At 42.8% G+C, this 144,179-nt stretch overlaps 4 protein-coding genes across 4 annotated transcripts; all 4 read right to left on the reverse strand.

Moving 5' to 3' along the window:
• Positions 1-1,047: 1,047 nt before the first annotated feature.
• GPNMB (glycoprotein nmb) lies at positions 1,048-24,035 on the reverse strand. The gene is made up of 11 exons (XM_079785336.1): positions 23,854-24,035; positions 17,651-17,803; positions 16,796-16,939; positions 14,447-14,617; positions 12,134-12,292; positions 11,502-11,813; positions 8,826-8,924; positions 7,851-7,953; positions 5,865-6,079; positions 2,861-2,954; positions 1,048-2,382 (listed from the first exon to the last, which is right to left on the reverse strand). Exons 1-11 carry the CDS (start codon positions 23,921-23,923, stop codon positions 2,235-2,237), a joined length of 1,668 nt encoding a protein of 555 aa, XP_079641462.1. The 5' UTR covers positions 23,924-24,035; the 3' UTR covers positions 1,048-2,234.
• A 21,609-nt stretch (positions 24,036-45,644) lies between these two features.
• NUP42 (nucleoporin 42) lies at positions 45,645-57,286 on the reverse strand. The gene is made up of 7 exons (XM_079786365.1): positions 57,100-57,286; positions 54,801-55,032; positions 53,060-53,154; positions 49,558-49,634; positions 48,705-48,791; positions 47,063-47,147; positions 45,645-46,486 (listed from the first exon to the last, which is right to left on the reverse strand). Exons 1-7 carry the CDS (start codon positions 57,209-57,211, stop codon positions 45,909-45,911), a joined length of 1,266 nt encoding a protein of 421 aa, XP_079642491.1. The 5' UTR covers positions 57,212-57,286; the 3' UTR covers positions 45,645-45,908.
• A 7,526-nt stretch (positions 57,287-64,812) lies between these two features.
• KLHL7 (kelch like family member 7) lies at positions 64,813-114,977 on the reverse strand. The gene is made up of 11 exons (XM_079786040.1): positions 114,597-114,977; positions 100,735-100,837; positions 98,169-98,262; positions 97,724-97,848; positions 94,987-95,162; positions 93,334-93,508; positions 89,405-89,547; positions 72,912-73,152; positions 70,205-70,406; positions 67,696-67,793; positions 64,813-66,242 (listed from the first exon to the last, which is right to left on the reverse strand). Exons 1-11 carry the CDS (start codon positions 114,714-114,716, stop codon positions 65,959-65,961), a joined length of 1,761 nt encoding a protein of 586 aa, XP_079642166.1. The 5' UTR covers positions 114,717-114,977; the 3' UTR covers positions 64,813-65,958.
• On the reverse strand, positions 85,189-87,395 carry LOC307108237 (uncharacterized protein C14orf119 homolog). The gene has a single exon (XM_079786043.1). It carries the CDS (start codon positions 86,360-86,362, stop codon positions 85,793-85,795), a length of 570 nt encoding a protein of 189 aa, XP_079642169.1. The 5' UTR covers positions 86,363-87,395; the 3' UTR covers positions 85,189-85,792.
• Positions 114,978-144,179: the final 29,202 nt, after the last annotated feature.

A 144,179-nucleotide genomic window follows, 5' to 3' on the forward strand; every position in this document is an offset into this window, starting at 1 on the left:
TAAATGGGGAGAAATATCACAATTCATGTTCTGCACTTTCTTTATACTTCGGAGATGGTTTCAGAACGAATAGCTTAATTTTTGGCATCTAGGCCATCTATGAAGTGAATGCACAAGATTAGTGTTGATCTCCACCAGCTCCTTGAGAATTCTTCACCATTCCTTAAGAAAGTTAACAATAATTCCATTAGATCATCTGGCACCCAGTATGTATTCCCTTAGTTGTCCCAAGAATATGTTTCATAGCCTTTTGATTCTCCACGCAGGCTCCGATTCAGACTCCTAAGCTGCTTTCAGTTGCTGTGTCTCTCTAGTCTCTTCTGGTCTAGAACAGGGGTCAACAAACGGTGGCCGAGGGCGTATCTGACTTCACACCTGCTTTTTTTAAAAATTAAATATATTTTTATTCATTTCAGAGAGAAAGGAAGAGGGAGAGAGAGATGGAAACATCAATGATGAGAGAGAATCATTGATTGGCTGCCTCCTGCAAGCCCCCCACTGGGGATCGAGCCCACAACGCAGGCATGTGCCCTTGACCGGAATCGAACCTGGGACCTTTCAGTTCGCAGGCCGACACTCTATCCACTGAGCAAAACCGGCTAGGGCCCAGCTGCTTTTGTAAGAAGGCGTTTGCTGGAACTTGTTTGTTATTTATGTATGTGGTAGCAGAGTTGAGTAGTTGCGACAGAAGCTGTATGACGCACAAAACCTACAATATTTACTATCTGGCCCTTTACAGAAGAAGTTTGCTGATCTAGGATTTAGAACTAGCCTCTCGCCTTCATTTTTAATATACTACCGACTGCTTCAGGAGTCCAGAACAATTGTTTTTGGAAAACCTCTTCTTTTAGATTGGCCTGATTATATACACTTACATATTAAATTTATTGACATTTCAAACACTGTGAAATTTAAAATATATATTTAAAAGTATAAAATGCTTATGAAATTCTCTTGCTCCACATTAAACAACTTTCTATGTGTCAAAATTATAAATGAAACCAAAAGGCAAACAACAAATTAAAAAATAATTACAATTCCAGGATCTTGTCTCTTTTCATACTTTATTTTGCAGGGAAGAGAGGGAAAAAAATGTCATGTCTGACATATGGTACATAGTTTTAGTTACAAATGGAAGTTAAACCCTTACTGATCAAATTTCTGTAACTTTTTTTTTTAACCCTCACCCGAGGATATGTTTCCATTGATTTTTAGAGAGAGAGGAAGGTAGAGAGAGAAACACATTGATATGAGAGAGAAACATTGATCGGTTTCCTCCTGTACTTGCCCCGACTGGGGATCGAACCCGAAATCTGGGTATATGCTCTGACCGGGAATCATACCTGTCACCTTTTGGTATATGGAACGATACTCCCACCTACTGAGCCACCTGGCCAGGATAAGTCTCTATACCATTTAAGTAGAGAAAGTAGTAGGACAACCAGGGGTCTCCTTTGGAAAATCACAATATGTAATTTCAAATAAATGCGCTGGAGTGCATAGAAACTCAGACACACACACACACAAGACCGTCAACACCGAGTGCCGGCCCATCTGTGCAGCAACATGCCTGACACACAGAACGCGCTACATGTCCGTGGGATAAGCGAATGGATGCCATTTCTTTACCCAGCTGGGCGGGGCAGGTTGTCACAAAAATATTCACACCCACCGATTAGATTTATTGTTATTTTAGTATAACAAGCATCTGCATCATAGCAGAGGCTTGTCCTGTTGTCCTGTTGGGAAGCTCATGCATGCTCCTTGCAATAGGCTTCAGTTTCCTGGGAGCATGGTCTTAGGGACAGGAGTACAGTGCATTGATTGTACGCATGTGTGTATATGGGAAGCTAGAAAGAGTCCATCCTCACCTTCCAGGCAACCTGGTCACTCTGATGAATAGTACCTCCTCCCCCTACTCTTTGGACACGGTATGTCTATCCTACTAATCCTGTGAAGACATTATAAGCGAAACATAAATCATAATGAAAGAAAGCACGGCTGACCGACTCCATCAGTTCTATAACATGGCCGAGGCTGCGTGACATATTATAATTCCTCTCTACTTCTCTAAAATGTCATTTAACCTATAAAAAAAATTGCACCTCCCTAAACCACAGTATATATATTTTACAGCAATGTTTAGGAAAAAAAGTTGACCGTCTTCTACGCTAGCACAGCTCACACATACGGCACTGAAGAGCGAGCTGTTGGTCAGAAATCAGGCTGGAGATTTAAAGAATTCCCGGTTGGTTCTTGAGCAGTGGGTCCTTCTCCTGGCTGCCGGGGAAGAACTTGACCTTTGCGTGCTCCAGGAAAACATTCAGGCCTTTGCCTTTGATCCCAGCACTGTTTTCTATCTGTTTGTATTCCTTGCGTTTTCTGAAAAGCAATGTGTTAGGAAGATTTTTAAAAACATCCCCAGCTGGGAGATATTCCTTTCCCCAAGCTTTTACCCGCCCAAGTACAAAAACGTTCATCCCATTTCACCTCATCTATGGCTTTTAAGACACGGATGTCTTTCGGAAACATATTTATTTTCTCTTCTTCGTGCAAGACATGTGCCTGTTTACTATCATTTGAGCTTACATGTTAAATATTGAGCTGACACAATTTTGTTAAGTTCCTGACATCTGGTAGCGTTGTTTGAATTAAAAAAAAAAAAAAACACAACACAAAAAAACCACAGCAAAATCAACAGGCTAGTTTGGTATTCATCATTCAATGGGAAGATTTTCCTCCCACACATAAAATGGTTAAAAGCCGAAAAGGGAAAATGGCCCATTTGTGCAGCACATTGCTACTTGTTTTCAACAACGTACCACAGTGATTTAAAGTGTTAGAACCACCAGCAACTTACTTGTACACCACGAGGGCGATGACAGTGACAAATACGGCCAAGCAGCCCACCGAGGCCAGGGCACCGCTTGCCATTCTCACTGGGGAGCCCGCGCCTTAAAAGAGAAGGAAGACCAGGTGAGTGACAGCTTCCGCCTCGAGGACATGCAGCTTGGAGTGCAATCAAATAAATGACAAAGGAGCTCTCAGAAGATACACCGCTCCGCTCCGTCTGGCTTGTCGGTGATCTTTTCCATTACATCACACACGGCCTTCGGGCCAGCTTATCTTCCATTGAGAGAAGGAGTTAGCATGTCTGGACCACTGTGTTAAGGGCTCAGGGGAGAGGTGTCATGTCCTGAAGACACCTGCTCAGGTCTCAGGTGACCCAGCCGTGCCCACGTGACGGAGGGCTCCGTGACCCTCCCGCCCACTGCTCTGGCTTCATCGCCCCCTACCTACACCCCTACCTACGTACCTACCAGCTGTGCTGAAAACCCGGGAGTTGGCCTCCTCCCCACACTCTCAAATCTCTACAGTCTACACCCTCTGCTGGGAATGTCCTTCCCCAGCTTATCTCAAGTGCCCACCCCTTTGGGGCGCCTTCCAGACATACATGAGGGGGCGGTCACCCCTTCCTTGGTCCCTGCTCGCCTCTCTTCCTCTGCCTCAGTCACGTTGTGTTGCAATTACTTCCTTACACATATTTCTCTCCTATTAAGTTGTGAGAACCACGAAGCAAGGATTATGTCTTCTCTTTACTCCAGGAACCCAGCAAATCTTGTCTCTACCGCCGAAGTATAACTGGGGTTGATCTATTTTTCCTCCTTCTCCTTCGCCACAACCATTGCAGTCCCAGCCACCAGCCCTCTCCCCTGAGAAGATCTCTTTCCTCCAATGATCCTTGCTGCCCTCAGCAGTCAGTAGGACCTTCTGAAAGCATCCATTAGGATCATGCTTCAAACCCACCAGGGGTTCCCCTTACGCACAGAATAAAACCCTAACCCTGCAGGTGGCCTGCAAGGATCGAAACGGACTGCTCACAATTCAAATTCGGGTCACCGTTCAGCGGAGGCCCCTCACCAAGTGGGTGCTGCCGGGTCGGCAGGAAGTCTCCCGACCTCCCCATCTGAAAAGCCAGTATTTGTCGCCTCTCTCCCATGCTAGTCGCTCTCCCTGCCCTGCCCTTGTTCTGTTTTCTTCACAAGCCTTCTTATCTGTTTGTGCTCTGTTTCTGCTCACAAAAGAACCGTAGAGCCTGTGCCTAGAGCCGTGCTGGGGACGGAGCAGATGCTCACTGAGTATCTGTTGGAAGAACTGCAGCAGCTTTGTGCGTGTTCATTGGATCAATGCGTAAAAGCTGAGAGTCTATGGATTTGCCTTTGAGCAATGATCCATTTCTCTGAATTCTGATTTTGATACTTGAGTCACCAAAGGACGGCCCCACTGGATTCAAAGCTCTCCTGAACGTCCTTAATGTCGATTCGGAGAGCTGGCTCGGGTCACCCCTAAAGTTATCGCTCACTCTAAGAAGCATTAGACATGCATCTAGCATCCAATCCAGTTAAGAGAACAGTGGTTTGCCGGCACCGAGGAAGCTTCACAGCCTAGGTTATGACTTTAAAGGCAACCCTTCCCCCCGCCCGCCCCCCCGCCCCCCGCAAATGGGGCAGCACAAAGCCTGGAGGTGACAGTGTGGAGGCTCCAGCTGCCTTTCGGCCCCTACCTCGCGGCTCTTCACCCCAGGGCCCAATGCACCCGCCCTCCAGGAAGGAGAATTCCTTCCTTTGTGTTCTTGTTTTTTGTGTGTGTATTTTCAAATCTATACCTTGGATCTTACGAACAATAAGCCCTCATACACATAATTACATGAGTGGTTACTACAATTTTTCTTTCAGTGAGGCTAAAGCTGCCTTTTATATTAACGACTGACTATGTCTGGGCACATGTTACCTTATGAGACAGGCTCCAAGCCCGAAGGGGTGACTTGGGGGTTAGTCATTAGGTTGTACCTGACAGTACTCGAGAGGCAAACCAAGTGTAATGTGCACACAATTTCTTCCTTCCATTCCACCACGTAGCACTCCTTCTAAGAGATAAAGCCGGAACTTCACTACAGAACTGGTGATAAATGAAATTCAGTGAGGGCCACCAGGTAGAGACCTTAATTTGAGGTTGGGAAACATTGGAAGCCACCAGAAAATGAACATTTCTCAGGGAAATGTCTTAGTCCATTTTGTAAACATTTGCCTCTCCAAGCATTGGGAGGGTAAAGATGGATTTTTCTGGTGACCATCCGAGGAATAGGTAAGTTGGTTTCCTATAGTCTCTGTGGGATGCTCAGTTGAATTTGGGAAGGGAAAGAGGGAGTGGCAAGTTAGAAGGGAGCGAGGAGCCCACTTGATTTCTTTTCTTTCTTTCTTTCTTTCTTTCTTTCTTTCTTTCTTTCTTTCTTTCTTTCTTTCTTTCTAATAATGGAATGCTTCACGAATTTGATCGTAACCCTTGCGCAGGGGCCATGCTAATTTTCTCTGTATCGTTCCAATTTTAGTATATGTGCTGCCGAAGCGAGCACCCCGCTTGATTTCTTATTTCTCTTCTTGGCTTCAGATCTTTGCCCAGTGGCTTCCATGACAAGTTGATCCCAGCCTCCCCTTTGCCCTGGTTTAACTGGAGAACATCATTATTTGTTGATGTTGGTTCACACTTCCCCCTGGGAATAGGAATCTATGGAGCATTCAGTGATCAGACCCTGTGATTACTGCTCCATGACCAGAGCTGAGTTTTTTTCATCAAAAGGCTCTCTTTGGCCATGATTTCACTCGGTCTCTCTCTCTCTCTCATCCCTTCCCTAAATAGATTTGCTGTTGGATTTTAATGCCAGCCCTCAAACCCACATTAACAAGAGTTCAATAAACTTTGCGTTGAAATAAAATTAAACATCACTAACACAGCTCTTTAGTATGAAACACGACGCCCTTCATCTACACTATGAAATGCGCCCACAACGAAAGCACAAAACTCACGTCTGCCCGGGACAGAGACGAGGGTGCTCGTGAGGGCCAGGCTCGCGTCGTCACCCAGAGTGAGGTTCACGCAGTAGGTCCCGGAGCCGTTGAAGGCCCGCCTCACGGTCAGCAAGCACGCGTCGCCCACGGCCACCTCTACGGGGCTGCAGACCGTGTTCTGGGCGAGCTGGCAGGAGGGGTCAGACACGACGGTACAGACCTCGGTGGGAATGCTGAGGGCGTGCACAGCACCGGGAGGGAGAGAGAGGGATGAAGCAGCTTTAAAGGAAAAATCATTTCTATAAAATTGAAATCCACCTTATTTCCCCTCAAACTATCTGACATTGAATCGTCACATAATTCATCCTTCAACAAGCCTGGGAATGAGCTACTGTTTCCTCCTTATTGTCTGGAAGGTGAGGCCCGGGGATGGGACAGGAAGAAGTTATGTGCCACCAAGGCAGGCCAGGGGCTGTTGGACCCTGTGTGAAGCCCAAGCCATTCCCTCTACCTTCTGACTCTCCAGGATGCAGACGGCGGGTGGCGTAGGTCTTGGGCAAATGCATTACTAGATGCCAGAGCCGGACCTGCCTAGGTTCCTGCAGAGGAAAATACAGCAACAGCAGCGACAACAGCTGAGTATATGGTATTGACCGTGTGTGAGGCCTGCATTTTGGATAGAAGACATGGTCTGTCTATTCCTCTCAATGACTTTATGAGGAAAGTAACATTATCCCAGAGTAGCAAGGGACGAAGCACTCAGGACAGAAGACAATTGGCCCAAGATCACACAGCAGTCAAAGGTGGAGCTGGGACTTGAACTAGAGATGTTTGATAGCTGTCCTGGTGACCACTGAGCTACCCGGCCAGGCAGGACTGTTTTAGCCACTGTTTCACTTCTGAGTTGACTTCCTAGAGGGAGAAACAGGGCTCTGATGCTGGGTCCCATGGGGAGCGGGGGCGATGGAGGCATGCCCTGGCCTCTGCCAAGCCTCACTCTTCAGTCGGCTTTTTCTCTAGTTCCTGTCAATCCTCAGTCCCCAAGCTGGAGAGCTTCTTAGCTACCATTTTTATACCGTCCCATGCTCTTGTTCATTTATACTTTTACATACACATACATTTTAATCACTGGATTTACGTGTATGTGAATTAGTTAATTCATGAACAATTAATTGATGTAGTACATATATTCACTGATATCTAGTTAGTCTATTATATATAGTTATAATCAAACCGTAGGAAGCCAAATTATAAAATGCACTAGAGGAGCTTTGTAAATTATAAAGAGAGGCAGGATCATCAGGCATTGCTGTTAATTAATGCTAGGACCCAGCTATTCCACATCAGCCTCTTGCCACTCTGGAGGAGCCTCGGGGAGCGTAAGAGTGGGGCTCTGCCCTGGCCAGTGTGGCTCAGTTGGTTGAGCATTGTCCTGTGCACCAAAAGGTCGCAGGTTTGATTTCAGGTTGGGGCACATGCCTGGGTTGCAGGCTTGATCTCCAGTAGGGGGCATGCAGGAGGCAGCCTATCCATGATTCTCTCTTACATCAATGTTTCTCTCTCTCTCCCCCTCTCCCTTCCTCCCTCTCTAAAATCAATAAAACCATTGGGGAAAAAAAGAGTGGGTTTCTGAGCCAGACCTTGACCTGTGGACTGTGCTGTCAGGGACCCACTGTCTATGGGGGCAGGTTCTATAATTACCATGGCCCTATCTGTAAAATGAGGGGACTCATAGAATTATGTGAAAACGGATGGACAATGGTAAGAACATAGTAACTGTTCGATCAATAATGATTATTCAGCATCACCTACAGTTAAAGGTAATGAGCATTGCTCTACTTTAGCAAAACAAATGCATCCTGGAGAAGGCCTCGCAGGGTCCTCCCTTGTCCTGGCTTACTGAGGAACTAGGACTATGAGTCCACTTAGTCGGGGAGACTGGAGTCAGGCCTCTGCTCAGGGGTCCTCACTTGGCCCGCCCTCTGAGGGAGACGATGTACTCACGTCCCTTCGCAGGTCACGAGGAAATCCATCGAGGGGTCCTCGGGCTGTGGCAGGGGCGTCAGGACTTCTGTCATGTCCACGATGTTCACCTCTAGGATTCCCTCTGATAAAACAACCCCCCAGGGGAAAACACATCAACACACAATGGAAACCAACCCGAATCAAACTACAAATCAGGAGGCCCAGCAAAACAGAGACAGCCTTCTCACCACCCGACACCACACACACCCTGATCCGGGAATCCACCCCATCGCCTCGAAATACGAAATACGTGCCCCTGCAGCATTTTCAAAGTTAAACTGAACTGCTCTTCAGCCCACCCTAGCTCTTCATTTCTGATCCCGTGTCCGTGTTAGAAGGTAGTACCTGCTCTGGGCAGGTGTTCCAGGAAAAGGTGCCCCTGGGGGGATGCTGCCCCAGGTGCAGGCCTTGGCCAGCTTCTCTCGTGAGGCGCTCAGCCCCAGGGCACACAGCGTGGGTTTTACCCCCACCCCCAGGTCCAGGGTGCATGGCCTGGCTGCAGACCCCACCTGTCCTCTCTGTTGGGTGCTTGTGCGCTGTGCCTGACATGCACAAATGTGTGTGGTGGCCCTGTTCACTCACGCTTCTTACATACAAGAAATGTGGCTGTGAAATCAGCAAGGGAAGAAAGCGGAAGTTGTGGGAACTTGTCACTGGCCTTCTTTCAAGACTCATTCATTCAGGTTCCCAGGATGCACAGGGCCGGAGATTCAGGGCCTGGGCAGGCTCATCAGTATGTGGGCCTCACGGAAGCTCATGTCCACTAGGATGTGGTGGGAAGGCTGGGGTAGGCAGGTGGGAATCTAGACACCAGTAGAGTCTTGGCTCGTGTATGTGCGGCATCACCTTGGACAGAGAGTGGGTGCCCCTGCTCCCCACCCGCACCCACCAGAGCCAATGAAGTGTGTGGGTGGCCTGCAGTAGACTCCAACATCCTTCACCTGCTGGTCTTACCTACAATTGTGATGATGGCTCTGAAGTGGCCGTATCTGTTAATCCGGCAGTCTTCGTCGGGAGCCTCCCTCAGCTCCAGCAGGCTGTCCCCCGCGGGTGCTGCAGAGTTTGAATAACAGAGTTTAGGTTAGTTGCTGAGGATGTAAAAGATGTTCATGATAGAACCCAAAATCTAGACACCTGTCTGCCTGCTCTTTAGAAAAACATCAAGAACCCTATACTTTTAAATTGCTGTCGAAATGTGAACTAAACGTGTAATGATGCATATAGATGTGAGAGCTGTAAGGCATTATAATTGTTAGGTTATGTAAGTAAACACAATCTCATATTTTGCTTAAACATAGGAAGCAAATGAAAGGTAGAAGCCATTTTAAATATGTGATACAACAGTCATGATGAAATACGGTATGCTACAGCATATATAAGATACATAATTTTAAATAGTAAGGTAGGTGCATCATAGATTAAGAAACAAGCAACATGGAAGGAGGCAATTTTTCCCTTGTTTGGCTGTCTCATAGCTGCTAAACTTACACTCTAAGAGTCCTCAGTTATTGGTGAGCAGAGATGTGGGGAAGAAAAGGAGTGGGCACAAGACGCTTTTGAAAAATAACCCTTTGAATAGGATTAAAGCAAAGAATGTAGTGCTCTGTACACCTGAAACTAATATAATGTGATACATCAATTTTACCCCAGTAAAAAGATAATTAGTTATAATTTCAAAAGCTCTAACTAAGGTGTTGGTATTCCTTTAACAAGACAAAAAGACTGGAAAGAAAGTATGATAGAGAAAATGCAACACTACTTTCTCTAAAATTTAAGAAGGCATGAAATGGACCCAGTTTTGCGGGAAGGGCACCGAAGCTTCATTCAGAAGGCCCCCTTTTTACCACAGGGACCCGTAGGCACGAAGCCCTGTGGGAGTGCTCTCCAGGCCTCCTCGGAGCCGTGAGTGGGGACTGAGCATGAAGCTCCTTTGCTCGGAGGGGCCTTCTCAGAGCATCTCTGGAAGCAAGTGTTCCATGGCACTCACTTTGGGAAATGCCACTTGGGTAAAGCCTGGAAGGTTCCGATGCCATGTTGGGTTCAAATGCAGCGGGTTACCAGCAGGATTGTCTGTGGCAGACTCTTGGGGATGCCCCCCGAGTCTCGCAGTGGTCCTTCGGGAGTTACAGGATAATCCCTACTCATTTAGTCCTGAGATTTAACCGCTGTGTTCCGTAGCAATAGATTTGTGTGTACAGGGTATTAAAGATGGCTGGCTGTTTCCAGGAAACTGGAGAACTTCTTTTAGAGTACTTGGCAGGCAGAATTTAGCTGTCAAGTTAGAGCATGGAATCACGACTCTGCTATATTTCAAAATAAAACTTTAAAAAATGACCAAATAATATAAAAGTCGCTTTTACCATTGGTAGAATGCTTATAAAAATGCACATGTTTCTTTGCAGACATACCTAAAGTCAAGTTTATATCTCTGAGTCTATATTTATAAAGTCAAGGTATGATTAAAGGGCTAATGGAGAAAAACTAACACTTTAACAGACAGGTGGGCCCTGGCCGGATAGCTCAGTTGGTTAGAGCATCATGCCGATTTGTCAAGGTTGTGGGCCCCATCCTTGGTCAGGGCACATGCAAGATTCAACCAATGAATGCATACATAAGTGGAACAACAAATGGATGTTTCTTCACCTCTCTCTCTCTCTCTTCCCCCCTTCCTCGCTTCTCTCTAATAACAATTAATAACATATATTTTAAAGAATAAAATTAGTAATAAATTATAGTGTCTTGATTTACATATGTTTGGTTTAATAATATCTCATTTTATTAATAACACTATTATTATAGTTTATTATTTATAACAAACAGGTTTTTGGTAAAAACAATGACAAGTTTAGACATCATGATGGCATGGTCCCTCTGGGCTTGGTGATGGCGCCCTCTTGTGTCCAATGAGAGGATGTCAGCCTATTACAACCCCCTGGATCCTGGGGTGCTAAGATGTGCTAATGGCTGTGTGAGGAAGGGAAGCTAAGGTAGATGCTTAAGAACTTCTTGAATGTCCTCATATACTATTAGTAGAGGGTGGGATTTAATTAATTAAGCTTTATATCCGGAACAATTTTAATGTCTGTAGTCTTTCCAGCTTGCTGGCCAAAAAATATTCTCAAGGTACATTCCTTTGGGGCCATTTAGAAAGTGCTTTTAGGTGTGGCTGTGTCTTCATGGGACACTGAGTGGATGTGGGCAGTGCAGGGAGGAGAATGGAAGTGGAGAGAAGAGTGTGTGGGAGGAAGGAAAGTGGGAGGGCCTGAATGTTTTGGTACAAGGCGCCAGCGTGTCTTCTCATAGCGACAAACACTGGGAGATGAACAAGAATGTGTGAGCTAGATGGGGGAAGCACCTGTACATGTGACAGAGGCCAGTGAAAACCAGGAAGGTCAAAGAGCGGTTTACAAGTCACCAACATTTACCTACAAAGTGTCTTTAAACACAGGCTCCTTTGGTCATTATTCTAATAGCTTAAAATAGTGATAAAATGGCTTTAAAAACCAACAGATTTTTGCAGTCTGTACACAACCCTTTTAACTAGGGCTGTTACACTCTAACTTACATGCCATTTTTTTTTTACCAGTTAAGGACCTCCCCGCCCCCAAAGATCACCTGGAAAACACTTACATAGAGAAGGAGTGGGTTTTGGAGGTCTGGGTGTCGGTGAAGGGCAAGGTCCAGGCACTGCAGCTTGCACAGTGAGGTTAAGGCTGAAAGTCCCGTTGAGCACATACGTGTGATTCAAAGTGCGATTGTTGGAAACAAACAGGCCAGTATTGTCCCCGAAGTTCCACTTGTAGTTAATGGTAGACTCACGCAGGAAGTGGCTGGGATCATGAATCAGGACATTAAACAGAATGGGAATGTCCCTAAGGAAGGTTTCATCAGAGGAATTTCGATCATTCTTCTGGGACATATTCACAAACACAAGAATCTGATCTAAAAGACATAGATGTATAGAAAGAATGCATGATTGCTTGGTTTTAAGTGGATGAATTCAATTAAGACTTTTAAGTCGAACATTTAAATTAGGGATAAATCAGCATCATTTTTCTTTTTCCTGTGTAAGTTTTTTTCTAGAGTTTCCCCACGTTAATCTGGAAAACAGAGGGAGTACATCCTTGAACATAAGTTTGAGGGGAGGAGTCCAGATGAACGGTAACCCAAACCAGAACGCTCGCTCTCACTCCTTCTCAGCCCACTAACATCATCGGAACGAAGGCCTCCTCCTCAGTTACTTGAGCCTTCACACCGCTCACCTGTTACCAGGTACACATCTTTCACTTTTGCGACGGGAGCGTACGCCCTTCGGTCTCTTCTATAGACAGTTACTTCCATGACCTGAGGGCCAAGCGTCACGTTGGTTGTGTTGATAGAAATACTTGCTGAACACCGTCCCAATTTCTGGTAATACTGACCTGTGAGAGGGTGGAAATGGTTAGGTGTTGGTTACTATTCCATGACCATTATAGGAAGTTGTTTCTTCACGACGAGCCACGGTCGTTTTGAGATTGCTCTGGGGAGGGAGCACCAGGAAGGGTTGTGACATGAAACCTTATAAAAACAAACCTACAGTTAAGTAGACGTAACTGCGTGGGTAAAACCAACAGAGCTGTTTGGTGGGATAATGCAGTCATTAGTTCATAAATAAACACTTCTTATAAATAAGTGACTTGGCACTTGAAATAGAAGTATTTCCCATAGAAAATACATTTAATGTAATGGTGAAGTGGCCAATGGCATTTTAAAAAATGGATCCAAGAATCAACCTTATTTTCGTAATAATATTACTATTCTGGCTATATCATTAAGAAGCTTTTTTTATTTTTTTATTTAAGGGGACTAGAATCCTCCACTTTCTAATAGTGTTTGCGTACAAACAGGCAGTAAGTGATGGATGGTATGGTGGGTATAAAAAGGAACGGAGTGGTTCTATAAAAGCATTCTAGGACACCCTTGAGCCATTCTTTTTCTTTTTGAACCCTATCCTAAAATCTAGCTGCCGCTGTCTAGCAGTGAAAGTGACTCCTCTCCTTCAGGGCACGAGGATGTTTCTCATACTTTTGAGTCACCTGGTATAGATGTGTCATTGGAACAACAGGTATTGTAAGATGGATGCTTGTGAGATGGGGATGTTGAAAGACCATGTTTATCGCCTGTTCAAAGGTGTTAGGAAAATACACTAGACTTCTCAGGGATGTGTAATTTGGACATTCAGAGACAGTTCTGATGGAGTCCCTGAGGGGGTTCGTTATATGCGAGGAAAATGTTAGTTCTGGCACTGAGAGAGAGACCTCAGGGGCAATGCTTAGTTGCGGGACAATATCAGTTAACGCTAAGACCTCAGCAGAAGATGGGAATTCAAAGTAGGCTTGTGAAAAAAACAAAAATTCCTGGCTAAAAGCTGATTGCAAATAAAGACATTGTAACTAGTTAAGTTAATGGATGTTAACTAGGCTAAACAGACTCTGAGTGTCAGTAAGCGTAAGAGACTCCGTGAAAACTCCATGTCAGGTCAAAGAAATCATGACACGGGGTGAGGTGACAGACAAAGGGCCAGACATGCATTGAAAAAAGTCAGCTGTAAATCAACTCATTTAAATAGATGGCATAATATTTGACATGTATTTTGTACTTTGTTCAATCAGAAGGCATTATTAATACTTTGTTTTGATTTGCAAATAGTTAATTGGAGAAAGAGAAGCTTTCTCACATTTACGAAATGAAAGACAAAGCATTTAGGAATTTGGAGGCTGCACTATTGGTAGCGATTGTCAAATCCGCAGAGCCAGGTGGCACCTGGTGACAATTTTAACTAAGGACTTAGCAGCTTTGCTAGAAATAACCTACATCTCTCCTCCTAACTGTAATCACTTCACCAGCAATAAAGCAAAGTGGATACCATTTGTGGGTAAAAAAAGAAAACAAGGTTGGCTATGCCCAAGAAGAGCTGTGGTTAGGTTATGTTATTTCTACACAATGGAATGTGATATAATCATTAAAATAATGTATATAAAGAATTTTAATGATATAGTCAAATACTCGTGACATTAAGGAAAAAATGTGTATAATCCTAATCAAGAAATATTAGTAAAGAAAACACCATTGTGTTAACAGTGATAACCTCTGGTGTTAATTATGGGTGGCTGATTTTTCATTTGTACATTTCTGCATTTTCCAAATTTCCTAAAAAGAACATGTTTCTTTAATTCTTAAAAATTCATTTGACAATATAAAAAATTAAAGAATAAATCAACAAATGCCCATCTGTGTGCCATTCAAATAAATAAATATTAGTACTTTTTTAGATTACTGTTTTAGACCAGAAAAAAAAAGAGTTTTGTTTTAACAAAGAAAGCTGAATCAGGGGTTTCCCCCCCTCCTTTTAATTCTTTGGTGTCCTGGAAATTTGGCAAGACTAAGCAATATACATCCCAGCTAAGGAAAGTTAACAGATTAACTATGATTAAACTCAGTGTTATTAATTCTTGGTTATAGAATAAGAAGAGAGAAAATTTTTAAATTTTAAGGAAAGATAAAGGAGAAGCTAAAGGGGTTTGTAAAAGTCCAACCAAGTGTGTGAAACACGTAGACGAAACCCCACTTCCTCCACCGGTGGTGGTGCGGGAAAGGCCGGCCGTCGGGGAACACGCGGTAGCTTTGGTTGGTGTCATTTCCCCAGTCAGCGTCCTCGGCCCACGCTGTCCAGTTGTAAACATACGGGTCAGCAGAGGGGCCTGTTCCTAAGCAGAGAAAGAAAAACCGTGATCGTCGTCCGGATCAGACTGCTCAATGCTCATCATTGAATTAGACACTTTTCATATTTTTTTCAATATAGTTGAACAACTACAGCCCTAATATTTAGAATTCATCCAATGGTGCATTTATGATCTGTGCATTTTTCTGTATGTGTTATACATGTTCAATTTCAGTAAGCTTTATGTAGAACAAATACTCAGGAACGTTCAATCTAGAGCAAGCATGTCACACTCGCGGCCCGTGGGCCACATGCCTCCTTTATTTGGCCCGTGTTAGCCTTTGAGTTTGACCTGCTTGATCTAGAGATCTCGCTTAACATACTTTATCTTCACACCGAGTCTCCAAATCACAACTGAACTCAAACCAAACCGAGGGTAGTTTTGTCTTCTTATTTGGATACACTCTATCTGTAGCCTTTCTTCCATTGGACATCATGACTGCCCACTCCTAAAGACTTCGGCACACGTTTCCTTAGAATAAGGGTATTCTCTTACACAGGCACAATGCCATTACCACCCTACCACAGTAATCAAGGGTCACATACTACATTTGGCTATATTGTTTCAGAAAGAAAGGAAGGGAGGGAGGGAGGAGAAAGGAGAAAGAGGGAAGAAAGGAGGGAGGGAGGGAGAGAGAGAGAGAACAAATATCCAGAATGTTTAAATTGTTGAAGCTAGGTAGGGTGTTTGGCTGCTCAATGTACCCTACTTTCTACTTTTCTGTACGTATGACATTTTTCGTTTTAAATAAGTCACAATCAGTATTTTTTTTTTCCATCTAGAACAACTCTTGGTATTTTACATCACTGACATTTATTGAGCTTTTTATTTATCAATCAATTACAGCCATTAGTATTTTTATTCTTCAATAGACTCAAACACGGCCCGTGAGAGCCCCTTCAAGCTGGCTTCTGTGTCCTTGTGACAGGTCCCCATCAGTCTCTGAGCACCCCCCATGCTGGGAGATACCCCAGTTCACCTGCAACCCTGCCCTACACCCGGAGTCATTTCTTCAACGATCCCCAGGTCTTTGTAGTGGTGATCAAAATTTTGTTAGAATTTTCATAAGTCACAAGAACTCTTTCATACAAAAAATGCTCAGAGGGCTAGATTATCATTTGAAACATTCATAAAAATCAGCTTTTTAAAAAATATTTTTAAAATATATTTGATTTTTTACAGAGAGGAAGGGAGAGGGATAGAGAGTTAGAAACATCAATCAGCTGCCTCCTGCACACCCCCCACTGGGGATGTGCCCGCAACCAAGGTACATGCCCTTGACCAGAATCGAACCTGGGACTCTTCAGTCCGTAGGCCGATGCTCTATCCACTGAGCCAAACAAGTTAGGGCAGCTTTTTAAAAAATTTTTTTTGGAAAAAAGAGAAAAATGCTACAGAATTTTAAATACAACACTTCTGAACTATCAAACCCGTTCTCTACAGCATCTAGTGTTTTCCTCATAGGAATATGATAAATTAATAAGGAATGAACCTGTTGACAGTTTAATTGAAGTTCTAAATAATAAAATTAGATCATTAGGTGCATTTAATAGCCTTGTCACTGATAGAAGAATTTCAGTAATTAGCTTGGCATTTTTAAGAATGTACAGTTCCAACAAGATAATTTCCCTTAATGTATTTGTGTGTATTTTCACTCTTTAACAAAGAACTTATCTGCTTTAACTAAGAGCAAGACAAATCCAAAATATATTTTGTCATTTGTGCTAGCTACACAGCACTTGCTTAAGAAATACCTGTGAGCAGAATTTACTCTAAGCAGCAAACATCTGTCAAATTGGCTATTCCTTGAGTAGCCAAAAGAATTCCAAGTCATAAAACCAAAACTTGCGAATCAACAAGGTATTCTCTGTTCAATCACCTGGACACTAAGGAAAAACTGAGCTTGACAATGCAGCTTTGAAAGAGGGTTCCAAGTAGCAGAGAGCCATCCGTTTGCTGAAGGGTCATTGGCTAATGTTGGCGAAGAGAATGAGTGGAATCACACTCTCACCCTCCCCATTATCAACTTGAGAGGGTGACTTGGGATGATAGCAGCATCTTGCATTCGTGGGAGAAGCTCCTGCTAGGCTCAAGGTTTCTGAGATGGGTCTCCAGTAGTTTGGAGAACTAGCGTGTTCCTGTGATGTGAATAACATTCCTTACCAGCTCTGCAGTTCTTCTCATAGACTATGTTGCCATTGGCATCTTCCTTTTGGCATCTGGGGAACACCAGGCTCACCACAAATGTTATATTTGAGCCCACCAGGGCTGGGGAATCACTGGTCAGAACCGCCTGCACCTGGCCTCCTAGAGCAAAGAAAAACGGAGCACCATGATCAGGCATCTCTTTCCTTTCACTGATGAATGACATCAAGTTAAATCTAATTCTAAGGATCAGCCAGAGGATCCTTACGCCTCTTTACAATAAATTATTTTCTGGATTCCTAATTTTGTTTACAGAGTACAACATTCTAGAAGATAAATAATAAAAGGAGGTCAGACCAGTTAAAGAATTCTCTAAACACAGAAAGAACATTCACTTAAAATACGTTTTAAAATCTGCTTAATTGGATGGAGAAGCCAAGTATTAAAAGTTCATATTTTTTTAACTCAAAACCAATGACTGAAGAAGTCATTCATTCATGTGAATAGAAAGATACTCACTTCCTGACAAGCCACAGTGTTGAGATGGTCAAAAACTACTCTGGAGTCTCAGATCTTCTGGAGAGGACCGTTCACACGTGAGTTAAATAGGTTTGAGACCAAACCTGCTCACTCTCCAAAGTCTTCCAAAAACCATAAACTTGTAAATTCTAAGGAGATCAAACTCTGTGTATGTGTGTGTGTGTGTGTGTGTGTGTGTGTGAGACTTGGAAAGTGATATGTTGAGATAAAGAAGAGATGCCTAGAGCACTGTCATTCACAGAAGAAACATAAGCCACGTGATTTCCAAGTCTATAATCTGAGACTAACTTAAATAGGAAATGACAGTTGTTTGGGTTGAATCATTCCGCTTACCTTTCCAGGAGTTTTTCCACCTCGGGTCTCCTCTTTTCCACACTGGATAGAGTTTTTCGTTCCAATCATTTTCATCTGAAGACCAACCATTTAATTGGTTGTGCTCCCTCATATGACCAGAAGTTCTTCCATTGCTCAGCACATCATGAAATCCTGTGTCAATATTTGAAAAACCAATTATTTAGTCAACTCTATTCCTCGTTAAGTACTTACCTAACGATGGTTAAAGTCATTTTTTATTTCATAAGGTTAGAAAGAACATATGTGATATTTCCAATATGTCAAACAAGTAAAGTTTTCTTTTTAATCTCCACTGGAAATACCTTTAATACACGTATTCAGACACTATCACTTCATGTACTTTAGATGAATCAAAGAAAAATGTGAAAGTCAGCATTTCTTAGCCATCATTTGTTTTTTCAACACATCTCCTCTGAGTATTTTGATTTACACAATGTCATCAGGAAAACACGGATACCAATAATCTTCAGATCAATGTTTGCATCTTTTCCCATTCTGAATTGTTTACTTGGCTAAAGGAATGCTAGGCTCAGGAATGCCTCCAGGATTCCAAGAGATGCATACTGGACAGCCCACGGTTGAACAATCTACGTTTTTGTGGCCCAGCATATTGTCTGTTTGGGTAAATGTTCCATAGGCACTTGTATAGTCTGCAGTTGTTGAGCAAATGCTATTTTAATGTTATTTATGTCAGGCGGGTTGGCAGTATTTTTTGAGACGTCTAGGTTCCTATTGCTTTTCTGTGTACTTGTTTTTTCAATTCCTGAGAGAGGAATGTTGAAATCTTCAACTATTATGATGGATTTGCCAGTTTCTTCTTTCAGTTCTGTCAGGTTTTGCTTTATGTATTTTGAAGCTCTGAATGTTTAATCTTTTTCATAAATTAATCCTTTTATCATGAGGAATTGACTTCTTATCTCTGGTAATACTCCTTGTTCTGAGAATACCTTGATATTAATGCCCAGTGTTGAACTGGCACATCCTTTTCCATCATACATATATGCTAATATATATATATATATATATATATATATATATATATATATATATATATAGTGGATTAGTGGATTTCTTATAGATAGCATATTGGTTGTTTTTTTTTAAATCCACTCTATCTTTTACTTGGTGTGTTTAGGTAATTCTACTCAGAATAGATTTTGGAGATGGTAGGGCTATGATGTGATGCTTGAGCTGGGGTAGCCCTATTTAACATGGGGTTGCAAATCTGAGGAAGCAAGCCAACACCTCAAGGATTTCAGAATGGAAGGATGAACAGTTCTTGGTGATATTGCTGAGCTCTTGCGCTAGTCTTGCCCACCTTTGGACTTATTGCAGTACTAAGTGTCTTTACTCAACCTATTTAAGTAATCTATTACAGCCCCAAACTCTGTCAGCCCCTGATTATACGTTATCATAAACTGTTTTCTCATCAATTCATATGGTCTTATTTCTTGGTGTGGTCGTGGATTCTTACAGCCAGAAACGCTGTCTTCTCTTAAACCCTGGAAGAGGCCTTCGTGAGGTGTGGTATTTGGTAGGTAGTCAGAGAAGCCGTATGGAGTGGATGCCACTAACCTCTGTCTTCTATTCCTCCTTCCCGGAAGGAGGAGGGAGCGGCGTGTTGTTCCCTTCTTATAAGGGAGGCAGATGGAATAGGAGAGAACATTGAACTGGGAGTCACAGAATCTGGTTTCCAGTCTTGGTTCAGCTACTAAACAGGCTGGGTGACCCCAGGCCATGTCTTCTCTGGGCCTTCAAATCAGACAAAAACCAAATGTCCTGTGATTCTATGAGATTGTTCCTATTTGGGAAAATGATACTCTTAAGCGAGGTCAGGAAATGCATGCTTATCAATAAATGTTTGTAATTGGAAATTCGCTCGAACTGAGTCACAGAATGGCAGGATGTTCAATCTGGAAAGAACGTTTTATAGATGAAGAGATTCAGGCCCAGAGAAGTGATGGGATCCACTCAGGATCATCTTTAATTGAGCAAAAATGAAGATTCAGACATTTTGAGCCCAAGAACCAGTTTTCCCCACTGTTCTCAAGAGTCTTCCTTTTCCTCAGCTCCTGAGAGAAAGGCAGTGTTTCTAGAAACATAATCAAAGCAGATCTTTCTTCTGATGTTAAATGTCAGAAGTCAAGGAAAAATACAAAATTAAAAGGAGAGTGACAAGGTATAGACGTAGGTCCATGGGACAGAATAGAGAACCCAGAAATAGATTCACACAAAAATGCCCTACCGATTTTTTACAAAGATGCAAAAGCAATCTGATGGAGGGAAGCTAGCAAATGGCGCTACAAAAATGTGGAACGCCCAGGAGAGGGCTTCAGGCTCCAGGCTAGACAAGAATTCTTAGACGTGACACCAAAAATCCGACCCATGGAAGGAAAAAAATGATAAATGAGACCTCATTAAAATAAAAAAAAAATTCTGCTCTGTGAAATACCATGAGAAGAGGATGAAACGGCCAATTAAACACAGGGAGAAAAGCAAACTGCATTTCTAAGAAAGAACTAATATCTAGAAAATATGAAGAATTTTCAATACTCAGTGTTAAAACTCAAACAACCCAATTAAAAGACCTGTACAGACATTTCACAAAACAGGTTGTGCAGACAGAGAGAAACACATGAAAAGATGTTCAGTATCGCCAACCAGTAGAGACATGTACATTACAAGGCCAATGAGATACCACTATACACCCTTCAGAATTACTAAAATAAAAAATAGGGACACATCTAATGTAGGTGACGATGGGAGGAAACCGGATCACTCATACATGGCTGGTGGGACTATAAAATGGTACAGTCACAATTTGGAAAACAGTTTGCAGTTTCTTGTAAAACTGAACATGTAATTACCATGCAACTAAGCAGTTGAACTCTTGGGCATTTATCCCAGAGAAAAGGAAACCTATGTTCACATAAAAACCTGGGCATGAATGTTCCTAGCAGCTTTATTCAAAACAGCCCACGCTGAGACAACCCAGATATCCCGCCCTGGGCGAAGGGTTAAGGTGTGGTCCATCCATGCCGCGGAATACTACTCAGTAGTAAAAAAGAACAAACTACTGATACATGCCACATCGTCAGTAAAGTACATTGAGTCAAAAAAAAAAAAAAAAAGCCAATCCCCAAAGATGACATTCGGTAATGATGCTATTTACATAACATTATAAATGTAGAAAATGAATTGGTGGTTGCCAGGGGCTGGGGCTGGGTGGTTTGGCTGTTAAAGGGATGAGGGACCCTTTTGGTGATGGAACGGTATTTTGACTCTATCAATGTCAATATCCTGGTTGTGATATTATACACTAGTTTTATAAGATGTTACCAGTGGGAGAAACCTGCTAAAGGTACAGGGGGATCTCTTTGTAGTATTTTTATAATATATTTTTATTGATTTCAGAGAGGAAGGGAAAGGGAGAGAGAGATAGAAACATCAATGATGAGAGAGAATCATTGATTGGCTGCCTCATGCACGTCCCTCACTGGGGATCGAGCCCGAAACCTGGGCATATGCCCTGACCGGGAATCGAACCGGTGACCTCTTGGTTCCTGGGTTGACGTTCAACCACTGAGCCACACCCGGCTGGGCTGTAGTATTTCTTACAACTGTATATGAATCTACAATGACCGCAGAATTAAAAGTTGAATTAAAAGCAGAAGGAAAAAACAACACCCAATAGTAAGCAGACTAGAAGGGGGAAAAGAGGTGTGTGCTGGGGGCGGGGATACGTGTGAAGGTCAATGAAGTCACTCCCAGCTCAGCCCTGGCTTTCCTGTGGGCACTTTGGCCTCCCTGCTCGCCCATCACCACCTGCGGCTGAGGCTGATCCTTAACTAGCTTGTCAGCACCTTCCTCTCCCTCCTTCCTCCCAGGGCTGTGATTGGACAGCGGTAAGGATCCCTTAGTGTGTGAAACACTGTGAATCCTACCCATCCCGTTTCCTGTGGCCAGCGGCTCTGGGTTAGGGCCAGGAGGAGCCAGGAACATCAGGGTTTTGTTACGTTGCCTAATGGACTGGGGCTCCTCTCAAAGTAACGGAGAGATCCAACCCCGTTTTACTGAGCAAAGCAAAGGGGTGTGGGTGGAAAGGAGGCTAGAACTGGGCGCAGGCCTCCACTGACCTGTCAGTTCTCCGTCCCTCCACCTCCCGGACCGCGGCCTCCTGGGGAGTCACCCAGGAGGTTGGTTGAGGAAGACGATCGCTACCTTGTAGGCCTCCCACTCCAAGCACCTGCCGTTGGCTGATCTCGCAAGAACCCCTTTACCCAGTTGGGCAAAGGAGGAAATGAAAGCTGCATGGAGCCAAGTCACTGTGCCTGCCCGCGGCTGGCAGGGGGCCCACGGCTGTGCGGCCGCAGGAAGGACGGTGGCGAGGCAGCGGCCCTCTTCCTCTTACCCGCTGTGTGGCCTGGGGCCAGTTTCTTGCCCTCTCTGTGGCCTGTTTCCTGGCCCGGGAAACGGGATCATCACAATGCCAGCCTCCCCAGCGCTCTCCGACCCTGGCGCCTCCCCAGTCCCTTGTCAAAGACACTGGGCCCAGTCCCGGGAGATGGCGGGGCAGGGTCCCCCGGGCCCTGATCAGAACTGGACGTGCCTCTGGCCACTTCCCTCCATTTCCCCCCAAAGGCCGCTCCCTGCCCCCACTTTGGGGCTCCTGCACCCCTAGCACCCCCTTCTCCCGCCCCGCCCCGCCTGGGCCTCCCTGTCCCAGGGACACGCTCTCTGCCCTCCAGGGTGGCCAGCAGTTTCCTGCGCCTTCCTCTCCGGTTCCCACTCTGCGAGGACAACGTAACTGTAGACACGTCTCTCCCGCCAGGAGGCGGCGGGAAGGATGTGTGCGCAGGCCCCCTGGCCAAGGGTCCGAGATGCTGCTCCCTCAGGCGAGCAGGGGAGCGGCAGGCCGGGCTCTGTGTCCCCGCCTCTGACTGGGCCAGGACCGGCTGCTCCACGAGGTGCTGAGGGTGCTGAAGGTGCTGAAGGTGCTGAAGGTGCTGTGGGATGCCCTGAGCCACGGAGGGAGCAGCCAGCGCACAGGGGGGGACACAGAGGCGGTCCCTTCTCAGCGCCTCCCGCCCGGGGCCCCGGGGAGTCACCGGCAGAACCGGGATCCCTGACTTTTCAGCCAGTGAAGCCTTTAGGAGCCAGGTGGGCGGCCCTTCTGGGTGACGCACACTTGACTCCGGCTCCACGCTGGCTGCTGGAGCGCAGGCCCATCGCCACCCGGGGGCCCCGGGACCGGACAAGGGGGCTGCCTCTGGCCTCAACGGCTCAAACTCCAGCTTTGCATCCCACTCACAGGAGGAGCTTTTTATGTTGTTGTTTTTTAAATCCTCACCCAAGGGTATTTTCCCACTGATTTTTAGAGAGAGTGGAAGAGAGAGGGAAAGATGGAGAGAAACATCGAACTCCATTGGTTGCCTCCTGCACGCCTCTGACCTGGGCCCAGGCCCGGGCAGGAGCCTGCAGCCGAGGTACGTGCCCTTGACTGCAATCGAACCCGGGACCCTTGGGTCCACAGGCCGACGCTCTATCCACTGAGCCACGCCGGCTAGGGCGGAGCTTTTTAAACAAGGGTGCTCGGACCCACCTCCAAAGATTCTTGTTTCAGGGATCTGGGCATGGGCGTTGTTAACAAGCCGCCAACCTGCAGTGCGAACCAGAATAGAGGCCTGGGCTTCAGCTCTCTCGCAGTAACCTCACCAAAGCGGCCGTTCACGCAGCTCTGGGGAGAAATCTCAGCGGGGTGCGCTTCTGGGTTGGGATTGTTAGAGAGCTCGTCTCCAGATTTGGGGCCCCTGAGCGCTTTACCCTACCGGATCGAAACCAAAGTGCAGTGGGGAGCGTCGCTCTGTTCTCAGGCCAGAGACTGATCCCCTCGCACCCCCACCCTCCCCTGTCTGGCAAGACAGTAGGCCCCAACTGTGATGGGGAAAAAAACAAAAAAAGCTCCATAAGAGAGAGGCTGCACGGTTATTAGTTTCTCTGAGCCCGAAGCAAAGAATGGAGCTGGAGGCATTTTGCTGTGGTTCCAACATTCCCAGCGGTTTCCAGAAGAAATGACTGAGCGTGGAGCCCAGCTCTGGCTCAGACGGCATTCCCCCAGACAGCCCCGCACGCCAGCCCCTAGCCAGAGAACGGGCTAAACACAGACACGGAGAATGGCTCACGTTTGGCGGCGTCCAGGGGCACTGCTGCAGCCAGAAGCAGGCAGCCCAGGAAGCAGTAGGCACAGTCCATGCTGACCGTGCTCTCCTCTCCGGACCCAGCAATCACGGCTTAGCTCCCACCTCCCCTGGCTCCATCTGCGAAGAACAGCAGCCTCTTCTGGCCTCTCCTGCGCCCCGCTCCTTCTTTTAATTAAATATGGGCCTCGGGGCGGATCATGTGATGGTATTAAGCAGCGTTGCCTGATGTGGCCTCTTGGGTTCAACCTCTTACAATTCATGTGCTTCTGACTCACTCGCTCTCAGCGTGTTTATGCACTTTCGAGAGGCACTCTTTCAAGGCTGCGATTCCACAGTTCCAAAGGGGTTCCTAGCAACTTCCTCTCCTTTGGACCCTGTTTTAAGGTCCTTCGCCAAATAAAACCTTCATCTCCAACCTCATTGATGCTCCACTTGCTGCTGTTCCTTTACGGACTCACTCACCCAGCTCGAGCTGAAATGTCACAATTGGTCTTCCTTTGCTCTAAGTGAGGCGACCAGCTCCTCCCAGTGCTGGCCAGTGCTGCAAAGATGGGGGCGGGGGGCGGAAGGGGCTGTATATCTTCGATCACTTGAATTAGGTACATGGATAACACATGTTGTGCAGAAGGTGCTTGAAACAGCTGCTCAGACCTCCAGTGGTTGAGAAACTTAAAAGCACACGTTATGATCTCTGTGCAATTCCATCTAAATTTGGAAACAGCCTGCATACGTTTTGGTAACTGCTCTCAAAGTATTTTGTGGTAGCGCTCAGGGTCAGTTGCAGAAAACGCACAGCATATGTACGTCGCATTACAGAACGCAGGCATTAAGTGTCAAAACAAGCTCGTCTGGAACATGGATTGTGTACGACCCGATTAGCTCTGGTCGCAGAATGTGCAGGAGATGTGGCAACGTGAATGCTTCCCTGCGTGTGATCTCCAAGTCACAGCCACATAACCATGCTCAGCAGACAGAGACGTCCTGCGGGGGGTGAGGGTGAGATGTGGGGTATTGATTTGTGTTCCAGCTGCGCTAACAAGGAATAGAAATCCACAGAGCGGGCATGGCCAACTCCCTCCCCAAAGGCCACACGCGGCTCGTTAGTGCTCCTTTGACAGCCTGAGGGGCAAATATGAAGGAAAACACCAGAGGGAATACATGGTTCATGCTAGAAACAACAGTGTCTTCATATACAAATAAATAATGCACGTGCTTACGTTATATGAATAATCTATATAATTCTGTTTGCTTTTTACAACAAACCTGACATTTAGAATTTAATAAACAGCTCCAGTTTAGGACAAACTTACTGTGGATTTATTTTTTAAGCATGATTTCCCCTTGTTACTGATAATTCGTTCTGGCTTGTGTTTTTGGCCAGACGAACTCTCTCTAAATTGGAAGTAACAAAACCTTCATTAATAGGGAGACAGAGCCCGCCGGGCTGGCGTGGCTCAGTGGTTGAGCGTCAACCTATGAACCAGGAGGTCACAGTTTAATTCCTGGTCAGAGCATATGCCCGGGTTGCGGCTCGATCCCCAGTGTGGGGCATACAGGAAGCGGCCAATCCATGATTTCTCCCTCATCATTGATGTTTCTCCTCCCCTCTCTTTTCCTCTCTGAAATCAATTAAAACAATATATTAAACAAATAGGGAGACAGACACCAGGATCAAATCTTCTTTTAGGTCTTCTCTCCTTCCCTGTCCCGTCCAGGGTCAGTGAACAGGGCAGCGGGCAAAAAGGAAGGCAGGTGAATGAGGTGAGGAGGACACCAGCTCCTCCTTCAAAGCACTACCAGGTGGGTCACGGGTGCCTTGAGCAGCAACAGCTGACAACATGTGAAGTCGTTTATGTCACAGGACCAGACACAGGGCTATTTTGGACAAGAAATATCCTCAAGTTTTTTTTTTTTTTTTTTTTTTAGATAAACTGATACTGTAAATTAAGTTTGAAATTGTTCATTGAAAGAAGAGACCCATCTCAATTACTTGGTATCATCGACATGATTATTCAGTTTGGAAACGATGTTGAGAAAATAGTCAGCTTTTGAGAATGTACTAAATTACCTTTAAGCCTCCTGGGTCCTGACACCCCTCGTGGTGACCAAAGTCCCTGCTTGAGGAGCAGCACCTGAAAAGGGGGTGGGGGGTGGGGGAGTTAACACCTTTAATTTCAGGAATTGCTCAGTTCAAACTGGCGTTTTTAAGCAATAAAATAAAAATGAAGGTTCTTTTCTCCCCCAACTTTTGTAAACAGCTGCTGTATTTGTTCCCGATTGCTACTGTAACAAATGGCAGAAACTCCAAGGGTTAAAACAACACAGATCTATTGTCTTATGTTCTGGAAGTCAGATCTACCATGGGCCTCACGGGGCCGAAGTCAACGTGTTAGAGGGAAGCTGTAGTGAGGACCGTTTTCTTGCCTTTTCCAGCGGCTTCCCTGTGAGTCCTGGCTCGCCGCCCCCGTTCACCTGCAATGCCAGCCTGGCCCCTGGGGCCTTCCTCACATCCCACCTGATGATGACCCTCCCTCCCTGCTCTCTCCCTTAGAAGGTCCCTGGTGGGTACCTGGGGCTCACCTGGATCATCCAGATTCATTTCCTTGTCGTAAGTCAGTTGATCAGCAACCTTCAGTCCACCTGCAACCTTAATCCCCCCCTTTGCCACCTACCATCTTCGCAGGTTCCGGGGATTAGGATGGGAACAGCTTTGGGGGCCATTATTCTGCCTATTAAAGTGATACAGCAGGTGACTTAGCAAAAAAAAGGCTCTTTGTGGAGAAGAGCATGTGATGAGAACAGCGATGCGAAGTACCTCTCCAAGGTTTCAAGACTTGTTGAAACAAAGCCTTTGGTACTTGGCAGCACAGAAAGGCAAGAATAAACTGAAGATACAGGAATCAGTTCAAAGCGAGAGAAAGCTCATGTGATGTGCCTTGGCCGCCCGGGGGCCTTTGAACGTGTGATAATCAGCATCACGGTTTTCAGATTTAAGCATTAACGAGTGACTCACGGGCTTCTGTTTTCGTCTAGAGCTCCAGTCTCTGTCTGGGTGCTCTCTGCGTGAATAAGTAATAAAACGGCCTTGTTTTCAGGGTTACTAAGGTTTGAAATTATACGTCAACCAACCTATTTCTCCTAGCTTTTTAGGGAAAGAGGAGAAAATGGATTACGAAGGTCAGCGCGTCCTTTTCCGCTCACCTCTGCAATCACAAAGCGCCAGTGGCTGTTCAATTGTTAGCCTGATGATTAGATTGAGCACAGGGAAGGCACGGGGAGAGTGCATTCCAGGTGGGAAGGAATAATTTGGATAGAAGAAGGAACATTAAAAAAAAAAGTGCTGATACATGCTAACGTGTGGGTGAACCTCAAAAACATGATGCTAAGTGAAAGAAACCAGCCATAAAAAGTCACATATCCTATGACTCCATTTAAATGAAATATCCAGCGTAGGCAAATCCATAGAACACAGATTGGTGACTGCAGGGGCCGCAGGGCGGAGAGAATGGGGAGTGTGCTTGGTGGGTGAGGGGTTTATTTTGGTGCGATGGAAACATTTGGGAAGCAGGTAATGGTGGAGGCCCCGCAGCATGGGAAAGTGCTAACTGCCACCGAGTTGCTCACTTCAAAATGGTTAATGTGATGTTATGAGAATTTCATCTGGATTTAAAAAAAACCACATAAAGCCCTAGCCGGTTTGGCTCAGTGGATAGAGTGTCGGCCTGTGGACTGAAGGGTCCCGGGTTCAATTCCGGCTGGGGGCACATGCCCAGGTTGCAGGCTCCATTGCCAGTAGGGGGCGTGCAGGAGGCAGCTTATCAATGATTCTCTCTCATCATTGATGTTTCTCTTTCTCCCTCTCCCTTCCTCTCTGAAATCAATAAAAATATATTTAAAAAAATAACAAATAACGTAATGATTAACTGTGCAATACTCTTTGTCTGGTATGCCGGGCACGGTGCTAGAAAGTGAGGATGAAAAGAAGAACACGGGCCCTAACCGGTTTGGCTCAGTGGCTAGAGCATCGGCCTGGAGACTCAAGGGTCCCAGGTTCGATTCTGGTCAAGGGCGTGTGCCTTGGTTGCAGGCACATGCCCAGTAGGGGGTATGCAGGAGGCAGCTGATCGATGTTTCTCTCTCATCGATGTTTCTAGCTCTCTGTCCCTCTCCCTTCCTCTCTGTAAAAAACCAATAAAATATATTAAAAAAAGAAGAAGAAGAAGAAGAACAGGGTACCGGGCTCACAGCCCACTTGGAGGCAGTGGCCAGATGAGGAGGCATGCAGATGCTCTGTCAGGGTGCACAGCGAGGGCACAGGGAGCCCTGTACAATACAATGTAACGCGAGGCACAGACATCACGTAACCTTCCTGGGAGCCACATTTTTAAAAAGTACCGAGAGCCGCATCGGATTTGACTGAGGGGAGAGAGTGTTAGCCTGCGGTTCGATCAAGGGCACCTGCCTTGGTTACAGGTTCCATCTGCAATCCCCACAGCTTTTCAACCAGCCCCCCTCCCCTCTGGCAACTTTGTCTGTTCTTTGTATCTATGAGTCTGTTTCTGTGTTGCTTGTTCATTTAGATCCCACCTGTAAGCGAAATCATACGGTACTTGTCTTTCTCTGCCTGAGAAATAGTAATTCCTCCGAGTTGCCGTGGGGAGGACTGTGCGGGTTGATTCATGTATGTTCATGCCTGGGTCCTAAAGGCACACGGGCCTGTCAGAGAGGGCAGGGAAAGAGGGCGGGGACAGACCCCACCGAAGTCACAGTCGGGGGAAAAGCTGGGAAACACGGCTTCGGAGCAAGCCGGGCAGCCACATGCTAAAGAAGTCTACAAAAGCCACCGTATCACACCTCTTCCTTCCCCGAGGTTAAAAGTGACATTACTTTTCCTGTTCGTCCCCGTCCGACTGTGCCTCCAGGTGCTCGTCTGGTGTTCATGATCAGCACGTGTAACAGGTTCTGAGACTGCGAATCAAAGGAGCCGTGTGTTGGGGCACGCTCAGCGAGCCCATGCCTCTGACTCACGATGGCCGCGAGGCCACGCTGGGCACTGGTTTCGCGGCTCCTGGGAGCCTGTGTGCTCACACCCTGGGCTTTCTTTTCTTCATGCAGCAGCTTGTCCTACTTTGTTTTTATTTATTTATTAAATCTTTATTGTTGGAAGCATTGCATATGTCCCCCGCTCCTCCCCCCATGGACCCCCTGTCTCCCATCCTATTGTCTGTGTCCATGGGTTACGCATATATGTATATGAGGTCTTTGGTTGATTGCCTCTCACCCACCCACCCTCCCCTGTAAAAACAAAACAATACAGGCACACTGGGTCCTAAAGCAACACAGAAACAGACTCATAGATACAAAGAACAATTGTTTTGTTTTTAGATGCATCTAAACTTCTTTTATAATAGAACGAAAAATTATATAAAGGTATGTGTGTAGGGAGGAGGAGTTCAGTCCTAAAGCCCCTCCTCCTCCTTCTGTATGTTGTTTCCTGATTGTCGCTTTCCTGTGCCTCACGAGAGAGAGAGTCCCCTTCTGTCCTGCTGTCTTTCTGAAGGATGTACCTGTTAAAACGTATTGTCATAATCCTCTCCTCTTAAAAGGTGGATGAGACCTTTAAACTCCCGCCCTGTGTGCTGCAGTCCAGGGTGAGCAGACCCGCAGGGACGGCCACCTCCCCTCGGCAGGTCTGGCGGAGCCCGGGGGCTGCAGACAGGGAACTGTGGCCCTGATCCCCCGCAGGGCTGCCTCTCAGGGGCCTGTGAGCTCCTGCCGCGCCCACCCAGCTGTCTTTTTCACCCCTCTGAGCGCGCTGCCACTCGGCCCAGCCCCGGCCTTCATTCTCTCTCGGAACCGATTCCTCGGCAGAAGCCACGTGTTCCCTCGGCCTCATCTGACAGCTGTGGCCCCTGGCCTGGCCCCCCGGTCAGTCAATGTTTCCTTTGACTGGCGCTGGGGTATTCCTGCCAGGAAAGCCCACTTCCTTCACGTGTCTCTTTTTCATGGTGTCCTTCATTGTGGCCTGGAGTGTCATGCCAATTCCTTGCACACTCGATGAAGGGAATCGGGGGCCGAGGACTCGAATCAATGGGGTCTTTTCATTTTGGACATCAGTAAACAGCGCCAATCCGTTCAATGAGTTCAGCCGTAGTTATTTCCCCGCTTGCTGCAGCCTCGACCCAGCATTAAATCCCACTGAAAACGCCTCTGTTGTCTCCGGCTAATGAAGACTGCTGCTCTTTCTTCTGGGCTTGAACGCACTCCAAAACATTGGTCTGAAAGACCAGTGTGCCACCGGAGAGCCCTGAATGCGAGTCTTTAACTTCCCCGTTGACAAGCGCACTGACATCATCCTCATTGTTTCCTCTCCTCTTCTTTTTATCGGACAGCGTTTCAATCTGTTTGGCTGTGTAAAATGTAACCATTTATTTTCGAGGCAAATGAAGACACGCCACAGTCTTTTCCATTGACTAGGTTACAAATAATACAATTAGAGATTAAAAGGTTGTGTTAACCAGTTAACTTGTCATTGTTGTATCACCATCAAAACGACCCCTTCTCACCTTCATTGTTCTCAATGTGCAGGCCCGGGAAGGACACATCACAGTGTAGTTCATGGCACAGCACAGAACACGGCCCTCACTATTTTTTATTTAAAATTAATCAGTGGTGCCAGGCCCGTGTGGGTCAGTGTTTGAGCTTTGACCTGTGAACCAGGAGGTCACAGTTCAATTCCCAGTCAGGACACATGCCTGGGTTGTGGGCTGGATCCCCAGTAGGGTGTGTGCAGGAGGCAGCTAATCAATGATTCTCTATCATCATTGATGTCTCTAGCTCTTTCTTCCTCTCCCTTCCTCTCTGAAATCCTATCTAATAAAGAGGGAATATGCTAATTGACTGCCCCGCTCTCAAAGATGGCAGTGCCCACAGTCACAAGATGGTGGCGCCCAGTCCCCTCAGCCCCGCCAGGACAGCAGGTGTGCGGCAAGGCCTCCAGAGTCTCCCAGTCCCCTCAGCCCCTCAGCCGCCCAGGGCTGGCCCAAGGCGCAGGTAACCAGGGCTGGCCGAGGCTTACACTGCCGGCAGTGGCAGCAGCAGAGGTGTGATGGGGCGTCACCTTCCCCTGATCGCTGGGTCGCCTCCCTCCCCTGAGGGCTCCTGGACTGTGAGAGGGGGCAGGACAAGCTGAGGGACCCCCCCCACTCCAGTGCATGAATCTTCATGCACTGGGCCTCTAGTCATTAATAAAAATATATTTTAAAAAATAGTCAGTGGCATATTAATTTATTGAGAAATAAAACCATGGGGAAAATATTCTTGAAAAAAGATTTTTAAGGCCAAAAAATCTGTATAGTGTTAAACCATTAATACCAAGAGCATAAGTTAAGTGGTGCTGGTGATATAGCTTCACCAGACACAGCCAGCACCGAGTGAGAGGATTCAGTGGCAGGTTCTGGAACCAGACAGCAAGGGTTCCAACCCCAGTGCCAGTACTGCTTACTGGCTGGGTGCCCTTGGGCACATTACCTCACCTCTCTGAGCCCTAGTCTCCTCATCAGAAAAAAACCACACAGAACAATTGAAGTGTCTGCCCCCAGTGGGTAGTTGTGAGGATGGGAAGCACTGAGATTACTGTCCGGCATAGAAAAGGAATCATCACTGGTGGGTGATCGTTGACCCTCTGATCCCGCCTCACGTCCCGGCTGGTCTTCCCAAAATGCTGCTCCAATCCTTTCTCACACTCTTCCTCCCTGACACCCACCCACACCTGACACAACCACGGGCGTGTTTCCCTCGTCATGTGGCTGCCACACCTCCCGGCAGGCAGCCACCTGGCTGCAGCGTGACACATCACCAAGCTTTCGCTCAGAAGGCAGGAATGGTCAGGAAACCCCAGGCCACGACATGAAGCAGATCCGGTTTATCGAGATGCTAGTAAAGTTTTTTACGGCGTTAACCTAGATGAAGAGTGCTGATGTTATTCCTCTGTTGGAGCACACCCCCATCGTTCGTCTCCACATAAGCCCGCTCCCTTGCTTCGTATTTCATTTATTCTTTTTCACTTTCCTCACTCCCGTGTCCCCACCCCTGCACCCGGTGCTGGCCGTGACTCTCTGCCCCCAGGGTGTGTGTGGAGGGGTGCTGGGGTGGTGAGGGCCGGCGTCCCTGTGTTACACACGTGTGATGTGTAACGTTCTCCCTAAAGTCTTAGGATCCATGTTGCTTCTCCCTGCTGCTGGGTACCCATGTGCACATCCTTACATGTGACCCTCCCCTTCTCCAGGTGACAGACACTCAGGTTGCCCCCAACCGTCCACCATCACACCCCAGGAAAAAGAGGGGTTTTCGAAAGATAGTGTTGGGAAATCTTGCTACTATGTGGATAAAGATAAAACGAGATCCCCACGCAACGCGACATACAGAGTGAGCTCTAGACCCATGCAAGGCCAACATTTGGAAGCTGGAACGATGGGGTTAATAGAGAAAAGTGTGGGTGAGTGCCTCAGTGACATACACCTACACCCCAAAAGCATAAAAGTCCTTGACTGTTTCTTCCATTCACGTTGGTTGTCCTGTCCTCGCTCAACGGGGGTCAGCCCTTGGCAACTGCCCCGAGGTTTTCTTTTATTTAAGGACAAAACTGAAAGAGCAGTGAGACTTCAAAACCTGTGTTTTCCCTACTTCCTTTCTTCCCTTTCTGTAAATAGAAAAGATAACATTTTTTTCCTTCTCCTTGCCCGCACAGGGTCAGTATTCTATGAATGAAATCCAGCCCACCTCACAGTTTGTACAGCCCGCTAAGAAAGGTTTTTACATCTTTAAATGGTGGAGGGGAAAATAACATTTAGTGACACCTGAACAAGAGTATACAAAATACAAATGTTGGTGTCTACAAATAAGGCTTTACTGAAATACAGTCACATCCCTCACTCGTGCACTGTCTCTGTGGCTCTGTCACACCTGCAGACTTGAGCGGTCGTGACAGAGGTTGTATGGCTCACAAAGCCTAAAACACTCTCCAGCCTTTTGCTGAGAAACGTTGCCAGCTCCTCAACCAGACTGAATGTCTCTTGAGGATGAAAACCACACCCAGTGTACCTTCTATTTCTCTGACTGCTCCACACAGAGCCTTGCAGTGCTAATCACAAGGACTTAGGACTACGTTTGGCTTCACGTAACAGAATAGCCGACTGATAGGGCTTTTAATTCTCACATAAGAAATCCATTGATTCAACAGCTCAGTGAAGTCTGCTCAGGGCCCTGGGCAAGTTCTCTTCCCCTGTCCGCTTAAGGTTTCAAGATAGTATAGCGGCTCCTCAATAGTTTCCTCACTGACCACATTCAAAGGCGGAGAACTGGCAGCAACATGGGCAAAGAACTTGACCTACTGCACCCTCCTCTTGTAGGAGGGGAAAATATCCCCGAGGCCCCCGAAGCAGACATCCCCTTGTGGTCAAAGCCAGAACCGGCACAGATGGTTAGGAGACACGAAATCAATGATCTGTGCTCACTCAGACCAGGGCCTGGACCTCCTCCCTGGAGAACTAGAGATTTTCACCCAAAACTTGAACACATCAGAACATGGGGAGTAAGGGAAGGGCTTTGAGGCAGGCAATGAATAGTGCCAGCCCCAAGCTTCACTCACGGCGAGGCTGCTGTTTGAACTTGGGAAGGCAGCCCAGAAATCCGGGGTGATCCTTAGATGCTGAAAAGCATTTGTCCCACAACCCCAGAGCCCCCAGTGCGATCTCTGATCCTGCGGCCCCGGTCCCCACAACCTCTTTTGGAAAGTCCAGACTTATCCAGATGTGGGGAGCTTTCTGTGTACAGACTGAGGGCACCCAATTCTACCCTGGATCTGTTGACCCTGCTTCCCTCTCCTCCCAGCCTGAGTGGTCAGAGTGAAGGCCGCCCCCCTCTGCCCCCGGCCCCACACCCCCCCCCCCCCCCCCGCCGCCGCCACTGGCCACAGATGCAGCCACCACAGAACAGGAGCACTACGTGCAGAGCCCACCCGTTCACCAGGTGGGCTGAGGAGGTGGAAGTATCGGGGCGTTAATGCCCCGGGGTGGGGGGACTTTGGCCAGGGAGGGGGAGGAGAGGGGAAGGCTGTCTCCAATGCAGTAGGTTGTTGTGGCCTCCCTTGAGGTGTCCTGTGATAATGACCGGCCTTCTGTGTGAGATACAAGGCAGTGGCCCTCCTCCCTGCCTCCCTCTCCTTTCCCATTGCTCTTGCTTCCCGCGGCTCGGATGCCCCAGGAAGGGTCAAAGCTCCCACGCTGCCCCCACCGCGAGCAAGTGTCGCGCTCGCGCGGGGACGTTGTAGGGCGGGTTCTCCTTCCTGGCTCCATTTTTCCTGCCCTCACTTTCCTTTTGCCCCCGGTTCCTCATTTATTCTTTTAAATGTCTGTCTTCCTGTATGTGTGTTTTCCATTGGTTTTTAGAGAGAGTGGAAGGGAGGGAGGTGGGGAGAGAGAGTGAGGGAGAGAAAAACATGGATGTGCGAGAGACACATGGATGGGTTGGCTCCCCCGTGCGCCCCGACCAGGGCCGGGGATGGAACCTGAAACCCTTCGGTGTGCGGGCCGACGCTCTAACCACTTAGAAACACCGGCCGGGCCTTACTGTGTGTGTTTTTGTAAGTCCTCTCACATCCTTTCTAGAAAAAAGTTATAACTCAGGAAATAAATGACAATTGTTAAAATAAATAAAATCCTACAAGATCAAGTGCCCTCTAATCCCAATAAACTGAAGACTTTCCAGGACCTGCTCACTGAAGCAGTATTATTCACTAGGGCATTCTGGCACAACAGTGCCAATGGGGCGGTGGTGGAGTCATGGGGTTTGCTCTGCCAGGGCCTGAGCCTGCTGTTAACATGCCTGCAGGCCAGCGAGCCCCATGACATCCCGTCAGCTGCCCAGGGCTCCTGGGGAGGTCAGACCGCCCTCTTCCTCTTTCTCATCAGTAAGCCAAATCCAGATCAACTCTCTGTCTCCTGAACGGAGAAATGCCCTAGACCAGTGGTCGGCAAACTGCGGCTCGCGAGCCACATGCGGCTCTTTGGCCCCTTGAGTGTGGATTTTCCACAAAATACCATGTGCACACTTACAGTGCGATTGAAACTTCGTGGCCCATGCGCAGAAGTCGGTTTTCGGCTCTCAAAAGAAATTTCAGTCGTTGTACTATTGATATTGGGCTCTGTTGACTAATGAGTTTGCCGACCACTGCCCCACACCCAAATGCAACATAATCAGCCCACCAGTTGTGCAGACACCGAGGTAGCTCGCTCGGCCTGTGGCGGCTGGTTTGAAATGCGGCAGAAGACGAAAGGATGAGGACCAGGCATCCGGGCGGAGGCGGAGGAAGCACCACCACGCTCTGACCAGCATGCTCTTCGCAGCTTCAGTCCTTCCTGTACCACCTTCATGGTTTTGGTCAGCTCCGCGTCCATTTTATCATCGTTTTTACTGAATGTTTATATTCGAGTCTACTAGCGATACTTTAATCTCATTCTAAACAGTAGTGCCCGTGAATTCAGGAGTTTGATATGCTATACTTTTTTTTTATATCTATAATAATAAAAGCGTAATATGTTAATTAGACCAGACGTCCTTCCGGACGAAGCCTGGGCTGCAAGGGAAGCCCGGGTCCCGGGTGCCAGAGGGAAGCCGGTGCCGGCAGCTGAGGGAAGGAATGCCTACTCATGCATGAATTTCGTGCATCAGGCCTCTAGTATATACAGAAAAAACCATCTACTGTAATGTTTCTCCGGTGGTGATGTGCCGCACTCGGACACATGGAAGGATCCTGGCTCTCATAGGGCTGCCCGGGAAAGTGTCGGCTACAGTGGGATTTGGGGGATTCGAGAATCTGTCCTTTAAAAGAGTCAGATGTACATATACACATTATTATAGACTGACACACTCCATACACACTGTCAGCAAACACTTGTATACTGATTCCGCCTTCTAAATTTGATAAGGAGACCAGCTGGTCTCCTGCTTCAAGCATTACTTAGAAATTTTGTTTCACGTTGAATCACTTTCCTTTTGTACTCCTCTCTTCTGAATCTCCTGATTAAATGGGAGTTGGGGCTGAGATAAAGTGCTACTGTGGCAGCATAAAGAATAACGAATGTATACAGATCTAGAAAAAAATTAGGTTTCGGAAAAGCAAAATCGTTACAAGGTAGGGACTACAACTTGTACACCATTCCTGTTTCTGTTTTGAAGGCTGCTTCTGGTAAGACCGAGTCTTTAAAACAAATGTTTACCAGTGCAATAGTGCAGTGTGTGTAAAGCCCTTTGGAAACAAGGCTGGCAGTTACAATAAGTTCTCGCTACATCTTTTGAGTAGTACTTGTTCATTCAGTTTACCAAGCGCCAGTAAAAGAACGTTTTGTTTATGAAATATCAGCAAATGCTGTGGCCTGAGGGAAGACTGTATTCCAAAGCAGGCCGGGAGTGCTGTCGGGGACCCTGTGGAACTAGCAACGCTGATGGAGAGGGGTGGGGGCCCATCAGGAAAGGGCTGGAGAGAGACTGTTTCACAGTCTGTGTTCACTCCATGCTGCTGTATGGGTTAAAAAACGGGGTTGGTGGTATTTGGCTAAGGCACGTTTGAGCATATGAAGGCAGAAGAGAAACATTAATTTTCTGCAAGGCCAGGAAGAGAAAGCTTGATTATCAGCAATAAAACAAGGATGGGGGGTGTTATTAGGTATTAACTCGCGATCTGGACCATGTTAGAGCTAAGTTCTAGGACTTAAAAACTGAGGCAGATCCAGAGAGGCTTGTAAAGTGATTTTTATTTATTTATTTATTTTTAAAAAAGCAGGCATCAGAAGCAGAGAGGACACAGGACATACTTCTGAGAGATGCTGCACTCAGCCGGAAGTGCTGACTCATGGCTTCAGGGTGAGGGGTTGGCAGGTGAGGGCATGGTGGGACAGGCAAGGCCATTCACCACAAAGCTAGGGCACTAAGACAAGGGCTGAGAAGTCAGGCATTGGCCTGGGGCAATGTCACCTTCTCCAGTGGCTTGGGTTATAGCAGCCCTTAGACAATAGCAAGAGAAGGGAAATGGAAGATGCCAAGGTTTTTTTTGTTTGTTGGCTTTTACCAGCTCTTCTGCCCTGTGATGGAGAAAGCAGAGGCTACGAGGCTGGGTAGATTAGGAGAGAGGTGTCCCATACCCAGGAGACCGAGAGAAATTAGAAAGCTAGTGGGTCTTCCATAGATATTTGAAGCTCCCTATTCCCTGATTTTTAGGGGAAGCTTCATTGAATCCCTCTATTGACAGGTGGACTACATTTGGTGAACAGAAGACAATGAAGAAAAAGTCGAGACATTGCAACTCCACAGACCCCTCCCTACTCCTCTTCCTCAAAGTGGGTCATAGGAATATACAATGTGACATGTGGTGGTGTGATGGAAAGTTCCTTAAAAGCACAAAAAGCACAATTCAGCAGTCACGAGCTTGTTCAGATTGGTGAGGAAAGACCGGTGAGTGTGTGAGTGTGTGTGTGTGTGTGTGTGTGTGTGTGTGTGTGTGTATGCAGGCAAGATCCAAGAAAGTGCATCCTGACATCATTTGTGTTAGTAAATTTTTGGAAAAATCTAAATGTCACCAGCAGAGAGGAGGTTAAATAAATTACAACACATTCGTGCAACGGAATACAGAACTCCATCCCAGGATCCAGATCTCCCTCCAGGGCCCAGACTTCCATCCTGGGCACAGACCTACATCCGGTTCCTAGGACTTCATGACAGGGCCCAGAACTCCATCTCGAGACCCTGACCTTGAACCCAGTATCCAGTCCTATTTCCCAGGCCCAGACACCCATCAGGGACCCAGACCTCCATCCCAGTCCCAGACCTTCATCTGGTGTCCAGACATCCATCCCAGTGCCTAGAGCTCCATCCGGGGTTCACACCTACATCCGGGTCCCAGACCTTCTTGCCACTGCCCAGAAATCCACCCCAAAGTCGGAACTTCGGATCCTGAATCCAGTACTTTTTTGGGGACCCATACCTCTATCGATGTTCCAAACCATCATTCCATTTCAAAGAGGTCCATCCCATGAACGAGACCTCCCTCCAGGGCCCAGACCTCCATCCTGAGCCCAGAAATCCCTCTGGGGCCCAGACCTCCATCCAGGGCTCAGACCTACAGCCGGGTCCCAGACCTTCTTGCAGGGACCAGAAGTCCCTCCTGGGTTCAGGAATTCGTATCCTGAATCCAGTCCTGTACTTTGGGCTGAGACCTCTAACCAAGGTCCAGACCTCCATTCCATGACATAGAGGTCCATCCCATGAAGGTGACCTCCCTCCAGGGCACTGCCCTCCATCCTGTGCCCAGAACTCCCTCTGAGGCTCAGACCTACATCTGGGACCCAGATCTTCATGCCAATGCCAAGAACTCCATCCCGGGACGCTGACCATGAACCCAGAATCCAGTCCTGTAGGGGGTGCGCAAACCTCCATCCAAGGACCCAGACATCCCTCAAGGGCCCACCACTCCATTTGGAGCCCAGACCTCCAGCTCAGGACCCAGACCTACATCCGGGTCCCAAAAGTTCATGCTAGGGCCCAGAACTCCATCCCTGGACCCTGTCCTCGAACCCAGAATCTATTCCTGTATTGGGACCCCAGACTTCCAGCCTTGACCCAGACCTCCATCCCAGGAATCAGACATTCCTCCAGGGCCCAGTCCTCAATTCGTGGCCCAGGCCTCCATCCCAGGACACAGATCTCCCTCTGGGTTCCAGACCTCCATCCCAGGACCGAGACCTCCCTCTGGGGCCCAGACCTCCATCTGGGGTTCTGACCTACATCCGGTCTGAGACCTTCATGCCAGGGCCCAGAAGTCCATCCCAGGACCCGGACCTCGAACCCAGTATCCATTCCTGTATCGAGTGCCCAGACCTCCATCTGGGGTCCAGATGTACATTCTACAATCCAGCCCTCTCTTCAGGGCCCAGCCCTCCAGCTGTTACAGGAATAGCTCTTTGTATCAGAGTTTGGTCAGGATATCAGAAGAGCCTCTGTGTATCCCATGGCTGTGGATCCAGGATGGCCCTGATCAGTCAGTGAGAGGCTGTGAGAAGTGCTACTACACACAATACTATGTAGTTTTGTACAGGTCTCCTTTCCCCAAATCAACAGTTCCTCATATACGGGGGTAGGTGGGTGAGTAGGTTAATAACAATAAATAAGACAATGATTTAATAAACAAATAATACAAGAATATACTCTTTAGTGTACTCACAACTGTAAACTTACTCTTGCCAAGCACATATAATCACCTGGTGGGCCTTGTTAAAAGGCAAACTGATTCAGTAGGTTTGAAATGGGGCCCGAGATTCTGCATTTGTATCAAGCTCTCAGGTGGTGCGGATGCTGCTGCTCAGACCACACTGTGGGTTTTGCAGAGTGGAGCTGCTAGGTTGTAAGGAGATGCATTTTTGATGTACCAGATGTTGCTAACTTGCTTCCTGAAGTGCTTGCACCCATCCACACGCCTGTCAGCAGCTCACAAGTCTCTACATTGTCTTCAATGCCTGTTATTGTCAGACTTTACTTTTTGCCAATTTGATGAGCGTGAAGTGGTATCTTGTTATATTAATTTGCCTTTCATGAGTTTTATTGAAGTTGGACCTCTTCAGTTTCTTCTATAATAATTCTCAACATAATCTAATATTTTGGGCACATAAAATATCTTCATTCATCTGTTTCATTTTTTAAAAAAATATATTTTTATTGATTTTTTACAGAGAGGAAGGGAGAGGGATAGAGCCAGAAACATCAATGACACCAATGAGAGAGAAACATGGATCAGCTGCCTCCTGCACGCCCCCTACTGGAGATGTGCCCACAACAAAGGTACATGCCCTTGACCGGAATCGAACCTGGGACCTTTCAGTCCTCAGGCCAATGCTCTATCCACTGATCCAAACCGGTTAGGGCTCATTTTTAAAAGCATTCTTCTTAAAAGATTCCTTCATATTTGCAAGGCTTTCAATAGTTCCTTTTTTAAGTGCTGGATATAAAAGTGGAAAGGCAGAACCAATAGAATGGAACTGGAAGGAAGCAAAGAGAAGCAGCTACCGTCAAGCCAGTTGGGAGAACATCTCCGTCTAGCTTACGCTCCTCTTGGCTGACTTTTAGGTGGTCGTCTCAAGGGACCAGTTTTTATCTTGCCTGAATCCAAGCACTGACAAGAACCAGGAGCCAGATTGGGAGCTTGGCCTCTGAGAACTGAAAGGGATCAACATGCATTAGAAAGTGCAGTACCACAGACTGACACGAGGTGACTCTCCAGTACAATGGCACACTGTAGCACCAGAAGCCACAGTATCACAGACATCAGGGGGAGCGAGAGAGTAGAAACAGGCAGATTTTTCAATTAGGATATTCCACACAGGCTCAGGGAGGACATGTCCCCAGAGTAGGTTTGAGAGGTCTCCAGAATCTCCGGCAGGGCTGAATGGAGAATGTCCCCCCTGTATGAAACAGGACCATACAGTTTAAGAGAGATGGCTGACTTTTCAAATGCTGAAATCCCAATAGAAGATAACAAGACATACAAAGAAACAAGAAAACACGGTCCATTTAAAGGAACAAATTAAATTTCCTAAAACTGATTCTAAATAAACAGGCATATGAGTTATCAAAGAATTAAAAATAACCACCATAAAGATGGTTAATGAATTAAAAGAGAGCACAGATAGACAAACAAAATCAGGAAAACAATCCATGACCAAAATGAGAATATCAACAAAGAGACAGAAACTGTAAAGAACCAAGCAGAAATTCTGGAAATGAAAAAAACACACCAATAACTGAACAAAAAAAATTCACTAAAGGGACTCAGTATCAAATCCAAATAGGCAGAAGAGAAATTCAGTGAACTCAAAGACAGGACTTTCAAGTTTCTAAGACAGAGCAGCAAAAAGGAAAATGAGGAGAGCTAAGGAATTTATGGAACATCATTAAGTTGAACAATATGTATATTATGGAAGAAGAAAGAGAGGAAGAGGGAGAGGAGGAGGAGGAGGAGGACGGGAAGAGGGGAAGGAGGTGGAGGAGGGGGAGGAGGAGGAGAGAGCTTATTTGAAAAACATAATGGCCCCACACTTCCCAAAATCTGAGAATAAAAATATATACAAATTTATAAAACTCAAAAAACTCTGAGGATACATCGATAACCCAGAAATCTTACTTCTGAGTACACGAGTGAAAGAATTCAAAGCAGGATCCCAAAGAGCTATCTGCATACTCATGTTCATTACAGTAGCCAAGAGGTGGAAGCAACCCAAATCCCAACAACAGAGAAATGGATATAAAGAAAACGTGGTATATACATACAATGGAATATCATGCAATCTTATAAAGAAGGAAATCCTATTACATTCTATCACATAGATGAACCTCGAGGATATTATGATTAGTGAAATATGCCAGTCACAAAAAGACAATTACTGTATGATTATACTCATATGAGGTATCTAAAATAGTCAAAATCATAGAAACAGGAAATACAAATGTGGTTGCCAGGGGTTAGGGGGAAAAGGGAGAGAGAGAATTAATGTTTAATGGGTATAGTTTCAATGTGGCAAGAAGAAATAATTCTAGAGATATCCTACATAATAAAAAGGCAATATGCAAATTGCATCACTCCGCTACGCCCACGATTGGGCCGGCTGGAGGCGCGGGGGGCGGGACTCAGGGTGGCCGATTGGCTGGCAGTAGGAGTGGGGGGGCGGGGACTCGCGAGTCCCCGTTCCCCGCTCCTCCCGTAGGCCTAAACGGCTGGCGCTGCGGGAGGACCCATGGGGCCCGCGGAAGACGCCGGTGGCCGATTGTGTGGCTGCCGGCACCAGTTTTCCGCCAGCACCAGTTTTCCTCTGGCCACCGCCCCCCATCGGAGCGCCTCCCGAGTCCCGCCCTCAGCCTTCAGGAGGCGCTCCGATCAGCGGGTGGCCAGACGAAAACTGGTGCTGGCGGAAAACTGGTGCTGGCAGCCAGGTGAAGGAAAGTCTATTGCACGAAACTTCGTGCAACGGGCTCCTAGTCTATATAATAAAAGCCTAAGTGACCGTTCCGGCAGAACAACCAGAACAACCAGTCGCTATGATGTGCACTGACCACCAGGGGGCAGACACTCAACGTAGGAGCTGCCCCCTGGTGATCAGTGCACTCCCACAGGGGGAGCACTGCTCAGCCAGAAGCTGGGCTCATGGCTGGCAAGCGCAATGGCAGTGGTGGGAGCCTCTCCCGCCTCTGCAGCAGTGCTAAGGAGCAGCGAGCCAAGCGGTAAGGAGGGAGCAGGCAGGCGGCTGGTAAGGAGTGAGGGGTCCTGGACTGTGAGAGGGCACAGGCCGGGCTAAGGGACCACCCCCCCCTCAGTGCACAAATTCTGTGCACTGGGCCTCTAGTTACACAATAATGTGAATGTTGTACACACTACTGAACACTACTGAACTATACACTTAAAAATGGTGAAGATGACCCTAGCTCGTTTGGCTCAGTGTATAGAGTGTCAGCCTGCGGACTGAAGGGTCCCAGGTTCGATTGCGGTCAAGGGCACTTGCCCGGGTTGCAGGCTTGATCCTCAGTAGAGGGCAAGCAGGAGGCAGCCTATCAATGATTCTCTCTCATCATTGATGTTTCTATCTCTCTCTCCCTCTCCCTTTCTCTCTGAAATCAATATATTTTTTAAAAATGGTGAAGAGATGGTAGATTTGTTAATTTTTACCACAATTAAAAACAAACAAATCTGAGCTATTAAATTTTAGCCCCCTCCCCCCATGAATATATATACTTTCCCCCAAACTGGACATTGTACATGCTTCTTTATAACAGGCTTTTTGCCTGTTGACTACAGGGTAAAAACCTTTCCAAGTTATTCCCTATTCTTTTAGGTCATTTAGAAAGACTGTTAAGCCCTGGCTGGTTTGGCTCAGTGGATAGAGCGTTGGCCTGTGGACAGGAGGGTTCGGAGTTTGATTCCAGTCAAGGGCGTGTGCCTGGGTTGCAGGCTCGATCCCCAGTAGGGGGCGTGCAGGGGGCAGCCAATCAATGATTCTCTCTCATCATTGATGTTTCTATCTCTCTCCCTCTTCCTTCTTCTCTGAAATCAATAAAAATACAATTAAAAGGAAAAAGAAAGACTGTTATATTGGTATCAATATATGAATTTACTACAATTAACCAATTTCCTGTTGTTGGACAAGAGATTGAATTATTTTACCCTTATGAATAATATTGTATAACTCAGTGGTCGGCAAACTCATTAGTGAACAGAGCCAAATATCAACAGTACAAAAATTGAAATTTCTTTTGAGAGCCAAAAACCGACTTCTGCGCATGGGCCATGAAGTTTCAATCGCACTGTACGTGAGCGCCCGCACGTGGTATTTTGTGGAAGAGCCACACTCAAGGGGCCAAAGAGCCGCATGTGGCTCGAGAGCTTCGGTTTGCCGACCACTGGTATAACTAAATCCTGTTATGCCTTTGAAAGTGTTTTAACATCCACTTGTTTTATCTCTCCCCTTCTAACCAGCTTTCAGCTGTGACACTTCTCTCCTAATCTGTGATCAGATAATCATGGTAGTTAAATCAGTTTACTTGTAATACAACCTTATTTGCAATTGTCACTCCCTCTCCCTCTCAGGGTCTTAAATGATCTACCTTTAGGTCCGGCACCGGCTCATTGCTACCTGTTCCTGATTTTCTGAAATCCTGCTGCCCCTTAGCCCAGGATTAGGAGTTCCTAGCTTTCTCGGACTTCTGATACCAATATGCATGCACACAGTTGCTTCCACTTTGTGGACATTTTTGCTTTAGTTTCTCACTCTTTTAAGTAACCCATAGCACTCATTTGTGCTTTTTTGACCACTTTTTATCTCATTAAGTTCACTACAGTTTTTCGTGCGTGAGAGCACCGAAAATAGACTTCAATAATTAAATCAAAACGAAACTCCCAAATCACATATTACTAAGTAGTCTAAATATAGCCGGCTAGGCTCCTGTTTCCCAAAGTTGACTGAAAGTGCTCATGGAACACTTCGTAAAAAAACACACACACACATTTCCAGGTCTAACCCAATGGGCATTATTTAACAAGTATTCAGGTGATAATTATAATTAGGCAAATTTAGAAACACTGGGTCCTTACTTCCATCCTCAGAGCTTCCAGGACCTGGCAAGTTCAACTGGGACCCAAGGGAGCCTGGTAAGCTTGTAACAAACCTAGGGTAGTGTAGGGTTCATTCCATTAGGGTAGGAAAATTCTAGGAGTCAACTGCAAGTTGGAATAAACACTGGAAAATCTTTAGACCTTGAGACCAAAGTAGGAACTTAGGGTCTATTTATTATCTCTAGCTAAAGATGGGTTCAGACATACACTCCTCGGGTATAGATCCTATCCCAAATTCTGGGTTTCCAGAACTGTTAGTTGGAGCCATACAGTTCTTCAAGAAGTGAACCAGAGAATCTAGATCCTTTAGGTCTATAACCCTTTGCATATATTAAAATCATTTGGATCGCATATCTTTTATTAGGTAAGGTTTTATGTGGCGGGCTGGCACGGCCATGGCATACTCAGCCCCAGGGCACCTTATGTGCCACGCCAGCTCAGCCAGGTTCAGTGACCCTGCGTGGGGGCGGCTGAAAGGATTAGAAAAGACAAGAGAATGAAAGCTGGGTCTCGGTGGGACGCTGCCTCTCTGATGGAGAGACAGCGCCACGGACTACAAGCCGTGTCTTTATTTTATAGCTGATGCCACGAGGCAAAGTAATGGCGTGGTCAAGATGTTTACAACATTCTCGTGGGTTTCAATCCTACTCAATTACATGTACCTGGTCAAGCTTTGTTTACTTGCAGCCTATATCACTTAGGCACGTGGGGCCACGTGTTCGGACCATAGGTTCAAGCTTACAACTACAGCTGTTGGCTATCATTGTGCTGGGAGGGCTCTGCCCTCCAGGCTGGGACTTGCACGTGGCCATGAGAGGACTGTGCCCTCTCGTCAGTCCAAGGCTTGAACCTGTCCAAACACTGTAGCCGCGCCCCAGTTTTATTTTCACTTAAAAAAATCAGCTCATGGCCATGCCAGCCCGCCACATAAAACCTTACTTATCAGTTCTATGTTAGACAACTGTTCGCACAGTAATAGCTGTGTAATTTTTGAGGTTTAAGGAGCACAGAGCTCTGATATATGTGCCTCAACCCATGCCAGGTATTTGGTTTTTTTGGATCAACCATATGTAAGATATCAAGATGTTACCCCCTCAATCTGAGGACACAGGGAGATCTAAGTATGTCTAAGAATTATAAAAGTTCTAGAAATAGCTGGAATCCTGACCCCTCTACATACACTATTTATTCACATGATCACAATTTCTATTCTTCTTACAATCCAACCATTTGATAAGGAATAAGTACAATTATATAAAAATTAGACTAAGATAAAAATTAGCCTAAAATTGTTGAAGAAAACTCAAATGGTGGCCCATGAGACAGCCAAAATTGAGGAGGGTGGGGGTGAGACAGTTATAAGGGGAAAATGCCTCCTAGGTCCTAAAAAGAAAAGTTTTCACTCTTTAAAAGAATCTTCTTTTGCATGAAGGAAGGTCATGCTACTGATGTTTATTTGGTAAGTAAGCTAAATATTTAAGCATTTCCCCTCTAATGGTTCTAGAAATTATCTCCTTAAAACAATGTTTAAAGGAAAAACTTTAAAGGTTAAGATAGTAAAATGATGTAGAATGAGAAAAATACTTTATTCAGCGCACAGATAGCTTTTCAGTTCCATTCGTAATTATAGTAAAAGAAAATCTCTTGCTGGCTATTAGGTTTTATTTAAATAGTTAGGTTCAAGAAAAAAATGTTAAATTTCAAACCCCTAAAGCTATATTCCATATAAATATATAAGTATATACATACATGTGTGCGTATATCTACTCTTCTATATGAACCATTCAAAACAATTTAGAAGTCATTCTTTTCTGTATTTAAAATTGTCCTTTCAAATATTTAGAAGTTCCACAGGTGGTGGCTTCAATGGAATTCTCCCCAGAGTAAATTTCTGGGCCTGAAACTGCCCCAGTTCTTCTGCTGTTAGTTGATGCTTGGGTGTGAATAATTCATTACCTGTTGTCGTGCTGCCATTTGAGATGGGGACAGAGGTGGATGTGCTGCTATGTCCATCATGAGTGCCACTGAATGACTTGGAAAAAGGAGAGTGAGAATGTGAGCCTGGACTACCAAAGCCAGCCACAGAGCTGCTGTTTCCGAAGGCTGGGGCCCCTGGAGCTCCCACCGGGGCTGCTGCCATGGGAGCTGGGAATCCAGAAAACCCGGCTGAGCCAAATCCCGAGGCTGCAGGGGTTTTAAAGGAAAATGAAGCAGCAGATGTGATCTCGGGTTTCCCAAATCCAGGAGCTGGAGTAGAAGTAGTGATGGCAGGATTGGTAGAGGGAACAGCTCCAAATGCTGGAATATTCCCGAACACAGAAGGGCTTCCAGAAGGGGCAGTGGCAAATCCAGAGCTTGTAAAACTAGAATTTTGAGCATTATCACTCGTGCTGTTATTCACTGGAAAACCTACAAATAAACCAGATAGTCAGAAAATGTAGCCATATTACCAGCCCCTTCCCGTCCACCGCCCCCCCCCCCCGCCCCCCCGCCCCGCCAATTTCTCCTATTCCTGCCCTGCTGGGGTATTGGGAAGAGAGAAGATTACTAGAAGGAGAGAAGGAAAATGAGAATCTAGAACAAACCCACCGGACACTGTTGTTCTGTCTTTCTGCTACTGCTAACACTGATCTCATTTGCACCATAATTTACCTCCACTCAAGGAGGCAGCTTTGAGAAACCTCAGGGATTAGCATGCACGTTCACTTTTGGCTTGGAGCCCCCTCCCACGTTCCCCCCCCAACCCCCTGCCCCACCGCCCCTCAAAATCTCACCAGAGATTTATTATACAAGTGACAAGAAAGTCCTCAAAGGTGCTGCTTCCCTAACTATCAAAATCTTGAAAACCATTCCTAAAATATACTTTTAAAGCTCGAGCCATAGGGTCTTTAATGGTACTTAACCTATTTTCAGGCTTAATGATTTGAAACCTATAAAGTCCTATTTTTCTAAATCAATGAAGTCCTGAATTACTGTATCACTTACCTGGTGACCCGAATGTTGCTGTTTGCCTACTGCCAAATCCAAATGCAGGTTCTGCTTGATTTATTCCATCCTTTATATCGGAGAGCTGTAAAAACAGGCAAATAATAAAGTACTTGATAAATAATTTTCAAGTACTTTTTCTATAAACTTTAGAGCCAAATTCAATGTTTAAAATATGCACTTAAAAATGTGAAGTTAAATGTTTAACATAGAAAAATGCCCACAATATGAATACACATTTAAAAAAAAAAAAAGTAAACCAAGCTCAAAGATTAAGAGTAAATGGTTAAAAAAAAAAAAAAAAAAAAAAAGAGTAAATGGTTAATGAATTATGGTTTTAATTTTATTCTTGCTTTTAAATATTTTCTAAATTTTCGAATGAACACATTAAAATCAGAAAAAAATTTTAATAATATATTTCAGTGTCTATAGGCTGATCTGCATTTATCAAGAAACCTAGATATTAGGTAAGGACCTTTAGAGGTTCCCATTCTATTCACCCTAACACTTGAACTGAAGTTGATTCACAATGACACTACTGAAACTTACCACTAAAATTTATCAAACATTTTCCGTTTCCTGCAAATACTTTATGCCTGCTCTAGAAATGTCTTCATCTCTGCTTACTGAAATCTTAATCTCCCTTTTAAGAAACTTTTCACTTACCCCCTCCCCAAAAGCCTTTCCTAATCAACTCAAACAGATATAATTTCTCTCATTTGGAAGCCCCAATAGCATATTTAAAAATTAAACTCTGTTGAGGTATAGTTTACATACAATAAAATGCATCCATTTTATATCTGTATATTTATAAAATATATATATTTCAATGAGTTTTGACAAACTTATAATTACCACCATTATCAAGATTTAGAACATTTCCATCACCCCTAAAAGTTCCCTGTGTCCTTTTCCAGTCAGCCCTCTCCCAACTCCTGGCCCCAAGAAACCACTCATCCGCTTTCTATCACTATAGACAGGTCTGTCTTTTTTAGTTTCATATAAATGGAATTATTAGTATGAACTCTTTTTTTTTTTTTGTCTAGCTTCTCTCTCTTAGTGTGATATTAACAGGTAAATGAATAAACAATGTACATTCATGTCATTTTTCAAAACAATTTATTTTTAATTGGTGATAACTTGAAATATTTGAATGTATGTAATATTTTCCAATTTCAAAATTAGTACTACCAAAGTTAAAATTCACTCTAAAAACAATTTTTAAAAAGCATGATTTTCCTGTGCTTTTCTGACTGAAGAACAGAGAGAAAGCAATTTCAGGGCCTTGCCTCTAAATGATGATACAGTTCTTGAGAATGTGTGTATCATAATTTGTGTTTGTTTTTTTAAATATATTTTGATTTATTTCAGAGAGGAAGGGAGAGGGAGAAAGAGATAGAAACATCAATGATGAGAGTCAGCGATCAGCTGCCTCTTGCACACCCGCTACTAGGGATCAAGTCTGCAACCTGAGCATGTGCCTTGTCCAGGAATCAAACCATGACCTACTGGTTCATATGTTGATGCTCAACCACTGAGCCACACCAGCTGAGCTTAACTTTGCTTTCCAAATAGAAAGTAAAATTTTCTGCAAAAAAGCAATAGATAAGTCACTTCCCGTAGCAAACTCTCCAATACTCACCAAAGCTATTTTAGTTGATGTATTTAGAATTTTCAGTTCATTTACCCTGTTCCTCCACTGATTTTTTAACTGTTGGACAGAATTTAGCTGAAGAGAGAAGACAGAAAAATAATGAGTCAATATTGAGTATTTAAGTTAATCTTTCAAATGACAACTTCACGTCTTTGCCCAAATCACAAAAAGTTTATGAAACATTCTTATGGTCCATAACTTGTAAAATTTGCATTGACCTGACCCTATTTTCCAAAGATATTCCAGCTATAGTCCCCTCGCCCTGTTTTTCAACTCCTTGTATCTTCTGGTTAAGAATCCTAAGTATCTGGCAGCAGAGAGTTAGTTATATTTGGATAGGAGGCGAACATGTGTGCTAGTTAAAACGCATGATCATGACTATAGACAACAAAAAATACAGACTTTATTTCATTTCCTTTAGCACCAAACTGATTCAAGCCCAGCTTTTTTATTTTTTGATATATGATATGTGAGAATGTTGATCTATATAATAGACTGCTTTATTTAACTTTGTCTTTCTAGCTTTCATCACGGTGTCTGCACCTAAGAAATGCTCTATAATGTTTGTCAAATGATGAAAGGGTTTGATTTCTGGGACTGATTGCTGGATAATTTGTAATGAAATAATGACATTCCCAGTTACTACAGTAAAAATATATTATCACCACTTTAGATAACCAATCAATTTTAAGGAAAGTAATTTAGAAAATAAAAATAAACTTGTCTTGAAAAACTTGTAGACCTCACCCACTTTGCCAACACAAGCCTTGACTACAAATAGAGAAGATAGTAATTAACAGCTAATCTGTTATTGAGGTAGATGAATAGGAAACAAACTTACATAACTCTGTAAGTTATTGCTGGTTAAGAAGTTATGGTATTCAAGCCTCAACTCCTCTGGTGAAATGTCTGTAAAACCTGAAGTGAGGAATCAATTTGAATCTTTAAAATAAATGCCAATACTTTCAACAGTATAGTAAAGCTAGAGGTGCTAGACAAGAAAGTATGCTAATATTGATCATTAGAAAATTTACATAATTATAAGGAGCCTACACTCTCTTTCATGTTTAAATTAGAATAAAATGTAGTTGGTTATTTGATCTTTGAAGGGGAACTTTTTCTAAAGATAATCGGAGAGGAAGGAATAACAAAATGGAGAGGAAAAATAAGAAAGAAGAAAAAGAAAGTTGACTGCATATACATTCAAACTTCTGTCTAAAAAAATATTCTATATGTTAGAAACAATAAGCAAAATTAAAAGGCAAATGATAAACTGGGAAAACCATAATTGCAACATGACAGGAGAGCTAATGTTAATATATGAATAGCTCTTACAAATCAATAAAAAAATGTTAATCTGAGCAAATATAATAGGCAAGTCACAAAAATTCAAATAGCCAGTAAATAAATGAAATAAAGTTAAATTTAAAAATACAACTTAAGCCGAAACCGGTTTGGCTCAGTGGATAGAGCGTCGGCCTGCGGACTGAAGGGTCCCAGGTTCGATTCCGGTCGGGGGCATGTGCCTTGGTTGCGGGCACATCAGCAGTGGCGGGTGTGCGGGGGGCAGCTGATCGATGTTTCTCTCTCATCGATGTTTCTAACTCTCTATCCCTCTCTCTTCCTCTCTGTAAAAAATCAATAAAATATATATTTTTTAAAAAATACAACTTAAAATAGAGATAAATTGCAAAAATGAAAAATGAATATTTATTCTTATTAAGAATGTGGTGAAGTGGACTTTTTCTTAAATTGACATTAAGGGAATTAAAAATATACAACTTATCTGGGAGGAAAATTGTCAATAAGCATCACTAGCTTTAGAAATGTTCACACCTTCTGACCTTAATATAATTTTTAGGATTTAACCTCAGTAAACAATTAGATGCATGGAATATGTTGCAATATATTGCCTGGTTGCAGTGTCTGAAGAAAACCTGTTCTCACACAGATATGTAGTTGGAAAAGGATTAATTTAATGGCCTTTTCAGATAATTGTGAATATTCTTCTTTGATATTATACCAAAACTTGACAAGTAGTAGTTTCTTTTTTTTTTGTTTTATCCTCACCTGAGGATATTTTTTCACTGAGTTAGAGAGAGTGGAAAGAGAGGGAAAGACAGAGAGAAATATCTATGTGAGAGAAACACATTGATTGGTTGCTTCCAGCATGTGCCCAACCAGGGCTGGGACTGGGGAGGAGCCCGCAACCCCAGAATGGAACCCAGGACCCTTCAGTCTACAAGCTGATGTCCTATCCACTGAGCCAAACTGGCTAGGGCAACAGGTAGTAGTTTCTAAAGGCTAGCTACAATGTGGATGCAAAATTTTTGTACAATTATATAAAATCCACTGGTTTATCTTGCATTTAGAAAGGATTTTTTCAGCCATGTATAATTTTGTAACATTATAGATTGAGCATTTGGAAGTTCTACTGAGTTATCTAGAACTTCCAAATGTTGGCAAATGTCATTGTATAATATTAAAATATTCATATTTATTAATGTCACTATCCATCTCATCAGATGAGACTTTAAGTATCAAGAAGTCATCAAGCTCACATTAGCAGAAAAGTTTTCCATAATCGAATTTTCACTTGAAAGGTTGAATTTTATCATTGGCAATAAACATTGTCAGTTGTTTTCTACGAAGTGATAGGCTCACTTCATTTATTTTTTTAAAGAAAATGTCACCAAACACTTAAGTCTAAATAACCATAGTTCTCAGGCATTCTTTCAAATAAAAACTGTCCTGTGGGGGAAGAAAAGTGGCTAGTTCAGCTCACAAGTCAGTGATCACATGAGTGCTTTCCCTCAACATAACCATCACACATGAGCACGTGGCAGAAGCACTTTATGTGGCTTCCCATTTTGTCACACAGAATAGCAAAAAGGTTTGCACTCAAAGGTCAAGATTTAATAAAAGTAGTAACTTTTACCATTTCATCAAGGACATTAAGTGAAAATGACGTTATTTTTTAATTGACTACTATATAGTTTGTTAATACAGTTTATTATCTCGGCCTTGATGTATATTTACTACGATGCAATGTGTTTTATGCATTAATGCTTTTGCACCAACTGTGCTAATGTCAACACAGTGAAAATGACAATTAATGTGTTAGTATTATGATGAAAATATTTTTGAATTTGTACAGCCCCTGCAAGGGTCTCGGGAATAGGGTTGCCAAATTTAGCAAACAAAACAGAATGCCCAGTTAAATTTGAATTTCAGACATACAACAAATACTTTTTTAGTATGTCACAAGGGCTATTCATATACTAAAAATATTATTCTTTATCTAAAATTTAAATTTAACTGGGCACTCCATATTTTATCTGGCAACCCTACTTAGGGATCTACATTCCACATTTTGAGAACCACTGCTTTAGGACATTCAGTAAGCATAGATTCAATTCTGAAATGATTTAAAAAGGCTTAGTACTTCTTTATTTTCTTTATAGAAAAATCACTATCTGAAATTCTCTTATTTATTTGTATTACTTATTGGCTCCCTCCCTCAAGAACATAAGCTTCATAAGGGAGGGATCTTGTCCATCTCGCTCATCACTATATCCCCAGCACTTAGAATAGGGCCTGGCACAAAAGAAATTCAGTAAGAATTTGTTGAATGATTGAGTAAATAACTAACTAAGGAGTTGTGTGCACAAATGCTCACAGAGAATGAGCAGGTGGAGCTGACACACAGCAGAGGCCCCAGAGTTCTGAGGGACTGCAAGGGCTCTCATCTGCTAGGCACCTGCTGTTTACGCAATAGGGCAGAAGGCCAGGACCACCCAGAGTGGGCTTAGAGAAGTGTGGTGTCTAGGTTTCAGCCCAGAAAGGACTTAGAAACTGTGGACAAAAGAAAATGGGAAGAAAAGTGTATCTACAGGAATGCTATCCCTATCGCCCAGCTAAAGCTCTTTACCTTCAGACATTACCTCCAAGGTAGGTCTTCACATGCTTTATGAAAAACAACTATCCTTAAAAGGAAAGATAGGGAAGCAAGAGAAGCAAGAATCGGACAGCCACGGCCTTAACAGCAGGCAGGCTATGACTCTTCTATTCACTGCAGGCAGCCAGGAGGTTCTGAGGTTGGACCTGTAGGGAACCAAGAAAGCAGAGCCTCTGCCCGGGCTTACAGAATGGGAACTGTGGTAGGCCCTGATTGTACTGAGAATTACATCTCTTAAAAGAACTATACCTTCCAACCTCAACCTCTGAATCAAGAGGTTCTGCTAGAATACCCAAATACTTTAAACAATGTTAATTTCTTATTTGGCATGGTTCTGGTTTTAGAAAATAAGACATATTTTAAAAACATACAATTTCTCAGTTACCTGAAATACTAGGTTTCTTTTTCATTGGTGAATAAGCAGAGAACATCCACTGCCCTGATGATTCCCAAACCTCCATATCTTTCACAATTCCTTCCCTGACAAAAAAAGAGAATCTTTTTCATCTGCTAATTAAAATTTATCATTTATAATTTTCAATGACTGAAATTTTAAATTGTAGTAAATACATAATTTTATATTTTTTTTCATGTGTTTCCTCAAGTGTTTATTAAAGTAAAAGCTTATAGAAATAGAAACTACACTTCATTTATAGATATTATAAGACTAAAGAAGTTCATAATTTTGGTTTTCCAGTACACGGAACCATTAACAAATTCATTTAACTGAGCACTATTGTACAATATGTATTAAGGAACTAAAATAGAGTCTAATATACAACTTTAATCTTTTTGCTCTATCATAAACATCAATGATCATTTAACTGGGAAAGAGAAAGTACCATCTATATATATAAAACCTATGACGTGCACTGACCACCAGGGGGCAGACACTCAATGAGGAGCTGCCAAGCGACAGCAACTTGGCAGAGTGCATTCTTGCACTCTAGGACCCTGTGGGGGATGTCCGACTGCCAGTTTCAGCTCCATCCCCGCAGGCCAGGCTGAGGGACCCCACCTACCGGAGGGATCCTGCTTACTCCACAGATACCCTTTGAGCCCTCGTGCAACCTCAGGTGCGACTGAGTGGGGAAGGACAGCGGGAGGTTGGCTCCAGGATGTGTCCAGCCCATCTTGCCCAGTCCCGCCCCACTGGCCACCTTCTAATTAAATTTCCTTTCAATGTGCACCAATTCGTGCGCTGGGCCTCTAGTGTAATATAAAGCATAACCTTTTTAAATGGGCAGGACTTTAGAGATCATTTGTCTAATTCTCACATTTTTCAAATGTTAATTTGTTGGCAAAGCTGTGGATAGAGTCAGCTCTAAATTAAATCCCCTCCTGCCCTGTCCAGAATGCTACAATTAATAAAATGATAGATACCACAGAGAATCTATATTAAATTTAGAATTTTTACAAAAACATCAAATATAGGAAGGAGAGGCTCATTTGTTTTTTCTTAAAAAAAAAAAATCAGTAATATATGGTACACAGCTTAAAATGTTACCATTGGTTCTCATTTGGTTATATGGAAGTAAAAGACTAACAAGTATATTTTTGTCCTGGGAGCCAGAAGCTGAGGGAAGTTACAGATAGCCAGGCACTGATTTGGCACCAATTGTAACTTCTGCTACAAATGTTCTCAAGAAATGTTAAGGAGTTTACTCCACAAAAGGGAAGGGAATCAAATTAAATCAATTTGAATGATGTAAATGAAGTAAAAGTTTTAAAAAGAAAAATACGAGATGCTATTTGACCTCCAAGATCATAACTTGCTATAAATTACCTCATACTTTGTAAAGGTCTCATAATTTACAACCAACTTAAGCAGGACTACCTTCGAAAGATATTAACAATATAGTGTTATCAACAGAAAAGTGGGAAAAACATAATTAGCTCTAAGAAGGCTCTGTACTGATATGGAACGATGACACATTTTTAAATGAAATAAAATCTAGTATGATATCTATGCAAAATAGTGGTTATCTCTGAGTAATAGGATCATCAGTGCTTTTTCTTCTTTTTGCTTACTCTGATTTTTAAAATAATGTATTATTTCTTTAAAAATATACGTAATTTTTAAAAAAAGAAGAAAATAGATAATTTTTCTGAATGCTTTCACTTACAGAAGTTTCTTTTCATCTTTCTGTGCTTCAGAGGTAGGTGAAGTAGCAAATGGGTTCTGAGATAATCCAAACCCCCTGCTCCTGTTAGTTGAATCTCCAGAATCAAAAGAACCAAAAGATGGTTTTTCTTGCTCTCTGCTGCCCCCCCATGGCGTAGATTTGGAGAAACTGGATGGCTGGATAACACTGGAGTATCTCTGACTGGTGGCATTCCATCCACGTCTGTTACTACCTGAAATAAAAAATAAAATAAAACAATTTCACCAGCAACTCATCTTTTAAATATCTAAAAATTTAATTATATTTTGTCTTATTACACACAGCCATTATACAAAGACTCAACATTTCCACTCATTTTAAATCACAAAACTCTTCATTTTTTCCTTATATACTGTAGTTCACAGTAGTATCAACCAATCACATAATAGTCTAATTGGATTTCTGGTTAACAAAATTGAGAAGACTGTAAATCCCTAGAAAAATAATGATATTATTATAGATTCAGCTGACATAAGCTTATTAAGTAAACAACTGCTTGATAGTGGTGTGGATAGAGGACATTTATGCTAAATCATAAGCTCCTTCAGGACAAAAAGCTGTCTTTATTATTCTTGCTCTCCCAGTGGGCCTAAAATAGTAATAAAGTCTGAAAAATTAGGAATGTACTAAAAAGTTTGTTGAATATAAAAGATTAGATTCTACCCTCTGTCTTTGAATAGATGCTTAAATCTATTCGACTCAGTATTCTCTCTGGGAAAACAGCCACCTATCTTTCAGGGGGAGATTATAAAGATGATTTGCATATGAAAAAGTGCATTGAGTTCCTCTATTATAAGCATATTACTAATATTTCATAATTATCAAAATAAGCCAACAGGACTCTAACCTCTCTGTCTCTATATTTAAAAAATCTTATCACTTAAAGTATTTCAATTACCCAACTTCCTAGTTGGGTCCAAGATAATTCACTGAATTGGAGATATTCCATTCAATATATTAAAAAGTGGAGTGATGGCAGATATACTTCTTTATGAAAATTCATCTCCCAACTCTAAAACTCCTTAATAAAACCAAAGAGAAAAGGCAGCAGATTGCTGGACCAGAAAGATCCCTCAAGTAGGGATTAATGGTATTTTATTTTTCTAAAGTTCCAAATCCTTTGGGGAATGACACAACAGAAGTTCAATTAATCTTTTGTATATAGCTTTTGGTCTTCATACTTCTTAATTTCAAAAACATTTTGTTTCAGGTAGCTAAATACACTATGTGATGAGTTTTATTACACTTTCCATCAATTTATCTATCCAATACATTCTGTTGTTCACGGAAGTACACTCACATTTATCAGACTCCGAGTCCTAATTTTTGGTTTGGAGTATTCATGACAGCTATTGTGGGTAAAGACTGCCTTCAAGAAGGGGGATCGGGTATGAAGCCACAATGCAACTTAAGGTTGAAAGGTAAGATGAACATCCCTAAAAAAGGGGAGGGGGGGTGAGAATGCAGTCAGCATCTTGTGATCCTCTAAGGACTAAGTTCCAATTCTAAGAAAAGAAAACCTCTTCGTCTGACCTTTAAAAGCTTGCGTTGTACTATGGTTTCTTGTCTGACCTCTCCTCTCCTTGAAGATAGTGCTTTTTGCATCATTCATAATCGGTTTAATGAAACATTCCCAAACCTCCGTTAATGACTTAGGCCCAGGGAGCAGGTCCACCTGGTCCTCTACACTCCGTTCCCTCACAGCCCCGAGTTCTTAATTGGGCATCCCATCCTCCCAATTTTACCCCAAATTTTATGAGCATATCTGAGGAATGGCTCTGTAAACTTATTGTATTTCCAAAGGAGTTCGCGACTTCCCCAAAGTTAAGAGCCCTGACTGATCCAAGTTGCTAGCCTCTCCCTCGGAACAAAATGTTTAGTAAAAATTATATTCGAGTCAAGGGGGGGAAAAAACAAACAAGTACCCGGAAGGGTAGAGAAAGGCATGGAGGCGTTTGGGTCGACCTCCCGAACCACGGCCACCCACCGAAGGGGTAGTTTTGACACGGACATCTGACTTAACACTCATTGTTCGGCCTCAGAACCAGGACCACGCCCCCGGCTTCGCCCGCTCAACAAAGACTGACCGAGTGCCTGAGACGCGGGCAAAACCGTCGGAGGGAAACTGTGTGGCGGGCGCCGCGCGGAGGCCCACGCGGGAGGCCCACGCGGGAGGCCCACGCTCCCTAACCGCCGGACCCCAGCCAGGCCCACCCCAGCTCGGCCGGCGGCGGAGGCGGCGGGCTGAGCGCAAGGTCACCTGAGGGCTGTTGCTGCCGTCCACCGCCCGCACCCCAGGCGCCGGGATGTTCGTTCCAGCACCGCTCCCCAAAGCGACACCGGCCTTGGAGGAAGAACTGACAGATGGTCATTGCGGCGGCGTCGCCGACGGAACGGTCCCCGAGCCCCCGACACGAGCGGAGAGCCTAAACCACCGGGAGTTCCGGCCCCGCCGCCGTGACGTCATCTTCGGGCGCCGCGTCCCGCCTCCAGGGCGGTGAGAGGCGTGGAGTTCCCCCAATAGGAATCGAGAAGAGCGGAGGGCCCCCAGGGAGCCCGGGAAGGCGGAAAGCTTGAACCCGTCCTTGGAGAAAGAGGCGTGTTTAACCCCGGTGTGGCGCCTCCGGCCGCGGGGGAGGCTCGAGGTCGAAAGGAGAAGGAAGCGAGTCAAGCAAAGCTGGAACCTGAGCAAGACCCCGAGAGGAGGATTAGCTGTGGTTTGACAGGCCGAATGTAACCTTGGCAACAGCTGAGAAAGGAAAAGTGTGCCCCGCCGTTCATCAGGATGGATACCCAGGTCAGGTAAAGGCGATTGTAACGTTAACAGCAAACGGCGTTTCTTTTAAGGACAGTCTGAATGAAAAGCATTATAACCGCCCCCAGTTTGGGACGAATACTGTGTTCTTAAATACCGGGAAACCGCCGAAACCGGTTTGGCTCAGTGGGAAGAGCGTCGGCCTGCGGACTGAAGGGTCCCAGGTTCGATCCCGGTCAAGGGCATGTACCTTGGTTGCCGGCACATCCCAGGTAGTGGATGTGCAGGAGGCAGCTGATCGATGTTTCTCTCTCATCGATGTTTCTAACTCTCTATCCCTCTCCCTTCCTCTCTGTAAAAATAATAATAATAAAAAAATACCGGGAAACCTTGTAAGTCCACGTAAAGGTTGCTATTTGTAGGAATGAAACATTCCACTCTAGCCTGGAGGATCTAAGACCCGAACAGGGAAGCAGTTTCGATGTCTACCCAGGAGCGGAGCTCAGATAAGGGGCTCCTGAAAAGAACATCCCATATTCTCTTAACTTTGTAGTTTCCAATGAAAGATGAGCCTACACACCCACTTCTCAGAACAAATCTGATGTTGCCTTTACACACAACTGCTTTGCTTTGAGCCTGTCTGTATTGTTTCACTTAAATTTTACCTAAAGTGCACCCTCCCCACAAATCCTCCAACTCTCTTTTGTATAGTGAGACGCCCTACAGTTCCTCTGGTGTTGAAACGCGGAAATTAAACTGAAACGCGTGGTTTTTCCTCTGAGCAGGATGCAAGGGTGATTTCCCAGGTTCTTGTCCAGGTGGATTTGAAGAATGAAGCTTGTCCAGGTGGATGTGAAGAATGAAGCCACGGACAAAAGGTGGTAATAGGAAAAGGTGGAAATTTATTGGGAAACAAGCACAGACTCACGCATGGGGAGGGGGTCCCAAAGGGGTAGCCCACTAAGCCCCTTTTCCCTCAGGATTATAAAGGCTGCAATTCTTTGTCCTGATATTCTCCTCTGATTGGTCACTATAGCAGCGTTAGAGCTCAAACCCCACATGGGGTCCCCCCTTATTTTTCTCCCCCTCTTCTGGTAAAATTCTCTATTCCCTGTGAAAATCTGTTTTCCTCTTTCTCCCGTTTGTTTCCCCCTTATCTTCTGTGAATGGGTATCTTCCTCTCCCTGTAGGCTGCGGAGCCTTTAGTTCTTGGTGAATGTATGCCTTTTGGCAGCTCCCAGCCGCCAGCAAACGGTGCCTCTCCCATGGACCCTCTGTATTTTTAATACATATTTTTAAATTGATTTCAGAGAGGAAGGGAGAGGGAGATAGAAACATCAGCTGCCTCCTGCACGCCCCCCACTGGTGATGAAGCCCGAAACATAGGCATGTGCCCTTGACTGGAATGGAGCCTGGGACCCTTCAGTCCACAGGCCAGCACTCTATCCACTGAGCCAAACCAGTTCGGGCAGACCCTCTGTATATATATATATTTTTTATGTTTATTTATTTATTTATTTTTAATTTCTTTATTAAGGTATCACATATTTGTCCTCATCCCCCCATTCCCATCCCACACCCCTCCCCACGCATGCCCCCACCCCCCTGTTGTCCTTAACCACTGGTTAGGCTCATATGCATGCACACAAGTCCTTTGGTTGATCTCTCCCCTTCACCCCCACCCTCCCCTCCCCTCCCTCTGAGGCCCGACAGTCCGATCGATGCCTCCTTGTTTCTGGGTCTGTTCTTGTTCATCAGTCTATGTTGTTCATTATTTCCCCTAGATGAGTGAGGACCCTCTGTATTTTTAAAACTCCCTAAACCTGCCTATTTTACCTCTAAAAACTCAGTGTTTTGTTTCTTTGGTTACAACGAATCAATAAACCAGACTTGGTTGGGTTGCAGGTTTGTCCCTGGTGGGTTTTCAACAGGTGTGTGCAAGAATGTTTAAAACATGCAATACCTGACTATTTAGTCAGAAGCACTGACCTCTTTTCCCTAAGACAGTCAAATAAAAAAATGGCAAAGGCCAATACAATAGCTATTTGGTGTGAATGACTAAAAATTATACCTTTTTGTTACGTCAGCAAAAATTATATATATGTGTGTGTGTATGTATGTGTATATATACTAGATGCCCAATGCACTAAGATTCCTGGCTGCCAGCACAGCCTTTGCTCTGGCCCAGAGCTGCCTTTCCTCCTTCCCATGCTGCCCAGAGGCCCAGAGTGGCTGGGGCGGTATGAAATGCCTGTGTCGTTGTCATGGCGATGATGCAAGCGTCCTGCCCTGGCTGCTGGGTGCCTGTGTATGCAAATTAACCCACCATCTTTGTTGGGTTAATTTGCATACCCACGCCTGATTGGCCGTGGGTGTCACGAAGGTACGGTCAATTTGCATCTTTCTCTTTTATTAGTGTAGATGTGTGTGTGTGTGTGTGTGTGTGTGTGTATTATTATATATATATTATACACACATACATCTACACTAATATATATATATTATTATATATATATATTATATATATATATTATACACACACACACACACACACACACACACACACATATACACACACACACACACTGAGTGGCCAGATTATGATCTCTGAACGCATAATAATCTGGCCACTCAGTATATACATATATATCCTACATAATAAAAGGGTAATATGTAAATTACCATCACTCCGCTACGCCCACGATTGGGCCAGTGGGAGGCGCAGGGGGCGGGACTCGGGGTGGCCAGGGTGGCCGATTGGGCTGGCGGGACGCTGAGCTCGCAGCGAGCTCAGCGTCTGTGCCATGGCTGTGCTGCGGCACAGAAGGGGCCTCTGGGGCAGTGAGCCCACGTCCTGCTGCAGACCATCAAAAGCGGGGAGCGAAAGCGGGGGAGATGGCTGTCTGTCCGCTCCGGCACCAGGCCTTTCGAAAGCCTCCGCCGCACCAGAGGCTTTCAAAAGGCCTGGTGCACCAGCGGACAGCCAGCCAGCTCCCCCGCGATCGAAAGCCAAAGCAGGGGAGCTGGCTGGCTGTCCGCTCCGGCATCAGGCCTTTCGAAAGCCTCCGCCGCACCAGAGGCTTTCGAAAGGCCTGGTGCACCAGCGGACAGACAGACAGCTCCCCCACGATCGAAAGCGGGGAGCTGTGTGTCCGCTCCAGCACCAGCGGACCCCCTGCCATCAAAAGCGGGGAGCAGGCTGATAGCAGTGTCCGCGGAGCATGCTAGGCTTTGCGGGGCAGTGGATATGGCCTGGATGGCAGGTTAGGCCTAGGGGACCCTACACGTGCATGATTTAATCATGCACTGGGCCTCTAGTATATATATTAGAGGGCCAGTGCACGAATTCGTGCATGGGTGGGGTCCGGCCAGCCTGGCCAGGGGGAGGGAACATGGGTCGTTGGCCGGCCTGCCTGCTGGTTGAACTCCTGGTCGAGGGGACAATTTGCATATTAGCCTTTTATTATATAGGATATACACTGAGTGGCCAGATTATTATGCGTTCAGAGATCATAATAATCTGGCCACTCAGTGTGTGTGTGTGTGTGTGTGTGTGTGTATGCATATATATATTGGTGTGAAGAATTTTAGTAATGAGTTTGTGTGTGCCAGGAAATAAAAACGGTTGAAAATCCTGGTTTCGGATGATTGACTCTTGTACTTGCTCACATACTTTGGATTTTGAGAACAGCAGAATCTGCAGGAGCACTGGGAGTAACTGGTGCAACCTAGTTTATCTTTTTAAAAAATAAACCTAACATTTTTTAAAATCAGTTTATTCTAAAACAAACTTGAGTTTCACATATAGAATAAAAAACGTTTCTTCCTGAGCCACTTGCAACTATATTGCAGACCTGATGTCCCATCACCCAAATACCTACTGTATTTCCTACAAATAAGGACATTCTCCTTCTTAACCACAATACAATCAGCAAAATCAGGACATTAATATCGATGTATTACTACCATCTAACCCTTAGATTCCATTCATGTTTTGTCAAATGTCCTAATAACATCCTTAAAAAAAAAAAAGAATCCAGTTCAGAATCACTGTTGCCTTATTTGTATTTCCTTTTTTTATTAAATTTTATTTTTCCATTACATTTTACATTCAACATTATTTTGTATTAGTTTCAGGTTTACAGCATAGTGGTTAGATAATACTTTACAAAGTGTTCCCCGATATTTCCAGTACCCATCTGGCACCATATAGTTATTACAATGCAGTGATGGGCAACCTTTTGAGCTTGGTGTGTCAAACTTCGCCAAAAAACTGAGCATAACTCGGGTAGTGTGTCACTTTGAGGAAAAAACTAACTCCAAGACTCTAGTCGCAAATGTTTCATCCTCAGGAGCAGCAAATGTTTCATCCTCGGCATGTGGCCGCGTGTCATCAGAAATGGCTACGTGTGTCAGTGCTGACACGCGTGTCATAGGTTCGCCATCACTGCCCTATGCTGTGCTTTTTACGTCTCCATCACTATTTTGTAACTACCAATTTGTACTTCTTAATCTCTCCACCTTTTTTACCCAGCTCTCCAACCCCTCTCCCCTCGGGCAACCATCAGTCTGTTCTCTGTATCTACGAGTCTGTTTCCATTTTGTTTGTTCATTTGTTTTGTTCTTTAGATGCCACATATAAATGAAATCATGTTGTTTCTGACTTATTTTTCTTAGGATAATACCCACTAGGTCCATCCATGTTGTCGCAAATGGTCCTTTTTTATGGCTGAGTGGTATATACATAATTTCACCACTTTTTAAATTTTATTTTCATTTTTTTATTAAGGTATTATATGTGTACATATCTTACCATTGCTCCCCCACCCCACTCCCATACATGCCCTCACCCCCCAGAGTTTTGTGTCCATTGGTTATGCTTATATGCTTGCATACAAGTCCTTTGGTTGATCTCTTATCTCCCCCACCTCTCCCTAACCTTCCCGCTGTAATTTGACAATCTGTTTGATGCTTTACTGCCTCTGTATCTATTTTTGTTCAACAGCTTATAATTTTTTTTATTATCCATAGATGAGTGAGACCATGTGGTATTTTTCTTTCATGGACTGGCTTATTTCACTTAGCATGATGTTCTCATCTATTAATGAATACTTGGGTTGCTTCCATATCTTGGCTATTGTAAATAATGCTGCAGTGAACACAGGGGTGCATATATTCTTTCAAATTAGAGTTTTGGATTTCTTCAGATATATACCCAGAAGTGGAATTGCTGGGTCATAAAGCAGTTCCATTTTTAAATTTTTTGAGGAACCTCCATACACTTTCCCATAGGGGCTGCATCAATCTGCATTCACACCAACACTGCATGAGGGTTCCCTTTTCTCCACATCCTCACCAACACTTGATATTTGTTTATTCATTGATGATAGCCATTCTGACAGGTGTGAGGTGATATCTCATTGTGGTTTTAATTTTCATTTCTCTGATGATTAGTGACATTGAGCATCTTTTCATAGGTCTATTGGCCACATGTATGTCCTCTTCAGAGAAGTGTCTATTCAGGTCCTCTGCCCATTTTGTTTTTTTTTAGTTGGATTGAGTTTTTGGTGTGGAGTTGTGTAAGGTGAACATCCTCCATTCAGTAGGTTGTATTTTCATTTTTTTTAATTTCCTTTGCTGTGTAAAACCTTTTTATTTGATATAGTCCCCATTTTTTTCCCCTTGCTGGAGGCGATATATCAGAAAACATATTGATGAGAGATGCCAGATTTGCCTATGTTCTCGTTTTATTGTTTTGAGTCTTACATTTAAATCTTTAATCCATTTTGAGTTTATTCTTATATATGGTGTGAGGTGGTCTAGTTTCATGTTTTTGCATGTATCTGTCCAATTTTCTCAACAGCATTTATTGAATAGACTATCTCTACCCCATTGTATGTTTTTGTCTCCTGTCATTGACCATATATTGCCTTACTCATATTTCTTTAGTCTCCTTTATTCTGGAATATTTCCTCAGTCTTTCCTTGACTTTCATGACCTTGACACTATTGAAGGCTGTAACTTTTTTGTAGAAGTTCCTCAATGCAGATTTATCTGTTTTCTCATGACACATTCTTCCCCCTCCCCCCAATAGAGTGAAAACTTCAAAACCCAACATAAAAAAATGTTCAGAATAGGCAAATCTAGAGAAAGATTAATGGTTGCCTAGGACTGGGTTGAATAATATCTCCCCAAAATTCATGCCCACCCAGAACTTTAGAATGTGACCTATTTGGAAATAGGGTCTTTGCAAATGTCATCAGCTGAGATGAGGTCATAGTAGATGGGGTTAGGGTGGGCTAAATCCAATGACTGTTGACCTTATAACACCATATAAAGTCTCAGAGAGACATAGGGGAAAAGGCCATGTAAAGACAGAGGCAGTGAATGAAGTGAGGCAGCTCTAAGCCAAGGAATAGCAAGGACTGCCAGCAACTACCAGAAGGTAGGAAGAGGCTTGGGTAGTTTCTGCCTCAGAGCCCCTAGAAGGAAGCACCCTGACCCTTGATGTAGGACTTCTGCCTGCTGAACTGAGTACATTTCTGGCCCTAACCGGTTTGGCTCAGTGGATTGAGCATTGGCCTGCGGACTGAAGAGTCCCAGGTTCGATTCCGGTCAAGGGCATGTACCTTGGTTGCGGGCACATCCCCAGTAGGGGGTGTGCAGGAGGCAGCTGATTGATGTTTCTCTCTCATCGATGTTTCTGACTCTTTCTCCCTCTCCTTTCCTCTCTGTAAAAAAAAAATCAATAAAAAAAATATATTTTAAAAAGGAGTACATTTCTGTTGTTTTAAGCCACCAAGTTTGTAGTAATTTATTGCAGGAGCCATAGTGAAATGAGACATGGGGGTAATGGTGAGTGACTGCTAATGAGTATGGGGTTTCTTTTTGTGGTGATGAAAGTGTTTCAAAATTGTGGTGACAGCTGCACAACTTTGCGAATATATTAAAGACCACTGAATGGTACACTTTAAATGGTGAAGTGTTTGATATGTACATTATATCTTAATAAAGCTATTATGTACATAAAAAACCCTATATAAACAGAAACATATCATAATGCTTTTTACAGTTCCATTTTCATTTAAACATTTTTAGTGTTTAAGATTATACAACTCCCATATAGAGAAAACAAAATTAAAATAGGAACACTGCTTCACAAATTTAAAAAAAAATCATTAACACATCTAAAATAAAGAATGAATAGAACTTAGCAGTCTGTTTTAAGTTAAAAAATATTTAATATTACCAGATAAAAACATTGATGGTGACAGCTTTATATAGCTCATTCCATACATATCATAATGTAAACGGGCAAAACATTAGTAGGAAGAAATGAATAGATGGGTTTGTAAAAGACCTGTTGACCTCACAAAAGCAATTAATAAGAGATGACAAATATGCAATTCAAATTACAAAACTTTTAGATACAATGGGATCAAATATCTCTGATGTATCTTGCTAAGGAAAAGAAATCATGTACCTTTTAATCCATTAGAAGTTCAAAATCAACACTGATATTGTATAATTATCAGTACTATTCTAGTGACCTATAAATTTGATATAAATAGCTTTATTTTTGGCTAGTCAATCATTCCTATTATAAATGGATTTTATTTGAAATGAGGACTAAAGAGACAATCATTTTTTAAGCCCTGGGTAACACAGTGACAAATTAATAATGGGTGCTAAGCTTGACATTTCTGTTTAAAAGATGGCATATATTTAATTGGATTAAATATATTTCATCAGGAGTTTGGTACATTTTTAAGTCCCAAAATGCAATTATGAAGTTTGTGAGAGAGTATGCACATGCCTCGACTCACTCTGCCTTACTTTTAAAAATGGAACACATTTGGCACTGAATGGAACAAACGAAGACAAGCAAAACTATGGGAGACTACACTGCTCCATACTATTTTTTAGTTCTTGACTGAACTGAAACAAACAGCCTAACTACATAGCACTTCTGTGATGTATGAAAATAGAATCTAGAGCTAAGATGAGACTGTTCACTGATGAGCCAATCTCCCACTCTGTGATAGTCATAGTTACAAATGCGAAATTCATTTAAGAAAAATTCATATTTTCACCAAATGCTTAGTATTTTTCAAGTTTTCTTGCTAGATATGTTCATGATTAGGTGGACAGCTAAAATGTGGTCTGAATTAAGTAAGGAACTCTGACTTTATAGGGATCTTTCTTTACTTGAAACTTCCTTTAAAAAACAAACAAAAACAACAACAACATACACACAAAAAAACCCAAAACCGACCAAACTAAAACTTTGTAACCAACTCTTGGAACAAAGTATTGGTGGCCATATTTTTGAGTCTCCAATAAATCTTGAAGTTCACTCATTTTTCATGTTTCAAGGGTTTCTTCATTTGCTCCACAAGTATCAACAACACAAATTAAACAACTTGTTACTGGAAAAGCTCGAACTTTGGAGTTGGCAAACCATTTATCTGTTTCAGTATTATATTCAAGGATGTGTCCTAATCGACCCACACCTTGAAAACCAGCCAAGACGTAAACTATAGAGCCAACCGCTGCACACTTCACTGTTACACCCTTCCATGGCATCGGTGAGACCATCTTCCATTCATTTAATTTAATATCATAATATTCCACATTGTCCAGACCACCTTCAAAAGAATAAAACAACATGAACTACATAAACAATTCTAAGAACATCTCTTAAAGTAATATTTCTTTTCATTTTTCTAACATTTTATTATGATAATGTTTAAGTATGCAGAAAAGGTGTAAGAATCTTATAATACCCACACATCTATTCTTACCTTAACACAACAGACATTTAACTTTTGTCATTTTAGAATTATAAATAATTATGCAAAATTAAAATAAAAAGTAAACCAAGCTGTGGATTTTCCTTCTGATTAACTTTAATTCTAATTATTCAAATGTCCCACTTTGTCCTTGTACTATTTATCTTTCAGCAGTTTATGGAAAATAGCAATGAATAGAGATAAGAGAAGGGAAAGTTACTTTATTGTTACATTTAAGTAATGCTTAAAGGTGCTGACTAAAATGAGGTTTGTGGAGTAACCTATAGATTCAGTCCAGAGTCTCCATTATTTAAAGCAATTATTTAAGATTTTAGTACATTATTTAAGAAAATAAAGCTCTGGCCAGTATGGCTCAGTTGGTTGGGCATTGTCCAACCAAAAAGGTTGCTAGCCCTAGCCAGTTTGGCTCAGTGGATACTGGGGACTGAAGGGCCCCTGGGTTCGATTCTGATCAAGGACACATGCCTGGGTTGGCAGGCTCGATCCCCAGTAGGGGGCGTGTAGGAGGCAGCCAATCATTGATTCTCATCATTGATGCTTCTATCTTTCCCTCTCTCTTCCTCTCTGAAATCAATAAAAATATATTTAAAAAAAAAAAAAAAAGGTTGCCAGTTCGATTCTCAGACAGGGCACATGCCCGGGTTGGGGGCTCAAAGGGGCGTATAAGGAGGCAGCCGCCAATCGATGTGTCACTCTCTCTCCCCCTTTTTCTTCCTCTATCTCTAAAAATCAATTAAAAATCTTAAAAAAATAAACAAGGTCAAACTGACTCATTTAATAAAATAGTAATACTAATATTTTCATGCAATTTTTAAAAATGTTAGGAAAGTTTGCCATTCAGAGCCTGGATACAAGTCCTAAAACCTGTATTTTAAAAGTTTTTAACGTTTTTTAGAAGTTCAAATATTTGTTATTCAATAGTTCTTTTTAAAAATATACATATTTTATTGATTCTTTACAGAGAGGGAGAGGGATAGAGCTAGAAACATCGATGAGAGAGAAACATCGATCAGCTGCCTCGGGCACACTCCCCACCGGGTATGTGCCCGCAACCAAGGTACATGCCCTTGACCAGAATCGAACCTGGGACCCTTGAGTCCGCAGGCCGACGCTCTATCCACTGAGCCAAACCGGTTAGGGCTCTATAAACTATAAACCATAAAAATAAGTATAATGATGTATGGGATAAACCCTTGTATCTTGATTTTAAGAAATGTTTCCATAATTTAAGATAAGGAAGTATCATCAAATTATTGGGAAAGTTGAACAGTGAATTAACACCACACACCTAAGCCATTCTGACCACCCACAGCAAATATCTTATCTTTTACAAACACCAGTCCATGATTCTTCCTTGCCTCAATCATTGGACACAGCTCAGTCCATCTGAAAAAATAAAAGGAAGTTTTTAGTGTACTGTTCACAGACAATATTAATTTATAAGAAAGATTTGTTATCCCAACTAAGTGCTCACTTACATACATACACACACACACACATCTGGAAGACTAGAAAACAAAAGCTTTACAGTGGTTTTGAGTAATTTATTTATAGGTGGGTAAATATAGATTTTATTCCCTTCAACTCAGATAGGATATGACATATAGAACATATCTGAGACTATTAACATGTCTTTGGAAGAAATCCATTTCCTGCAGTTCATAATAACTTGTAAAATGATAACAAAAAACAAGGGAAAGGTACATAAGAGACTATAAAGCACAAACACTGTCACATATGGTTTTAATATTTATATATGAATAAGTAAAACAAACTTATTATGGGCCTCTAGCATCAGCAAATTAGTAGTATCAATTACTATTCACATGCTCATCTTCAAATTTACACTTAGTACTTTAGCCAGCCCTAGTAACAAAAGTGCTATCATCCTGAAGTTTAATAACTTATTAGTATGTTGCTGTGTTCACAGCCACTACAACAAATACTGAGATTGAGAAATAGATGTGGATACAAGTGCTGAAGGACACTAATTCACAGGTAACAGCATCACATTCATACACATCATAGAGAATGTGGTTAGCTATTTTCTTCTATGATATTCAATCCCTTCTTTTGCATATACTCTCATGTACACAACTGACATTTCTGTTTGTGAAGGTGGTACTGGCACACAGGGTTGTGTTCATAATAGCTAATAACCAAAATACTCCAAACAACAACAAAAGAAAAAAATTGGCATAAGCATTAACTCTCTAGTATGGTTATTTCTATTTCTTCTTTTAAACAATGTAATAAATGTAACTTTTAAAAACATAATTAAGGCATAATGATTAACTATGAAGTAGTAGTAACTTATTTGTTGCCTTATATTTATTTTTAAAAAGTGGTTTGGCAGTCACCACTCTCATTTTCAGAGTACTCTGTAAGGTGAGGTTGGCAACGCTGCTCCTGCTTTTCAGGATAAAACACACATGCCCATCCAGGTGAAAAGACCAGCACATACCTTGGAAGTGGGAGAGCCAGCACCAGGCCTCCACTGCCTCTCCATGCAGTGAGCTCTATAGAGTGAGCTATCCAAGTGCAATCAACACAGTATTTGACTTGGAAAAATTCAATATATATAGCCCACTCTTCTTCAAATAGATCCATGGTATAAAGATACATGTTTTTATGTATATACTAGATGTCCCTGCATGAAATTCGTGCATGGGGGCGGGGGCGGGGCGCGGAGCGAGGGGGCCGGTGGGGGATCCCTCAGCCTGGCCTGCGCCCTTGGGGGATGTCTGACTGCTGGTTTGTGGGAGGTGACTGGAGAGGCACTAGCCCCCCCACCCCCGCCCCCCAATTGCTGTCGCCAGTTGCCTCCCTCTCCTGCATTGAGCGTCTGCCCCTTGGTGGTCAGTGTGCATCATAACGACCAGTTGTTCTGCTGTTCAGTTGATTTGCATATTAGGGTTTTATTATATAGGGTAAGTTTCCTGAAAGTTTAGAATTAAGGAAGTTTCACAAAACACTTTTCTTAAAATTCTGACTGCAGAGGTTTTATTCCAGACCTTCCAATTAAACACATTCAAGTTACAAAATACTTAAGAAAATTGTCAAAACTGGGAAGAAAAATTCTTAAAAATCATGGATGGACAGATCACATATTAGAAAGAAAATCTTAGTAATATATAACTTAATTTTCAAGATATATTGCACTCAATTCTATTTCTAACATTGGTAACCAGATGAGGAAAATATGAGTAAAAAAACTATTGTAACTGCATTTTTGCTTCAGAAAGGAGTTACTGATTATGCTTCTTTAAACCCTTTAAAAGCAGGAGGGAAGTGTAAATAAATAAATGCAAAAATGCAGTTACAATAGTTATTTAAGAATAACTTGGTTTAATAAACATAAATCTAAACATACTTTTATAAGCACAAACTCACAAAAGGCATTATACCTAGGGTTATAATTCATTACTATTTCTAATTAAACATATAATATTTCTTAATTAAAGGCAAATTTACTACTGATCCTAATTTTCCCCCTCCTCCCCTACATTTCCTGACCTCTAAAAGGAAGTTATTTCATGAGTTTGATCAAGCAGTCAGACTTGTCTCATTCATAGACATTTACTGCCTACAAGGAGGAAGAGAAAGAGAGGGGCTGCCACAGGGTATAACTGAAGCCATTTCTTAAGGTGCAGGGGAAGGGTCCAGGCTGTAAACATTTAAAACTGTGTACATTCTTAATATAAGAGCTAAATTCTTCCGTTGGGCTCTTTTTAACACATTTTTCACTGAGCTTACAAATACAATACTGTGAAACAGAGTTTGAAATCCATACGTACGTTTCTGTGGCAGGATCATAAACTTCACAGGAATTCAACACTCGGCCAGAAACATTGTTCCCTAAACTTCCACCGCAAACATAGATTAGGCCATTGGCTTCCACCATCCCGTGGCTGCAGCGCTGGGTCAGCATGCTGGGCTTTGTGTGCCAGCTCTCAGTTCTCGTGTCATAACACTCAAATAAATACAGAGCTGAGTTTCCTGGAAAAGAAGAAGGCCCCATCATGCTTGATGGAGTGTGTGTGTAGGCCTGGAGCGAGCTGACTGTAGAGGGAGTCAGTTACTGGAAGAAAGAATTTAGGGTTATAGAGTCTTTTCTAGACTCAACAACAGCAACACAATGTAGAAATAGTTGGTACAGACCTTGGAAAATATTCACAGAAGGATCTGTGGAGAGACTTATATACTGTAATTACATTTTAGAAAAAAGATTTGGTTTGATTTCAAAATAAAATAAGGAATTTTATGGATGTCCTCCAGCCCAGTGGTGCATGATGGGAATTATCCAAACTTGAAATGTTTATATAGAGGGGGAAAGCAACCTATTTACAGGTAGAAAACCCATACCTTAAAATATGAAAACTATCTGATAATATTCTGAGGTTTACCATATAATCTATATATATAAAGAGCCAGGGTCCGTAACATCCAAAATGACCGAAGGCTCGACTGACTGGAAGTCAGTTTTGCAGTCAGGGCTGGGTTGTCGTGGCGGCCCAGCACTGACTGCCACCGCAGTGGGCACCGCGACCCAGCACTAACTGCCAAGGGGGCTGTGGATCAGGCCCAGAGAGAGGCCGGGAGAGAGAAGCAGGGTCTGATCCATAGCCTCCGTGGCAGCTGTTGATCAGCACTTGCCTATCTCTTTCTCTCCCGACCTGGCCAGCAGCTGCGCCTGCACCAGGGCTGCTGATCAGCCCTGCCTCTCTGATCAGGCCTGTTGATAGGCCCGAAGATGCTGACTGGCATAGAAACCGACCAAGCAGAACCTAATCTGGGTGAATTGCGAAGGCAGAACCTAAGGTGGGTGCTGAGGAGGGGTTTTAAGGGCAACAGCTATTTGGTGTAAGGTGTAAGAAAGCAGTTCAATTTTTTAATAACTGGTTTGGCAGTATAGTGTATATGGCTGGCTATCAGTTCAGATATAGGGATTATGTATTTTTGTCTGCCAAGAGCATCTCCTCATGATGAAAAAGGCTCTCCCTCCCCCCATTTAAGCAATCCTATCCTATATAATCTATCTATACTACTAAAAGGGTAATATGCTAATTAGACTGGGTCGACCAGCCATCTTCCAGATGTCCGACTTCCTTCTGGACAAAGCCATGGTGGTGGGGGCCAAGGCAGAGGCTGTTAGGGGTGATCAGGCCAGCAGGGGAGAGCATTTGGGGGCAAGATCAGGCTGGCAGGGGAAGGCCGTTGGGGGCAAGATCAGGCCGGCAGGGAGGGCAGTTGGGGGCAACCAGGTCGGCAGGGGAGGGCATTTGGGGGCGAGATCAGGCCAGCAGGGGAGGGCAGTTGGGGGCGATCAGGCAGGCAGGCAGGTGAGCGGTTAGGAGCCAGCAGTCCCAGATTGCGAGAGGGATGTCTGACTGCTGGTTTAGGCCCGATACCACATCCCCCAAGTGGTCCCCAATTGGAGAGGGTGCAGGCTGGGCTGAGGGAACTCCTCCCCACCCCCGTGCATGAATTTTGTGCATTCGGGCCACTAGTCCTATATAAGAAAAGCCTAATATGCTAAGTGTCCAGTCGTCCAGTCTGCGGTTCAACCAATCAAAACATAATGTGTAATGATATGCTAAGGCCACTCAACCGCTCATTATGACGTGCACTGACGATCAGGAGGCAGACACTCCGACTGGTAGGTTAGCTTGCTGCTGGGGTCCAGCCAATTGGGACTGAGCGAGATAGGCTGGACACACCCTGGAGCCCTCCTGCAGTCCCTCCCCAGCCTGCCAACTTCCTGGATCCCTCCCCGGCCTCGATCTTGCACCGATGGGGTCCCTCGGCCTGGCCTGCACCCTCTCGTAATCTGGGACCCCCTCAGTGGATGTCGGAGAGCCGGTTTTGGCCTGATCCCGCAGGCCAGGCCGAGGGACCCCACTGGTGCACGAATCTGTGCACTGGGCCTCTAGTATTCTATAACAGCCACTGTACCACTAACAATTCTACTCTTCCTGACTTCTCTCGGTGGTTGTGTGGTAAGCCCTGAAGTCATGCTGGCCCATTCTTGAGTATATTATCAAGGTACCGTTGTATGTTTCAGTGGTTGAGCATTGACCCAGGAACCAAAAGGTCCTCCAGTTCGATTCCCTGTCAGGGCACATGCCTGGATTGTGGGCTCCATCCCCAGAAGGGGGCGTGCAGGAGGCAGCCAATTGATGATGTTCCTCTCTCATCAATATTTATATCTCTCTATCCCTCTCCCTTCCTCTCTCTCTAAAAATTAATAACACATTTTTAAAAAACTGGACATTTTTTTAAAAAATGGACCTAATCTAGGAAGTTGAAGCACTTTTAAAATACTGATTTATAAAGGAATAAGGTAAGCCTTCAGGGAAATGGGCTCTAAAATGTAACATATACATTTAAATTATGTCAAAAAATATCTGGATAAATAACACCAACTGTTTATTTAAATAGGAAAGCCAAGGTACGTGGCTTTAAAACACATGCCCCAAACAAAAACACTGAGAAAGTCCTTACCGACTTCAGAACCTCCAGATGTATAAATTTTGCCCTCTGCGGCACAGGCAGCGAGGCTGTCTCTAGGTGTTGGGGGGCCCAGTTTGGAATACCAGCTGTCCTTCACCACATTATAGCAGTCCATTCGTTTTATGGGGAAAAGCTGAGAGCCACCCAAAATGTATACAACATTGTCCCAAAACACGCATGCTGCGTCTCTCCGTTTTTCAAAGGGGCAGCGGATGTCCGTCCAGCTATAATCCTGAAACGGGAAAGTACAGGAAGCTTTCAGTAACAGAAAAGTATAATTGAAAAGGATAAAGCAAAGACATAGTTCAGAAAATACAAAACACAAGAATATGTTAATTTACTAGAATACATATAAAAATGTTTGGCTTGAGACTATTATCCAATGATGTGATTTTTTTCCCTAGTATGTTGGCAGAGGGCAAGAAGAAGACAGTGGCTGCTATGGGTCTTTTCTGGCTCTAAAATAAACTTCAATGCATCTGGATGTATCATCATCACCCAGTCTTCTATTCTTTCTGTTACTGAGGGTAATAAAACAGGAAAATTCTAAAATAAGCAAAGTAGTTTGTTATTAAAAAAAAAAAAAGCTTTTCTTCAAATGTAAATATCCTCATCCTTTCCCTGCCAGATGTATAGAGTGTTATAAAGAATTAATGGTTGCCCTGGCCAGAGTGGCTCAGTTGATTGGTGCATCTTTCTGTACACTGAAGGGTGATGGGTTCAATCCCCAGTTGGGTGTGTACAGAAGGCAACTGACTACTGCAATGTTCTCTCTCTCTCTCTCATCAATGGAAATCATGTCCTCAGGTGAGGATTGAAAAAAAAGAGAAAAAAGAATCACTGGTTAATATGAAGTTTAAACTGCCATTATCCTACCAATGTCTAAAGCTAGAAGGTATTTTGGGGACTTCTGTGAGATATTTTCTGTAAACATTGAGTTGAGCCAGTGTAGTCAGCCAGACGCTTAAAGTCATGACATTTACTATGAAATACTTGAGTATGGTAGTTCTCCATTATCCATGATGGATTTGTTCCAAGAGCCCCAGTGAATGCCTGAAACTGTGGATAGTCTGAACCCTATATATACTATGTTTTTTCATATGCATACATATAAAATTAGGCACAGTAAGGGATTAACAATAACTTAACAATAAAATAGAATAATGTAGATATATAAAATCCTAATATGCAAATAGACCGAACAGCAGAACAACCAAACCATTCGCTATGATGTGCACTGACCACCAGGGAGTGCGTGCGGAACATAGCGAGCATTGGCCGTGGTGGGATGGTGGAACAGGTGAGCGGGGGGTGAGGGGGACCCAGACCAAGGCGGGGTGCCGGTTGCTGTCATCAGGGTGAGCCTCTGGTGGTTACTGAAAATTCTTTGCTCCCATGTGCTGTGGTCCTGCTGGGAGCTTGCACCCGCTGCTGGCGCCAGCCCTGCTCGCACTCGCTGCAGGCGCCGGAGCCACTGCTTGTACCCGCTGCTGACACCCAGCCCCGATCGCTTGGTGTCGTCAGTGGGTGCAAGCAGTGGCTGCCGGCCCTGATCGCCCCTGAGGGCTTGTCCACCTCCCCCTGCTCCTGAGAGGTGATGGGGGCAGAAGCCGCCGCTCACACCCGCTGATGCTCACACCTGCTGTTGGTGCTGGCCCCAATCGCTCCACACCATCAGTGGGTGCGAGTGGGGATGGCACTGTCAGCATGTGGGAGCGGCGGCAGTGGGAGCAGGGCTGCTGGAAGACGGGACCGGGGGCCGTGGTGGGAAGGGCCTGTCAGGGGCACAGAGGATGGGCCAAGACCCGCCCCTATGCCCACCACAGCCTTGCAGCCCACAGTTCCTTTCAAGGTGCACGAATTCGTGCACTGGGAGGCCTGATGCATGAGATTCGTGCACTCGGGGGGGTCCCTCAGCTAGGCCTGTGCCCTCTTGCAGTCCACAGTCTGGGAGATTTCAGTTGGATATCCTTAGCGCTGCTGCAGAGGCAGGAGAGGCTCTGGCTACCACTGCTGCGCTCGCCAGCCGTGAGCCTAGCTCAGGGCTTCTGGCTGAGCGGTGCTCCCCCTATGGGAGCACACTAACCATCAGGGGGCAACTCCTGTGTTGAGCATCTGCCCCCTGGTGGTCAGTGCACATCATAGCGACCGGTCGTTCCCCCGTTCAGTCTATTTGCATATTAGCCTTTTATTATATAGGAGGATATAAAATCTAACTGAATGTGGAATCTTCTCAAAATATCTTTTTAAACAAATTTATCCTCACCCAAGGATATTTTTCTCATTGATTTTTATATAGAGTGGAAGGGAGGGAGGGAGAGAGTGATGGCAAGAGAGAGAGGGAGAGAGAGAGAAGAAGAAGGAGGAGAAGGAGGAGGAGGAGGAGGAGGAGGAGATGGAAGAGGAGGAGATGGAGGAGAAGGAGGAGATGGAGGAGGAGGAAGAGGAGGAGGAGGAGGAAGGGAGGGAGGGAAGGAGGGAGGGAGAAACATCGATGTGAGAGAGACACATCGATTGGCTGCCTCCTGCTCTCGCCCCCAACCAGGGCTGGGGATTGAACCTGCAACCTACAACTGAGGTATGTGCCCTTGATCAGAATCGAATCCAGGATCCTTCAGTCTGAGGGCCAATGCTCTAACCACCGAGAAAACCCGGCCAGGACTCAAAATATCTTATTGTACTGTACTAACTCTTCTTGTGATGATGTGAGAAGATACAAAGTTTATGTGAGGAGATGGAGTGAGGTGAATGATGCAGGCATTGTGACAAAGCATTAGGCTACTACTGACTTTCTGACGATACATCAAAAGGAGGATCATCTAGTCATGACTAATGAATTGTTTATTTCTGCAATTTTCCATTTAATATTTTCAGACCATGATTGACTGCAGGTAACTAAAACGACAGAAAGTGAAACAAATAAGGGGCACTGTTGTAATCTGTTCTGAGTAGTCTTGGAAACTTACTTTTTTCTTCCCAATGATTAGAAATCGGCATCTATCAGGGCTTCACAATGAGGGCTGTTCATAGCACACTCTTTCCTGACTATGTTTGATGACATCCAAGGACACCCGTGCCCTTCTGTGTAAATGTCTGGGGGAATGAACCCATAGGTATGACACCTATGATCCTCCCTTTTTGAGCAAGGAAGCTATAGTGTTCCTGCTGTTTCTGAAAATAATTAGGGTCAGACAGAAAGCCAAACAATTCCCAACCTCACCAAGTAAAGCAGTGTGTGTGATTACTAATGTTTAGTTCCCTGAGGGAAAATATATCAAGTGATATCTATGATGCTAATATCCTGTGTCTCAAGCATTCATCAGATTAGAGCAAAGTATCATAGGAAATGTTTTATTAAGGTTTCTTACCAAAAAGAAGAGTCCCTGATAGAGAAAACCTTGACTTCTAGTGTTGATAAACATTCTGCTTTTTAGGTGACCAGAAAAACAGAACCTTAATCTAATTTTTATTCTCAAATCAGGATCTATGTGTCCCCCTGGGTTACTGTGTGGTATGTATATTGGTAAGCACACAAAACTATAATATAAACATAACACTTTCCCAAAGCTTCAGTTTTACTCAATGAACACTGAAAAATGGGGGAAATAATTTTTTTTTTTTCCTTAGGGAAACTACATACCACACAATGAAAAATAAAAGGAGAGAAAACAATGACTATATGCTACAGGGAGCGATTCCCTCAAAAGTAATCTAATGGTTCTCTTACATATTCTGCAGATCTATTCATAATTACTATCTCACCAAGTACATTAGCAGAGAAATACAATTTCATTAATAAGATAAATTGTTAGCTCAGTGAACCTCAAGTCTTACCACCCTTACATCCAACTTATACTTAGGAGAAAGCAAGATGGCAGCTTTTCCATAGTTTCTAAAGATGTCCTCAACAATACTATTTCCATGCTCTTATTTAATTTAGGATGAGAAAACTGGTCATATATTCTTTTAATGATTTCCAAGACCTGCTACTCTTCAAATTAAAAATAACTGCCAATGTAGAAGCTGGGATTAAAACAAACAAAATACTTTTTCTTTTAGCTAGATGAGCTTAAACATTTAGACACTAGGATATGAGGTTCCAAAGAATGAATTCCAAAGAGTTTGGTAACAGAATAGTTCTAACTTTCTAATACTACTTAGGGATCTGAGTAGGGAATTAATGGGGGCTCATAGGTACCTGTCACACAGGGCTTGGGTAGGTTTCAGATTTAACAATTAAAATAAATTGCCCTCTTGAAATTATAAGCCCATGAGGAAAGTGGTTAACTTTTATGTGTGTAGTACATGTGTGTGACACAGGACAAGGCATATGCTTCTATTTACTTGCAATTTGGGCTATAATTTCTCTAGAAATCTTCAAGTTTTTAAATCTTCCAACTCTCCAAATACTGTCATTGGTCATTGTACATGTTAGACAATAAGCTTGATAAATACTAACTATCCTATATAATAAAAGGATAATATGCAAATGGCCCGAATGGCGGAATGACCAGTCGCTATGATGTGCACTGACCACCAGGGGGCAGACGCTAAATGCAGGAGATGCCCCCCGGGGGTCAGTGCGCTCCCACAGGGGGAGTGCCACTTAGCCAGAAGCTGGGCTCACAGCTGGCAAGTGCACGGTGGTGGTGAGAGCCTCTCCCGCCTCCGCGGCAGCGCTAAGGATGTCCAACTGCCAGCTAAGGCCGGGAAGCGGGCCCAAGCTGGCAGTCGGACATCCCCTGAGGGCTCCCGGACTGTGAGAGGGCGCAGGCTGGGCTGAGGGACCTCCCTGCCCCCACTGTGCATGAATTTCATGCACTGGGCCTCTAGTATATAATATTCTGCTTAATTGTTCATCTTCTAGGCAGAAAGTAAAATGATCTTTACAAGATTTTTTAAAAATTTCTTTTTTTAAAATGCTGTGCACTTAGATGTTTGGTTGTGTGTTTTTTTTTTTTAGTACATTTTTATTGATTTCAGAGAGGAAGGGAGAGGGAGAAAGAGAGAGAAACATCACTGATGAGACAGAATCACTGATCAGCTGCCTCCTGCATGCCCCCCACTGGGAACTGAGCCCACAACCAGGGCATGTGCCCTTGACTGGAATCAAACCTGGGACGCTTCAGTTAGCAGGCCGATGCTCTAGCCACTGAGCCAAACCAGTTAGGGCAAGAGTTTCAATCTAGAATGAAAAATGGACTTTATTTTAGCTAAAATGTACTGTTTTACATTTGGGCTCATTAAATCTATGTTAGGGTTAAATCCACCTGTGTGTGAACATATCTGACTTTGTATGTATGAATGGGAGGAGGGGAGCTCATGATCTTTTTTTTTTTTCTTTGTGTATGTATGGGTAGACCTTCCTGGGAAGTTTATTTAATTCCTCCAATCTACCTACTACCCCTCACCTGAAATAGACTACTGAGATGGTGATTTGATGCTTGTCCTTTAGAAACTTGTTATACTGCCTAGCAGGTAATATATGTAGTTGAGGAAGCAAGCATAGAGGGCAGAAAAATAGATGGGAAGTAAGGATGGTCAGTTCAGTGGGAATGAGAGCCAGTCTTATCCTAGTGATGGGACCACTCCCAACCTGGGTACTGCAGGTAAAGGGTTACTCACAGCTCCTTGCACTCCTAGGCTCCAGGGCAAGCTAGCGGGACATGCAGCTTTCTTAGCAACAAGATGGATGAATAGTACTAGAGGCACAGTGTATGTATGTGGGCAGCGCTGTTACCCTAAATATAGAATTTAATTCAGTTAAGTTTAATTGAGGTTTATCTGGCCCATGCAAGGCTCTGTATTTAGCTGCTGAGCACACATGAAAATGGAAAGCCTGGAAAAGACACAAGTAGAAGGATTCCCACACATCACACACACAGGGTGTCCCCCTAAAATGATACACACTTTAACAGCTGACAGTTCAATTCTGAAAATGAAATACATTTTAATAAACACTGCCTTTATAATTATTCAAAGTGTGCATTCACACATACACACGCAGACACTCCCTTGTATAAAGTTCTGTCTTCCCAGACCTCGTCAGCTTTTCTTGCTTCTGCTGTGATACACCACAACGTAGACTTTTTTGAGTTCAAGACCCCTTTTCTTTTTGTAGGCTTTCCCGTTAGATTTCCTTTCTCTGAATCCGCACCACACTGACATAGCACACTGTGTGGTTTCCTGGCTGCGGTGCAATGCTACAGGATAGTGAGACGCCTTTTGAGGTGAGGGGCTGTAATGTTTTCTCTAAATGCCTCAAGGCAAAAACATCAGTCTACTATTTTTCCTGAGAGTAAGACTAACTTTATATAGTCTGTATTCTGTAAACACCCAAATCCTCAAAAAACAGAAACACTACAGATGTAGGTTTTAATAATCAAGATAACCAAAATCCAAAAGGAAAGAAATACCTTTTATTTTTAAGACTTAAGAACTATATTTTGGATCATTTTGAGAGGAAGCCATGCAAAACTAGGGAAGACAGGGTCTTAGAAAAAAGGAGAGCAAAATGAAAAAATGGTAAACCACCTGAAGATTTCTTGCAGAAACCTCAAGAAATTAATCTGAGTTTAAATAACCAAATTATAAGCACTTTCTCTTAAGCCATTATCTGACATCTTAGTTTCTAAGAGCTGTCAAAAAAAAAAATATCACAGAACTATGGCAATAATCTATATCAAAAGCAGGTTTATGTCAGATGCCAGAACATTCCTAGAAGTAGTTTCATGAAAAATACATAGACCCACTTTTGGCTTCATTTATTTTACAAGGCCTCAAAGAATATAGCTCTAAGAAACTAATAAACTTGGGGCACTGAGCTAGGCTCTGTATGAAGAAGCGGTGGGTCTCACATAAGTCAGTTAACCTCTCAGGGTGTTGGTTTCCTTATCTGTAAAACAAAGAGACTAGATTATCTCCCTCCCTTTCAGCCCTCAAATCCAATGACGTTGGGGTCCAAATGATTTAGAATGTGTCAATAACAAAGAGCTACTATTAATTTATTCATTATCGAGCACTTCCCTTTGCAGGAATTATGTTGAAATATCTTAAAACATTATCTTATTTCCTCAATAACCCTATGAGGTAATATCCTCATTTTACAGATGAGAAAACAAAATCTTAGAGATGTCAAAGGTCACAGAGTTAGAGAGTGGTGAATCCAAGATTTAAGTCTAATCATATCTCTGGCTCCAAAGCTGTGCTCTTACCTCCTACATTGCCCGCTTCTCTGAAAATCAAATAGTGTGTGGCAGCCTTAGAAAGAACACTGGGTTGGGAGTGAAGTAATCTGGGTTCTTCTTGTTCCTGTTGTGTTTCGAGCTAAATGCCTAGGAATTTGACTGAACATCGAGAGACCTCAAGAGTCTCATCTATAAAATCAGGAAGTTGGCAGGACGGCCGCTGAGGCCCTGTGCTGCCTCCACATCTTACCGCTTATAAACACAACGCTGAACCACTGAAACCACAGCTTCTCTGAAAACAGGGACTTCCCCAGGTCTCGGTGTGGTATGTGGCCCAGGGCTTAGCATGTTTGAGGGAATGTTTGTATTGGCTGACAGGCCACATTAGTAGAAAAGTATATCTCATCCAACTGAGTCACCTTCAGTATTGACCTTCTAAAGATCAAAGGTTGTAGATATGACACGTGACTCCTAGTTTAAACCAGTTCCTCACTGCAGCACTGAACTTAAATTACACTGACTCCAGTGCCGAGGGACAGGGAGACCTGTGACCAACCAACAAATGATGTCATATGTGTAAAATGAGAGGATTGGAATGATTTTCACTAATTATTGATGACTGTCTTTTGATGTTGGGAGCACTTTAGCTGTCTCCTTTAGATCTTGGTATATTTGAATTTTTGACAATAAGCATGTGTTATTTTTTTTAAACAGAAAAAGTAAATATGAGAACCAGACAAATGGTACCAAAAGCATGGTACAAGGAAAACAACACCTTCTTTCACTTATAATAGTGCTAAATGTTTTAATAGAAATATGAAATTTAAAACTAAGTTAAGGCTTTATGAATTGAAAAACACAGAGTTATTTTATGAGGCTGGATTTCAACTACAGGATGGATCAGATATAGTCTCTGCCTTCCTGCCACGTAGCACTCCAGTGAGGGCACTCCAGTTTTCCAGAAGCAAACACTTAATCGGGCCAAGTGATTTCATAGGCTGTACCCATTATGAAATGCACTCATTGTCACACAAATATCCAGCAGGAAATATATTAACCACCAAAGTCCAGAAAGGAATTTAGTAATCAGCCATTAGGAGAAAATACTCTTATAACTTAAGCCCTTTAAGAAATATAGCATTGTGGCTAGAGAAATAAAAAAAGGCTTCCACAGTTGGGGGTGGGTAGGGAATGATTGTGTGGTTATAAGCTGATAGATAAATTAAGAACAATAAAAAAAATAAATAGGTATTTCTCAGCTGTTAATGATTAGTTAAAATGAGCAAGGGGTCTGAGATGAGGCCAGAGACCAGCTCAAAGGGAATTACTAATTTAAGAATCACTGCCTTGGCTGGTTTAGCTTAGTGGATAGAGCGTCAGCCTGTGGACTGAAGGGTCCTGGGTTTGATTCCAGTCAAGGGCACATGCCTGGGTTGCAGGATCGATCCCCAGTTGGGGGGTGGGGCGTGCAGGAGGCAGCCAATCAATGATTCTCTCATCATTGATGTTTCTCTTTCTCCCTCTCCCTTCCTCTCTAAAATCAATACAAATATATTTAAAAAAAAAAATCACTGCTGCTCTAGGTCACAAAACGTTCTTCTCCCTGCTCTCAAACTAAACACCTGTCACTAAAAAAACAAAAGTCAAACCTGAACTACGCAGAAATTTAAGTATGAAATGAAACTCAATCCAAAAATCAAACCTGACATGAATATTGTGCTCAATAATAGCCCTTCTCCTTTGAGTATAAATAGATGAGATAGTAGGTAAATTCCACTGCTAGCAACCTGCCAGTTACTTCAACATAAGATTTATCTTTAGATAAACTTTGACATGTAATTTTAAAATTTTTAATTTAATTTTATTTTTCCGTCACCTTTTATCCCCTCTATGCCCTCCACCACCTCTACCCATCCTCCTCCACCCCCATAATCACCACACTGTTGTCCGATGTGTAATTTTTAATCTTGTCACAGGAAGGCATATTACACTTTAAATGATTATCTCAAATCCCCAAATGCAGTAACATACTCATTTAATAAAAAGTTCTCACCAGTGGGACAAACACCGACTCTGTCTCAGATGTGCAGAGTACAGGAGATAATGCAGATGGCCAAGAGGTGTGGAAGAGGTAGGGAAGGCGAACAGAAAAAAATGAAGATGGTGAATCTTTTTACATTTGAATATGGAAAAACTAAGGATGGCAAGGAGAACCTGAGTGAACACAGATCAAAAAAGAAAAAAAAAAGGGAGTCAAGTGAACATAATGGATATTCACATAAATCCTAAGATTTAAACTTTTTGTTAATAGACCAGAAAACTGAAGTCTATCAAGGCTAATTGACTTGCTTAAGTCATAAACCTAGATGTAAAATTCTCTTTCTTCACAGTAGTTGCTTTCCTTAAAAGAAAAGGAACCAAAAAAGGCCTCACAAAAGAAAAACGACCAATGGCCCAGTCCTTCAGTTCTTTCGCCTAGGCCAGTGGTCGGCAAACTGCGGCTCGCGAGCCACGGTTTGCCGCTCTGTTGACTAATGAGTTTGCCGACCACTGGCCTTTGCCTAATTTTCTTTTAAAGCACAAAGTTAAGTTAGCTTCCATTTAATTAAATAATACTTTATAAGCTCTGACTTTGTAATTTCATCCCCCCCCCCCAGGTCTTTTGATTTAGGACCAACCAATATTTAAACTCAGTCCTATAAGACCAACTGACAAAACTGCCTGTGAAATGTTATATAAAGTTATACTGGTTCATTCACTCTTGCGTACAGGCCTATCTCAGAGATATCATGGGTTTGGTTTCAGACCATTGCAATAAGTCAAGTACCTCAATAAAGTATTTGTAATATTTTTGCTGGTAGACAGCGTAGTCAACAATTTGTAAAAAAAATGCAACATCTGTGAAGCGCAATGAAGCAAAGCACAATAAAAACAAGGTGTGCCTACACCCATATTGGGCCAGACACTAATCTCAGTGATGAATCTACTTCAGAGTTCTGAGTAAGAAAATGTACTCAGGGTAGCCCAGCGGTGTGGCTCTGTGGTTGAGCGTCAATGTTTCTATCTCTCTATCCCTCTCCCTTCCTCTCTCTCTAAAATCAATAAAAAACAACAACCCCACAAATAAAATGGTACTTTTTAAAAAAGAAAAACAAAATGTACTCAGGGTAAACCCCCTGGACCTGATGGCTCCATGTAACATGGCTTCCTATGGTTTTCTGTCTTTATCATTTACAGGATCTGGCCCTCACCCTGTGGACTTACTCCTTGTTTTTTTTGACAGGAAATATGCAGAATCCCCTTTTCTCTAGGACCCACTCTATTTCTCTACCATATGTAAGTGGTGAGCCAAGACCCTTACAAAATTCTAAGTTCTCAGAACTCATCATTTCATTGACAAGAAGAGTCCAAATAAAAACTGGTCAATTAAATCAACTTTTATTTAGGCATCAATATCATAAGACATTCCCATGCTACTATTTGAGAACACCAATACTAAGAGAGTAGAGCACTGTATATAGATAAATAACTCTTTTAGTAATCACTAAGCACTTGAACACTTTTTTTAAAAAAAGGTACAGGTAGGGAAAGGAAAGCTCAGCAGGCTTTATAACAGGAGAACATAATTTTAAATCAATACAGCAACCCAAGATTTCCTTTTCTGTCAAAATTCTCAGAAAAAATATTAAGATTTTCTTTTTTATCATTTTTCAATCAGCAATTAATGTAAGTATTTGCACTTAATACAAATATCTGCCTCCTCTCACCAGTGACATCCAAAGAATATCTAAAGATAACAGTTTACAGAGACATTGGCTTAATTCTAGATAATCCAATTTAAGTAACAATGCTTAAATTGTCCCCTTTGAAGGAGATAAAAAATGATCATTTTTGGCTGGTAGAGAACACACAAAAATGGGTTCCCTTTAATGATAGTGAAAACCATTTTAACATTTGTGAAAATATTAAGTTCAAGAATTTTAAAATAAAAAATTCCTATATAGTACATTTTATTAAGCAGTCCACTTGAATAATGAAATATTATGTTCACTTTGGGAAATTTAAGGTAAATAATAATTTATAATGAAATCAGCCTACCCAATTGTTTTAAAGACTAATCAACTAATATTAAAAAGTTACATACAAATAATGGTAAATGGTGTAAATTTTTCAAGATGAAGTTTTATAGCAAAAAGAAGGAATGGGTTGGTACTTCTAACAGAAACATTTAATAAGTAATGTAATGAGATTCTAATGGTGTTAGCACCAGGGAATAAGAGAGAATTGATAAAAAGAGGAGGTTTTTATTGGTAGTTATTACCTCAATTATTTGAAATTTTCCACCAGAAGTCTAAACATTTGTGGTTGAATATACAAAATAACAGTAAGTATGGGCTATTTATAGGAGTAAGGTAAGACATCAAGTGAGAATTCTGAAATTACAGTCTCATCTCCAGGCTGGTGCAGAATATTTATCTCTTTTCGACTGTTCAATTAAAAAAAAAAAAAAATCAAGGAAAGTGTTAGAACTACAGACCAAAAAAACCCCAAAGTGCTGAGTCATTCCACATTTGCCTTATTCTAGAAACAATGCTCACAGTCTCCTAAATGAAATCAGGATTCTCCTTGCCCCTCTGTACATCAAAATAGCTATCTACTTTATGTTAAGATAAAATATTCCCACCAAAACATGTTTAAGTCTTTTTAACTATCAGATCCAACACTATGGTTAGGCTTTGGGAACCAGGTGGGTATATAACTATTATCAACACCTGAAAGCTGTGGTTATAGAATTACAACCAAAACTCCTATGATTTCAGTTTTTGTTTGGAAAAAGAGTATATTTATAAATGTCCTGTTCTTGACTCAAAAAGACCCTGAAAAATTTAAAAACACTGAAATTAAATAGCCACTGAAGTGTCAATAATCTTAACCTTAGCTGATATTAAATAGATGTGCAGGTGTAACAATCTTTTTTTTTATTTATGATTCCAAAGATTCTTTATTTTGATACAAAAAATAAACATTTCAACCTCTAAAGAATGTCACTTTTTTTCATATTGTTATAGAGCAAACTTACAGCTCCAAGGATATCACATATGCTTTTGGAAAAAGTCATTACTATTTGGATTCAAACACACATTAGTGTGGAGGAAGGAATAACTAATTATCTCCCTCTTCTGATTTTTCCATAATTTTTTCTAAATCATCACAGGAAAGCTAGTAGTTAGGATGTCACATAATTGTGCCTGAATCTGCTAAGGGAGGTGAAACCAGACATCTGAACCCAGCTAAATATAAAAACGGGACCTTTTATTGCCCTTCTCTCCGGCTTCTGGAGTAGGAAAGTTCTACTTTATATCCCCGTGGGCCGGCAGTAGGCTTGAATTATGTGTAGGTGCCGTTTGGTTATAGTTGCAAAAGCCATTAAATTGAGGGTTTGACATCTCCTGGAAAGAAGTAAGCTAGAGGCAGACTGCTACTCTGGATTTGCTTAGCTGGAAAACATTTACACTAGTCGTCCAGCGCATGTGCTGTAAACATTGCAATAACCAGGCCTGTACTAGTCAGCAAGCTCAGTCAGTGAATCAGGATACCATCCCCAGAACTTTACGTGGCACATCTGAAGTTCTCACTGTAGAGTTGTGGTTTCGGCTCCATCAACTATGGTTCTCTTCTCTGATTTTAATGCCTATCAGTCTTTACAGCTGTAGCAGCCACTGCTTGGTAAAACTTGGCCACGAAGTCTGGCTCACTGACCTCCAGCTGCCTGACAAACTCATTGCGCTCCTCCTCAGCCCAACCTCGAAACCACTGATCCCAAAGACGTAGCTGCCACTCAAAGATACCAGGTGTTTGGTTGGCTCCAGATACACTATGCTGCTCCAGACCTTCTAGCAATGGCTGTGATTTTCCTGGCACTGCTTTAGTGACCAGGTCTTGTAGGAAACGTTCACGCTGGGGACCTGACCAACTGGCAAACCAGCGAAGAATACACTTCATTTCCTGGGAAGTGATGTAAGACATTGGGGGAAGGGAAGAGTTAATAGAATTGCCTGGCACTGAGGGTAAGAGAGAAGGGAAGGACAGCTGCACCGAAGATGAAGATGATTCCAGTGGCATCCTGCCCTTTCCTCTCACAGGGCACCGAGAGACCCTCAGAGTACTTAGGCTCCAACTATTGCCACCGCTTCCACGTTTCCTCAGGTGTAACCATCTTTTGAGTACACTGACATTGTGCTTATTAGACTGCATTAATAACCTGATCCTCCTTCCCTGAAGAGGTCTTTTTGATGTTGGACGGCATATTTACTGTACGCATTATGATGTTAAGTATTATAATAAGAAGGATAAGCGGTTGCTGGTCTTCTCTACCAAACCAGAGGAGGAACTGCCAGGAATGGTGGCTCTGTTGCAGCCAGGCCAGATGTGGTCTTATTGGACCAGACTGAAACAATCACTAAAACTTGGCATATAGCTAACACTCTGGCTAAGGAACATTTCTGTTACTGTCTACCCAGACCATTAGATGGAATTTCTTTTCAACTGGCAAGGCAAGGAGGCCTGACCTTGAGGATCTCCTTGGAAATGAAGAGTAGTTTGTTGCCCCAAGAATCTCCTACTTATTACAGATGACACATATTCTGTATTTGGGTGTCCTACTTTTATGCTTTTACTGGGTAAACCAAAAAGCTGCCAACTGCAAGTAAAACTCAGAGCAGGAGAATGCTCTGTAAGTGAGACAGGCTATAGTAGTACAGCTCAGCTGCTCAGGTTACACTGTGATCCTGGGGCATCAGGGTGCTGCATATGGCTTGAAGCATGTCCCAATCTGATCACAGAGCATGCCACTGGGATTCTGGAGCAAGCCAACCTACTTTAAGCAGGTACCATTTGAAAAATGAGAGAGAAAGGGAGAGGGAGAGAGAAACATGGATGGGCTACCTCCTGCTGGGGATCGAGCCCACAACCTGGGCATGTACCTGACTGGGAATCAAACCTCTTGGTGCATGGGACAACACCCAACCAACTGAGCCACACCAGCCAGTGCTAAGCAGGTATCATTTTCTCAGTAACATCTAATGGCTGGCCACTAGTTCTAACAGACAGCAAATGCCTAACACTAAGGCAGTGATGGCGAACCTATGACACGCGTGTCAGCCCTGACACATGTAGCCATTTCTGATGACACGCGGCCGCATGCCGAGGATGAAACATTTGCTGCTCTTGCGGATGAAACATTTGCGACTAGAGTCTTAGAGTTAGTTTTTTCCTCAAAGTGACACACTACCCGAGTTATGCTCAGTTTTTTGGCGAAGTTTGACACACCAAGCTCAAAAGGTTGCCCATCACTGCACTAAGGGAATCCAGGTGACCATACCATTAATCCTTTTTGGAGTTTATCTGATCTACCAAATCATAAATAGCATGCTTTTAACCAATAATCTGATATGTAAACATAAGACTGGGCTTATGGAGGTCCCAAAGGCACAGAATACCTGAACAGCTAATTACAACTCTTACCCAGTAGGCTTTTCCCCTCAACCAGGATTATGTCTTCATGGAGGCAGTCCCTAAAATCAGCTGATAAATTTGAGAAATCTGAGCTTGGTTCATGTGTGACAGAACTGGCCAAAGGAGGACTGCTAGAGCATTGCAGTCCCTGCAGGGAAGGCACTGAAGGACTATACAGAAGAAACATACTCTGATTTGGCTACATTTCAAGCAGTTCCTTTGATTGTCCATTATACCTTCCAGGATGGAAAGCCTTTGGTCAGTTTCTTTTTTTCTTTAAATCAATTCTTAGGCAGTGGTGAATGATTTACCCAAATGGGTACAGATTTGGAATAAGCAAGAATGAAGATTGCTGACAAGGGGAACTGAGGAAAGATAAAGCAGATGGCTGTCCGGAAAGGACACAAATTTGTGTCCAATATAAATTCTATCCAGAGTGCCCACACTTGCAGCAAAAACCTCTTCATCATCATGTGGACAGGGCTGCATCTATATCTCTCCCCCACCCCCAATCTGATACTTGCTCAATGGCCTTAAGAGTGACCACAGTAGCAATGACAGAGGCTTGCATCAGCCAGTGGCTACAGAAGCTAATGAACTCCCCCACACTACGTGACTATCCTCTACTGGCCAGGACCCACTCTGTCAGTAATACTGGCCAATAGTAAGCCCTTGATTTGTTACCATACCTTGAGGGAGCCAGTTAGTTACTTAATCCCAGGCTAACTATACTGGGACCTTTCCATTGTTGAAGGGACAATGCCCTGCCCTTCGTGGAACTGACACTGACTCTGGATTTGGATTGGCCTTTGTGGTCTTTTGCACTCTGACCACCACCACCATGTGTTTTGATAAATGCCTTGTACATCACCACTACAGTGTTACACACAATGCCTCCAAGCACCCACTTCAGTGAGAAAGATCAGGTAAGTATCCTGATCTGGACTCTTCAAGTACCTATCATCAACCAAAAATAGGCCTACAAAATGATGAAAGAGACCCTTAACTTATATGCTTAGACTCAACACCAATTATAGACTTGCCAGGATGGGGTGCTATCTTTTAGGACTGGCATTTGCTGTGTCCCAGTAATACTGACTGTATCAGCGAAATATTGTTTTATCTCCCCCACAGCCAAAAACCCAGGTCTAAGACACAAGGGGTAGAAATGTGAGTGGGTTCCAGTAAGGTTATAATTAATGATCTATTTTTAAAATTGTGTCCCTACACCTATGACTCAGGCTCTGCTGGCCCAACTGGCACAACATGTACTGGAAAATACATTAAAATTGGTGATCCTTTCCAGATGGGTGCATTAAAGGTAATTTTATCTTTTCTCTTTGTGATTTTCTAGGTTTTCCAATTTTTCTAAAATGACTGTATATTATTTTATATTAAACATAATTACTGAACAAAAACAAAAAAAAAATACACGTACTCCAGAAGCAGATATTCATTGAAAATGGCACATAAGGAAGACAAGAAATTGTAACAAAAGCAAGGAGTCGCTAACAAAATGAGGTAAGATAAGAGAACTAGTGCTCCATTTCCTGTGATAGTGGTCACTGTGCTGCACTCCAGAGCAATTATGGAAACATTTGAAACCTGACTAAGCCTCAATTTCCCAATTTATAAAAAGAAGATGAGAACTATGTTTCTCATAAGGTATGTAAAGGCACTCCATAAACAGTAACATCTCGATGGGCACAAGTTATTACTACTGGTAGTAGGTGAGTGTCTACTTGCTCAAAACTTTGCGAAAGAAAAGGAAAAATTAGTTACCTTTGGGTTGAAATATCTACAAGATTGTGGTTGAGAGCCTCCAAATAGCGCTATGCGGTAGTCATGTTTCTTTCTTCGGGGCCTTGTGCCATCTACCAGTTCTTCTCGATCCTCTGGAGACAGGAGATGATACCTCATTCCACCTGCAGAAAAACACAGGGCAACTCTTTAAGAACTTCAGGCACTTTAATGCTCTGGGGGGAAAATCCACTCAAACATAATAGTGCTTTTATTTGTGAAACTGTTTTTCTATCAGCGCTCTATGAGGTGGAAGAGACAGGAGAAATTTGTTAGGATCTGAGTCCTAACCAATTTATTATTCTCAGCAATTACCATTATGCTGATTGCCCCACCCACTATTACATACCAGTGAATTATCTGGCTCTTCAAGCAATAGCTGCCAAAAATAATAATTATTGAAATTCAGATCTCCTAACCCAGCAGTTATCCATCTTAAACACACATTAGAAATTACCTAGAAAATCTATGAAAGCAAGCTAGGGCCATACCATAGACCAGTGGTCGGCAAACTCATTAGTCAACAGAGCCAAATATCAACAGTACAAGGATTGAAATTTCTTTTGAGAGCAGAAAACCGACTTCTGCGCATGGGCCACGAAGTTTCAATCGCACTGTACGTGCGCGCCCGCACGTGGTATTTTGTTGAAGAGCCACACTCAAGGGGCCAAAGAGCTGCATGTGGCTCGTGAGCCGCAGTTTGCCGACCACTGCCATAGACTAATTGAATAAAAATCTCTGGTGGTAGAGCCCAGGCATTGGTATTGCCCCTTAAAATATAGATCAAAGCCCTAGCAGCCTAGCTGGCCCAGCCTGCATGGTTCAATGGTTGAGGGAGAGGGCACATGGCTGCTTGATCCCCAGTAGGGGGCGTGTAGGAGGCAGCCAATCAAGGATTCTCTCTCATCATTGATGTTTCTCTCTTCCTCTCCCTTCCTTTCTGAAATCATTACAAATATGATAAACAAATAAATAAATAAACAAACAAATGCAAGCCCTTGCCCGGTGGCTCAGTTAATTGGAGTGCTATCCTGTGCACCAAAAAGATTTTGTGTTCCATCCCTGGTTGGCGCACTACAGGAGGCAACTAAACAATGTTGTTTGTGCCGACCCCTGAAGGAAGCATGAACTGTGGCCCCTTCATTGAAAGGCTTTTCCTCTCCAAGGACAGGGCTGGGGACAAGCATTCCAGCCCCTTTCCCTGAGGAACTTCTTGCTCCCTTAGGCTTATTCCTTTGGGAGTTATTCCTGTGAGGGTCCGGTTTTACTTTAACGAAAAGAGAGACTAAGAAAAGAAATCTGACAGTCCTACCTGTAAGTCGAAGAAACCATAAGCCAAGAAAAATTCCAAGCAGTCCTGGATTACTGTACCCAGGGTACTTGGCAGAAGCAAATACTATTCTCCTCTTGAGGAGAACAGGGAAAACCTGCAGGAATACAACCCAGTCCTCCCATATTTCTGGCAATTAAGATCAATCAAATATAAACTCATAATGTAAAATTACAAAACACAAGGATTCAAGCCACCAGCAATAAGTAAACAGAACTAACAAACAGCAGCATTTGGTCTCCAAAAACCAAATGGTATTCTTAAACACAAAACAAAAAATAACTATATGACAAATGTATATAGATGTCAAATTATAATGTATCCAGCTACCTGAGAAAATATCTACAGATACTGACATTAGGAGATCCCCAATTAAAAAATTATCCAGCTATACTGATTACCCTACAGTCTGTCCAAGAACTGAGAAGCCACATGGCCAGTGTGCTAAGTGGTTGAGCTTTTAATGAAAAGAGAGACTAAGAAAAAAAATCTGCCTGAGGGCGAAGGGTAAAATAGTAATTTGCTTGTTTCAATATTAGCTCCAAGTGGAGGTAAAGTATCCTCTTTTGAGAATTTATGATGACAGTCCTGCTCTCCTGAAGGTTTGAAGTTTGAACCTGACCAGGTTCGATTCCTGGTCAGGGCACATGTCCAGGTTGCAGGCTCAATCCCCAGCAAGTGGTGTGCAGGAGGCAGCCGATCAATGATTCTCTCTCATCATTGATGTTTCTAACTCTCTTTCCCTCTCCCTTCTTCTCTGAAACCAATAAAAATATATATTAAAAACAAAGAACTGAGAAGCCCACTCAAATATACTAACTTATCCTATCAGTTTTAAAATAGCTCACTCTTACAAATATGATTCACTATGAAACTAATCAATTAAGAAAAGCTTCCAAGAACAACAAAAACAGGAAAAAAATTCAAAGGCAATACAGACAAGATAAGAAAAATTAAAGGCAGTATAATCCTATTTTAGAATAAGATATTACAGACATGAAAGAACAAATTAGAGAATAAGTTAAAAGCTCATAGAAATTAAAAATAGCGGAAATAAAAGTGTTGAAAGAAAAACAAAGCAATCTACCAGAAGAGAGAATAACGAGGCAAAGAATAGATAACAAGAGATACTCAATTGCTAAAGAATCATACTACCAATAACAGAAAGCTGAAATCTGTGGCTGACAAGATAGAGAATACCCAACATAACTTAAAAAAAGAAAAAAAAAAGGATGCACAGCAAGATACATTATTGCGACATTTCAAAATATCAGGGATAAAAAAAAATAAAGGCTCAGATTGGCATCAGATTTCTCAAAAGTAATACTGGAAAATAATGTAACAATGCCTTCAAAATTCTAATTAAACATGATTTTCAACATAATTCTAAACCAGCTGAACTGTTCCCCAGTCTTATGGTCAATAAAGATACGGGATTTGTCAAGATTATAAGTATTTACTGATTGCATATTCTTTCTCAGGAACCGCTGGGGACACATTAGATTAAATAGAGAGAATTAAGGAAGGGGAAGACCTAGGATCCAGGAAGATAGCAGATCTAACATAGGAGAGGAGTGAGAGGACATCCCAGCATTGCTGAGAAGGAAGGCCCAAAGACAAAAATTGTGGCTTAGGCCTGGAGAGCAAACAGTCCATACTGGAATAGGCAGAGGCAGGCTCCATGAAGAATATTTCCAAGAAGTAAAATAAAAGCAAAAGATTGTTTAATTGTACCGATAATTTTATCAAGTGGTATTTTATAGAGGGGTTGGGACTTAGCCTGCAAGTCACGAAAAACTAAGTAAATGGAAAAATGTTGCAATTATTAGCTCCAGGCCAAAAAAAACCCCACAAACAAAAACAAAGGTGTTTAAGAAAGAAAACATGATCACTATTTGGCTAAATAAAATAAACACTAGAAACAAAGTGCATGAAAACTATCACACACAAAAAGGAGACGAAGCATAAGTAATATGTATATATTTTTTACCTTCTATCACCCAAGTCCCTATAAAATAAGGGCTGGGGCTAAGTCCCCATCCAGGTACTTCAAAGGATTAATTATCTGGAAGAGCTAAGTCTTGAATGTTTCTCCCTGGCTACTGAGTCTGACTCATTCTAAATCAGTGGTTCTCAACCTTTTTAATGCCGCGACCCTTTAATACAGTTCCTCATGTTGTGGTGACCCCCAACCATAAAATTATTTTCGTTGCTACTTCATAACTAATTTTGCTATTGTTAATGAATCGTAATGTAAACATCTGTGTTTTCCGATGGTCTTAGGCTCTACAGTCGTGACCCACAGGTTGAGAACCGCTAGTGGGCTAGTGGGTCACGACTGTAGAGCCTAAGACCATCGGAAAACACAGATATTTACATTACGATTCATTAACAATAGCAAAATCACAGTTATGAAGTAGCAACGAAAATAATTTTATGGTTGGGGGTCACCACAACATGAGGAACTGTATTAAAGGGTCGCGGCATTAAAAAGGTTGAGAACCACTGCTCTAAAGGGTCTTTAAAGCCCATGAAAAACTGTTACACAATCAGGTTATAAATGGACATTAAAGCAACTTACTTATCACCATCTTAAGGCATTCAGGATTGTCTTGAATAAGTGGTTCGGCTTGTACTGTTTTACTTAAGAAATTCTTTGATATAAGAGGAAACCTGACTTTAGCAAGGATATCAACCATAAATGGCTGGCGATTAGGTTCATCATATTTCAACCACCTGACTGCAGCATCATAAACCTAAGGGAGGAAAAACAGCAGAGTAAAGTTCTTCGATGGCAGGAACATTTCCAGTTACCTAGATTTACTCTCACATCGAAGGGGAAGAATCTCATAACCACTATTCCCAATATTTTATTCAAATATTTGCTTTCATACCCAAACAAAACAAAGCCTATATTTTAGAACAGTTTACACATTGCTCTAGTGATTCTTTAGGTAACATGTTTTTTAGAATTACTACTACATAATGTAGTGACAGGGAGAATGTTGAATTTGTGGTTTTTCAAAACAAATTACATTCCCTTTTTGGAAGGAGATATGATGTCTATTTCTATTGAAAAAAATCACTATATGTTCATTTGGAAACAGGAAAACAGGTTAATTTCCTAAGAGGCCTTCCATCTCAAAAGAAGTGAAAGTCACCTATGATTTTATTTAATTAATATTCTTGAATTGTGAAATGATAGACTTATCTACTTTCCAAAAACTTTATAATATACACATTTTATATTTAAAAAATAAATTACAAGATTTTTATTTAATTATTTTTGCATTCATTAAACTGTACCAAACAAGTCCAAGTTTATTAATATAACTCAATTAACAAATCACAGTTTAAACACACTGAAAACAAACTTTATTTCATATACCTTCACATCTACCATATAAACATTGAGCTACACAAAGTTGTTAATTTTGGGTTGGTATTAACAGAGCCTAAGCTCTAATCTCCCTATGAGTTCATTTTTTATGGGAATTGGTCTATTTTTTTAAGTAAACTTTTTCTTTTGGAATAGTTTTAGATTACAGAAAAGTTGCAAAGATAGTTCCGAGTTCCCAATGGCCCTGCACCCAATTGCTACAATGCTACATTAGTATGATACTCGTATTACAACTAACGAACCACCATTGATACATAATTATTAACTAAACTTTGAACTTTTAAACAATTTCTTAAATTTTTATCCAATGCTTTATCCAGGAGAAAGCATTTCCCCGTCTTTGCCAGCAACGAGCAACCACCTGCATTTCTTGGCTTGCAGCCCCTTCCTCCCATGTCCAAAGTCAGCAACGGCCAGCTAAGTCTTTTTCACATCGCCTCACTCAGACACTGACCCTTCTGTTTTCCTTTTCCACATTTAAGGATGCTTATTATTACATGGAGCCCACCAGGATAATCTCATCTCAAGATCCTTAACTTAACCACATTTCTAAAGACCCATTTGCCATGTAAGGCAACCTATTCATAGATTCCTAGGAGATTAGGATATAGACATTTTTTGGGGGAGGCACTGTTCTGCCTACCATGGTCCCGAATAACTTTATCTCTACCAAGTGGCCTACCTTTTCCTATGAAACAAACTTTGGGATACTCTAATATGAAAAATACATTATTTTCTAATTGATTCTTTTTCTTGTCATGTATCCCAACATGAAGCATAAGATTTAATACAGACATTCTTACTAAGAAAAATGTGAGAAGGCAGTTTAGTCACCTGATCCTCCGCTCTCACAGTCAAAGTGTCCTGGTTGAGGAGATGTGTAACTCGCTTGACATCAAGTTGTAGAAATTCATCAGTTTTGTAAACTTCAGTAAAATGCTGATGAATAAAGTCATCTGCAGTTGCTTTCAATTCCGGACAGTCTAGACACTCTGCTAGCACACTTATTCCTAAAAACAGAAAAAAAATGAATAGAAAATCACTTTTAAAAAGCCAAAACCTACACTGAAGATAAAATGACTCCCAAGAAGCTGCATGAATTTCATAAACGTGGGTTATTTTTTCTTCCATTGATTTGTCTATTTTTATGCCATTTTATGTATGGCTGATTTTGATATTTTGTAGGACAAGCCCCCTTCAACATTTTTTCAAACTTTTCTTGGCTAGGTTAAACATTTTCTCTTGCATACTAATTTTAAAATAAGCTTATCACTTTCTACTTTAAAAATCCTGATATAATTTTAACTAGGATTAAACTTAATTTTTAAATTACTTTGGGGACAGTGACTGCTCTGCAATCTGGAAGAGCTCCACTTAGGAACATGACATATCTCATTTATTCAGAGTTTTGATTATCAATGTAATTATACAATTTTCTTCACAGAAACCCTATATTTTCCATTCAGCCTTTTCCTAGCAATTTAATTTTTGTTTGGGGGAGAAATTATTAATTGACTGTAGGCCCGGTGTATGAAATTCATGCACGGGGGTGGGGGTGGGGGGAGAAGGGTGTCCCTCAGCACAGCCTGCACCGTCTCCAATCTGGGATCCCTCTCACAGTCCAGGACTGCTGGCTCCCAACTGCCCTCCCCTGCAGGCCTGGTCCTCCCCAACTACCCTTCCCCCCAACTGTCCTCCTCTGCCAGCCTGGTCACACCCCCAACTGCCCTCCTCTGCTGGCCTGGTCATCCCTAACTTCCCACAACTGCCCTCCCCTGCAGGCCATCTTGTGGTGGCCATCTTGTGTCCACATGGGGGCAGCCAACTTGGGTCTTGGTGTGACAGTCCATTTGCATATTACTCTTTTATTAGATAGGATTATTAATGTTACATTATCAGGAATCTGCTAAGTCCTTACTATCAATTGGCTAAATTTAGCCACATTCCACTGTAGAGTCAGCAGCTAAGAATATTTTAAAATATTTTTGAAGTGTTGTGTACATATATATATATGACCAGGGAAGAAGGAGGGGAAGGGGAAGGAAGAAAGAGGGGAAGGGAAGGAAGTGGGAGAAGGAGGAGGACAAGGAGGAGTGAGAAGGACCACATACTATCTCTCCGTTTACAGAAAAAGTTTGCCAATCTCTCTCCTAAATAAAACCATTGGTTATTGTATGTGATCTCCCTTCAAAGTCATGATATCAATTTTTCAGTTCATTATCATGATTTTCCATGTTTCAACTTCATGTTGTCTTCAGATAATGAGTTTTGAAGCTTTAATATTCATACCCTAAAGGTTCTAATAACTGATGCCTGCTAATAAACCTGTCACATTATAAATGTACTGACTGATGCCATGCATGGGAGATTTTCATGTTGAACAGTCGGACATATCTGTACACTTATGCTCCCATCAAGGAGATGGCATTTTCACCAAGAACCAGTATTTGTTTATTGACTAGTTTTTGATAGTTGTGTGTTGCAATTATACAATCTATTTAAATACCATACAAATCAATAAAATATCAATGTGAAAAGTAGTTGTTTCTATGAAAAGTAATCTTTTTCTCTTAAATATATTTTTATTGATTTCAGAGAGGAAGGGAGAGGGAGAGAGAGATAGAAACATCAATGATGAGAGAGAATCATCAGTTGGCTGCCTCCTGCACGCCCCCTACTGGGAATCGAGCCTGCAACCAGGGCATGTGCCCTTGACTGGAATCGAACCTGGGACTCTTCAGTCTTCAGGCCAATGCCCTATCCACTGAACCAAACAGACTAGGGCTGAAAAGTAATCTTAAGGTTTAAGACAGATTTGAAAAAAGCTCAAAATAGGCATGACCAAGAAAATGGATAAAATCCAGAAAACAGTATTCAGGCTCTCATTAACTTATTGCTTTTCCTTCCATCTCACAGTGAAAGCATACCACACCGCATTCTGGAAAACTCTGATCAACTTTCTCTGCTTCTCCTGGTATCAAATACAACCTACTTTATTAATGGCTTTGAAATGGAGTGCTATAGTAGCCCCTTAATCAGTATCTTCCTGTACAGTCTAGGATTTTTAAGGCTTCTAGTATATAACAGTTAGCAGATCTGACTGTGGACAGCACAGTGTAGCAGTGAAGGATAGATTACTTGAGTTCCAACCCCAGGTCCTCCACATACCAGCTATATGACCTCAGCAAGTTACATAAACTCAGTTTCCTTATCTGTGACAGGTCATAGTAATCATAAGGGCTTCAACACAGGTAAACATTCATGTTTATGTTATCATGTATCACACACCACCACCAGATGCAATCCTTACTCCTTTCTAGATAAACAAAAAATCATTAATAAAGCTATTTTATATTTTGGAAAATACTGATACAATATTTGATGAGCTCATTGCTGCCCAAGTTAATATGTACTTCTCTAAGCACTTCTTAAAATGTATTACTAGAAAAATTTCTAGTGAACATGTCTTTAAGATTAAATGAGGATACTTATAACCAGTTGTTTGTTTTTTTTTTACTAAAATACACATTAAAAGTTTTATTTAAAAAAAAATAGGAATCTGATTTCTTACCAAGACAATTTGAAGCATCAACTTGTTCTTTCAAAAAATCAACACACATTTTCTTCACAGGTTCAATCTGGTACTGGTTTGCTGCATCTAATAAAGACTGAACGTTGTTGCTATTCACAGAAATTCTGCAAATAAGTTAAAGTGAATATTAATTCCCTACATTTTTTATTTAAATAATGCTACTGTAGAATGCATCCCACTAGACACTGAAGTTAAGCAAAAAATTAAAGTTTCAGTCCTTGAATTAGTATGGCAGAGGACCTTCAACTTCTCCTTCCTGTCAACTCAATTCCCTCCTTCCCCCCCACCCCCAACCCCCACCAGGGCCAAATCCTTGAAATTTTTCATTCTGAAGAATCTGGAACACACTGATTTGCTACAATGCTTTGCCATGATAGATCCCAACCTCACCCCTCCACTTCAGAAATAATCCTCCTTAACTTACCTAGCAGTATAAGCAAATTCCACAAGTTGTTCAATAATGTCAGGTTCAGCATCTTTGAGTTCTACTTCAAAGGACTTTGATTCAAGCATGTTAGCTAAAATGAAGACGAGAAACAAATGGCATGAGTACCACCACAGAGGAAACAGCTTATTCCAGGCCATGTAAATATGGAGAGGAATAAAAGGACAAGGACTTCTCTGGAAAATACTCCAGAAAGCCCAACATTCTTACAATAAAATCAAACTAATTCTCCACACTTGAGATATGCCTTATTTTAAAATTATCTAAGAAATTAGGGAATTAGTGTACTTCTTAAAAAAGAAAAAAAAAGCGGGTGGGTGGGGGGGCAAGTGAACAGAGAAATAAAACTGGACTTAGTATTCTCCCAACTTCTAAAATAATTTAGTAGCACTCTTTTAAGTTGCTATGAGCAAAATGCCTCTGATGTTGCTAGAACAAACCTATGAGAACAATGACCATTATATGTAGTCAGCTACAACTAGCAAAGCTCTCCTCTTCCCCAAAATCCTGGCAGGTAGATACATTTCATAACTTGATGAAGCTCATGAAACAGTACTCAGTAGAGGTACAAGGACTTGGACCCAATTCTCAACTCCAACTCTAGGATTCTTTCTAGTATTATCCATATATGCAAAAGGCTAAAATGCTAAGTGTCCTTCCACCCGTCCGACTGGTCGCTATGATGCGCACTGACCATTTACAGAGAAACGGCAGCGTGGACCTGGTGCTGACAAAGCAACACTCGGCTTCCCCCAAGTGGGACACAGGCCCCGCCACCACCCTGGAGCAACAGCCCACTAAATCACAGCCAACGCTGCCCCAGACCCCATGGCCAGCCCAGAAATGGTGGCTGTGGGTGTTGGGTAATGACATCACGTAGCAACGCCCAGCTTCCTCTCCCTAGTAACTAGCCTCCTTGCAGTTTTTTCAGCCCAGGAACCCAACTTGCTTTATAACCAGGTGGAAACATTTACACTTTAACCAAATGTCTGTGAAGCGTTTTCCCATGCCTCATCTCATTTGATCCTCACAGAAATCCTGGAGTAGGTAGATAGGAGACTTGGTAGAATCCTATTTTCTTTTCAATAGCTGGAAAACGAAGATTTAGAAAGCTTAGAAACTTGACCCAACTGAAAGGAAGACATGGTGGACCTTGAAAATGACTTCAGGTTTTCTCACTGCCCAGAATATAGTCAAACACTGCTACAGTTAAATATTTTACCCTTTGTTCTCCCTGTGTGATCTATAATAATCTGTTTCGTGTTGATATTTACTGCTGTGTTGCTTACAATTACCTATAAGAGAAGTTGGGGTGCTTCACTGAGCTGGAAAAAGTTTAGCTACATCAGAAAGCAGGTCTAATTAAGCAAGTTTATTCTATATATGTAAAAGGCTAAGTTGACTCGCGCATGTGTGATACATATAAAGCTCTCGCTGGCACCAATCACACGTGTGTGTTTCGATCTGTCATTGTCGATCGTGAATTTGGTTGACACTTCTATTATAGAGAAAGGGCGAACAGCGATATTAAAATATTTCTTCTAATTAATTTCCTTTCAATGTGCACGAATTTGTGCACCGGGCCACTAGTATGTAATATTTCATTTTTATTTAACTTAACTTGCTGGATAAAATGTCATAAGGTTTATCTGTTCCTTTGCCTTTCTACCAGAGGTTAAGAAGAAAACTGTAGGCATTTAAGTAGAAGCTGTATCCCCATTAATAAAGAACTGGGGCTTTTAGTGCTAATGAAATGACATGATTCCTTTGATTAATCATAACCATGACCACTTTTCAATCTCTTCACTGTTTTATGATCTCAACTTCTTTATAAACCAGGAAAAAAAATGGCATGTTTTCATTTATTTTATTTATTTTTTATTTTTAAAATATATTTTATTGATTTTTTACACAGAGGAAGAGAGAGGGATAGATTGTTAGAAACATCGATCAGCTGCCTCTTGCACAACCCCTACTGGGGATGTGCCTGCAACCAAGGTACATGCCCCTGACCGGAATCGAACCTGGGACCCTTGAGTCCGCAGGCCGACGCTCTATCCACTGAGCCAAACCGGTTTTGGCAGCATGTTTTCATTTAGACCCATCTCATTCTCATCCTATATAATAAAGATGTAACATGCAAATGGTTGTTTTGCCGTGAAGCATAATGACCGACTGCGTAACAACTGGATCATGGATCAGTAGGAGGGTGGGGCAGCGAGCTACAAGCGGGTGATGGAGAGCTACAGGAGGGGCAGGGCAGCAAGCTATGGGGGGAAGCAGGGGGGCGGAGGGAGCTAAAGGGGGGGGGCCGCGGGTGGAGAGCTACAGAAGAGCGGGGAAGCGAGCTACTGGCTACAAGCAGGTGGGGGAGAGCTACAGGAGGGAGCACGGCAGCAAGCTATAAGGGGGGGCGGGGAGAGCTTCAGGAGGGTGGGGCAGCGGGCGGAGAGCTACTGGAGGGCGGCAGTGAGCTACTGGCGCACGGATTCATGAGCACTGCTACTAGTAGAATAAATAATATGTTTGAACTTAAGATACTTACTTGTGAACATTAAGTTAAAAAAGTGACTGGCTGCTGCAAGGACAACACGATGAGCAGGTATTTTTCTTTCCTGGACCATAAGGATCACATCACACAATGTTTTCTAATCAAGAGAGAGAAAGAAATAAAATCAAAAGGGGCTCATTGGGCCTGGTTTAGCAAACATATTAAACAGGTGCTTGTCAAATGCTTCACCTCTATTTCCTATTTAAATTTGTGTTTTTTCCCCAGTACAGAATTTGTTTATAATATGACCTATTTAGGAAGGACTTACAGAGTGCTGTCGTGAGTTTTCTGTACCAAAAAATCAGGCACTGAGCTTCCCAACAGTTAGGAAAATCTTTATAATCAGCAAAGAAGTAGTCTACTAATTTTTTAAGGGAAGACAATTATTTTTTCTGAGATAAATTCTAAGCTATTTATCACAGTGAGATGTTATGGGGACAGTAAATGACATAATGACAATGTCCTTAATGGCTTTTCTCTCTGGCTTAATCCTTATGCACTTACACTCCTTATCCCTCCAACAGAGCTGTCTGCTTGCTCTTTATCTATGAGTCTGCTCTATTTTGTTTGGTAGTTCAGTTTGTTCATTAAATTCCACATATGAATGAAATCATATGGTACTTGTCTTTTTCTGACTGCCTTATTTCACTTAGCATAATGTTCTCCAGGTCCATCCATGCTGTTGAAAAGGTTTAAAACTTTCTTTGTTTTGCCCTGGCTGGTTTGGCTCAGTGAATAGAGCATCCAGCATCCACCTGGGGACCAGAGGGTCCCGGGTTCGGCTCCGGGCGGGAACACGTGCCTTGGTTGCAGGCTCCTCTCGGGCCAGGCCCTGGTCGGGGCTCGCAGGAGGCAACCAATCGATGTTTCTCTCACATCGATGTTTCTCTCTGTTTCCCTCTCTTTTCCACTCTCCCTAAAAAAAAAATCAATGGAAAAATATCCTTGGGTGAGAATTAACAAAAAAACAAAAAGAAAAAAAGAAATTCAATGCCTCGTTAAAAAACAAAAAAAACACCCTTTCTTTGTTTTTACAGAATAGTATTCCATTGTGTAATGTATGCTTTTCAAACATAACAATCTGCTGTTGAAAATAATGTATCCTTGATAAAATCCAGAGTACACACTGCATTTCCTAGGACATTAGCCTTCATAGATCTAAACTGAAACAGAAACAACTCAGAATACAGAGTGGGGGAACCAAATGTCCATGCAGCCCTCTCTCCTTAAACAACGCTTCTCTCAAATGTACTTCTGATAGGAGCTGGATATCAGTCACTTGTAAACTATGATTTCTGACCAAGGCCAAGACAGTCATCACTCTAGGTTACTGAAAGAAGGCAGATTTAGACTAAGTACTAAAAATGTTGGGAAAATTGAATATCAAAGAAAAAAGTAAGGTTTATTAGAACCATTCGGGATGAATTTCAAGAAGAAGAAAAGTCCTTTCTGTAAAATAAAATTTCAATTTCTTACTGAAATTAAATATATAATTTATAGGTAAGGATCAGAGAAAATTTACAGCCTGGGATATGTTAAGCACTTTTAGGAACTGGGAAAATAGTATTTTCAGACTAAAAAAAAAATCTATCACTCATAGAAATAGCTCAGAGGATATGGCATTTTGCATTTTTAAAGTATTTTGCGGTAACTATTAATATAGTTTCTGGTAGATAAATCACTGCTATTTCCTATTTTATTACTCCAGGAATAAAAATCCAAATAAGATGGTAATGCTTAGATTGAGAAAGGAAATGGGCCCTAACAGTTGGCTGAAGGATGAACAAAATTTCCCTTTCATGGCTTATTTGAAGATTTTTTTTATAAGGCTATAGACTACTGCTTAGAAATTATATGCAGATTACTTAAAGCTATTGTTATTCTAATAACGTCTTGAATTTTAAAAATGTTATTTCCTTTTATTTGGGGAGGAGGTTCAGAGTAGGCATAACTCTCAGGTAATTTTACTACAAACCACACCAAAAAAAAAACAATACCCAGGTACCAACAACTAAACCAATGATTTGGTTACCACCAAAACAAGCTGATCAAGTTCCTTAAGAGGAAAAAAAGAGAAAAATAAAGGGAGCAGGGAAGGAAAGGGAGGAGGAAAAGAATACGGACAGAATAGCAAGCAAATAAGATAGGGGAGGGATCTATGGCTGCTGATGGAAAGTTCCAGAAAATGTAGAGAGAGCTAAACTGAAATGTAGCAAAAAACCTTTTCAAGGCATACTCAGCAATAGGGAGTTTTAGTGGAGTGAATTAATAGGCACTGGAGGACATTAGGGGAATCAGAGGGATCTTAGAGTAATTTAGTCTTAATCTAAAATTAATCTTCGGCTGGATATTAATGTTGTGTGTGTGTGTGTGGGGGGGGGGACGAAAGGGGCGGGATCTTTTTTATCCAAATGGTACATTTATTTGACTGTACTACAATAGATCAATAGGTTTCTACAAGAGATGGGACTGACCTAGAGTTCCCTCCTGCTATCAGTCATCTGGGGAAGAGGCATAACCACAGATAAGAAATGGGAAGAGAAAGAGACTCAGGTAGATTGGAGAATGTGAGAGGTAACAAGTCCTAGGTAGAATGAAGAGAAACAAAAAGTACCTGTTGAACAATACATGTTCACTGGATAAAACAAGAAAAATAACCCTTGCAATTTCTCTATTTATGTCCCTCATATTAGTTATATCTTTGTATTAATTTCAGTTTTTGAATAGTCTCTTATGAACAGCACAGATTTTTGTGTGACTTAGTCAGAAGTTCTCACCATCTAAGAATATTTTTAGTAGTGTTTAATTCTTCATATTTATTACTGATAACTTATGTTTTACCTTACAAATGCTATCTTCTTTTATGCTATTTATTTTGCTTTCTTGCTGTCTTCTTTTTTCTTTAACTGCCAGTTGCTATTTTGGACACATTTTCTTTGCACTTTTTTCTTCCTTTAGAGACTGAGTTACAGATATGTCAAGTATTTGCAAACTGAACTCAGCAGGGTATTAGTCAAATACTGTTCTGGGAATGCAAGGAGGGTTCAAAAAAGTAATTCTATTAATGCAATTCATCATATTGACAGGTTAAAAGAGAAAAACTTCTTGTAGAAAAACTTTAATAGATGGCAAAAGACTGTTGAATAAATTCACTTTCTGAGACTTTAATAAAGAAAACGATGTTCCTGTATACTAAAGGTCAAATATCAGAACTCTATAGCAAACATCAAATTTAATGGTGAAACAGGAAAGGCATTCTCATTCAAGTTTGAAACAAGTGGAAATTTGATATATGATAAAGATACCATTTCAAAAATGTGGTGAGAGGGTGGAGCACAGACAAAGTTTAGGGCAGTAAAACTATTTTGTACAGCGCTGTAACAGTTGATACATGTCATGATATATTTGTCAAAACTCATAGAATGTACAACAGAAAGAGTGAACCCTAATGTAAACTATGGTTAATAATAATGTCAAAATATTGGCTCATCAGTTGTAACAAATGTATTACACGAAAGCAAGATGTTAATAATAGGGCAAACTGTGGGGGTGAGGGCGAAGGGGTAAATGGAAACTGTACGTTCTGCTCAATTTTTCTGTAAAACTAAAACTAAAACTGCTCTAAAACATTAATTCAAAAAATGTAGTGAGAGATCAGATAATTGAAAAAAGGTATTGGGATAACTGTTACACTTTTATGGAAAAATTAGATTTCTGGCTCTTAATGTACTCCCTCTTCCTCTGGGGAACGGAAGCACTGGGAAGGAAGTTTCAGTCCTTTTCTTGAACTGTTACTTGTGGAAGTGTGACTATAGGATGGGCAAGAGCATGGTAGTGTCACATGGAGCCAGGCCTCCTGGCTCATTCTTCTTCCATAATTCTGCCCCCAAAGTGAACAGGGAAAAAGGGGAAACTCTAGGAGACCCAGCAGCCGAGTACATCTCATTGGCAAGTGTCTAAAATGTTGTCTAAGAAAAACAATGTGTCTTATGAAACATTATTACGTATAGATGAAATTCCTTCTCTATATGGTAAACAGTGTCCCTACTCGCCTGTTGATAAGTGATTCCTCCCAGTGAGTTTGGTCTTAGAGTCTATCAATTACAGACAGCTGATAGACTGGCAACCTCTCAACAAAAGCCAAGATTTTATGGTTTTGAAAACCCTCCTCAGAAATGGAAGTTTCTCTTCTCTTTTTGGCTGGGAACAATAATGTGGGTTAGGATTGTATAATAATGTCAACCTTTGCACTATTTCTTATAGAGATAGAGGAGATTTGCTTGGGTCTCTTCAGGTTTGTGGAGATGGGGAGGATGCTGTGCTAATCTTAAGAGTTCTAGGGTTCCTGTGACATGCAAAAAAATATGTGGCATGTGGCACCCACTACCTTGAAATTGGAGAAATTCGGCTTTAGAGGTATTATATGAAATCTATCCCAATGGAAGGCAGCCTACACTGCAGCTGTTGAGGAAGCTATCCTGATTACCCAAACACTTAAGCCTATGCCTTACTGCTGAGACTGAGCAGTATAAGAAACCAGGGAGATCAGACATTTGCAATTCAATTGCTATCACTTTAATTTATAGGAGATCACAGATGTGGGAATTTAATAAAAGGGCTCATAAGAATCAAATTTGGGGGATTTTATGTTGCTAGTTGGAATTAGATGCAGTGCTTTAAGTCATGTAGTTCACTGCAGACTATCTGGAATGCTATGAATGATATCTTGAGAAAAAATTGAGATGGGAAATGGAAGTGAACTTAATTGATATCTATCTATTTCAAAGCTTTCTGGAGTAAAAACTTAAATAGCTTCCTAAACTAGTCTTCAGAGGACACACAAAAGAACAGTTATTGATAGAGGATGCTTCGTCAGCATTAAAGATAGAACAAAGCACTCCCTAGGCCAGTAAGAAAATAGAAACCCTAAAAGACTTACTAGGTCCAATTAACTTCTGTTGGAGTGGGGTGGGACTTTGGTGTCTGAATTCTACCAATGCAGGAAGTTTATATAAGGATCAATGTCCAAATGAGACACAAGAGATCATACTATTGACAAGTAGTCAAGTAATCCCCCATATGCAGTGCGTTTCTAATAAAACAAAGTGGAAAAATCAGGCTTTTCTTAAGAAGCCCATATATAGATAGGTCTTTCTATTCACCTCTGCAAACCAGTAATCTAAATTTTGGAATCTGCATATTTTTATGTCCTGCAAGGGGAAAAAAAAAAAAAAGATGGCTGGACCCCAATCCAGCTTATAGCGTCTACCATAAGACACAGCATATGGTCCTGCTTAAGTAGAAGTAGGTGGGCATCCTATATAATAAAGAAGTACTATGCAAATTGACCATCACACCATCACAAGATGACGGTGCCCACAGCGGGGGCGGGGGCGGCTGCTCCATGTGCCTGCCACTGGAGTCCCCCCAGCCCCACCAGGGGCCTCGGGTCCTCCTGCACCCCCCACTGACTGACAGCTCGCCCAGGATCCTCCAACGAGCTGCCCATCACTCTCTTCTTCCCTCTCCCGAAGCTGAAGCCTGACTGTGGTGTCCAACAAATTGGAAGTTATAACTCATGTCGTTGAGAGTATCCTCCATTCCTCAGCCGGGGCTGGCCACTCCACGCGCCTGCTGCCGGAGTCCCCCCACTGACTGAGGCTCAGGCAAGCAGGGCTGGCTGAGGCGCAGACAAGCCTCGGATGGAGGCTGCCCAGCCGCCCAGGGCCTGCCAAGGCTTGCACTGCCGGCAGTGGCAGCAGCAGAGGTGTGATGGGGGCGTCGCCTTCCCCTGATTGCCTGGGTCACCTCCTGCCCCTGAGGGTTCCCAGACTGTGAGAGGGGGCAGGCCGGGCTGAGGGACCCCCCTTCCAGTGCACGAATTTTCATGCAACAGGCCTCTAGTCATTAATAAAACAGCAGTATCTTAAGCTCTAACTTAATTAGGTTAGGATCTTAAGATCTCCCTCTGTCTCTCTGTCTTTGTCTGTCTCTGTCTGTCTCTCTCTCTCTCTCTCTCTCTCTCTCTCTCTCTCTCACACACACACACACACACACACACACACACACACACACACGACAAAATTAGGAAGACAGATATAAGCTCGAGACCTCATTTCCTTTCCTTTGGGTGAGGTGAACGTTAGAAATGTTCTTCCCTTCCAAGTTGCAGTTCTTCTGCCCTCTGTTCCCAATACCACACATAGATACAGACACAGACAGACAGACACACTACATTCTCCTTTCGGAGAAAAAAAGCCTTATCAGTAGTTTTCTTCTTTTAATCCTCATCCAAGGATATGTTTTATTGATTTGAGAGAGAAAGGAAGAGAGGAAGGGAAGGAGAGGGATCAGGAAGGAGAGGGATCTAGGAGAGGAATGTAGGGGAGGAAAGAGGGGAGGAAGAAGGGAGAGAAAGAGAAAGGGAGAGGGAGGGAATGAGAGAGAGGGAGGGAGGGAGAAAAACAGTGATTGGTTGCCTCCCCTATGCACCCTGACGGGGAATCGAACCTGCAACCTCTTTGGTGTATGGGACTACACTCCAACCAAACGAGCCACCTGTCCGGGTCCAAACTTTTTTCTTTAAGCAGCAGAATCCACTTTCAAATGATCTGACTGTATATAATTTATATAGACAGGATGGTTTCTCTGTAGTCAGAACTAGCCTGGCAACCGAGGGATGGAAGAGTTCCCGTCACTATTACGCTTAATGAGTCACTTAAAAATTTTTTGGTTTTGATCTTAGTAATGTCTTTCTGGGGATGGATTCTGTAAGTTTAGAGATTTAGGAACCCTAAGAATGATTCAACCAAGTGATACAACAATATTTTTACGGAACTGCAAGTTAAGATTGCGACCTTGTCATTTTGGGCTCCTCGCGCCACGGGGTAAAAAGAACAGAAGTTATTACATTTAGCTAGGTGCCTGACTCTGGCCATCCATGGGGCAGAAGATGGCTGGAACTCAGGGGATCCCCTTGGGTACCTTGTGGTTGTCGGGAGACACAATACTCCATGAGTTCCTACGTAATTTCTGGACATAACAAGAATGGAAGGTCCTGCCACTTTTTACCCGGCCACCATTTCTCAGGGGTGTTTTGATAGTGAGTGACCCTAAGGGATGAGATAATGCCTCCCCTCCAGGATAAAGAGCAGGCTTATTTATTGCTTGCTATACCCATTGTACACCCATCGGGCCCCACCATGTTGCCCTCACAGCACTCATAGGACAAGGGGAACTGACACATATATGCTGACACTCACAATGCTGTGCTGATCAAGTCTGTTGTCTCTGACACCAGAGTCTCATGTCTTCTGCCAACATCCATTAAACAGCAACAGGATAACTAATCAGCCTTTAAGCAGCAAAAAATCGAATCCCAGACCCAACACTGGTACTGCCAAATCTAGTGGTAAATGTTAGTAAAAGACTGAAGTAACTGTATATACAGGCAAGACCAAACGCTTAAGATACCTAGGACTACAGGATTAGGCCACCTCATTGGATAAAGAACCTTGAGGAGTTGGCTAAAGACCAAGAATAGGAACAGATAGTGAAAGAAGTCATAAATACAACAATAAATAATAATAAAAATATGAATGAATAAATAATAATAAACAATGAATGTGACTTCTACTTTCATTTCCATCCTTGTTCTTATCTATATATAATATGTAGATATAATATATATAATAGAGAAATATGCTAATTAACCAGGACGCCGTAATGGGTCGACCAGACAGGAGGTTGTGCACGCAGCATCAGGGGCGGGGCGGCAGGGGCCTCCGCGCGCCTGCGCTGGGGGAGGGCCTGATCAGCAGCAGCCCGGGCTGCTTCAAGGGCCGGAGAGGGAGGCAGGGCCGCACCTGCAACTCCAGAGTGGGCGGCGCCATGCAATTTCGAATGGCGCGCTGGGCTCCCAGTATTTATATAAATTTTAACTAGTTTCCTATCTTCTTTTCCACCCAGAATCATACCAAAAAAATCTATTATTACTTAGCCCTTAGGATCTTGAAATGATGATAGGATAAATGAATATCACTAAATGATCTTGAACTTGGAGTTAGATATGGTTAAGTGAAAAAATTTGATTGGTGACTTTGTTTTTTAATGATAGGAATGAGAATAGGAGCACACATGTTTGTATTGGACAATCTAAGGTGTAGACCACAGTGGACACTTGTGGTCTGGCTACTTAGCATCCAATTTCCCCTACCTATTAGAACCCCAAGCTCCCATTTCCAGAAAATTCCTCATTATGAACTATCTTGGAAAGGGCAATTCTCAGAACTTGCCTCTCATTATGGAAGCAGAAAGTCAGATATTTTTTTCTATTCACAGTAGATCCCAAATCTGGCAAACGACAGAAGGCCAGCCAATTAGACAAATACCTCCAGGATGAACCGTGAGTGAATGATCGGTGGAGGGAAAACCACCTTGTGGCAGCAGCAGCAAGTGGTTAAGACTGTTCCTGCACAGTAACCTGGACTCCAGGGTTTCTGCAGCCTTGCTACCAGAGAGCCCCTGGTTCCTGCCCATCTGCCACACCCACTTGTCTTCCAGCTGCGGTCAATGCTGTAAGCTCCTGTATCCTTGCAATAAGTTGTTTTTTACCTAAGACAGAATAGGTATCTGTTGCAGATGGCAGTTGCTATGACAATAAAATATGACAAAGCATGTAAAATACTTTGCAGAATGGCTGGTAGAAAATAAGTGCTCAATGTCAGGAAAAATTGGCGCATAACAAGAAATCAAATTTGGAGAGACACTTTACAACTAAACACGTGTCATTTAGTCCTAAATATCCTGATGCAAGGAAGAAAGCAGTCGAAGAACTTCAGAAGAGTCAAGAAAAATCAAGTTCTGTATTTAATTACTGGATGCAATCTTCCAACAATGTTAATATTGCAAGTTTTGTGGTTAGTCAAGAGATTGCTAAGAGAGGAAAACCATATACAGACGGTGAATACATAAAAAGTTGTTTTATAAATGCATCCGAAGAGCTATTTCGGGATTTTAAGAACAAAGCAGATATTCTTAAAAAAATTAAAGAATTACCATTGTCTGCTAAAACAGTGAAAGACAGAACAGTCAAAATGTCTTCGAATATAACCGACCAGCAAGTCAAAGATCTTGAAATTGGTTTCAGCTTTATCAATAGCAGTTGACGAGTCTTGTGACATAAATGATACGGCGCAAGTTTCACTTTTTGTACGATTTATTTCATCTACAGGTTCTAAAGAGGAACTTTTAGGATTATTGCCACTCAAAGGTCAAACACGTGGAGAGGATATAGCAAATGCTGTAATTGAGTGCATTGAAAAACATCATATTCCACTCGATAAAATTGTCTCAATTTCAACAGACGAGGCGAAAAGTATGACCGGCGTAAGAAACGGGTTTGCTGCTATTTTGAAAGAAAAAATTAACCACGAGAAACTTACTTACCATTGCATCATTCATCAAGAAGCGCTTTGTGCGCAGACATTTCCAGAAGAAATTTGCAAAGTTATGGAATTGGTGATTAACATTATCAACTCCATTATAGCTAAAGTTCTTAATCATCGCCAATTTAAAGAATTTTTAGTTGAAATGGAGAGTACGCAGATCTGCTGCTGCATACCAAGGTACGTTGTATCAAGAGGAAACGTTTTGAAACGTTTCGCTTCCTTATTAACAGAAATTAAAGCATTTCTCCTTGAGAAGGGTGTTCACTATCCAGAACTAATAATGAACGATCAGTGGATCCAAAAATTTTATTTCATGTCTCATCTAAATCAGCTTAATTGTAAACTACAGGGGAAAGGAAACACAATTTTTTCAATGTTAGAAGAAGTTATTTCATTCGAAAACAAATTATCTCTTTTTGCTCAAGATTTTGAAAGAGAAACTTTGATTCACTTTTAAGCCTGTTGAAACATCGCCAAGAAAATAATTCTGAAATTGACATTTGCTATTTCAAAACAACACTCTTAAATATGAGGGAAGCTTTCCTCAACAGGTTTCAGGAATTCAGAAACAGCAAAGCGACGTTAGCCTTTGTTAAAAAACCTCTTAATGCTACTGTAACAGAATTAAATTTTTCTCCCTTTAATATTGACATTGGCAACTTTGAAATGCAATTGCTGGATTTAAAAAACAAAGAATTGTGGAGCTCGAAATTTGAACGTCTTTGTGCTGATATAGAAATATTGGAGAAAAATGTGAACTTAATTCACAGCACAAGTGGTCTACTGTGAAAGACCTGTGAAGAAGGAAGATATGTTGATTTTTAACACCTGGAATAGTATTCCTGACTCATATAATCAACTGAAAAAACTAGCGTTTGCTGTTCTTTCCTTATTCGGGTCTACATATTTAATCGAACAATCATTTTCAAGCATGAACCTTATCAAGAGTAAATTGAGAAGTCATCTTATTGATGAGAACCTGGAATGGTGCCTAAAATTAAAAACAACATACAAACCTGACTTACCCAAACTTTCCAAGGAGATGCAAGGCCATTGTTCACATTAGTGTTTGTCAGTCATTGTCATGATTTAATTTTATGGATATTGTAAGGTAAATTGTAAGGAATTTAATTTTATCAATAAATAATATCGTTATTAACCCTTTGCACTCGCTTGCTTTTTTCTCGATTCCTTTATTCTACTCAGGATTTAATTTTTTAAATACCCCAGATTTTACAAAGCGCGGCAGTAAAATAAAAAACTGGAGTTTCTTTTCATACAAACTTATTTATTTGAATTTTTTTATATTTCAAATTATTGATACATTCAATACAATTCGACATACGAGCTGCTACCGATGCTAACTGTGTCGAGTCACACTAGACATCCGAGTGCAAAAGGTTAAGTATTATATCAAGTTTTATTCAACGTACCTATAGTTTAAGACTTAAAACTTTAAGTAAAGTTTATTAAGTTAATTTTAGGGAACGTTGTGGAGTGAAAGAAGATGGTGTCGAGGATTGAGAAAGGTATATTGAGATGGTTTGGACATATAGAGAGGATGACCGAAAGGAGATAGATGAAACAAGTACACAAGACGACTGTGGATGGGAGAGTTGGAAGGGGTCGACCTCAGCGAATGTACCTCAATCAGATTGAGGACGTTTTTAGCAAAGGCCAGCTTAGGAGTACCCTAATTAAGTTAATAACAATGTACCTACCTATATAGTGTAAGTTTAAAAAATTTGGCTCTCAAAAGAAATTTCAATCGTTGTACTGTTGATATTTGGCTCTGCTGACTAATGAGTTTGCCGACCACTGAACTAGAGCTATATATAACAACATAGATAAAAATCACAAAACATAGCCTTTAAGAAACTAAGACAAGAGTATTTACTGTATGATTCCATTTATATAAGTTTAAAAAAAAGTAAAAGGAAAATCTATGGTGATAGAAGAATAATGGTTCCTTTGAGGGGTAGTGACTGAGAAGGACATAAGGAGGGACCTCTGGTGTATTAGCCATATTATATTTCTTGGTGGTGGTGGTGGGGTCATTTGGTAACAATTCATTGAGCTGCACTTTATGATTTGTATCCTTTTACGTGAATCCTCTACTTCATTGGAAAATGCACTTAAAAACAAAAGGCGGGAAATGAATGAAAGGGTGATGGAGGAAAAGGCTCCATAAGAAGTTGGGGAAAAAAAAAAAAAGCTGAAGCTGCTGGTTCTGCAGAACCCGCTTTCATCACTATGTATAAGACTGGCTACTATGTTACAGAGAGATGAAATGACCTAAATCACATTATCTAAAAATAATAAAACTAATTAATGGTAGCCCAGGGATTGGAATTCAGGTTTTCTAATCTCAGTGTTCTCAAATTCTTATAGAAATGTTTCATAGAGGAATCCTTGTCATTCAGGTACTCATTATCCTGATTCCCAAAGTACTGAGGTCAGAAGGGTAAGCAAAAATAGTCACCACACAAAAATATTCACGAAAGAACAAAGACACATATAAAATCGGTCCTCACTCAAACATTCCTTCTCTGGCCAAACCAGCTTCTATTCCTGCCAATCCCTATCAACTGCCCTTGTCAGTCATTCTTGGTGAGTCTCTCCTGTGTTATGATGTTAAATAGAACAACACAAGTGCCATGTAAATCAACTGCAAAATGAACCTACACATCTTACAAAAGATGCAGGATTCCATGAAGTTGGGAAAAGTGCTATGGGAGAACTGCTGGACTTACAGGCAAAGCCATAGACAAAAGGAGGATCCAGCAGATTAAGGTCAGTTCACCCCCGTCGAAGAAATGCCACCCAGCATCCATTTCCCCTTCCTACTCAGTACAGAATCCTGATTTTTTTCAGTAACTGTATTTCTATTTTGACAGTAGATAAACAGATGTTAATATAGCCCAAAGCTAAATCTACGTAATGGATATAAATCCATTTTAAAACCTAAGGAGCTAAATTATACAGTCTCAGGCAATCCCCTCTCCTCAAGCAAGCATGTGATACTGTAACCCACGGGCACCTTGTCTATGCAAGAAACGAGGCAATGCTTTATAACGCTACAGTCCACGAATGAAAGCGCATTATCTGAAGGAGTGAGAAGGTTGTTAAAACACATGTGAGCACTGGTGGACTGCGTACAACTACCGTAGTTAAATGTACCAGTAATTTGAAGTCGGTGGTGCTGTATATATAAAATGGTGGTATGGTCACAATGAAAGCAACATGAATGTATACATAAAAATAGGTACATAAAGTAAGTCACATAAAATACTGAATCCAGGCATTCACAGCTCTTTCAGCACAAAGGCTAGGAAAGATTTAAAGACATTCCCACAGAGGATCTCCTGCATTCATGCACCACGCCGGGAGCAGATGAACAAAGACAAGATCCCGTCGGTCAGAATTCCCTTAAAGAAACCAAAGCTAATACCTTCATAAGGATCTTAAATTCCTCTACTGCCATTCCCATTCCCATCAGAACCACTAGATAAGCAAACCAGGTCTGGCAGGTACTCCTACAACCTGCTTTTGTCCTCTTGAAAAACAGGGCCTGGGTCACAAAACCGAAACATTCTTACACGTCTCCTATTTTCTATAAAGTTTACAGAATCAAAAAGTAACCAAGTGATTTTTTTTTTTTTTGATGCTCTACTGGTATAAGATGTTATGGAATTTTAAAAAAACCACAAAACTTCTCTAACCTACATTCTCCGGCGTATTAAAATCGGTTCTTTTCATAACCCACCTTTCGCCGACGCGTGAAGACTTGCACCCATGCGCCTCCTACCCAAGACAGAACAAAGAGCCCGTCATCGCAGCAGAGGCGCACGGGGCCTTTAAAAGGCAGCAGCACGGCATTGATCGATGACTGTTTCTGCTCGAAATTAACACGTACGGGAGGGGGCGGGGATCCTTGTTGGAGAGGATCTAGCAGGCCAAGCGATGCTTCTGAGGGGCTTCTGGTTGGGCTGTACCATTGGGCTTCTCCGCACCCGATCTCCTGACACCTTACACCGCTCCTACAGGGCTCGCCGATGGAGGGATGGATCCTCGCCTCCCCAGGCCATAACTAGGGCAGAGCTGCTAGACCACCGATACCTGACGCCGAACGCCAGCCCGGGGAGGCTCCCACGGATCTGACCTGGGAGCCAGGGCATCGACAGACAAGGAGGAGGCACTTTTGCTCCACAACAGCTTAAAGCGACCCTCTACTAACAGCAGCTTGCTGGCGTGAAAATGGGAGGAAGGGGGAGGACGGAGGAAGAAGAGGGGGTCTGGATCCACAGGGCGCGGATTTCGGCCCAGGAAGCAAGGGGGGGTCAGAGTCCGGACCCCGCCAACCCCCTCCCCGCGCCCCGCCGTGCGCCACTCCCTCCCAGGCGGTACCTGTTTCCGCATGTTATTCATGACACCCATGAAGCCCGCCAGCAATTTCGCTTCTTCTCGAGCAGCAAGCTTCTTCTCGGTCTTCTTCTTGCAGCTTTTCTCCACCACGGAGGTTGCCATCCTCCGTCAGCTCGGTGCGTGCACGCCGAGGGGCTGCGCGCTCCGGGCGCGCGGGGGCTGCTTGTTTACACCAAGCACCGCGGCTGGGACTGCGGCGGCGGCGGCGCCCGGCTCCCCAGCGCGCGGGCGGCGGAGGCGCGGCCACTGCAGCACAGCGAGGCCTGGAGGGCCGCTCAGGAGGAGCCGGGGAGGCTGCGCCGCGGGATCGGCCGCATTCCAAGGAGAGCCAGGGCGCGCGGGGGAGCACGCGCAGTGCGCGGAGGGGCCGGGCACTAAGAAGGAGCAGGGGGCGGGGCTGCGTCACGGCGGCGCGCCGCGGGCTCGGGCACGTGGTTCCCGGCGCGCTGGGCAGCCTCGGTCCCGGCCCGGAGCCGCGCGAGCTTTGACTTCCTGCAGGCCGAAAGTGGCGCGTCCTTTTCCCCTGGCCCATGAAAGATATATCTATATATATATTTTACAAATTTATATTACGTGGCGAGATGATCTTTTTGGATACTCGGGCGGCTGAATACATTAAAGTATCTCCGATTAGTGTCATCTCCATGGGGACAGGGTTGGTGTTTTCTTCCCTGCACTGTCAGAGAGATGGGCATATCGTAGGCGCTCAACAAGTATCACTTTGCTGCAAGTTAAAGGCCTTATTACACGGAGTTATTTACTCATCCATTTCCTATTAGTTGATATTTAAGTTGTTTAGACATTTTCTATTATCAAAAGATTGCTATGAACATGCTATCCCCTTTTTTACCTCCTTGTGAAACTGGAAATGTTGGCGTTCGTCACTACCAGAACCAGTAAGTAGAGACAAGCATTGAATTTTTATGGGTGCTTTCATTCACATGGGCTGGCGATCTGGAAGACGGTGTGTTACGTACCCTAAAAGACCGTCTTACATCTCATCCCAAGCTGACCTTTTTTATAAGGAGGAGAAAAGTGTAGGTAAAGGGTTTGAAATTCAGGAGAAAGTAGGTAAAGGGTCTGGGATTTAGGGGAAAAGTTTAATCAGATAAGGCTGCAGCCTGGTGATTTTCCAAGCAACCCTTCATCTGCGGACTGGTGATTCTTGATCTGCATCCTGGGAGGCTGCCATCCTCTCCCTGGAGCACAATGGTTCAGCTACTGCCTTGGTCTCTTGCAGTCCTCCTGGGACACAAAGGTTCGAATTGCTTGTGGATCTCCTGAAGTCAGGGTAGGTCCAGTCATACATTTCAGTCCCTGGAACAATAGTCTTCTACATGCATTAATTACCAAGACTATTAACTATATAACTAAAATGAAACATTTTTAACTTCTTGATTTCCCCATTATTCCCCACTGTTAGTCTATCTTGTTTTGATGAGATTAGTTTCACGTGGGGAAAAAAAAGAGATTAGTTCCATATGGAAATAATCATTTTGCTGTTGAGCATGTATCTTAGCATTAGAAAGTCTTGTAGGGGATTTGGGAATACACTTCAGGGAGCACATTATATGCAACAACAAGCTATGATACTGAAAAAAGATGAAAAGAATGAAAACAAATGCCTCCCCAAGACCAGTAACACTAGGTAGTCAGGAGGCTAGTTTAGACCAGTGGTCGGCAAACTCATTAGTCCACAGAGCGGCGAGGTGCATGTGGCTCACGAGCCAGTTTGCCGACCACTGGTTTAGACAAATCAATACGAAAGAATCCCTCTCTTTGTTTTATCTTGGACGCTACTTCATTTACTTGCTTTACTTTATGCTCTTTGAGCTGTGAATTATCAGTCAGGTTGAAACAGCAGAGTCCTTTAAATTCTTCACATCTGTGATTTTGTCTTAAAAGGAGGTCGTCCATAGCTGCCTGATTTTCTATTAACACTTCCCTAACTTGTCCTAGTTCTTGACTGATACTGATGGCACTAAAGGCTTGAGAGGTGGCATTCAAAGCCTTTACCACAGTGTGGGTTGATCTATAGTACTTATTTCTGTATTCGAAGAGGTTACCATGACTGGCATTACACATAAAGATATATTCAGTGGGGCGAGAAAGGAGCAAATCACTGTTACAATCAGGTGCAAGGGAGAGCTCCTGTGGAGCCCGTCAGTCTTCCTAGAGAACATGGTCCCCTGAGTCTGGTTGCTGGAACAGAGGAATAAACAGTCCTTCTGTTACAGAAGACCAAAGAAGAACCAAGCAACGCTTAGAGAGATGGAGTTACACTTTATTATTATTACGCGCCCGGGCCGAGAGAAAACTGTATTTCAAATTCTGGGCGGCCCCAACATGGAGGAACTTTCCCTATTTATATCTTTTTACCTTCTTTGTCTCCCAAATATGGGTTTTTTCCCAGTCCCCTTTGCAAGTTCTTAAAGAGCCCTATGTGCTGGGGCTTTGAGACCTCAACCAAAGGCTTGGCCTGGCCCCAGCACTGATAACTTCGCCTGGGGAAGGTTCATAGCCTCTCTGGAATGGGAGTAGTTTTATTTTCCTTATTATTTAAGCAAGCAAGCATTTACAGAAGCCAAATAGCAGGGTTAAAATTTCAAACAGCAGTTTTTCTATAAGATGGATGCTTCACTTCCATATATTAGAAACAATCCTGCAGGCAATTTGACGTGACCAAAGGCATAAGGTACATTAGGGGTGGTGTTGCAATTCATCTCCACGCCTGCTGAAAGCATAGAACAGTTTTTAGTACAGTTGACAAGAGTTGCACAATCCTCAGTTGGGGCTACATTAGTACATTTCCCTGTCCTTTAGAGTTACCACAGGTCTCCAGTTATAAATATCAGGCCCATATTGTTTTCTTAGCTTTTCTAAATGTCAAAAGACCTCCATTTGCTCCTTTTGTGAAGATAACAGATCATTCACCTGGAGGGAAGAGTTCCCAGTGGACAAAAGAAGGTGGTAACAAGCTTGGATACATTGATATCAGATTTTTTGTTGTTAATCCTCACTCAAGGATATTTTTCCATTGATTTTCTACAGAGTGGAAGGGAGGGGGACAGACACAGAGAGAGGACTATTGATGTGAGAGAGACACATGCAACTGAGGTACATGCCCTTGACCAGAATTGAACCTGTGACCCTTCGGTCAGTGGGCCAACGCTCTATCCACTGAGCCAAACCAGCCAGGGCTAGGATCATATTTTAAAAAAGAGCTTTATGACAGGCAAAAGGTAATTTTTCAGTGTTATTTTTAAAATGCCTAATGAGGCTGTGCATGTTTTCATATGTTTATTGGCCATTGGTGAATTGCCTGCTTATGTCCTTTGTTCTTTTTTCTTTTGATTTCTCCCCCCCTGCCCCTTATTGATTTGTAAGCATTCTTTCTTGAGGCAGGTTTTAGGCAAGTTGAGTTTTAGATAATATATGTGTGAAAAATGTCCAGTAAGCATTGAAAACTCAGGATGAGGTCTCCAAGAAAAGAATATAAATGAGCAAAAGCATATTACTGATTCATAGCTCAAGGAGGAAAAGGATCCAGCAGAGGCAAAACAGTATTCAGAGTGACCTAGAAAAAACATGTCCTCATGTGACCCTTAGCAGTCAACATTTACTACACAGTTTAGTGTGGCCTGCATGCCTGCAGGGAGTCCGATCTTTTTTGAGTTTTACTCCCCGAGAAGCCCCAGGGGTGTTGATTCATGTCCAGATGTTTGTCCATCTAGCTATTATTTTTTCTTAGCAATCCAAAACTCAGTGTGCCCCCTTGAGGCCAGAGGATGCCACAGAGCCATCCTGATGCTGTTAACTCCAGAATGTGCTACTGATGCAGTGTTGACTGAGACACTCCGTGCACTGCCTCCTGAAACCTGAGCCCTGGCCAGGCCATGTTCTCTTTGCCCGCTAACCATGTGCGTGATTGCCACTACTGCTGAAGCCGAACCTCAGGATGGTCGCCTGCTGACCCAGGCCAAGCAAACCGCTATGGGTCTAATTGTGCCACCACGGATATTGCAGATCCTAACCCAGGTTGCGATTGTTCCTTATAGTACAGAGGGGAAATGCACAATGTGCTGTCAAGTGGGATCTACATAAAATGTGACCGAGCCTTATCACCTTCAAACTCTTCTGATTCACACTCACTCCTCCGGGGCCCTTGCCTGCCTCTGGGTGGCTGTGTTGGACGCAGAGCCACTAATGAATCCAGGCCAGGATTCAGGTTTCCTAGTTGATTGCTTCACCTATCTCTACCCGTCCTCATGGTAAATCATCTCCGAGGGATCTTGTTGTTCTTTTCTGTCGCCTAATTTAAGTCCATCGAACAATTGCGATTCATTTGACCTTGGGAGGGAAAGAGACGAGTTCTCACTTCCATTCCTCCAAAGAGTACCATCATGTGTTGAGGGCTCTAACCAATGCATTCTCATTCCCAGCAGCGTTAGTTTGGGGTGGGAGAGTGCTATCAAAATGTTCTGTTGTGACTCATAGACACACAGAACAGACTGATGGTTGCCAGAAGGGAAGGGACTTGGGGGACTGGGTAAAAAAGGTGAAGGGACTGAGAAGTATAAATTGGTAGTTACAAAATCATCATAGGGATATAAAGTACAGCGTAGGGAATATAGTCAATAATATTGTAATAACTATGGATGTGTCAGGGAGTACTAGAAATATCAGGTGGGGGAATACTTTGTTAAGTATATAATTGTCTAACCACTATGCTGTACACCTGAAACAATACGAAATAATATTGAATGCCGACTGAAATTGGAAAAAAAAAAAGAAAAAGTCCTATTGCATCACAGCAGCACCTTTCTCACTCTCTTACCTCGGCAAAATTAGGCGAAATGTTGGACCCCCAGCAAAGGTGAGGTTTCTATGAGACCCCTACCAATTGAGGAGCCTCAGAATGTATTCATAAGCTCATCTCTTTTTGTAACATGTGCAAAAGTAGATATTTTTGTATTCTTTTTCTCAAAGTTCTCTCCTCCCAGTTATAAGAACTTCAGGCTCTGCAAAACCTGGATCCATCCCTGCTCTCAGGCAAAACTTTGTAAAAAAGTTATTTTGTTGTTTTAACTTTTAAGAGGTAAAGTAGCATAATAGTATCTAGCCAACTTGATTTGGTCCCTGATTCCATTTCTCACTAACTGTGAAATGCTGGGTGTGTTACTTAACCTCTCGGAACCTGAGGTTCCTCAGCTAGAAAATGGAGAAAATAATGCATGTCTTCAAGGATTGTTGTGGGAATTAAAGCACCTAGAATGGTGTTTGGCACTTAGTAGGCAATCAAAAGCTTTGTATGTTGTTATTTATTTATTTGCTGCAAAATACCTTTCCTGGAGGAGTGGGAACTTATTTCCCATGTTTTCTACATATCTATTTTTTTTTTAAATTTCTTACCTAGACCTGACCAAAAACACACATAAAAAACCCTCAAACAACCGTGAATATGAGAAGAAGCAGCTAGAAGAATGGGGCTCTGCTCTGAACTCCTAACCGAGTAAGGAGGAAAAGGATCCAAAGGATTGCCAAGCAGTAAGTTTTTTGTTCATATCTCAAATTTGAGGTTTTCTGGGTGATTAGATTGCCTTGACTTTCCCAATATTACATTACAAAAACAATTCCTATCTAGGCAAGAAGGCTAGAAAATGTCTTTCAAAACCATTCACTTTTGGTCTAAATCTGAAAGGGAAAAATCTGATACTGAAAGTATAATGAGGAGTCAACATTCTTTGAAATGTGATAGAAAGGGACAAGGTGGTGGTCTTCAGCCCATATGCCAATATGTCAAGTGGCCATGCCCAGAAATATAGCGTGTGTGTGTGTGTGTGTGTTTTCCCAATTAAAATGCCAAACATATGTAGTCTTCCATACTCATGGGAGTCTTAAGTGGGAAAAAAGATTATAATTTAGCCCTGGCTGGTGTGGCTCAATTGATTGGGCATTGTGATCAATGTTTCTCTCACTCTCTCTCCCTTTCCCTCCCTTTCTCTCTCTCAAATCAATAAAAGTATATTTTTAAAAATATGATAATTTAGTCACATCCTCAGCTTAAAACATATGAATTATGTACATAGATGCTCTGTGAAAAAGACTCGGGAATGAAAGACAATACCTCAAATACCTTCAAGGAATTATTTGGAACACAGAGGAAACCCAAGGAGACTGGAACATTTTTTATAATTGCTTAATTGACTTTTTTGCCTGTGGGTCATACACTAATTCACTGTAACCGTAGCTTGTAATTAAAATGCTGTTTTAGTTAAGAAGACAACATGACAATGAATCCGTCTATGAGAGGATTTCAGCCCAGGGCGTTTGTTCTGCCTCTGAACTCAGGTCAAGTTGGCTGGAATAAGTGCATGCTCTTTCTGAATTCCTTCCCACTGAGCTTCATCTTTTTCCAGTTTATCTTAAATATCCATCTGCTGCCTGTCCCACCCTTTTAAGGACAGATGTATTCTCCTGAGCTTATCTTCATCTTCGTTCTTCCTCATTGCCCTCCCCTCTATCCCACACACACACACATCAGAGCCACCCTGTAAAATCAGTGGAATTTTGCCCCCCTCCCCACTTCCTTCTCACTGAGGTCTTACAGACTAGACTTTCTAGATAACTCTTCCCAGCTTCTCTAGGTTTATTTTCTATCCTCTTTCCCTCTACATTTCCACATATCTTTCCCCACACTCCACAAGCATTTCCAACAATAGACAAAACACACAGAAAAGTTACAAACGATGATTTTCTAAATCCCCCAAATAGGTTGAACACAATCCCCAACTATTCCATTGCTGTACCAACATTCAAAATCTGTTGGGAAAACCTGTGTGTGTGTGTGTGTGTGTGTGTGTGTGTGTGTGTGTGTAAGCATTTAAGGGAAAAAAATCTTTTGCCTTACTATGTAATTTCTGGTTCCCTCACTGAGTTCAATAAAAATCAGACAAAACAAATTATTCTAACAAATAATTTTATTCAAGGATTTTGCTTTTAGCCCCGGCCAGTGTGGCTAAGTTGGTTGGGCATCATCCTGTGCACCAAGAGGCCACCAGTTGGATTCCTGGTTGGGGCCCTGGCCCAGGTTGCTGGCAGGTTGCAGGCTCAATCCCCAGTTGGGGGACTGCAGGAGGCAGCCGATCTATGTTTCTCATCCATGTTTCTCTTTCTAAAATCAATAAAGACATATTTTTAAAAGAATTTTGCCTTTAAAGCTCTGTACTGTTCCACACATTACCTGAGATACCTACCTGCCCTTCAAACACAGTTCACAGTTACTTTACCTATGTCACTTTCTTCTTCGCTCCTACCTGTGTACCGAAGGAGGGAGCCATCCTTACATTCACCCAAGAGTATTGCTTTCTTGGTAGTTTTGATGCCTTTGAGGTTGTGAGACATACACACACACACACACACACACACACACACACACACACACACTGTATATATACTAGTAGCCCATCGCATGATATCGCATGCAGTAGGCCGCCCGCCGCCTCCGCGGGAGCCAGTGGGAACCGCAGTGCTCTACCGGGAGCCACACGGCTTCCGCGGGAGGCAGGAGGCAGGAGGCAGGAGGAAGCTGTGCTGTTTCTTCGGGAGCCAGGGGGGACCCGCGCTGGTTCCGCGGGAGGCGGGCCTGCCATCTCCTCTCCGGGCCTGCGCTCGTCCGCGGAGGCTGCGGGTCAGCCCCCCTGTCCCTGTTCATGTCCGCTCCGGCTCCAGGGGACCAGCCCGAGCTGGGCGCGGCGACGAAGCAAGCATTCCGACAGGCCGCTCACGCTGCCCGCTCTCAGTGGCTGCCCCCCGCTTGGGACTGGAGGACTCCAGCGGGGCTGAGAGGCCTGGGCACTGCCATGTTTGTGACGGAGTGATGGTTAATTTGCATATTACCCTTTTATTAGACAGGATATATATTAGAAATCATATATGTATACATATATATATATACACACATATATATGATTATATATACATATATATACACACACACACATATATATATGATTTCTAAAATTATACACACACACACACATATATTTGATTTCTAAAATTCTTTTATTTATTTATTTATTTATTTATTTTTGCTTGTAGCAGCTCTCTAGACCTGTCCTTCCCAGCCTCTCATCAGCTGACTGCCACCATGAAGGACATGACCTGGACTTTTAAATACAATTCACTATAACCATCTCACTATCCTAAAATACCAAAGCTCTGTGTAAGAGAAAATGGGTCCAAAGGCCTTTACTGAAAGAACTTTGAAATATTATAACTTCCTTATATTTGCTATTTCTGTGATTCCTTCTTTGTTTCCCTACAAAACTGGTGAACATTCTACAGGGCAATAAAACCATAACATCTTTGGGTCTGATTTCTCTAAAGGCTGCAAAATCATAACACCTTATTAAATCCTTCAGGCTAACCTGATTTGTGTGAAATCTGTTTTGGCTACTCAGAAACCTCTTTTGTTCACCAGCTAATTGCCCATGGAGTTCTATTTAGGCAAAAACAAACAAACAAACAAACAACAAAAACAAACAAACATAAAACGGTTCCCTTTCTAGCTGCCTTCACAGCCACTGCTGTTTCTCTTGAATGAAAGAATCAGAGAACTGTTTATAAAACTGGACCAGGAGAAATCTTGTGGATGGCAGGGATTTATTTTTTCTCCTTATCTTGGAATTCTTATCCTAACATGGCACATTCAGTAAATGAAGTAAGCATATACAAACGTCACTAGACTATAAATACTTCTTGTCCATGAACTTTACCTAGTGCTGGAATGTGATGAAATGGGATAAATGGAGTTTCTGAAATTCCTGTTCAAATGTCAGTATCTTTTCCGAAAACAAGGTAATCAGGTATCCTGTTAACTCACATGCATGTCTTTTTTTTTTTTTTTTTTTTTTTTAAGGAAAAAACACTGTTTTGGGTTCTTTTTTATTATTGAAAAATCATCGGGAGGTGGTGGATTGATGATTCTCTCTCATCATTGATGTTTCTGTCTCTCTCTCTCCCTCTCCCTTCCTCTTTGAAATCAATAAAACATATTTAAAAACAAAAGAAAATCTTACATACATTTTTTTATCCTCCTGTTAAGTACCTCTAATTTTTTTCTCTCTTATCTTCAACAGATATAGTAACGTGAATACATCCCAAAATTTGGTTCATTTGTGAATTTTAAAGGATAACTCCTCTTCTGTGGGGGCATTATGAGTTTCTCAGTGATCGGAAATGAACGCAGCACTTGTTGCTATGTGCTTACTTAGCATTGGCTGCTACTTGCTTCAGAAAAGCAGGGAAAAAGCTGTTTTCAAGACGGAAATATAGTAACATCAGTTGACAGATTCTATAGTATTCCCTCAAAGTGGATAAAAATCATATTCTTTACCTGGTAATCTGTGATATAGTCTTAGGAAGAATCTTGTAACACAACAGCATTGTGTGTGTGTGTGTGTGTGTGTGTGTGTGTGTTTGTGTATTTTTGTGTGTGTGTGTGTGTGTGAGAGAGAGAGAGAGAGAAAGAGAGAGAGAGAGAGAGGTGTTTAAATGTTTATTTGATTATTATTTTTTTAAAATATATTTTATTGATTTTTTACAGAGAGGAAGGAAGAGGGATAGAGAGCTAGAAACATCGATGAGAGAGAAACATCGACCAGCTGCCTCCTGCACACCCCCACCGGGGATGTGCCCGCAACCAAGGTACATGCCCTTGACCGGAATCGAACCTGGGACCTTTCAGTCCGCAGACCGACGCTCTATCCACTGAGCCAAACCGGTTTTGGCTATTTGATTATTTTTGCTTGAGAAACAATCTAGATTTTTAGAGAGAGTTTGGGCCCAGCTCACATGAACTCTGTGCTAAGGCGTAACGAATCCATGGGACAAGAGCGGGCTCTCTCTCTCTCTGCCCTCTGGCTGCCTCACAAAGGGACTGGGAGAAGGCTGTACCCTCCACCTCAGAGTGGCTGTATTTAATGCTTAGATCCAAGAATATGACATTAGTCAGGGTTCCTGTCCTCTGGGTGGGGTGGGATGCCATTTGCTCTGATGAAAACTGCAGCTAAGGGGAGGAACTAGTAAGGGGAAGAGCTAGTAAGAGAACCCCTTAGAATCCAGTGATACCTAATTATCACAGGCAAAGAAAAAACAACCCACAATGGGAAAAAGTGTATTTCCTGCGTTAGAGAAAGCTCCAGAGGATCACAAGCCACAGCTACAGTGTCCTTGGAGAACACTGACTTCTCCATCACTGCCAAGGAGGAGGTTAGAATGAATATTTTACTTCATCCACTTGGGAACCCCGTTTAACCTCAGAGGAACAGAGATTGTCTGAGACGGAATATTTGATTTCTTGCTCATGGTTCATATCTTGTCCTCTTTCCGCCTCTAAAACAATTTTCCCACATCCTTGTGGTTTCCCATCCTCTTCCCCTTTCTGGTTCTATATAAATAAATACCCATAAGAGATTAAAGCAAGAAAATAAATTAGAATTAAAATACCAATTTTTGTTTTGCAGCCATTTCTCAAACCCTTCTTGGCACCTGGAAATTTATGTCTGTGTTTTTCTACGTATTAGTATATTTTCCTTAGTAGAAACATGGTGGAAAGTCTCAGAGGTCAGTGAAAAACCCCAGCCTCTAAGAAAAAGCAGGACATAGCACCTCAATCTGCTTGGAAGAATCAGTATAAACTCAAGACTTACAAAAGGCACATGTCCCAGCTCTGCCCCAGCAAGAAGTAGCACGCCCTCACCACAAACTCTCATGAGTACTGACAATGCTCACATTTGGGTCTTTGATACTTTTCTCCACTAGAAGGAGCCTGGACTCCTCCGACTGTAGCAGTTTCCAAGATTAGAGACAGAGGGGAAAAAATTTAAATGGGTAGGAAATATCCTTCTATTGCCAGAAAATGAGGATTCTTTAGAAATACAGTAAAGTCTGTGCAGACAGGGCAAAAGGAGCACATTAAAGGTGTTCCCACTGACTAAATTTTGAAAAATCAATAATCAAACGATTATTTTTACTATTTAAGTTTGTAATGAAACTCAAAAGCAAAAAGTTAGATGGAGCAGGAGGCACCATCATGGCACGGACACCCCCACAACAAAGACGAAAGGTTCGGCACAAGGAGCCCTCGAGCCAGGACATCTACCTGAGGCTGTTGGTCACGCTGTACAGGTTTTGGGCCAGACGAGCCAATTCACCTTGCAAGTCGTGCAGAAGAGGTTCATGAATGGCACCTACCGGCCGCCCCTATTCCTTTCCCTGATGATCCAAAAGATGATGCTTCCTGGCTGGGCAGGGTGGGGGTGTTGGGGGGGTGGGGAGCAAAACCGCTGAGGTTGTAGGGCCAATAACCCATGACATGTGTCCAAGAGGTGCCCAAACTGAAGGTGTGAGCAGCCACGCTGGAGCCGCATCCTCAAGGCCAGACACAAGATCCTCATCCTTAACTAGCTGGCCCTGGACTCCCCCAAGGGCTGTGGCACGGTCCTACTCTCTGGTCCTCACAAGGGTGGAGAGCTGTCCGGGGATTTCACCAAGGCTCCTGGAACCACGCCAAACCTTACCTGTGCCAGGGGCCAAGGGGCCAGCCACAGCTACAAAACCCAGATCCTATCTTGTTATTAAAAATATTTTGGATGTTGACAAAGAACAAGGTTAAAATGTAAGCAAAAAGGTGAGACAAAGGAATGGTGACTATGAATATATTTGTTCAATTTTTACTTAATGAAATGAAATATTTTTGTTTGTTTTCAATTTATGCCTTATTAAAGGATAATTTTAAAAAGAGGGCATTATATTTATATGGCTCTCACATGTAGAATTATTAAAATACAACTCAAATGAGTAAATTTAAAGATGTAATTGGTATTATTTAATGATTCATGAATTGGGCAGTCTTCCATATAACAGATGGAAAGAAGCTCCAAGGAGCTGTACAAAATAAAAAACTTCTATAGGCAGAAGAAGGCAGGGCAAGGAGTTTGCTCTAGCAAAGAGTGAATTGTTTTAGGCAAGGTCACTCTCCTTTTGGGGACAGAAGAGGTCTATCAGGTCGATTACCTCACTAGTGCTGACCAGGTAATCAATCCTATATAATAAAGGCCTAATATGCAAGTAGACCAACCAGCAGAATGACTGGTTGCTATGACACGCACTGACCACCAGGGGGCAGACGCTCAATGCAGAAGCTGCCTCCTGATGGTCAGTGCGCTCCCACAGGAAGAGTGCCGCTCAGCCAGAAGCCAGGATCACGGCTGGTGAGTGCAGCAGCGGTGGCGGGAGCCTCTCCTGCCTCTGTGGCAGCGCTAAGGAGCAATGAGCTGAGCGGTAAGGAGCAGCAAGCAGGTGGGTGGTAAGGAGTGAGGGGTCCCGGACTGCGAGAGGGGACAGGCCAGGCTGAGGGACCCCTCCCCCCAGTGCATGAATTTTGTGCACCGGGCCTCTAGTGTATCTATATTATAAAAGGCCTGTGGCCATAACACCGTAATGCCATAATGACCAAACTACCCGTCACCTGGAGATGCATTGATGGGTCTCGCGGCATGGCGGGTCTGGGGTCCCGTGGCGGCACAATAGAGTCTGGGGTCCCGTGGCTGCGGCAGGTCTGGGGTCTCATGCGATTTCGTGCGCTGGGCCTCTGGTATATATAAAAGCGTAAGTGACCAGCCGGCCGGTAGCTATGATGCGCAATGACCACCGGGGGGCAGATATTCAATGCAGGAGCTGCCGAGTGACAGCAACTTTGCAGAGTGCCCTCTCGCACTCCGGGACCCCTCAGGGAATGTCAGAGATCTGGTTTCAGCCCGATCCCCACAGACCAGGCCGAGGGACCCCACCTGCTGGAGGGACCCCACTCACTCCGCAGACGCCTTTTGAGCCCCGGCGCTGCCCTCGGTGTGGCTAGCCAGGGGAGGGACTGCGGGAGGTTGGCTCCAGGGTGTGTCTGGCCCCTCTCACCCAGTCCTGCCCTGCCAGCCACCTTCTAATTAATTTCCTTTCAATGTACATGAATCCATGCACCAAACCACTAGTTCTAGATAAACTGGCTAAAGGTTACAGTTATGCCTGGTTGGTGTGACTCAGTGGTTGAGTGTTGACCTGTGAATCAGAAAGTCATGGTCTGATTCCTGGTCAAGGCACATGCCCAGGTTATGGGCTCGATCCCTAGTAGGGACATGCAGGTGGCAGTCCCTACTAGGGATCGAGAAACATCGATCAATGTTTCTTTCATATCATTGATGTTTCTATCTCTCTCTCCCTCTCCCTTCCTCTCTGAAATCAATAAAAAAAAATAATAAAGGTTATAGTTAAGGGAGAGGCTGAATCTGCAATCTGCTGATGTAAGGCTCAGCAAAAGTAACTCCATTATGGACCTGTTGTTTCTATCAATATAAAATGAATCCATGTAAAAGATTTTACTTAACTCATTAGTTAATGAGTGAACTGGCTCTTGTTACCACTTGGTTAAAGGAGAATTCTAAGAAATTATATGTGCAATAAGGAATGTTGAAATGAATTCACAAATAGATGCCAAGTGGGTCTGTCCACAGTTAACAAATTGTATTCAACTGTGAATTGGCATTTTTATGGACAAGAATCATTTGTACTATTGTTAGTTTACTACAACTTACAGAGTTGTAAAAGGGTTTGTAGTGAAGGGAAAATATCATCTATCCTCCTTTTCTAAGTACTTGGCTGGGATCCCTGTAACAAAAGACAGGTTCACAAGACAAAAGCATGTACATTTGTATAAGTTCTATGTGACACAGGAGCCTTCATAAGGAAATGAAGCCTGAGGTAGTAGTTATACCTGAGTTTTAGTGCTCGGTTTGATGAAGCAAGGAGAGGGGTAGAAAAATGTAGTAGGACAAAAAAGCGGGGGGGGGATGTATAAGCTGAGTGTAATAAACTGGGCTAAACAGCAAGGCCTGTTTGCTCAGATTCCTACCTTGGAGATAAGGATGTTTCTTTCCTCCGGGAACAGGGAGAGCACCTTTCACATGAGGGTGTTATGACCTGTTTCAGGGCGAGGTTGGAAAGTGCTTCCTGTACCTGCCATTTCTCATATTCCTTCAGTTTACAATGTTCAGTAGGTCAAGGTGCCATATTTTGGGAAAGCCTGTCAAATTCAAAGACAATGGAATGTGGAAAATGTGCCAGAATTATTACAAGACCTTGTAAGTTCAGTTTGTGGTACCAGCCTTTTAAGAGGAACAATTATTGCAAATTGATGTTCAACAATCAATACAGGGATTGGCAAAAGTAGGTTTACAGTTATTTGTGTGGAAAAAGACATGCAGTTTATTGTTATTAAATAGCTTTATTAACACAAAAGAATGCCACTCACAACTGTAAACCTACTTTTGTCAATATATATATTCTTTCATGCTTTTTTCTGACAGTCTATTTATAAAGTATACAAATGTCCTTATTTCTATGTCTGAATAAAGGAAAGAATATACATAAAGAAGATCAGAAGCAGATATTGTTCCAAGAAAGAGAAAAATTGATCAACACCAGCGACTACATGAAGTGACCAGGAGAATGGAAGTTTGACAATTATTCAGCACACATACTAGTCATGCAGGAAGAGAATGTATTTTGCTGAGACAATAAAAGAGCCAGATATTCCAAAGAAGAGAATTCACTACATAGACTCAATCCCTCACCACCCAGGAGAAGCTATCTCTACATCCTTAATATGCAAAGTATGGTCCAAGGACTAGTAGTGTTGCCACCAGTTGGGAGCTTATTAGAAATGCAGAATCTCAGGTCCTACTTCAGACCCACTAAACCAAAGTCTGTATTTTAACAAGGCTTAGAAGTGATTCATATGCACTTTAAAATTTGCAAAACCCTGATCTAGATAGTCTGCTAGTTATAGTACGATATTCATGAAACAGAAGGGTTTTTTTCTTTTTTTAATCTTTATTGTTGAGGTTATTACAGATGTCCCTCTTCCCCCCCCCCAATTGCCCCACTCTACCCATTTCCTGCCTCACCCCAGACCTTTGTCACCCTATTGTCTGTGTCCATAGGTAATGCATATCTATACTAATAATAGAGGAGTATGCAAATTGTCCAGGACGCCATCACAATAACAGTAACGATCAAACAGCAGGCTGTGTGGGACGACCAGGCCAGCAGCGGGGGGGGGGGGGGGGGGCAGTTGGGAGCAACCAGGCTGGCACGGGGGGCAGTTAGGGGCGATCAGGCAGGCAGGCAGGTGAGCAGTTAAAAGCCAGTGGTCCCGGATTGTGAGAGGGATGTCCCAGATTGGAGAGGATGCAGGCTGGGCTGAGAGGACCCTCTTTCTCCCCCCCCACCCCCCCCGTGCATGAATTTCATGCCCTGGGCCTCTAGTATGCATATAAGATCTTTGTTTAATCTCTTCCCACCCCCTCACTCCCCTTCCCTCTGAGAATCATGAGTCTATTTCATATCCATGCCTCTGATTCTATTTTATTCACCAGTTTATTCTGTTCATTAGACTTCTTATTCATTTATTTTGATTTTTAGATTCAATTGTTGACAGGTATGTATTTGTTGCCATTTAGTTGTTCATATTTTTTATCCTTTTCTTTTTCTTCTTCTTACTCTCCTTAAAGAATACCCTTCAACATCTCATATAATACTGGTTTGGTGGTGATGAACTCATTTAGCTTTTTCTTGTCTTCCATTCTAAATGATAGCTTTGCTAGGTAGAGTAATCTTGGTTGGAGTTCCTTGCTATTCATCACTTTGAATATTTCTTGCCACTCCCTTCTGGCCTGCATATTTTCTGTTGAGAAATCATCTGACAGTCATATGGGCATTCCCTTGTAGGTAACTAACTGCTTTTCTCTTGCTGCTTTTAAGATTCTCTCTTTGTCTTTAGCCCTTGGTATTTTAATTATGATGTGTCTTGGTGTGATCCTCTTTGGGTTACTCTTGTTTGGGATTCTATGCTTCCTGGACTTGTAAGTCTATTTCTTTCACCAGGTATGGGAAGTTTTCTGTCATTATTTCTTCAAATAGGTTTTCTCTTCTTCTGGCACCTCCATAGTGCAAATGTTCATATGCTTGAAGTTGTCCCACAGGGTCCTTACACTATTTTCATATTTTTGGATTTTTTTTCTTTTTGCTCTTCTGGTTGGGGTTTTTTGCTTTCTCATATTTCAAATTGTTGACTTGATTCTCAGAATTCTTTACTCTACTGTTGAATGCTGTATATTATTATTCTTTATTTCAGTCAGTGTATGCTTAATTTCTGACTAGTCTTTATCCTTTTTTTTTTTTTTTGGTTTCTAGAAGATTCTTGAGTAACCTGAGGTTTTGAACTCTATATCCAGTAGTTTGCTTCCTTCCATTTCTTTCATTTGTGACATATTTCTTTGTCTCCACAATTTGGCTGCTTTCCTGTGTTTGTTTCTATGTATTGGGTAGAGCTGCTATGTCTCCTTGAGTTGGTAGAGTGGCCTTGTGTAGTAGGTGTCCTATAGGGCCCAGTGGCTCAGCCTCCCCAGTCAACTGAGCTGGGAGTTCTAGGTGCACCCCTTTGTGGGTTTTGAGCACAATCTTGTTGTAGTTGACTCTTGATTACTATTGGTGTCACTGGGAGGAATTGACTTTCAGGCCAATAGGCTGTGAGGACCAGCTGTGACTACAGTGGGAGAGCCGCTATGCAGGAGACACCCCTATGGAGCAGGACTTGCTTCAATGGGGCTTTGGTGCTCAGTGAGTCTGTCCCTTGAGTGTGTCACTTATGGATGTGTAGAGTTGTAATCTGAAATGGTCTGACAGTGACCACTGGGTACACTGGCTCTTGGGTCTCCAGGGAGGTGCAAAGTCAGCCACTGCCTGGGGCCACCCAGCAGGAGCTACAGAGAGATCTGCAGATTCCTCCTCTTTGTAATGTGTTTGGAAGTGCCCAGATGAGGCCCAGCTGTGAAGCAAGGCAGGCTGGTGCTGGTGCCAGGTCTTAGGCTGTTGGAAGCTGCCCGTTGCCTTCACTAGCAGAGGGGCATGGACAAGGAACCAAGAAGGCTGGTCAACCTTGAGGCTCTGGCAAGGGTCAGAGCCATACACCCACTGTCTGGTGGAGACAAAGAGAGCTGAAGCAACTTCCACCTTTTAGTCTTAGGTAAATCCTTGCTGATGGGCTATCATCAAGCTATTATTGGAATTGCCTGCCTAAGGGCTATGGGTGTACCCCAGACCTGAATAAAAGGGATCGCAAGGCCAAGAGCAAAGCAGAGTCCTTCCTTGGGCTTCCGCCTGGTCCCCTATTCCCAAATTAATATTTTCTTGTCTTGTCTCTTTCATTTGCGTGCGGCCTCCTCCAGAGCCCGAACCCTGAACCTGAATCCTGAACCATGCGGGACGTGGAGGGGTATACTCGCATTGGGCCTTTTATTGATATGTTTGGGGCTCCCTGACCCAGCTGCAGCTTTTTTGACAGATTTTACCCTAAGCCAGGAGAGGCCACTCATTTGCAAAAGCTGCGGCACACAGCTTGGGTGGGGGTTGTAAATTGGATGAGGTGGGGTCTTAGGGAATCATGAGGGAGGAGCAAACAGAAATGGCTGCCAGTCAGCCCTGCCACTTGACGGAGGAGGTCCCAGCATAGGAACAATGATCGCTGCAAGCACCTCCGTCTTGGAGAAAGCCGCCCCAAAGTTCCTGCCCTGATGCCAGACAATCCAGCTCCTCCCTGTGTGAGTCTGTGTCCCCCAGAGCCTCGTCCTGGTGCTGGAGCTCAGAGGAAGCAGGACCTTGTAAGTTCAGTTTGTGGTGCCGGCCTTTTAAGAGGAACAGCAGGGTCTCCAGCAGCCTCTGTGTCACTGAGCCCCAATCTGCACTGGTTTTTACAGTCCATAGTTCTTACTGCCTGTAGAGACTTCTTTTTCCACGTTTGGGAGCCTGGGCTGGGGGGCTGGTGTGAGGCGGGGACCTCTTGCTCCTCCAGGAGGCCTTGCAGAGATGATCTCCCTCCTGATTAAGAAAACAGCACATGTGGGTGCTGGACCAACCCATTCTGCGCCTCTGCACCTCCTACCAGTCTCAGTGTGCTTTCTTCTTTACTTCTCTAGTTGTCGGACTTCCATTCAGCCAGCTTTTTGGCAGTTCTGGATGATGGTTGTTCTGTATTTTAGTTGTAATTTTGATGTTGTTGTGGGAGGTGGCAAGTACAGGTGTATTAGTTGTAATTTTGATGCGGTTGTGGGAGGTAGTGAGTACAGGCGTTTACCTATACTGCCATCTTCAAATCTTGTCCAGAGTCTTTTATTGTGCTTTCAGGTCAGACTATTATATCACAGTGGTAAGGTTATTGGTTAGATACTGCCAGACCTAGGATACGTGAAAGAATGTATGATTTTATAGAGAAAAACCATGTATCAAAATAAATATCTAGCCCTAGTTGGTTTGTCTCATTGGACAGAGCGTTGGCCTGCAGACCAAAGGGTCCTGGGTTCGATTCTGGGGAAGGGCACGTGCCTCCACTGCAGGCTCCTCCCTGGCTGGGCCCTGGTTGGGGCGTGTACAGGAGGCAACCAATCAATGTGTTTCTCTCACATCCGTATGGTCTTTCTCTCTGTCTTTCCCTCTCTCTACTCTCTCTAAAAATCAACAGAAAAATATCCTCAGGTGAAGATTAAAAAACAACAATTCCTATAGGAAAGGCAACTAATTAAAAGTAAAAGTAAGTTTTAACTAAAATAAAGGTTTAATTTAATAACTTAAGTGGTATGGGGTAGAATCATTTTGGGCTGTGATCAGATTCCAAATCCAACCCAGCAGCAATCATTTGATTCCCCTAACCCTGCAGTTCTGGTAATCAATATAATATTGTGAGTGTGTTTGTCTCTATTATAAGTTGTTTAAAATATTTATAAAAACCTGATGGGTTAAATTTGTGATTTTAAGTAATTATTGAGAACATATAATTAAATAAATTTAAATTACTAATTATCTGGGAAATTTTAAGTAGTTAAATCTGTGATTTGGTGTATCAGCTGTATGAATGTTTAGTATAATGTTGATAGTTTAGTGCTTAAATAAATGCTAATTGTTTGCCATAACTGGTTTGGCTCAGTGGATAGAGCATCGGCCTGCGGACTGAAGGGTCCCAGGTTCGATTCCAGTCAAGGGCATGTACCTTGGTTGCAGGCACATCCTCAGTAGTGGGTATGCAGGAGGCAGCTGGTTGATGTTTCTCTCTCATCGATGTTTCTAACTCGCTACCCCTCTCCCTTCCTCTCTGTAAAAAAATCAATAAAATATATTAAAAATAAATAAATAAATAAATAAATAAATGCTAATTGTTTAATGCATCAGTTAAGTTTCTTGTGCAATACTGATGCATGAAACGCAACCCCCAAATCACATATTTCATATTCATGGCCAGCGGGTGTCTGGGGAGGCTCTCCGTTAGACTGTGAGTTGAGTTTAGGTATGCTCCATGTGCTTCTATGGTGGGACCAGTGGCTACTCAGGGCTTTTCACAAGGCAGATGGCAGAATTACAAGCGAGGAGAGTGGAAACATGTGACTACCTTAATTTCTTGGCTCAAAACTGGCAGGCTTTCTTTTTGCTCCCCATTCCATTATCTCTAAAGCAAGTCACATGGTCAAGGCCAACATCAAAAAGATAGGGGCCCTCACTGGTTTGGCTCAGTGTATAGAGTGTTGGCCTGCAGACCGGAGGGTCCCAGGTTTGATTCCAGTCAAGGGCACATGCCTGGGTTGTGGACTCGGTACAACGTGCAGAAGGCAGCCAATCAATGATTCCCTCTCATCATTGATGTTTCTATCTCTCTCTTCCTCTCCCTTCCTCTCTGAAATCAATACAAATATATATTTTTAAAAAGATAGGGGAAAATGCTCTACCTGCATTCTTGAACCATGGCAAAGAGGGGGGAGAGAAGGAAGAATCGTGAGCAAATAAAGGAATCTACCACACTCAGTACATCCCTGAGATCTAATTATTGGATAGTAATTGAAGCACAAATAGTAGTGATTATTTTCCATGCACAAAAGCCGCTCATAAATTAAAGACTTTCTGCAGCCAAGTTCTGGGTAGTGGAAGGCTATTTATTTTTGTGGGGTCAAATGCAATATGATGAGAACTTAACATCATTTGATCTTAGTGTTTTTGTAGCAGGATTGCAAAGTTACTCATGATATAGAAATTTAGGAGGGGTTTAGTTTATTTTGTCTATAGCTGATTTGGTCTTGTGATCTGGTAGGTAGCTGGAAAGAACAAAATCAAAACAAACTCAATTTAATCTGGCTTAAAATGTATTCTGACCTAGTAATTTAAACCACCTCATTAGGTAATTTCTCAGGTTCTTGGGTTTCCCACATTTTCACACCCCACTGCCTTCTTATCTGAAGAGAATAGATTACTGTATTCTGAAGATAAGGGGTGGGGAGAGGGGCCCCTGTAGTGTTCTCCTGCTTCTTGATTGTGTACTGCTTGGTTCATCCAAGTTTTGGCTATAGGCTTCAGTGGCTGCTAAAATTATCTTCTTCTTCTTCTTTTTTTTTTGATTCAGTCAGGGCCTAGTCACCCTTCCTTGTTGACTTGGGCCCCTTCTGCTCTTTCTGGCTGCAGAGCAGACCCTTAAAAGTATCCCTCCACTCAGCCCCTGGCCAGGCTGTTCATGCTGTGAGATCATCTCCTCCATGGCCACAACAGGGCCACGGCAGGCTGCTGGCTCTCAACTCTCTGTGTCACCAAGGGAGGCTTGGGAGTACAATTGAGGTGTTTCTCTCTCTCTCTCTCTCTCTCTCTCTCTCTCTCTCTCTCTCTTTCCCCTCTCTCTTCTCTCCCTTAGCCTTTCTCTCTTTGTCTCCCTCCTCCCTTTCCTCCCCTCCCTCTCTCTCTCAGGGACCTCAGCACTCCAGTCTCCTAATCATGCCGGGACACGTGGACATTCACACTCGTGTTGAGATTAAGCCACTCAGCATAGCTATCCCAGAATCCCACAGAAAGGGTCCAGATGACCACCTTGGAGCATGAGTTTCTCACTGTTCATCTTTCCCTTCCTCTGATCGCTCTTTTCCTTCTCACCACCCCCTGGACTACAAGTGGGAAAGTTTACTTTTACTTCCATCACATCCTCTTTCTACCACAGTGTAGGTGTTTCTTGGCATAGTGTTATAGGCAAACAGGAAAAGCTCTGTGATTTGGTTTGCCAAGTCTAGCTCCTAACATGTTAAGTGGGAGCCAAAGTGATGTAGGAAAAAAATCTCTTTCACTTTGACAGTTTCCCACTGCAAAATCCTAGTTTATATGTCAGAAGCTGACTGTTACTTTTTTCATTCCTAATTACCATCCTCCCCCCCCCCCCCCACCCCCGACAGGCACAGAGATGGGTGCTTTTAGATCTGTAAAGAGAAAGTCATGACTAGGAAAAGCAAGAGAAAAGCATGTGGATTTTTCAGAGTTGTGCTGTTGGTACACTGACACTTTGCATTTGTCAGGGCTCGAGTTGAGTAATAGTTCAGAAAATCAGATTTGTTTCCACTGTTAGGTCTATGATTTCCTTGGGCAACACTGTGGAGAGCAATCTGGGACATACATGATATGAAGGTTGACATTCACTTGTAAACAGCCATTAACATTATGTCTGCGTGTGTTTTGGGGGTTGGGATGATGAGGATTACCTAAATAAGAAATAAAAATAATGAGTCATCTCCAAATTATCTGTCATCACCAGCTAGGCAATAGGAATCCTTGTCAGGTACATCACCCACCTTTAATCTCTGATCAAAAAAAGACATGCATTGTCATAATTCCCCTCGCCCTCTCTCTGTGGCCAGATTCTGGGATATTCAACTTTAGGACAATAAGCTGCTGCCCTGTGGCATTCAGCACCTCAGAGGGAGACACCAGTTCTTCTTGCCAGTGACCTGGGAACATTAGGAGCACTATTCTAATAGTACCTGTAACTCACAAAATTAATGCTGCCCCGCTCTTTGGTTTTTTTAAGAAATGGAAACCACTTCCCACTTAGTGTTCAGCTTATCAAATCCTATCCAGAGTAGAGTTCTGTAGAGTCTCCTAGAGGAGATTTAAAACAAATCCCCAGCTCCATCAGGACTTGCTACAATCTGGGAGATGAACTGATATCTCCAAAGAGAGAGACAGGACACATCTATTGCTTCTATTCTATCACTGTGCTGGCACGTAGGACAGGCAGAGATACCTTGATGACTAAACACTGATAGCATCATGCCCTGTGGAGTGAAACTCTAAGAGTTACAACCTTCTCAGTAGAAGATATTATCTCCCTCGTATATACCCCTGGGTCTTTAAAATCCCTTTAAAATTCAGAATCATATTGATATAAACTTTATGGGGAAATCCAAGCTGTCAGGTTGATTATCTAGTCAAGAGGAGAGTTGTAAATATTTTAGAACCATTCTGGGCAAAGAGAGAAAAATAGCATTCTAGGGACCATTACTGTATTACTCACCGCTCTCTGCAATATGAACTCAGCATGAGCACAAGGCCAGTGGGGCTAAAGTTATCTGTTCAGATCTCCAGGGTATAGAGATCTTGACTCAGTTTTATGGCTTTAGATGAGCATCCCATCCCCAACCTGCTCCTGGTCATAAGGAAAGCAAGAGAATAATCTTCACTTGGAAAAACATCTTGCTAAATAGTTGGTGTTTTAAGTACCTATTGTTGTGTAGCAAATCACCACAAACTTAGCAGCTTAAAACAACATTTATTATCTCACAATTTCTGTGCGTCAGGAGTCTAGGCACAGTTTAGCGGTGTCCTCTGATTCGGGACTCATTTAACTGCAATCCAGATGTGATCTCACTGGGAGGTTTAACTGGGGAAGAACTACTTGTGAGCTCACTTAGATTGTTTTCGCAGAATTCATTTCCTTGTATTGGTAGTGAGGGCCCGAGCTTCTTGCTGCCATTGAGGCTGTCCTCAACTCCTAGAAACCATATTGTTCCTAGAGTTGCCCGCAGTTGCTTGCCTTGGGGACTTCCCAATATGGCTGCGTACTTCATCCAGCTAGCAAGGAGAGTCTCTAGAGGCTGTGTACTAGCAAGACAGAGTCTGACATAATGTAACATGATCACAGAAGTGACAACCCATCACCTTGGTCTCATTCTATTTGTTTTAATATATATTTTATTGATTTTTTACAGAGAGGAAGGGAGAGGGATAGAGAGTTAGAAACATTGATGGGAAAGAAACATCCATCAGCTGCCTCTTGCACACCCCCCACTGGGGATGTGCCCGCAACCAAGGTACATGCCCTTGGCCGGAATCGAACCTGGGACCCTTCAGTCCGCAGGCCGATGCTCTATCCACTGAGCCAAACCGGTTAGGGCGGTCTCATTCTATTGATTAGTACCAAGTCGCAGGTCTTGTACACACTCAGCAGGAGGGGATTATACAAGTACATGAACACTGTGAGGTGGGGTCATGAGGACCATCCTAGAGACTCTGGCTGCCACATTTGGGAGAGAAGGTAAGTCCTGCTGAGGGTTTGGATATTGCATATGGTCCAGATTTAGGGGTTGGTGGGCGAGCTGTATCATACTAGGATAAGGAAAGGCAAGGAGAGAGAGAAAACAGTAAGTGGAGAAAAGAGCCAGCAAGATAGAGGCCAGGATTAGGCAAAGCCAGTGAAAGAACATGGTAATAGCCCGACCAAAGGGTCTTTTGAGAATGACAATGCTTATGTTAGCTGAGTGTAAACCCTCCCTGTCTCCCGTGAAATCTGCAGCAGAATCTACTTTCTTCTGGAATGTTAGGTGGGAGTGATTTTGTGTTTGATGTTGCAGAAACTGAAGAAGTTTGTCCCACGTTTGACATGAGAGGTAATGGAGTGTGGGCCTGGAGCAGCTCCAGAGGACATGGGTGACCGGAGCTGAGGGTTCCCAGGCGCTAATTCACTGAAATCTTGGCGAGGCCTTCAAAATGTCCCCTTGGCCAGGGAAGTGGCAAGAGGTATGAGAGGCTAGGGTGCCTCCAGCCATAATTGGCAGTACATAGAAATATGAGGACTTTAAATAATATTATTTTAAAGTTGAAAAATTGGAGTGGGGTGGGGAAGAGAGAGAGAGAGAGAGAGAGAGAGAGAGAGAGAGAGAGAGAGAGAGAGAGAGTTGGGGGTAAAGAAGGGAGTGCATTTATTAACCCAGGTTGACTATGTCTTGGTTGCCCGGATCACTCCCAGTTTAAGCAACAAATCACACAGTCACTGAATGAAGGCTGGTGCCAGGTCTGCAGAGTTTAAAGAGAGATTAAGCAAGAGAACGCTTTCTATGTATTTCTAGGTGATCCTTACCACAAGTGCTACCAGTTAAGGCTTGGACTTCCCATTTGGCACATTTCAAAAATGAGTCTCAGAGAAGTTAAATGATTTGTTTAAGGCCACACAGCCAGTAAGTGGCAGAGCCAAGATTCAGATCCATACCTGTCGCATCCTAAAGCTCATCTTCTTTTCACTCTTTTCTCATCCTAATGTATGAGGGAATTTTGGGGTGTCTGACAACATAATGTTATTATGAGCCTAGTTAAGTTGTGTAATGTTTATTTCCCCATAATATAGGCCTGCATAGCGAGCTTTAGGAACTCTCCTAACGTCACACATCAATGATTTTAGTTTAGGTTTGAATTAATTGGGAAGCGTTTGGTTGCAAGTAACAGAATATCTGACTGAACATTGCTAAACAATAGGGGCCTATTATCTTGCATAAAAAGAAGTCTAGAGGTAGGAAGTTCCAGAAGGTTTAATGATACTTGAGCTCTTGGTCAGCTAGGCTGCCATTCTCTTGGCTTTCTCCTTGTGGTCACAAGATAGCTGCCACTGCTCTAAACATCGCACCCTCAGCTAATAATACCAGCAAAAAGAAAGGATTTTGTTTTCATATGACTTTCTCTTTTCTCAGGGAAGAAAATCTTTTTAATAACCCTCAGCTGGTTTTCCTTATAATTGATTGGGCACCTTTCATTCTTAAACCACTGTAAGTAAAGGGAAATGAAAATGCCAGTTATGATGACTGGGTTAGGCCAGTTATGATGAATTCCCAGAGGCAGGATGGACCTCCCCTGAGCAGATTGCTGCCTGGTACTTGAACAAACTTGGCATTCTAGTAGCGATGGAGAAGGAAAGACAGACAGTGGGATCCGCAGTGTCTGCTGCAGGATTCTGTGCCAAAGGCTCCTAGCAGAGGACCCGTGTGGGCAGGGCCGCTGTGCTGAGTCACTGCGCTTGTGTTTTGGAGATCTTCCTAATAACTAATTTCTCTCTGTCATCCTTGCCCCATGGCTAAATGCAAATAGTTGGGTTCAAGTTTTGTGCTTTGCACTTGTGAGAATTAGCTGCCATTCTTGGGTACATGGTGTTTTGATATAAAGCACATTATTATTCCAAACTCTTACTGCTTTGCTTCTAATGTTTTTGAAGAAAGAACAATGATGAGTCATTTCTCACAGGATTGGAAATGTGAGTACCTCCCTTTGGAAATAGCACACAAATGTATAACTAAAAATGGCAAGCACTCTCATCATGTTTTGTGCCCCTGGTATAATAATAATACAGTAATGTCATTACAACAGTAATGATAATAACAATAATACCTACCATGTATCGAATGGTGTCAACTACTGGGCTGAGAATATTTATACAAACATACATTTTAATCCTCATAACATTTCCATGAGATAGGGTTGCATATCCCCATTTTACAGATGGGAGAACCAAGAGAGGTTATAGGACTTGTCGATAGGGCCAAGATCTAGGCTTTGACACCTGGGGACTGGCTCAGAGTGAGCTTGCTGGATGAGTATGGTGTTCCGCTCGCAGTAAGCTCAGGGTGTTTGCCACCTGCTGCAGAGCGAGAGCCAGGGTGGGGAAAGAGAGGGAAGGAAGATGTTTTCTAATAACGGAAACTGACCACCATGGGCGAAGCATTCAACATTCATTTGTAAGAAGGAAAATCTTGAGTTATAGTTTTAGACAAGCACTATTATACTGTCAAGGCTAGCTGGGGTCAAATCCAAGTTTTGCCACTTACTAGCTGCATGGCCGTGAGCAAAGTATTTCAGCGCTGTCATTGCCTCGTGTCGTCATGTATAACTTGGGAGAATAGTACCTACTTCACAAAGCTATAGAGAAGATTAAATGAGTTAATGGATATAAAGCGCTTAAAACAGTGGCTGGAACCTGATGAGTCATTGAGAGTTTGTGGAAATAATGTGGGCCTGGAATCAGATGGGCTAAGGTTTGAATCCTAACTGTTATTTAACATCTGGGTGACTTGGGCCAAAATGCTAGACTCTCTGTGCCTAATATATGACTGTGCTAATAAATGAGTTTTAAGAATATGACCTGTTTTGCCTAGTCGGCGTGACTCAGTGATTGAGTGTCAACCTATGAACCAGGAAGTCACGGTTCGATTCCTGGTCAGGGCACATGTGTGGGTTGAGGCCTCAATCCTCAGTGTGGGGTGTGCAGGAGGCAGCCGATCAATGATTCTCTCTCATCATTAATGTTTCTATCTCTCTCTCCCTGTTCCTTCCTCTCTGAAATCAATAAAAATATATTTTAAAAAAGAATATGACCTGTTTTAATAGTATGTTTAGCCCTAGCTGGTTTGACTCAGTGGATAGAGCGTTGGCCTGGGAACTGAAAGGTCCCAGGTTCGATTCCGGTCAAGGGCACATGCCTGGGTTGTGGGCTCGATCCCCAGTGGGGGACTTGCAGGAGGCAGCTGATTCATGATTCTCTGTCTTCATGGATGTTTCTATCTCTCTACCTCTTCCTTCCTCTCTGAAATTAAAAAAAATAGTATATGTACAACATTACCCCTTCCCTGTAATCATAATTCTGTATTGATAGGTCCGATTGGTACCATGTGACTTACTAATATCAGGTTGGTGCTGCTTTGAGTATAGCAACTCAGATTCCTCTACCTTAAAGATATCTAGACCTCAGTATAGCTTCTCAAATTAACATCTGGCCAAAAGAGTGCCACCACACGTAAAACATGTAGGACTAAAGGGGCAAATGTTAGGAAAGGTGATAATAGTTATCCACTAGGTATTTTATCCTCTGAAATTCTCAACAAAGGAATCTGGGTGCCGAGTAGAAGGCAAAGCGGCTGCCGCCTGTAGTAAATACACTGAAGCAGTGTTGCTGCTACAGTACAGTGCATTTAGGCACACACACCTCCTCCCCCACCCCCTGCCAGTGCCCCCATACTTTCTTCTCTCCAAATTATTCCTCCTCTATATCTTTAACAGGTATATCAGATTATATCATTGCCTCAGGGCCTGTTCTTGGCCAAATGCTACAGAAGAGGGAAACCTGACAAGTGAATTCACCCAACAATGTCAGGGTCCCTATCATGACCATTTACAGTGAGTGAAGGGAAAGAACTGCCATTTACAAAGTAAGACACAGAAATGCATTTCTCACAAGAGTTTAGGTAGAGATTGTAGAGTCGGAGAGTCTCTAAGGCCCCTCACATCTCCCCTGGTCCACTCTCTCAGTCAGAAAGGTCCCGAAGTCCTCTTGGACTAGACCTTGGTATCTGCACCGTTACACCCTGAGCAAGTTAAGCACAAGGCAGGACTCAGGGATGCAGAGATTTTACATCTTCATTTGTGTGGGGTATTTTCCTTAGACCTCAGTGTAGCACATTTAATAACATCAGACCAAAGCAATATCTTTAAACCTGGATAATATGAACAGTTATTGCTATCAGCTTTTAGTTTTTTCCTGTTAGTTAAGGTTAGGCTTTCTCAGTAGTGAAGGCAAAAGTTGTTATTTTGTAAAATTTTTATTACAACAGACCCAAACTCCAAATAGTTCAAGCCAAAACAAATTGCTGCCCTGAAATTGTTCAACCAATACCCAAATGTCCACTTCCCTTTGAGTTTTATGGAGCTGGCCCCAAAATATTTCCTCTTTGGTAAGTGTGGGGGTGCAGGGCAGCCCACCCCAAGATATCCCACAATGGCATACTGATCACTTTGAATTAAATTCACTTGAGAAGCAGCAAGAGTGGGAGGAGCTGTCTGACTCTCCTCTGTCTCTCTAAATGCAGGAAATACCAGGTGTACCGGTTAATAACGGTGGATTTTGTAATCAAAGAAAACATGATAATTTCAAGAGCAGCATCAAAAGTGCTTTATTCAAAGTAATGTCCATCACTAGCTACACATTTCCCCATCTTTCAGGTAATTTGTGGATACCATCCCAATAGAACTTTTCTTGTTTTGAGGCAAACCATTCAGAGACCCAATTTTCCACTTCTTCATATGTTTTGAAGTGCTGCTCAGAAAGTACGTGTGCCATCAATCGGAACAAGTGGTAATCTGAAGGAGCAAGGTCTGGTGAATATAGCGGGTGGGTCAATACTTCCCAGGCAAGATCGTTTAATGTGTCTTTAACTGGTTTTGAAGTGTGTGATGGGTGTGTCATCATGAAGCAAAATTACTTTGCTGTGTCTTCTGGCCCATTCTGGTCATTTTACGATCAAAGTGTGGTTCAAGTTGATTATTTGTTGTAGGTAGCAATCAGTATTAACAGTTTCACCTGGTTTTAGAAGCTCATAATACAACACACCTTCCTGATCCCACCAAATGCAGAGCATTGTCTTCTTTCTGAAGCGATTTAGCCTTGCAGTTGATGTTGATGGTTGACCTGGATCAACCCATGATTTTGTGCATTTGGGATTCTCAAAATAAATCCACTTTTCATTGCCAGTCATAATTTGATGCAAAAAAGACTTTCTTTCATGCCGTTGAAGCAACATTTTACTGATGACTTTTCGCTTTTCCATTTGTCTTTCATTCAGTTGATGAGGCATCCATTTTCCTTTCTTTAAAATCTTTACCATTGCTTGTAAACGATGGAAATTGTTTGCTGAGCAACACTTAATCTTTCTGCAAGTTGTTTTTGAGTTTGACACGCATCGTCATCCAATAATGCTTGTAATTGTTGGTCTTCAAACTTTTTCGGTTGACCAGACGTTCTTTGTCTTTCACATCGAAATCATCACTTTTAAAGCATTTAAACCAGTGCTCACAAGTATCTTGAGATGGAGCATGTTCACCATAAGCTTCCCGAAGTATTCAGCAGCACTTTTCTTCAAAATAAAGTAATGAATTAAAACTTCCAGCAAATGCTCTTTTTTTTGGCATGAAATTCGACATTTAAGCATAAAAATACCTATGATGTTAACACTTTCAGCAACTTTGACATATGAAGTTTTGAAGCTTGTTGTCAATACAGCAAAACAGCATACATATCAAATTGCATATATATCAACATATGTGTAACTCCATCTATTGAAAAAAAATCCGCATTATTAACTGGTAAATTTCCATGTGCTAGGTACCCTCCCTGTTCCTCAGGGCTGGGAGACAACCTCATCACAAGAGGTTTCTTTAAAAAGCCCGGGCCGGGTGTCTCAGTTGGTTGGAGTGTCACGCCACACACCAAAAGTTTGAGAGTTCAATTTCTGGTCAGGGCACATACCTAGGTTGCAGATTTGATACCCCCGCCTCTTTAAAAAAAAA

Source organism: Cnephaeus nilssonii (assembly GCF_951640355.1).
Source record: "Cnephaeus nilssonii genome assembly, chromosome: 12".
Taxonomy (NCBI): Eukaryota; Metazoa; Chordata; class Mammalia; order Chiroptera; family Vespertilionidae; genus Cnephaeus; species Cnephaeus nilssonii.

Excerpts from the sequence above, each read along its gene's own strand:
- KLHL7 (XM_079786040.1), bottom strand. The coding sequence starts at position 114,716 with ATGGCAACCTCCGTGGTGGAGAAAAGCTGCAAGAAGAAGACCGAGAAG. Across the intron at positions 97,849-98,168 it reads GAATTTGCTTATACTGCTAG|AATTTCTGTGAATAGCAACA; the intron begins GTAAGTTAAGGA and ends ACTTATTTGCAG. Across the intron at positions 67,794-70,204 it reads TATGATCCTGCCACAGAAAC|ATGGACTGAGCTGTGTCCAA; the intron begins GTACGTATGGAT and ends TTATTTTTTCAG.
- NUP42 (XM_079786365.1), bottom strand. The coding sequence starts at position 57,211 with ATGACCATCTGTCAGTTCTTCCTCCAAGGCCGGTGTCGCTTTGGGGAG. Across the intron at positions 53,155-54,800 it reads AAAGATGAAAAGAAACTTCT|GGAAGGAATTGTGAAAGATA; the intron begins GTAAGTGAAAGC and ends TTTTTTTGTCAG. Across the intron at positions 46,487-47,062 it reads AGCAACATTCGGGTCACCAG|GTTTTCCAGTGAATAACAGC; the intron begins GTAAGTGATACA and ends GTTTATTTGTAG.
- GPNMB (XM_079785336.1), bottom strand. The coding sequence starts at position 23,923 with ATGGACTGTGCCTACTGCTTCCTGGGCTGCCTGCTTCTGGCTGCAGCA. Across the intron at positions 8,925-11,501 it reads AAAACCCACTCCTTCTCTAT|CACCCGCGGGGGACAGCCTG; the intron begins GTAAGTGTTTTC and ends CAAACTCTGCAG. Across the intron at positions 6,080-7,850 it reads CTCGTGACCTGCGAAGGGAC|CATTCCCACCGAGGTCTGTA; the intron begins GTGAGTACATCG and ends GCACGCCCTCAG.
- LOC307108237 (XM_079786043.1), bottom strand. The coding sequence starts at position 86,362 with ATGCAGTCTAATAAGCACAATGTCAGTGTACTCAAAAGATGGTTACAC.